Source organism: Bos indicus x Bos taurus, chromosome 20 (assembly GCF_003369695.1).
Source record: "Bos indicus x Bos taurus breed Angus x Brahman F1 hybrid chromosome 20, Bos_hybrid_MaternalHap_v2.0, whole genome shotgun sequence".
In the NCBI taxonomy this organism is placed as follows: Eukaryota; Metazoa; Chordata; class Mammalia; order Artiodactyla; family Bovidae; genus Bos; species Bos indicus x Bos taurus.
Window position 1 is genome coordinate 30318105 of NC_040095.1, and position 144179 is coordinate 30462283.

General features: G+C 37.1%; 1 protein-coding gene and 1 non-coding gene across 2 annotated transcripts; one reads left to right on the forward strand and one right to left on the reverse strand.

The window, feature by feature from the left end:
• Positions 1–2248: 2248 nt before the first annotated feature.
• Positions 2249–100173, forward strand: FGF10 (fibroblast growth factor 10). Its single transcript, XM_027520216.1, has 3 exons — positions 2249–3411; positions 92473–92576; positions 97439–100173. The coding sequence occupies exons 1-3, from the start codon at positions 3072–3074 to the stop codon at positions 97634–97636; spliced, it is 642 nt and encodes a 213-aa protein (XP_027376017.1). The 5' UTR covers positions 2249–3071; the 3' UTR covers positions 97637–100173.
• Positions 100174–135768: 35595 nt separating this feature from the next.
• On the reverse strand, positions 135769–135875 carry LOC113879306. Its single transcript, XR_003507279.1, has one exon. It is a non-coding gene; the product is annotated as a U6 spliceosomal RNA (small nuclear RNA).
• Between the last annotated feature and the right edge of the window lie 8304 nt (positions 135876–144179).

Consider the following 144179-nt stretch of genomic DNA (forward strand, 5'->3'; position numbering starts at 1 on the left):
TTTTGAGATTGGAGGTGGGAGGAGGGGGAAGATGTCTATTGTCAGTTTTAAAAAAAAAATTAAAGGCTCTTAAGCTGGCACCAATATTGTTGATGTCCAGTGTAGAGAAACCTCAAAATAATAACTTCCTGTGTTTTGTAACTTTTCATGGCAGGATCTTTATTGTATGGTTTCATCAAACATGACTTTTAAAAAAGTGTAGTTTTAATTAGTTGTGCATTCAAACATTTGGATTCTGGTGAACAACTGGACTGAAACTCTAGTTCCTTAGCAACACTAGGCTTTTTTTTTTCAGGCATTTTTTTCAGCTCAGGTATAAAACTGTGAACTAGAAAATTGAAATTAGTACCATGAGCTTATTTTTTAAATATCCAGGCTTTAATGAAAGAAACAGACCTGTTTGACACAGGCTCTTTATTTGCTTAACTCCCTAATTAAGAGCTACAGAAATCAGAGCTAATTATATTAAATATGAAAATCTACTGTGTCTACCACATTGTTAAAGTCTTCTAAATAAGCATTGTAGTGTTTTTTTTAATAATGCAATTAAAATCCTGATTCTAGTATTAAAATGTTGTTTCAAAGACCCTGAATGCACAGGAAAATAGAAGAGCATGTGTGTAAAGTCATTTATCAGTCACCAAACAATGATTTGCAATATTCCTAAATCCCATTTCCAAAGCTAGATTTTTTTTCTTTGCATTTTCTCCTGTTCAATGTAGACTGAGACCAAATACACGTTGTAGGGGCTGTGGTTTGTAGTATATACACAAGCTCGCCTGATTAATCCTCTCCAAATTATAGTTACAGAAGTCAAACTCCCAAGTTCATCTTGAAGTGATTCTCCCTCTTAAAATAACTGCCTAAAAATTAGGTTGAACCATATGAAATTGCCACTTTTGAAGGTCAAAAACCATAAAATATTGGCAATTTCATGTGTCCAACTGCCTCACATAAATACTTTATATGATTTATCTTCAGTGGCTCCTCCCAGTCAAGCTATCCCTAGTTTAGAGTCGTTCTTGAAGAGAATCTCCAGGAATTCTCACTCAGATTTGAAAGGATTATCACAGTATCTCCTTCTTTGTGCCTCTTAATCCTTGGCAAAGGCTTCCTAGTCTGGGACTTGATTCCGTCTGTACCTGAGACATGAGCAAGTCTGTCAGCGATGAAGGAGTTGCGGTGGTGAGTGTGAAAAAAAAGAGGGTGACTGGCGGTGCAGTTATATTGTAAAATAGAGCCTTTTAAACATTAAAATTGAAGCCAGAAAAAAAAAAAAAAAAAAATACCCCTTCATGGCAAAGTGCAAAGGAAATTGCCTACCAAAACAGAATATTCTGCCAAATCGTAAGGTTAAATCTTCGCAATCTCAATAAAGGCGAATTCGCTTTGAAGTGCACGCGTTATTCTGTAAATGACCCTTGTGAGCAATTAGAAATCGGTCATTTCGGTTCCTGATTTCATTTGCGCTGAGAGGGGAGACTTTTAAGGGTGGTGATAAATCTCCCTGAGCTTAAAAGGCAGAGAGGGCCAAAGTGTGAACTTTTTACTTCAGCAACGGAAGCGAGAAATCAGAGTTTCATTAAAGCAAGAGACCTCCTTGGAAGCTGGCAGAAGAGGAGGAAAGGAAGCTAATTATGTCTTCCTTTTCTCTGCTTGTCCCACCAGTTTATAATCTGCTGCTTTAAAAGGTTTATCCTCAGCATCTTCTGCTTTCTCCCTCAACCCTCCCCTCCTGGGAGCGAGGGGAAAAAAAAAAAAAGTCAGCCAAGCACCAGGCTCCAGGTGGCTCTCAAGTACTTCACTGCCAAAAGAAAAAAAAAAAAAAAAAATCTTACGCTGGAAAACAAGTGAGAAAGGGGCTCCCCAGAGGGGACTGGTTCAGACTGGAAGGCAGCAACATTCGGAAAGCGCGAGGATACAGCTCGCACCGGTCTCCCGCGCGCCGAGCACAGGGACGCTTTCGCTGCAATTAGCCCGAGCTGGAGGCGCTGGCGGAGGCTGCAGGCTGCAGCGGCCCCGGGGGCCGGGCAGGGTCCCGCAGCCCCCGAGCTCCGGGCAAAGGCATCACGCTCCCTTCTCCCGGCTCCCCTGCTCTCCCCCGCTCTCCCAGCCCCTTCCCCCTCCCTCTTCTTGGCGTTCCCAGCAGCCGAGGGTTTCAGATGTCCCACCGCCGTTTGACCCCCTCCCTCCTACCCCCCCGCCACCCCCCCCACCTCCGCTTCTCCACCCCTGCAAATGAGGTTTGACCAGCGGAGGCAGAGCCCACCTCTGGCTTAGAATCACTGACATTTAGACTCCAGGCTTCAACCTGTTTACAAGCGGGCTTTCCAAAGGAAGGGGGGTGCGGGGGGGAGGGAAAGAGGGCCAAACAAAACACCAACCGCCATCCCCCCCGCCACCCCAAACAAGAAGTGACTTTCTGGAGGCTTCAAATCAACAGGCACCACCAAAAAGAGAAAGCAACAGGGGGAAGAAAACAACGGCTACCCGGGCAGCCGCCTCCGGTTCTGACAACTCCGAGGGAAGCACTTTCAGAGCTGGCTAGAGAACGAGGGCTGGTGCGGAGAGGGACTAGACGCTGCCAACCGCACCGGGGCGCAGATAGCTCCCCCAGCCTCCCACCCCAACCCTTTTGGGTTTTGTTCACCGTGCTGTCATCTGTTTTTCAGACTTTTTTTTTTTTTTTCCCCTGAATTTAACATGGTGAAGAAAGGAGTGAAGAAGAGAACAAAGTAAACTCCTGGGGGAGTGAGGAGCGAGGGGGAGCGAGGGTGACCCACACCACCACCGCCACCACCAGCTCCTGCTACTGCGGCCACCCACGTCCACATTCACCAGGAGACCCAGGGGCGCGCGCGGCAGCGGATCCGAGAAAGGAGCGAGGAGAGGCAGCCGGCCCTTCCGCGGAGTTATGGATGTTGGTGCTTTCACTTCTGGCCAGATCCGAGCCCAGAGGGAGCTAACCAGTGGCCGCCACCTCCAGCTGTCTCCTTGCCTCGCACCAGGTCTTACCCTTCCAGTATGTTCCTTCTGATGAGACAATTTCCAGTGCCGAGAGTTTCAGTACAATGTGGAAATGGATTCTGACACATTGTGCCTCAGCCTTTCCCCACCTGTCCGGCTGCTGCTGCTGCTTCTTGTTGCTGTTCTTGGTGTCTTCCGTCCCTGTCACCTGCCAAGCCCTCGATCAGGACATGGTGTCACCAGGGGCCACCAACTCCTCTTCTTCTTCCTCGTCCTCGTCCTCCTCGTCCGTCTCCTTGCCTTCCAGTGCGGGGAGGCATGTGCGGAGCTACAATCACCTCCAAGGAGATGTCCGCTGGAGAAAGCTATTCTCTTTCACCAAGTACTTTCTCAAGATTGAGAACGGGAAGGTCAGCGGTACCAAGAAGGAGAACTGCCCGTACAGTAAGTAACAAATGCGCGTTCCCCTCCTTCCAGTTATCCACCCCCACCCCACAAGGGGGGTAAAATCTGTTCCAGATGTGGCCAGCTAAATATTTACGTCCCCAACTCCTGTAAAATGATTAAGTGGAATACTTTCACACTAAATCACCCCCCCCGCCCGCCCCGTGTATACATTGTGCTGCCGCACCCCCTCCCCGCGGCGCGCTCCCTCAACACCCCCCACTCCGTTTGCCACCCCATCTGCCCTGTCTCCTTGGCTTGCCCCTCGCGGGACCACGCAGGGCGCCCAAGAGTTCCCTCAGTGCATAGATGCCCCTCTCTGTCTCCATCGTCCTTCCCCACCTCACCCCAAGGTCTCCTTTCCCTCCCTTCTGGAAATGGCTCAAGAAACACATTTTGTTCTTTTCGCTGGCAATCTTATTAAGAGTTTCAGGACAGTTTCCTCAAGCTGAAAATAATTATCCGCTGTCAATTGTAGGGACTTTATGGGAACTTTAAGAGAGAAAAGTCAAATTCACTGTCTCCCCACCCCCATCTCTTTATCCCACCACCACTGTAGATAGGAGGAAAACATTTTTCTGGTTTTGATTTTTTGTTGTTGTCGTTGGTCCCTCTTGTTGGTTTGAGTGATTGCAGTCCATGAAGTTAGCTTTTCAGGCACCACCGCTGCTATTTGTCTTCTGCCTGCCTTCTCTCTTGGTAACATGATGCTCATGTCTGCATTGTCAATAGCATATGCGCTGCTTTGTGGTGTCCTGTTGTACTCGTTTCTTCTGAAACCTCTCATATTGCAGAGGCATAGTACTACAGTGCTATAAACATCTGGGACTGGAGTCACACAGACCTCACACAAATTTCATTGTCATTCTTTTATTTTCAAAGTAAAAGTCATAAGTCTGTTTCCATGGTTATAGTTTATCCCACGGGATGAGGTTTCCTCCTCAGTACGAAGTATGCCCCCATCCTTTGATTTCTTGCCTTTTTCCTTTCTCCTTCCCTCTTTCTTTCCTTCCTTAGCTGTTTCTCCTCTTTCTTTCTTGCAGGGATGTGGGCTGGGTAGGGGGAGAGAGAACTAGAAGAGGAGGGGTGGACATTGTGTCTCTTCTTGAATCAGTCCAGCAAAGCCAGATTACACTGTTGGCTTCCTTTCCTGCTTACTTTCAAGTGGTGAGACTTATTCATCCTCTATTGATTGCAATTTGAAAGGATCGGGAGGCTGTGTAATGGCACACTGAAGACAGTAGACAATGACTTTAAACATCTTTAATGACCATTTAGCATTATCTCCATGGTGCTTCCAAGTCACCTTTTCAAGGGACTTTTTTGTGTCAATTGTTTGGGAATTCCAAGCATATATTAATATTTGCTAGCTAACTTAAAAAGAGAGTCATAGATTTCAGATTCCTTAGCCCAGAAAGTATCTGGTATTAATGGGAAAGACAGTTAACCAGAACTTAGCATTATCTTTTTAAAATAAAGATTTATAAGAATTAAGATTTATTTTTCTTATTTGGGGACTCACATTCAAAACTAACTTGTGTTCCTCCTCAGCTGCTACTTCCATGTACTAAAATTAGCAATATGTTTACAAGTAATAAAAATATTTGTATAAGTGTTTTAAAGTATTCCATCTTATGTTTATCACCAGAAATGAACCTGTATTCCTCTACCTATCTATATTTTTCCTGCTCTTATTAATTAGAAATAACTGAAATAAAGTCAGTTATGATGACTGTTTTTGCTATAATTTAGTATATGAATTTATTAGATATGATATATAGTTGTTAGGTTATTGATTTAAATTTTTAATATTTTTATTCACTTCTAAAACAAAATAGTTATGGTACCATCCAGGTAGTATGATGGGGAAGAAGTGGTCCAACACTTACTGATGAGTGAGCCGGGACAGGGACTGAAATTTTTCTTTATATTTTTACTTCATGGAAATAACTCAAAAGAAATATAATATAATTTCAAAGTGTTATCCTTGAGCAAATTTTTTTTACAAATGACAATGTTATTGCTGTATTTTAAGTGTATTTATAATGTCATGTAAAGACTCATTATAGTAGTTTATTTATGTGTCTTAAATTACTATTTTCTAAAATAATGTACACTGTGTAATTAACCGTTTAGTAAGATGGTTTCCAGGGTACACATTAAAATATATTTTTACAGTAAGAATTATCTGCAAAGAGAAAAGTATATGATTTTTATCACATAAAAACAAGTGGAAATTTTTCACCCTGTCTAAAGTACACTAATACGTCTTCCATATGACAAATTATAACTGATAGTCCTTGTTAAAATTCTAATATCTTATATAGTAATGCAATCCTAATCAATGGTTGAAATGAAAGGAGGTGGAGCCTGCTCTGTTAATAGCAAGCCATAAATAATTTAGGCTTTCCAAAAACATCTGTATCAAGACATAACAAGTGAATAGTAAAGGTTGAAAAAGCTTTAATTTCACATGTGGCTGGGTAATCAGAATGCTGCTACAATTTCCAGCTGGACTGATTCAGCTGAACTACATGGTATCATTAAGATATTGTCTAAATGTTGCATAATTACATGAGAACAAACTTTGCCATGCCTACAGGGTAATCAGCCAGCCAGCCCACCAAATGGTAGCCTGTTAAATATTAGGGTATCTAACCTCTGATGTTCCTTGTCCAAAACCGCATTTCAGTAACATTTTCCTAAACAAGTTATTAATTATTCTCAATGTACAAAGCTGTTCTTTTAAGGTTTGCTTATTTGAAGCTTATTATTATTTGAAGCTTAATTTTCTTTGTTACTTTTGACCCTAGTATTATTGCTGCTAAAATACAGTAACAGCTTATCTCAGAGGCTACATGTTTGTGATGTCCTGAGTAATTAAATGACTGTTTCACTGGCTTTCTGCCAGCAAAATGCTAACAAAAGAGAAGTAAGGAAATCACCCATTAGCACTGCAAAATCATTTTTAGCTTCTACTTCCAAAGTTGGCTCCCAGAAATTGGATGGTTCTAAAAATATTACGTATGCTAGAGAAACTCTTCTCCGTTTCAAGTGACTATTATAATTTTTTAGTGGTGGGGTAATTTTTGTTTGCTCCTTTGCCATTATGTGAGAGTAGAATAAAGGGAGCAGTGATGAATTATGTTTCTCCTGCTAGAAGTCTGAGAAAGCCTGAATAATTTAGAATAGCTGTGGTGTATCTGTCACTAGATATGCTCAGGCTCATTTAGGTTTGTTTTATCATTCTTTACATCTAGAGCTTTGCCCTTGAAACATTACCACTCAGCTCCAGTTCTGGCCTACTAGAAAGGCTGGATACAGCTGTTAAGTGCCCTTGCAACTGGGACTGGCGGTCTTATTTCTGAATGTCAGTAAAACAGCTGTGGGCTACTCCCATGATTGTCACTTATAGACAAGGGGATTCTAGTGAAAAGAAAATGCATCCCTAAACTTGAGAGAGTCGAAGATAGATATTTTCAAAATGGAAAGCCGTACCGCTAATTAGTATTTTCAGGAAAGGAGTATGGGAAATATTAGAGAAATCAGTGTGCACTGAGTATGCAGACTGTGCCCTGTTTCTTAAATATATACATCATTTGACACTCATAATCATTCTATGATTTAGATAAATCCACATCTTTCAAATATGAAAACTAACCCTCAAGAAAAGTAAATTGCCCAAGGCCATTCAACTGGAAATTGACAGAGCCAGATTCAAGCCAAAGTTGATTTGGTTTTATCATGACATTCCTTCTACCTCTCTACTACTGGCAACTTTGATGTCAATATTTCAGACGCCATAGGAAACTCTAAAAAACAAATTATCCAAATCCTTCATTGCTTCTTACTGTGTACACCAGTTTTTCATCAGAAGGAAATGGAAAGAGAAGTAAATGACAGTGGAGCAGAATGAATTATGTTAAAGTTATCATTGCAGGTGGCAACATGGTATCAGACAATGTTAGTGCACTCTCTGTGTGAAATACCGCTTTTGATATTGTGTTTGAGAATATAATTGCTTAGGGCACACAGTATACACATACATCCATCTCACAGAAGGCATTAGAAATACTTGACTAAGAAAAATCCATGAATATCATTAAATACAGCTGAGGACCAAATGTTTCATGGTTTCCACATGTAATAAAACAATTTGATTGTAAATACAAGTGTGAAATTGGGCTGTTGAAGAAACTTCTGATGTATGACTCTAAAAGGAGCAAATCTTAGAGACCTAAAGTTTTAAAATGACTCTGCAAATCAAAAGGTACTTAATTGCATAGGAATGATAGATTATTGCCCTGTACTCAGTCAAGGTTTATGTTATGACTTTTTAATCAGGATTAGAGCTTATTTTGTAGGCTTCCCTGGTGGCTCAAACAGTTAAGAATCCGCCTGCAATGCGGGAGACCTGGGTTCGATCTCTGGCTTGGAAAGATCCCCTGGAGAAGGGCATGGCAACCCACTCCAGTGTTCTTGCTTATTTTAGGAAGAAGTTAAATAAGCTAAGGATATCATTTTTGAGGAAAATAAGGACTTGACTATTATCTCCTAATAAATATGTAGCAGTTTTCTGGGAAGAAAATGTACACAGTTTATGATTTCCACTGATAACTTGTTTAAGTTGTAGTTTTTTTCTAGAATTTGGTTGCGTAATTTACAACTGGCGGCATTTAATCATGAGGATTGAGGATTTATGAAGGTGGAAGGCACTATTTAATGTTTACATGACACTGTCCTGTTACCTTTACTGCATTCCTACCATATGGACCCTCCACTTTGATGGATTTATCATAAGCCCATTAAAAATGCACAATTACAGAGAGTTTCCCCTTTATAAACCTGATTTATAACCATCTACTAGAAGAAACTCAAGAGAACAGTTGGCAGAAATCACATGCTAATCATGGAGTATGAGAATTTAGAGACCTCAATCTCTAGGTTTTTGGGTAGTTTAGTAATCTAGTACCAAAAAGTATGTATCATTCTTTAAAAATAAGTCTTTTCAATGTATTGTTTAAGCACAGAACTTAAAAGAAGAATTGTGTTTTATACAATGAAGGAAACCCCACTGCATGCATTTTTCTTCTACATTTTTTACTACTCAATTTAGAGAGAAAAGCCTCAATCCAGGTAATTTCTTCATTTTTTAATAAATTTATGGTAGAACCTGAATGGGCATTTTAAATTCCTATACAATTACCTTAATGTTCCGAGGCAAACCCCATTTATTATTCAAATGTCTGACTTTCCGCAAGCCAAAATGTTGGAAAAAAGTTGACGGCTCATTTGAAATGGAGCGAATATTCCTCACGTTTATGAGCTGTGTATGAATATATCCATCTCTCCTAAGCCTTAAATGTCTGTATGCTTATCCAAAATTGAGTACAAATGATATTTCTTTATTATGCTTCAGAAGGAAGAGTCATACATGTGTATTAGTTCAAAGTGATTTTAATCTATCTTAACATTAATTCTGTGAACTTTGCAATGAAGAGTAATTCAGATGACATTTTTAGTATTACTGTTCCAACATTTGTCAGAATTAATACTTGATGTTTGCTTAATGTAAGTAAAATAGTAGCATTTCCCTCACAGAAATTAAAGTTCTCTTTTAATTTTCCAGTAAAATTGGGCATACAATTTATGTTACTGTAATTTTAACACAGTTTTATTACAATCTAGAAAAGTAATGAACCTCATTTTGTCTTAAGTTGTTTTATGCAGAAGTATCTTAATTTTTCATGTATATTGCAAAGTATTAAGATCATTTACATTTGCCATTTTAAAAATGGTATTTGTTGCTTGGTTTTGCATACCAAAAGCACTTGCTTTTCTTAATCCGCACTCTTTTTTTTGTCAGTGCTTATTACTTCTACCTGTGCTAGTCAGTCAGTTATAACAAATGGTAACCTAGAAATGTGCCTTTAAAATCAGTGTAAGAATATATCAGCATCTTGGGAAGCCACCAGTGACACTCTGATACCCAATTAATAAACAAAAAGTGTCGATGTTTTACAGAATTAGTTTAAAACCAAGTATTGATTTAGTCAGATTTTGCACAAATAGAATGTTCTAGGATATCTAAAAGGGAGCCAAGTCACCCACAAAATAATGGCTTTAAAGGTCCCCTTCCTTTTAAATCAGGTCAGTGGTGTTCTTTTCTTTGAACGCTAAGTTCTAATTGGAACAATAAATCAAAGACGACACTCAGAGTAGATTCCCATGTAAGGTGGACAACTGGACAGTGACTTTTTACTGCTGCCAACACGTGCATCCAATTACCATTTGATAGATTCATGGTGCTGGCAGTAAAGCATTGCCTCATTTTATAATTCACCTAATAATTCTTCAACCTAGACCTGTCTACCTTTACCTATATCTAATCTGTCACTATGTGTGTTATCATTAATGAGGAATTTTCAAATGTTTAGCATGCTTCCTACAATGAAGGATGACATTAAGATATTAATGAATTATTTAACTAACCATAATAGATGAGGTAAAGTATTGATTAAGTCAGTATATCCCCAACTTCAAGTAACTGTCAACTAAATATAACCTAATAATTTCGCTACATCTTAATTGTGAATAGTGTGGGCTAACTGGAACTTAATTCTAAATAGCAAAATTTATGAACTTTAAAAAGAAATTCTAATTAAATAATTGTAATGGCAAACTTAAGAATTTTTTAACAGGTATTTTTCTATACTCATTATTATTTTCTTTCAATAACCTTATGTTAACATGTTTTCTAATCAACATATATTAATATGTTAATAAATGTATGTTAGTTCATCCTTAACTTTTTTTTCAGGCAACTGCCCTTATTTGAGGATAACTTGACATTTTCATAGAGTCTACAATTCAAGGCCCATCAACTGCTTTCTAATGTTTCTATATTGAGGCAGTTATATATCTGAAATGTCAGTATTGTGAATCCTTGATACATTATCACCCTTTTACTACTTCACTATTTTCTTCTCCTTCTTTTGCTTTCTTTTTTTTTCCCCCTTTCCCTGGTTTCTAAACCTCTTATATTTCACTGAAGCAAGGGAAAGTCATCCATTGTCATTCCTTAGCATCCTGGTTATGTTTAGAGCCAGTAGCCTAGTCATTTTGGGATGTATAGCATCCAAAACATGTAGTTTCTATTCCATGCATAAAAGTCTTCAGCAATGCAGATTCCACATACTCTAGCAGGTGCCTCTCCTCACTGAATCTCCAGTAAATTCTCCATTATCCCAGCACTCAGGCCAGTTTCTTATAGCTTTGCCATTAGTGAAGTGAGCAAACCACTTCTGAGAATGGATGGTAATTGTCTGGTTACTAAGTCATCAATCTGCATTTTCCCTTCAGGTTAAATATTCTGTTCCAGTAACTCTCCCTACATGTTCATTTTACCTGTCTTCTAAAAATTGTTTTAGTATATGCAGGCAACCCACTCCAGTGTTCTTGCCTGGAGAATCCCAGGGACGGGGGAACCTGGTGGGCTGCCATCTATGGGGTCGCACAGAGTCAGACACGACTGAAGCGACTTAGCAGCAGCAGCAGCAGCAGCAACAACATTTACTAAATACTTTGTCAATTTTGTGAACTTTTTCCTTTTGTCTGGACTCCTATAAGAGTAAAGATGATTTAGGAAATCAAATATTACTTATATTTTAATCATCATTTACTTCAAAAAGTTGAATGCTATTTTGGAGGTCTTTGTGCGTATGCATGTGTGCTAAATCGCTTCAGTAGTGTCTGACTCTGTGACCCTATTAACCGTAGCCTGCCAGGCTCCTCTTTTCTACAGATTCTCCAGGCAAGAATACTGTAATGGGTTGCCATGCTCTCCCTCCAGGAGATCTTTGCGACCCAGGGATTGAACCTGCATCTCTTACACCTCCTGCATTGACAAATCAGTTCGTTATCATTAGCATCATCTGGAAAGCCCCTTGGGGATGTCTTTAATATTTCCAAATTCCAGAATTTTACTTAAATTATAAGCTCCTCTGTATAACCCTGCCAATTGTAGCTCTCTAAAATGAAACCCATGTTCTCATTTTAATACTGGTTATCAAAGAAGAAAAATGTAAAATGTATGTGCATTTGTATTTCAGGTTGACCAAATATAGAAATGCACATAGCTTTATTAGAAAGATACTGAGAAACTGATAGGAGCTAAAATTTAAATTCATAGCATATGTGTATTCACATACTTCTCTCAAGAAAGAACTTTTGGCACTGATTTCTGAATTAGATTTATTTTTATTATATGCAGAATCTGACTGTTAACATATGTTAGATTGATTTGTTACTATAATAATAATTAAAAGCCAAGCTTCTTTTTACAATTAGTTTCAAATCATATAGATAGGCAGATATTGATAGATGGATTCCCAAAGCCTAAATAGCTTTGATTTACTGATAGAATTATTAAAAGACAAATTAATATTCTGCAACATGAAGAAACATGACACTAATTTATATACTATTTATGTTTTGAAGTGAAGTATATTTCAGTTCAGTTCAGTTCAGTCGCTCAGTCGTGTCCGACTCTCTGTGACCCCATGAATCGCAGCATGCCAGGCCTCCCTGTCCATCACCAACTCCCGGAGTTCACTCAGACTCACGTCCATTGAGTCAGTGATGCCATCCAGCCATCTCATCCTCTGTCATCCCCTTCTCCTCCTGCCCCCAATCCCTCCCAGCATCAGAGTCTTTTCCAATGAGTCAACTCTTCGCATGAGGTGGCCAAAGTACTGGAGTTTCAGCTTTAGCATCATTCCCTCCAAAGAAATCCCAGGGCTGATCTCCTTCAGAATGGACTGTTTTATTTACAGTGTGATTAATAACAGTAATTAACAAGGTTGTTGTTCAGTCGCTAAGTCGTGTCCAACTCTTTGGGTCCCCATCAACTGCAGCATGCCAAATTACCAGATTTCTAGGGCACTTTTTGGAACATCTCTGTAGAAGGATGTGATTCCTCAAATATGAAATATGAAAAGAAAAAGTGCTAGGGATATTAATCCCTAAGATTAAGAAGTTGACGAATGAAATTACATAAGAAGTTGGCAAATGAAACTACATAAATGCTTTAAAGCTGAATCTAGAGGGATGGTAAAGAACATAATTAGAATGTTAGAAGCCAGAGGAAAAGCAGAGAGTCCATAGAGCATTTAGACACAGACTGTGAAAGGAAGAGGAGATGGTTTGCTGGAGTGATGAAGACAAGGGTTTTGAACTCTCAGGAAGGAGATCAAGCTAATGAGTAGCACTGCAAAAGGGCTGACATGACAAGAAAGGTGTGAGGGAAATATAACCCAATCCCCGGCATTCGACTGGATGTTAAATGAACTGAAATGAGAACCTGCGATCTAAAAGGAATCCCACAGAAGTAATCGCAGCCATGGTATCAGAGTAAGGAAGGCTAAATCTGAGTTCCTGTTAAAGAGGCAAAAGGACAGAGGGGTTAAAAGTGTGGGCTTTGATTAAAAATGATTACAGCTATGGGCCTGGATCAAAAGTAAGCTGTGTAGACACAGAAGTGGGTGCATTTGAGGCTCCAAACTGCCGGACAATAGTGTATCGCTTGGGCAAGTTGTTATCAGTAGAACAAGGGTAGTAACAATACCTACCTCTTTTCTCCATGGTAAAGATGAAATGAGATGACTCATTCATTCAACAGAAATGTCTTAAGTGCCTGCATTGTGTCAGATACTATCGGACACTTAAATACATGCTGAACAAAGATAGTTTTGCTCTTGCAGAGCTTCACTTTACAGACAGTATCAAAAAAAAAAACAGACATATGATGAATAATTGGGGTAATTGTATGGAAAGCATGCTACCCTAACAGAAAACAGTTGGTAACTGTTTCAGGCTAGAGAAGCCAAAGCCTGTTGAAGGTGAGAGGTAGGAAGATGGGTAAAGCATGGAGAGAGTTTGGTGCCTCCTCCAAGAAGTACAGAAAATGCACACTGAGCCCAGGGTTTAGTGAGAAGATTGGAGAAGCTGGTATTCGTAAGAGCTTAATGGCGCCCTCATCAAATGAGTACTATACAAAGAAAAAGTATGATGCATCCTCTTATTGCAAGGGTAAGTATCAGGAAAGCAACAAGCAGATTATTTGATGAAATGAGAGATAAATAATAGAATAGAAGAAAGAAGAAGGAATGAGGGATGCACTTGGAATTTTTTAAAGGCAGCAATGTTAGAACATCTGAAGTAATGTAAGATTTGGAATTGCAGTATCCATAATGTTCTGAAGGTTGGGGAAAAGCCTAGAAGTCTGGTTCATTAAGAGACTAGGCACTTTGAGAGACCAGCAGACATTTGAAAATTGAAGAGGACTCTAGCGGTTGAGTGATTAAGAATCCACCTGCCAGTGCAAGAACATGGGTTCTGTCCCTGGCCCAGGGAGATTCCACATGCCCCAGCGCTACTAAGTCTGTGAGTCCAAGTTCTAGAGCCTGTGAGCCGCAACTACTGAGCCTACTCTCTGCAACTTGAGAAATAAGACCCAGTGCAGACAAAAATAAAATAAATAAATAACATTTAAAAATAAAATTGAAGATAACTTGAGAAGAGAGTGAAGAGCTAAAAATAAAGAGTAAAGAAGGTAACAATTGTGTTCAAGGATACAGCAATAAAAGAGAACAAACAGAAGGAAATCAACAGCAAAGAAAGTAGGGACAAAACAGGTAACCATAAAGATTAGAAGAAGACAGATGATTGTATTAAATGGAAAAGTAAGTGACTCAGTTCTTAAATATTTCACAATAAATCTTATATTTTAAATTATGATGTGGTTTTGAATCAGGATAATCCGAGATGCTCAGCTCTCAGGAAATTCTGTAGTTAAGCTTCTATCTCTTATCCCATGCCTGTGACCTTTTTGACCTATACCCTCAAAGGGTTTACAATCTAGAGGGGGAAACAGGAGATCTTCCCAGACAGTTGGAAGGTAACGCAAGGCAGCTTACACTAAATTCCAAAGAAGCAGGGTGGAACTTAAGTAAACAGTAGCCTGTGACTCGGCAGGGATGAATGACAAGGGGAGTGTCACACTGAGGAAAAGGAACTCCAGATAGATAAGAAAACCGGAGTAAGAAATATCCTAAAAGAGGCCCGGAACCATGTGGTCACAGAACCTGACATGAGACTTTTAGAAAATAACAGGCAGGTCAATGGGGTAGAGCAGAATTTGCAAATCAGTGGGTATCTTATGATATACAAACAAAATATGCCAGAATGTACCATCATGGGAGAGGAAAATATGTAAATATCCTTAGATTTGAGGACTAGGTTTTCTGCTAAAATATTACATTTACATAGTTTGCATTTAAAATTGGCCTTCTCTATTTTATATTTGTTTTATTTTTTGAGGTAAAGAAAAAAACAGAGAAAGCAGAGATATTTGAAAAGAGTATGAATTATAGTACAATTGACACAACCTAAAAATATTAAAACAGTAAGTTAATCTGCCAAAAAAAAGAAAGCTCTGAACTACTTTTGTACTAGGTACAGGAAAAAGTCCCTGGAGGAGGGCATGGCAACCCACTCCAGTAATCTTGCCTGGAGAATCCCATGGACAGAAGAGCCAGGTGGGCTGCAGTCCATGGGTTCGCAAAGAGCTGGACACTGAAGCGACTTAGCATGCACTCAAGCACAGGAAGAAGCAGTTCTGATCTACACTAAATGGCATCATGTTTAGCATTCCTGATTTGCTAAATGATCGCTACTTAAAAATTTAAAATAGCTTCTCCTGCAGAACTTCTTGACTTATACCCACCCATGGGAAGAGATGTTTGCACTTTCACAGCAGATTCCCAAAGGGAACTACTAAACCCTCAATTTTACTTGCTCTAAGGTAAGGTAAGGTGAAGTCACACAGTCGTGTCCGACTCTTTGCGACCCCATGGACTCTTTGCGAGCCTACCAGGCTCCTCCGTCCATGGGATTTTCCAGGCGAGAGTACTGGAGTGGGTTGCCATTTCCTTCTCTAGAGGATCTTCCTGACCCAGGGTTCGAACCCAGGTCTCCTGCATTGTAGGCAGACGCTTTACCGTCTGAGCCACCAGGGAAGTCCTTAATCCTTAGTCCAAAGGGAACTACTGAACCCTCAATGTTACTTGCTCTACCTGTGTATTTTTTCTCATTGCTATTCTAAATTGTCTTAGAGTTACTTGGTTTGGGCGATTAGGAAGAAAAATAAAATTGACTACAGCTCTTTTTCTTGCAAAAGAGTAAACAAGTGTGTCTAAGGGAGTAGGATGCTGACAGCATATATGCAACTGCACCCAGTATTAAGATGACGAGCTTTGCAGACAAACTTATTGATGCAGAATCTGGGTTCTGAAACTGTGAAGCTTCACCCATGGCCTTGACAAAGGACTCCAAGGAGGGACTTGATCTGTGCAACTGTTAAGTGAGAATAATCATATCACCTACCTCATCATTGTTGGAAGGATAAGTCTGTAAATTTATATGTGAGACTATAAATGTAAACTCGACATAGGATCAGTATATTTTAAGAGCTCAAAAATGTTAGCTCCTATTACTATTTTATGCTATGACTACTGTGTTGCTTTTAATTATCCCATTTTCTGGAAAGATCTCTAAGTCATAGGATAATAAAAAATTAAACAGAAAAGCTGTATCATACCACCTTACTTCCCTGGTGGCTCAGACAGTAAAGCATCTGCCTGCAATGAGGGAGACCTGGGTTCTATCCCTGGGTCAGGAAGATCCCCTGGAGAAGGAAATGGCAACCCACTCCAGTATTCTTGCCTGGAGAATTCTATGGACAGAAGGGCCTAGCAGGCTATAATCCACAGGGTTGAAAAGAGTTGGACATGATTGAGTGACTTCAGTTTCACATTCACTTTTCACCACTTTACTTCGCTTTATAGTTTATACAGAATTTTAATGTTTTCATTAATTGATTCTCAGAAAAATTCTGTGTAATGGGTCACTGTTACCCCCTACTATCCTTTTTGTTATTGTTTAGTTGCTGAGTTGTGTCTGACTCTTTCATGAACCCATGGATTAAATAGCCCACCAGGATCCTCTGTCCATGGGATTTCCTAGGCAAGAATACTGGAGTGGGTTGCCATTTCCTTCTCCAGGGGATCTTCTGACCCAGGGATCGAACCTGTGTCTCCTGTATTGGCAGGAGGATTCTTTACCACTGAACCACCTGGGAAGCTCATCTTTTTTTTTTTTCAAATACAGGACTTTAGTTGTTTATTAATAAAGTATATCATCATTATGATTTGGGGGAAAAAACTGTAAAATCTTCAACCTTCACGTTAATGTAGGTTAGGCCACCCAAAAGACAAAGCAAAGATAACATAAAAGTCATAGTCCAATAGATAAATAAATATTTATTTATTTTTAGTGTTAGTCACTCAGCCGTGTCTGAATCTTTGGGACCCCATGGACTGTAGCCCACCAGGCTCCTCTGTCCATGGAATTCTCCAGGCAAGAATACTAGAGCGGGTTGCCATTTTCTTCTCCAGGGGATCTTCCCACCCCAGAGATCAAACCTGGGTCTTCCTCATTGCGGGCAGACTCTTAACCAACTGAGCCACCTTACTGTCTTTAAATGACAGACTTGAGTCTAAAAGTTATGGTGCCAGACCGAAGTTATATTGTTAGAAGTGAGTCAGGGTTTAAACTTAGGACAGTCTTGGAAGTGACCTTCTATCCTCCTGATTGGCCTGGACCAGTCTCAGTATGTGCTTCTTATCTGGCATGTTATTAACACCACTCTTGTTCACTCTCAAAGTACTTCATTACAAAGTCACCCTAGTCTTAGCCATTCTGGTTTGTGTAAAGCACAAATCTACACGAGCCGTTTCCCTCTCAAATCCTTCCATTTGTTCGCAGTGTTCTCAGAGTCATATCCTAATTTCTTCGCATGGCATTTTAGGCCCTCAAGATTGTTGCCTATGGACCCCCCAGCCCCACCTCATTTCTTAATACATGCCCCATTATAGACATACTGAGTTGATTTTAGCTCCAGAACATGCCTTGTTCCTCACATGGAGCCTTTGCACACTTCTAGGTCTGATTGGAGTGGTGTTCCTGCCCTAGTCCCCTTTCTTTCAGGTCCCAGTTAGATGTCAGCGCTAGGAAACCTTTCTGACCACTCTGTTGTTTCCACAAAACCTGCACTCCCACACACCCTGTATTTAGTATTTTAACACAATCTCATACTTGATTAATTTACCCATCTAGTTTCCTTATACACAGAAAACTTGTTGAGGATGAGCACTATATGCCTCACACTGACCTTTGTATACAAACCCTTAATATACTGTCTAGAATATAATGGGTCTTCTCGTTAATATTTATTAGATCAAATTTTTTTCTAACTGCATGTCCTTGAGTCAATATACTTAAGCCTTTCTTTGGTTTCATCACCTGGCCTGGAAAGTGTGATTAACATATTACCTACTTGAAAAACATAGTTGAAGTAAATTATCTTCTAAATTCCATAGGGTTCTAAGTTCTGCAATTCTGAGAACTTAGACATTAAATGAGGCATCATTACTTAACTAAGTGTTAAGTACGTACATTCATACAAACTTCTGAATGCAAGTTTGTGTAATCCTTGAAATAGGTTGTTTCCCATATTTTTCCAATTTGCCTAAGTTTACTATTGACTATGTTCAGTGGATATATATGATAAATTTTCTCTTTTAAAACTGATGCTGACTGTGGGATAGTTATTAATGGCTTCAGAGTTGTATTTGTGTTCTGGGGTAATTTGGTGACAAGAAATGAGCAATTCTTGGTAATTCATTTAGAGAAGAAGAATGTACTGCAAAAGAATGGGAGTAAAGGGATATGGTTCATAGTCTTGGTTATGTCAAAACATTTGCTATGCAATCTTAGGCACATCATTTACTTTATCTTGGCCTCAGAAACTTAATCTGTGAAATGAGGGTATTAAACTAACTACAATTATTAAAATATTTTTGTCTGACCATTTCCTAGATTAAGGACCAGATGCTAAAAGCATATTTATTTTAGGAGAGATAATAAATACAGTATGCTGAAGAACAGCCACCCAAAGATATCAGGTCCTAATCCATGGAGTATGTGAATGTTACATTTATATGATAAAATTTTGCGGATGTAATAAAGTTAAGGATCTTGAGACGAGGAAATTATCCTGCATTATCAAAGTTGGTCCTAAATGCTATCACTTGTTATTATAAAAGAGAGACAGGGAGATTAGACACACATAGACAGCAGAAGGCACTTTGATGATGGAAACACAGAAAAAGAGATTTAAAGATACAGTGCTCTGGCTGTGAAGACAGATGAAGGAGCCAAGAGCCAAGGGATGTGGCTATAGAAGCTGGAAGAGGAGAAAAACAGACTTCTCTAAAGCGCATAGAAGGAGCTTGACCCCACTAATACTTTGACTTAGCTCCAGTGAAACTAATATTTAGCCTCCAGAACTATGAAAGATTAAATTTCTATTAAGACGCCAAATTTACAGCAGCTGCTTGTTACAGCAGCTACAAGAAACCAACACAAATTTTGATATTGCAGAGTGGGGTGCTGCTGTAACAAAAACCTAAAATTGTGCAAAAGACTTTGAAATTGGGTAATGAGTATGGACTGGAAGAATTTTGAGTCGTGTGATAGAAAAAGCCTTGATTGCCTTAAATGTAGCATTGGTAGAACTATAAATATTAAAAGCCCTTTGGTGAGACTCCAAAGCAAGTGAAGAGCACAGTAGAGAAAGCCTGTATCATCTTAGAGAATATATGTATCTTCACAGAATGTTGGTAGAAATAGAAATATTAAAACTGCTTCTGGTGAGAGATAGAGGAAATAGGGAGCATGTTATTGGGAACCAGAGGAAAGGCAGTTCATGCCATATAGTGGCAGATACTTAACAGAAGCTGTGTTTTATAGTTGTGTGGAAAGCAGTAAGTGGTCAACTTGGAAATACAAATGAGAACGTTTCTAACAGAAGTGTTGAAGGTGCCATCTGGTTTCTTCTTGTGGCTTACAGTAAAATGTGAGAGGACAGAGATAAAGTGAAGAAAGAACTATTAAGTGAAATGGAACCAGTACTTGATTTGGAACTTCTCAGTCTATCCAGATTAAAGGATTCAGTATTTGAAAAGTAGTTTCTAAAGAAAAGGCTAACGGTGTGACTGAACAGCCTTATGCTAGTGCATGTGACGTGAGTTCCCTTAGCCATTATAACAGAAGCCAGGAATAGAGGATTTCAAAGATCTGGGGAGGACCCTTTTGTTTATTTATATGAATACCTGTGACAAATACACAGGAGACCCCCAAAGTTTTTGAGAATATTATGTCAGCAGAAACACTGCCTGCTTGGACTGAAAGAAACTGAAATAAGACCAAATGAATGGAAGCTGTCAGACTCCTCAGATTCTACAAGCAGGCTGATAAAACCATTCAGCTACAAAAACATATTAGCTTTCAAGAAAGGAGGGATCATGGTGAGGGCAGAGCCTTGGGCGTAGAAGGCAGAATCACAAGTACAAAAGCAGACCCTTCAAGCCAGAAAGGACTAATCTCAAGTCTTGAAACCTAATGGAATTTGCCCTGCTGAATTTTGAAATTAGGTGGGACTCTTGACCCTTTTCTTCCTTCCATTTTTATCTTTCCCTTTTTTCGTAATCAGAATGGCTATAACTAGTGCTATGCCTGTCCCACTATTGGATTTTGGGCATAGATATTTTATGTTCTAGGTTTCAGGATCATACCTAGAGTCTCACAGATACTTAATTTAGATTAGTGATGACATGTGGGATTTTTAAGCTCATCATATTTAACTGAGATTTTGGCCTGAAATTCATGCTGTGATACGTGGAAGTTGGGGAGGTATTGGGGTAGAGTGAGTATACTTCACATGTGAAATGGATATAAATTTGGGCTGTCTAAAAGATATTATAGTATTCTGAATAATGACCAACACAAATATCAGGACCTAATCACTGAAACCTGTGAATGTTATAAATTTTTAAAAATGTGATTAGATGAAAAATCTTGAGATGAGGAGACTGAAATTATCCTAGATTATCCATGTAGGTCCTAAATACCATCACAAATGTCTTTATAAGATAGACTTATAGGGAGATTACATACACACAGAATGTAGAGGGTGATTTGATGATGGAAGCAGAGAGATATCTGAAGATACTATACTGTTGTCTTTAAGATAGAGGAAAAGCCATGAGCCAAGAAATATGCCTCAAGAAGCTTGAACAGGTAACGATCCTTTCTGTCTGGAGAGCCTTCGGAGGGAATATGATTCCACTAACATCTTGATTTCAGTCTAGTGAAACTGATAATGGACTTCTGGCTCCCAGAACTGTGAGAGAATAATTTTTGTTGTTTTAAGTCACCAACTTTGTGCTAACTTATTCGAGAAGCCCTGGGAAAATCATATAGTAAACTCTAACGGATTTATGTGGCCCAAACTAATGGTGATTTGACAAAAAGAGTATCTTATAATAGAAAGCACTAAGCATTGACTCAAATAGATGTAAAGTATAACACTTCATCCACCACTTACTAGTTGTGTGACTGAAATACGTCTCCGAGATTCTCCTGATTCAACTGATTCAATGAAGATTAAAATAATTTATGTAAAAGTATCAAGCAAAGTATTAGGTTTATAATGGAACGCCAAATTTTACTTGAATCTAAATTGATGACAAGTTTAAATGAGTGTATATTTGTAAAACATTGTTTTAAAAATATAGTTTATTTGCATCTAGTACTTTGACTGCTGGGTACTACCAAAGGCAAAGAAGAGCTTTGAATGTTTGATGCCGACCTAGGCTATAATGGTGGCCTGTTTTTCCATTGGGTTATAAATTCAGTCTGGATTAAAGAATGTTTGTTTTCCTCCTCCTCACTGGTCCAAGAGCCAGTGTCCTGAAGATGCTTGCTAAACCCATGAGAACCTTGCCATGTTATAGTTAAGGATAATAGAAGATCTATTTTATAAATGAATCAGTTCAGTTCAGTAGCTCAGTTGTGTCCGACTCTTTGCGACCCCATGGACTGCAGCACACCAGGCCTCCCTGTCCATCACCAACTCCCGGAGTTTACTCAAACTCCTGTCCATTGAGTCAGTGATGCCATCCAACCATCTCTGTAATTAACATGTAATCAAGTGGTACTTTATGAAATATTTCAATGTCTCAATATGTTGAATGTACTAAACTGTGTTCCCCTTGAAACTATACCCTGCCTCATCTATCCTCTTTCACTGTGGATAGAATTCAGATAACAGCCCACGTGTAAGCCTCTCACATCTCAAAATGTTTCCATAATAGTATAACTCTAAATTTATTATCATGATTGTTTCTGTATCTTGAAATTTAAGGCCTGGGAACATATGATGCTAAAACTGGCATTTCTTCTTCCAGAAAATTAATTTCTGTCACAATAATAGAAGCTATGAAATGATATTTAGTCACTCAGTTTTGTCCAGCTCTTTGGACCCCATGATTATACAGTCCAAGGAATTCTGCAGGCCAGAATACTGGAGTGGTTAGCCTTTCCCTTTCCAGGGGATCTTCCCAACCCAGGGATCAAACCCAGATCTCCTGCACTGTGGGTGGATTCTTTACCAGCTGAGCCACAAGGGAAGCCCTATGAAGCCGTAGACAATAGATACATGTTTTATTGTCAACATTCAAAACACGAAGATCATGGCATCCAGTCTCATCACTTCATGGCAAATAGATGGGGAAACAAATGGAAACAGTGACAAGACTTTATTTTATTGGGCTCCGAAATCACTGCAAATGGCATCTGTAGCCATGAAATTTAAAGGTGCTTGCTCCTTGGAAGAAAAGTTATGACCAACCTAGACAGCATATTAAAAAGCAGAGACATTACTTTGCCAACAAATGTCTGTCTAGTCAAAGCTATGGTTTTTCCAGTAGTCATGTATGGATGTGAGAGATGGACTATAAAGAAAGCTGAGCACTGAAGAATTGATGCTTTTGAGCTGTGGTGTTGGAGAAGACTCTTGAAAGTCCCTTGGACTGCAAGAAGATCAAACCAGTCAATCATAAAGGAAATCAGTCCTGAATGTTCATTGCAAGGACTGATGCTGAAGCTCCAATACTTTGGCCACCTGATGCGAATAACTGACTCATTTGAAAACACTCTGATGCCGGGAAAGATTGAAGGCAGGAGGAGAAGGGGATGACAGGGGATGAGATGGTTTGAGGGTAATTCTGACTTGATAGACTGAGTGTGAGCAAGCTGTGGGATTTGGTGATGGACAAGGAAACCTGTTGTGCTGCAGTCCATGGGGTCACAAAGAGTCAGACATGACTGAGCAACTGAATCAAATTGATTGATTAGGATAATGGGACTTTTTCCAAGTGGAAGCTGACAGTGGCATCTCCTAATTTAGAGGTTATGGAGCTTACTCCTTTTTATCCTTAATACGCATTGCTAACTGAATTCATGAATAAGTGTTGGTCGCTCAGTTGTGTCTGAGTCTTTGTGACTCCATGGACTGTAGTCAGCCAAGCTCCTCTGTCTACAGGATTTCCCAGGCAAGAATATTGGAGTGAGTAGCTATTCTCTGCTCCAGAGGATCTTCCTGATCCAGGGAGTGAATGTGAGTCTCCTGCATTGCAGGCAGATTCTTTACCATCTGAGCCACCAGGGAAGCATTGTTAACTGGGTTTACGGTAATTTGAGAAGAAGGGTAATAATGGTGAAATGGAAATGGTGCGTACAATTAGGAATAGGGTACTAGTGCATGAAAACTGGGGATAAGATCTGACCCAGGATTTTCTTGAGCACAGTGAGTACCCTAAAGGGAAGGATCAATCCCATTAGCCTTGGCAGCAAAGATTTTTACTTGTAGTCTCTGAGACCAGGCAAATAATACAGATCCGTATAAATCAACAACAGTCTTCTTAAACTTTGGTAGCAATAAAATGTCCACAGAGACAGTTGAGAGTTATGATTTGAAATCCAGCCTCTACCCAATTCTCTTAATGAAAATAAGATACCTTTTAATAAATCCTTAGAAAAGAAGTTTGAAGCAGAAGGTGAGGCCCAGTTTCAAACAGCTAATAACAATAGACAATGCTAGGTATTTTTCAAAGCTGGGCCTATGGACCGCATGATGAGAATGAACCAGATGTTTGCTCAAAAGGCAAATTATGAGTCTTATTCCAGAAATACTGCACAGGGAAGAGGGGATGGATAAGAGAAGATACCCAGGAATTTGAACTTTATTAAACATCCCCAAGCAATTCTTAATGTCAGTGAATCGCTAAGAAACAAAAAAATTAAGTGTGACGTTATGCCTAGTGTAGAGGTGAGGAATGAAAGGTCAAGGTGTTTTGAGTTTTGGATAATCTGAAAATTTTGCCAGAATGAATTTCATGGGCATATTCTATGTCTGCATGTTTCCCACTTTTGCACATCTTGTCAGAAAGAAGAAAGCGATAATGTATTCGGTAAAGAGAAAGTATTTTCAAAGTTAAGACGTATGCTAATGTTAAATCCCCCTTGGTTGGTAGAAGATTTTCTGAAAGATCTGAAGTTAGTCAGTTTTCAGTTCACTACAAGAAGTGTATGAGCTATGTGTATGCTACATGTTGGGTGAGGGAAGAGAAGACACCATACCCATGTAAAGCTGTCTGTGTTCTCACCATGCAGAATGCTCTGCCGGGAGAGGGTACACCAAATGACAATTGAGTAAACAAACTTTTAGAGATTCAGGGCTCCTTCTCACTTGTTTTTTGTTTTTTTTAAAGCCACAGGAATTTGTTCACAAGCACCTTTAATCCTAAGAGTCTTGGCAGAAAACTAGCCCTCAAAATAATCATTTGAATTTGTAGCACAACTTCCAAAGCTGAAACGTTAAAAGGGAATATTGATGAGATTCTGTAGTCTCCTCAGGAATGATCATTCACATGTACATAGCTCCTTAAAGTCTTCTCTGTTACTGAGAGGAATTTTTCTCATATTGAGAGGAAATTTTTCTTTCAGCTGTGCAAAGTACATTTATATCAGTTCCTGTATATGACCCTCTCTTCATATATCTAGGACTGGCACTACAGTAAAAGAGACTATGCCCACTTGGGATGTTCCAGAGTATCCAAACTTTAGGTTTCCTCCAGGCGTTCGTGACACTTCTTTATATCATAAAAGACACCTTGGACCAAATTTCCAGTCCATATGGAATGTAAATTGAATGTCTTCCGCTAAGTCACAGAGAATATGAATCTGGAATGGTCAATAAAGAGTGAGAATACCTAGCACACCCATCAACACATCTTTTTTTTCCTCCATAATTTTTTGTATTTTTAATTTGTACTGAAGGCTTCAATGTCATTTAGTAAGATTAATCAGAATATGTTCAGCCGAGCTTAGCAGTGTTTAACTACTGATACTGACCATAATTTATTGGTTTGAGACGGCTATTGTTCTGAGCAGCCTAAACTAGTGTGGTTGGGCTTTTCACAATCCAAAAAGACTTCCTGGGGTTTGAAATTATTTGTTATATCCTGTTGTGCTATATGAAGCAATTGGCCCAAGGCATTTTTGCCCTGATGTTTTGTGCTCAAAAGAAGGCATCAAATTATTTAAACTATTAAAGAATCTGAAATTGAGCACTGTTGATTTTACTCACCATCAATTGTCATATTATTTTCTTTTATGGTGACAGTGATTATAGAATAAAGGCACATTATTCTAGAGCTCTTTAGCATTTCATGTCTTTATTCAGTGACTAACATTTTAATTGAACTAACAATGTTTTTAACTAGTAACAGTGAATTTTTTTGATGGAGCAGAGTTGAATACTAGAAAGAGAAAAATTAGAACTTAAATTTCATTAATTTCTTATTTTTCATTAAAATAAAGCATTCAGTAATATTCTAAAAATCTGACTACATAAAAATCTATATTTTTCTATTTGACCATGGAAAATGTTGTGAGGCAGTTCAGTTTTGACTAACGTATGGATTCTTCATATGACATCATCGTGCTTTTTTACAAATCATATTGGACATCAGCAGAATCCATTGAATAAACAGGTAAAGGTTTTTTTTTTTAATGTAAAAGGAATTTTATTAGGTTGAATGACTGATGCAAACTGGGTGAATATCCTCAACTATTGATATCAAGCTTCATGGTTTTAGATATCATTTCAGCTTTGTTATTAGAATGAGATAAAATCATAATAGCAGGTGATGATACTGAATACCTAGTCTTAAGTACGCCACATGTGTACTCATTTAACCTTCAAACAATCGTAAGGTGTGGATACTAGTGTTATCCCAATTTACAGGTGAAAAAATCTGAAGCCAGGAAGAGACTGAGTAACATCACTGAAGTATTATGGTTAATAAGTGGTGGGACTAGGCTTTGAACCCTAGTAGAGTGGCTGTCATGCACATATATTCAATCATTATAACATTGTACTCTTAAATAAGATATAAACTATAACTAGTCCCGTTTGAAATCCTTTAATCAAGCAGAGGTGAACAACATTGTGTGACATCAGCAAATTAAATTTTATAGCTGGAAAAGCCTTATATAGTATTTTATGCTCCTTGACAACTTTGTCTGCATTAAGACCAAAAAAATATCTCTTCTGGCCAAATTTGTACCTGCAGCTGCAAAAATCTGGCCTGTGATCACTTTTGTCTTTACAATGACTAAAATAAGAAACAAGTCAAAAAATATATGAACTTTTCTAGGAGTAATATTTTTAAAGAATGATAAACTGGAAATGTTTCAATAATAAAGTTTTGAATTTGTACTATGAGTTCATATTTTTTTCTATCAATTCTCTCAGCTTAAAATTCTTTATATCATTCATTTAATATCAAAGATGATACTTTTGATCCATCACATATGAAAATAAAATATTTATTCTGTTTTTTTGCAGTTTCAGAAATATTTGTCTCAATGCCAAACTGCCTGAAGACATTCTCTTTCACTGAGAAATCAAAATATTAAGAGAGGTTTATTTAGAATTGCTGATCTTGTCCCTTTTACTTAATGTTGCAACAGTTCCCAAGTTCAAGACTTGAAGTATTCTCTTTATTAAAGAAACAAGACTTCATGTATTCTCTTTGTTAAAGAAAGTCATCCATATTAAACTCCTCCATCTACATGTAGCTATTTTAAAGCTCAAAGGAGAACTTTAAAATGATCCAAATATTGAATCAAATAAAATATTTATTTTCTCATCTTATAAAATGTCTTTCTTAATGAATTTCAACCAAACCAACCTAGAGTCAGCTTTTGACATACTTCATGCTAATGGTAGATTTGCTTGCTGCTTTTGAAGACGAATTGATACTCACAAATCATATGTCGCAAGCCACTAAAAGTGTCAGAATCCCACAGCAAGCCCTTGGTGGCTTGTTAATCTCTCCTGTTTAAAGGAAACAGACTAATTCACTTAAATATAATGAAAGCCATGCCTGCTCTAGGCCAGTCCCTCAAAGAGTGTCAGCTCATGCAAGTCCTGCCTTCTTTCTTCACCTCCTTCTTTCCCGGCTCTGATAATTAAACGTGAAACTAAGAAGCAGTGATTTCCTTAATGTTGCCATGTCTGAGTCATTTCAGATGTCGCATATATACAAAATGTAGAATCCTTTTTTTTGACACTGAAAATATGTGCAAGGAGGTATTTCTGCCCACCTCTGTCCATTGTTCTCAACAAAGCATAAAAGATAAACCAAGATGTTAATTGAGGGGGCACAGATGTATATATAACCTTTTGCCCTCATTGTCCTAATTGGTTTCCATTATGGGAGGAAGGAAAAACTAAAGCAGGACAAAATTGGAAATAATTGTTACAGAGGTGTGAGAGTGAACTTTTACAGTTAGCAAAAATCTGGAAATATTATGGTCAGAGTGATAGAAGAGCAGTTTTCAAAAGGATCAAATCAAAGATGATTGCTATAATAGTAATAGGAGGAAGGGGAAGACTCTATATTGATTCTGTGCTTCCAGAAATTGTCCAACTGTGGGCAGTTATGCCCAAGCTATATTACTTTTAACATTTCTCATTTATTTCTGTAATTTTGAGGGAGAGTCAAAATGTTATCTCTTATTGTGCAGATATATTCAGCCCACACAATTTTGGCTAATTATATCTGTAGTTAGTTTCCCCCTTCTCATCTTGTGTATTTTCCCCTTTTAATAGCATTATCTTTTTGTGGTTCTCCATGCTGAAACTATCTGCAATATTTAGTAAAGTTAGATATTCCTATCAAGTGCCTTAATGACAAAGGAAGGAACCTAGGAATGGGATGAAAACTTCCTAGGATGAAATGGATTTTTACTTTTAGCATATGTCTTAATCAAGGCTTAGAGTCATAAAATAAAAATCCAGAGTTAGGACATTTGGGGGAAAAAAACAGTTTTCATTGCAAGCATACTGTACATGTTAGTCATGGCTCAGTGCAGTAGGAATTTTATGGAGCAAGAAGGGGGAGGTGCAAGAAGAAGGTTTTGAGTTTCCTCCCAAATGTATTTTTAACAGAGCATTACTGAATCAGGATTTATGAAGAAAGGAAGAAAGTAACAAAAAGAAAGCTTTTTATTTTGGCCAATTATTTGAGAATTAGATTGACCACCAGGAAAGGAGCACAAGAGGCAAAAGGGAGTCAGTTGATTGAAGAGCTTCCTAATGTGGCAGTGTCTGGAATCCTACAGAACAATCAGCCAGAGCCTGTTGACAGCTTATCTTGGGTTATAAAGTCTGAGTGGAGGCTGGAGGTATGGAAGAAGCTTTCTGAGGTCATTTATGTCACCTCCAGTCTCGCTCTACAAAACACATTCTATGTCATTTTAGACACCTCACACCCACACTGGTATTTAACAATAATCACCATAATTAGAGAATCTACAATACTCATTAATAGCCAATTCTAGTGTTTGGACATAATATCTGAATGTATATTAACGTTTTATCTTAAAGTTCTGGTTCTTTAACTTTAGCTCACTTTGTCTTGGTTTCTCATTGATCATGAGAGATAACTGAGTAACCTACTTAATATCCTTACAATGACCTACTTAAAATCCTTACATTTGCCATTTATTTGTGTCTTGAACTCTTTCATTAATGTTCTATCATTTTCAGTCCTCTCCTTGGTTAAATTTATTCTTAAATGTTTTATTGTTTCTGGTACTATTTTTATTAGAAGCATTTTATTTTTCAGATAGTCAGTTGATAGTATATAGAAATTCATCTAATTTTTAAAAATTTATTTATTTTTAATTGAAGGAAAATTGCTTTGCAGTGTTGTTTTGGTTTCTGCCAAGCATCAACATGAATCAGCCATAGGTATACATTTGTCCCCTCCCACAACTGATTTTTGTATGTTGGTTTCGTATCCTGCAACTTTACATTTTCAATTTGAAAGCCTTTCATGAAGATTATTTTGCCAGATTTCTATCTTGATTTCCTTGAATCAAAAGGACTCACTCATATTGTGGCTGAATTCATTCAAATACTTTATTTATTTATAGGATATATTATGTGTGTGTGTGTGTATGTGTGTATATATATATATATATATATATATATATATATGATCTTATTTGGTTTTCAGAAGAGTTTTTGGAATTAGGCAGGGTAGGTGATAATCTTTGTTATATATGTGAAAAAACTAACCATATTGTACTTAAGCTAGAATTCTCTTCCTGTGGTTATTAATTAATAATCTTTCCACTGCATTATTATATTCTGCTGGAATAGAGTTTCCTAGCCACAGCACTACTGACATTTTGGGTTGGGTTAAATCTTTGCTGTGGGAGGCAGCCCAATGAGATGTAGGATGCTCAGTAGCATCCGTGAGCTCTTCCTACTAGATTCCAGTAATACTCCTCTCCCAGTTGTGACAATCAAAAATTGTCATTGTCATAGTCCATGGGCTAGGAGATTGACAGCCTGATCCTATCTTGAGAATAACTGCATTTAATTACTGTTGCTGCTGCTGCTGCTGCTAAGTCACTTCAGTCGTGTCCAACTCTATGCGACCCCAGAGACGGCAGCCCACCAGGCTCCCTGTCCCTGGGATTCTCCAGGCAAGAACACTGGAGTGGGTTGCCATTTCCTTCTCCAGTGCATGAAAGTGAAAAAATAAAGTGAAGTCGCTCAGTTGTGTCCGACTCCTAGCGACCCCATGGACTGCAGCCCACCAGGCTCCTCCGTCCATGGGATTTTCCAGGCAAGAGTACTGTTAGGTATCATGAAATTCCTTAAATGTGAGATGCGTATCTTTCTATTACTATTGATAGGATTGTTGAGTTGTCATCTTTTGATGATGAGTACCTATCCACTCACAGAGGATATAATCCTGTAGCTTCCCTTACTATTTCTAAAGGCTTTAGCTTCCCATCTGAAAGTATTTTTCCATCTTTTACTTTAGAAAGAGTCACAGTAAACTTTTTTTTTTCTTCAAACGGTTTTTCTTAAAAGTTTAAACAACAAAAAAAGAAGATGTAACTCAGATGAACTTAGAAAGTCTCCAAAGCCAAGATTTGAGCCAAGATCTGAGCCCTGAAGTGTTCTTTACATTTTGCAGTACTTTCTGAAACTATTGGCTTCCCCGCTGGCACTAGTCGTAAAGAACCTATCAGCCAATACAGGAGACACAAGAGACATGGGTTTGATCCCTGGTTCAGGAAGATCCCTGGAGAAAGGCATGGCAACCCATTCCAGTGGGTTGAAGAAGAGAATCCCATGGACAGAGGAGACTGGTGAGCTACAGTCCAAAGGGTCGCAGAGTAAGACGTGGCTGAAGTGACTTAGCACGCATAAAGGCACTGAGGCTATCAGTTGTTGACATATTAATATGCTGCTGCTAAGTTGCTTCAGTCATGTCCGACTCTGTGCGACCCCATAGACGGCAGCCCACGAAGCTCCCCCGTCCCTGAGATTCTCCAGGCAAGAACACTGGAGTGGGTTGCCATTTCCTTCTCCAATGCATGAAAGTGAAAAGTGAAAGTGAAGTCGCTCAGTCCTGTCCGACTCTTAGCGAACCCGTGGACTGTGGCCCAGCAGGCTCCTCCATCCATGGGATTTTCCAGGCAAGAGTGCTGGAGTGGGGTGCCATTGCCTTCTCCATATTAATATACAGTGAATTCTAATTAATATACAGTGAATTCTACAATTCAATTCAAACAAAATAAGTTGTGTTTATTACCAGTTGCTAATTTTTGCCTCATTTCTGTGTGATCCAGGGCTATCTTACTTGTGTAAGTAGGGGTATATGAAAGAGCTGAAGAGACAAACTGTGAAGGAAAAATTTATCTAGGGTGACCTAGAAAATAACTCGGAGAAGGCAATGGCATCCCACTCCAGTACTCTTGCCTGGAAAATCCTATGGATGGATGAGCCTGGAAGGCTGCAGTCCATGGGGTCGCTGAGGGTCAGACACGACTGAGCGACTTCACTTTCACGCATTGGAGAGGGAAATGGCAACCCACTCCAGTGTTCTTGCCTGGAGAATCCCAGGGACAGAGGAGCCTGGTGGGCTGCCGTCTATGGGATCCCACAGAGTCGGACACGACTGAAGCGACTTAGCAGCAGCAGAAAATAACTAACAAAAGCGCAAAGAATAAAGATTTCCTATAGACTGCAAGTGTAGATACATTTGAGTGATTTCAAGTAAATATGTAGTCAGTGACGCTCTATCTTCTAAGTTAATAATAAATTTTCTAATAACATAGACAAATATTAGATTGCCAAAAATTACTTCCTTCACATTGTAAAGAGGTCTGATGAATTAGTGAAGAAATATAGTGTCAATGACCTCATTGGAAAATCACATTTAAAGTGGACAAACCTTTTACATTCATTTTTCACTTTTCAACACACATCTTTTTTGGTGCTGCTTGAGTGTATAAGATAATTGGTGTGAAATTCCAAACTCTGTGAAACTTGCTTTGCCCCAAGTCCTCACACAAAATTTAGAGCAGTCAAGCTTTATTTGAGATGTCTTTAAAAGCTTCCAATCTATATTTTAAATTTTGCTATTGATTTAGAGAATGGCTACTGGCTAAATCTTGCTGGCTCACTGAAAGTACTAATTTTATATCATTGAGATAGTAAAAGACAGGGAAGCCTGGCAGGCTGCAGTCCATAGAGTCTCAAAGAGTCAGACATGACTGAGTGACTGAACAACGAGATAGGCTGAATACCCATTTCATTACTTCTACTTATCTAAGTGTCCTGGAATCAAGATTGCCAGGAGAAATATCAATAACCTCAGATACGCAGATGACACCACGCTTATGGCAGAAAGTGAAGAGGAACTAAAAAGCCTCTTGATGAAGGTGAAAGAGGAGAGTGAAAAAGTTGGCTTAAAGCTCAACATTCAGAAAACGAAGATCATGGCATCCAGTCCCATCACTTCATGAGAAATAGATGGGGAAACAGTGGAAATAGTGTTTTCACCTGAAGAGCCATTATCTTTTGTATTACAAGTTGAAAACTGTATTAATAGTGCATTAAATAATGGGAATTTAGAGATCTGAGGCAAGTGAAACAAAAATTTTTACAACATGTAATTTTTAGGCACATTATATTTATCTATTGATTTTCCCCAAAATGAAGTCCAGAAAAATTGATATTGTCATGGAAAATTGGAAGAGTCACAGAGCACACTTATTCGGGAGTACATTCATTATTCAACAAACATTTAGTGAGTACCTATTATTCCAAACCCTGTGAAATATTTTGGGGACAAAAAAGTTAGGCATTATTCTCTCTCCCTCATGGAACTCACAGTCTAGAACCAGAAACAGACACATAAACACATAATCATATAATACAGTCAGTGAAAAGAACAGTGCAATGGAGGCGAAAAAAAAAAGAGGCAATAGTTAATACAGCCTGAGAGCATTTTGGGTGGGAACATTTGAAAATGAGTAATGTTAATTCCATTTTCTTGAGGGGGTATCTCTTTAGCAGAGGATGATAGCATTAGTGGTAAAGTACCTACCTGCCAATGCAGGAGACATAAGAGATGCAGGTTCGATCCCTGGGTCAGGAAGATTCCCTGAAGGAGGAAATGGCAACCCACTCCAGTAATCTTGCCTGGAGAATCCCATGGACAGAGGAGCATGGTGGGCTACAGTCCATAAGATCGCAGAGAGGCAAATACGATTGAAGCGACTGAGCACACAAGCACAAAGCTTATGTAGAATATCTCCAACATTTTAGAGGCATTATAAATAAAGGGAGAATAGCTCACATAAGGGAAGACAGCATTGAAACAATTTGTCATATCTAGGAAAATTAAAAATGCCTTAGTATTTATCCTCTAGCACATAGTATTCGTTGATATGCTGATATCTCTACCTACAATAGAGGATATGACAAAACGTTTCCAAGATTGGCTGCTAAATAGTATCAGTATTATCAAATATGAGGCAATATAAGAATAGCTACTATGCTGTATTCTGGGTTTACAGGACCTTTACGTGTATCTAGGTTAATTCTATCAAAAATACATTGAAGAGTTGATATTTTCCCATTTTTCAGAAGAATTAAAGGATCACTGGTGAGATGAGGGCAGTGAGTAGCAGAGCCATGATGTCAAACTTGATCTGCACAAATCTAGCCATTATGGAAAATTATCCTTTCTCTATGTGTATTACCGGAGTTACTAAGGTATTTTAGAGATTGTAGTCTTCTCAAGGGACCTGAAGGGAATGGAAGCAGAAGGCATAAAAGCCTGGGATTTGTTTGAACAAAATAAATACAGATCGCCTTCCTAGTAAAGGGAGCAACTGAGAGAGTGATCTTGAAAATTCAGATGAAGGGAATGAGAAATAGTATCTAGGTGCTTAGGAAATGGAAATTACAAAAATGCTGAGCAGACAAATCAAAATTAGTGAAATTTCAAGTAAACTTACAGAAAATATCAAATGAAGATTTATTAAGTGCAACATAATAATGAGTTTGTAAGGCACAAAGAATCTGTAGAAGCCCAACATTTCTAAGGCTTGCCAGACTATGTAAGACAGACTTCTCTCTCCTCCCTGGCTCAGCTCCTAAACAGAGCTATTATCTGGAGAGATAATTCCAGATGCTTTGACCCTTTCCAAATTCTTATTTGATGAACAGTCATCTGAAGTGGAACTCTTACTCTCCATTGGGTTTTCAGGGTGATGCACCAAGCTTTACTCTCCTAATTAACACTATGGGTCATCTCCATGCACCCAGTAGTTCTTGGAGACTGTCAGATTCTCAGATCTATGACACTCCCCCTGGGGAGGAGAGGGATGGGTGGACCCTTTGAGTGGCCTTCAAATGCCTCAGTATTAAAATAGAAGTCTCTCGTGAGTGTCTGAAAAATCTCAGCTGTTATTTCTCCAACTTAAAAAAAAAATTGAACTCAGAAAGCAATAAACTACAAGCTAAAAAGGCCCATAGAGCTTCTGTGGGACAGCAGAAGCCGTTTTTAGCTGAACTAGCAAACTCTGATTGTCATCATTCCAGTCAAGATTTCAACACTGAAGAATAATCTTGACACAGAGTTGCCTCTGCAAGGCAGTCCTTTCCATTTAAAATTTTTATTATTGCTTGTAAGTCCATGAAGCACCTTTTAATATAGACATTTCAGGGCATTCTGTATTGGACCAATGAAATAACTAAGAGGTCATTTATTCAGAAAAAGTTGGAAGAAGAATTAGGAATGCACCTATCTTTTCATCAGCAGCAGATCTCTAGAAGATCTAAATCATTAAGACAGAATATTTTCTAAAGAAAGTCATAGCTTTAATATTCTTTGACAATCTGTCAATTGGTAGTGGAGTTGCTAGAGGTGTCTTGCTACTTTTAGGGGCAGTGATAAAAATGATTGCAGGTGTAATGTAAAGAGGCATAATATTCCAGCCCCCATGCTAAAGAGTCTTCTATCTAGTTTAGAAGACAAAGTTTGTAATGCAGTAAGTACCTATAAAAATTCCTAATTACTAAGTGCAAATGGAATGGTATATAAAATCAACAGAGAGGCAGGCATGAAGGAGCCATAGAGGCAGACACTCAAAAGGTGCTCTTTCTTTGAAGGAAATATCCAATCTAGACAAGTGTCTGAGATGGCAAGGGCCTTAAGGTATTGGCTGTGGCCTCAAGAAGAAATGTGGCCAGGACAATTAGGGATCAAGGATGGATGTTTATTGGAGAATGAGCAGTTGGCATGGGGAAAGGAGTGTGGGAGGTTGGCAGGAAAAGCTAGATGAGCATATCAACAGGCATCAGGAAAACTCAAATATAAAGCTATGTAGGAAAGTTCAATCAACACACTAAATGTCTTACCCTTCAAAACCACTTTTCTTGATGGAGTATTTTAAACAATTAAATGGAATCTGTTTTCATTAAAAATGATCTTCATAGGATGAAGATAATGTCATTTTATATAGTGGCAGAAAATTAAGAACTAAAGAACCTGTTGATGAAAGTGAAAGAGGAGAGTGAAAAAGTTGGCTTAAAACTCAACATTCAGAAAACTAAGATCATAGCATCTGGTCCCATCACTTCATGGGGATGAAATAGATGGGAAACAGTGGAAACAGTGACAGACTTTATTTTCTTGAGATCCACAATCACTGCAGATGGTGACTACAGCCATAAAATTAAAAGACACTTGCTCCTTGGAAGAAAAGTTATGACCAACCTAGACAGCATATTAAAAAGCTTTGACCAACCTAGACAGCATTACAAAGGTCTGTCTAGTCAAAGCTATGGTTTTTTCAGTAGTCAGGTATGGATGTGAGAGTTGGACTATAAAGAAAGCTGAGCACCAAAGAATTGATGCTTTTGAACCCTGGTGTTGGAGAAGACTCTTGAGAGTCCCTTGGACTGCAAGGTCATCCAACCAGTGAATCCTAAAGGAAATCAGTCCTGAATATTCGTTGGAAGGACTGATGCTGAAGCTGAAATTCCAATACTTTGGCCACCCGCTGCGAAGAACTGACTCATTGGAAAAGACCCCGATGCTGGGAAAGATTGAAGACAGGAGGAGAAGGCGATGACAGAGGATGAGACTGGCATCACTGACTCAATGGACATGAGTTTGAGTAAACTCCGAGAGTTGACAATGGACAGGGAGGCCTGGCATGCTGCAGTCCATGGCATCACAAAGAATGGGACACAACTGAGTGACTGAACTGAACTGATAGTGAAACAATGAGTTATAATATTAGGATTTCAAAATTCTCCACATGTGTCTTGAGAAACAACGTCCCATGAAGTCACAATATGTCACTATAATCCAAAGCACCAAATGAATGCTGGTCATCGTAAGCCTTTTTATTGTTTTCAGGATTGTGAGGATGGGGATAATTTGAAGAGGGAAACTCCTAGGGTTCATAAAAGCATCCAGGTATTCCAAGAAGGGGATTCAGTCCAGGAAGGTGGCACTCTCTAAACAATCACAGGCTTAAATATAGATCACAAATTTTCAAGATGGAATTAGATTTTCCAGTCCAATCAAATTAGACCACCATTGCTTATAGAACACAAGGTACCTTGGGAAATAAGGGGTAAAGTAACCAACCATTAAGGAGTATCTGTGTCCATATGCAAATGATTATGTGTGCCATTGGATAGGTCTCTACTTAAAAGTCCAGTGAACAACACCCTCCCTCTGATTCAGTGTGTAGGACTGGCCCAAAAGGGCCTTATCTAATACAGACTTCCCCTCTCCCAGGTAATGTGGAAGATTTTGTGATTTCCTTGGGAAGCTATACAATGGCACATAGAATAATTAAGGATTATTTTCCTTAGGAGAGCCAGAATATCATGTCAGTGTCTTTGAATATGCATCTAATCTTTGCAATACTATCTTACCAGTGTGTTTCAATATAATTTTTCATCACAAGATCCTTTATGTAAAAATGTGCATGTTCAGAGCATACTTGGACTTTGCAGGTGGCAAGTATTAAAGAATCTACCTGTCAATGCAGGAGACACAAGAGACACAGGTTTGATCCCTGGATCAGGAAGATCCCCTAGAGAAAGAAATGGCAACCCACTCCAGTATTCTTGCCTGAAAAATTCCAAGGACAGAGGAGTCTGGCGGGCTACAGTCCATGGAGTCTCAAACAGTTGGACATGACTGAGAGACTGAGCAGGAGCAATAGCAGGAAGAAGATCTTAAGATTCTACTAGCACATAAAATATACATAAACACTTTGCAAGTTACTGCGGATGGTTCAAAAGCAGTGTAAGATAGTACCCTGACCTTTACAAGATTTCAAATCTTAGTAGGAGGCTCTCATTGGGGTATAATAAAATTGCACATAATCAACCAGTGGAAACCTTGAGCCTTTGTGCATACTGAGGTTTGGAGGTTTGGGCTGTGTGCATTGCATCACATGGAAAACAAATGTATGCAAAAGCAGTCTTTCTTGAAGAACATCAGCCTGAAATTTTGTATTTTTGAGAGCTACTCCTATTAATTATATAACTTCCATTTTTCATGGCTTTAAAAATAGATATATCAATTTAAGATAAAATGTACTAACTTTTAGTGTTGTCATGGGGAGAGCATGCACCATTAAAATTGATGTGTGGAGATAATATACACCACATGGTTTCTTACTGTCTATATGTCTGGCTTTAATCACAAAGTCTTCATGAAATGTTGCAATCCTGGGGTGAGTTAACTGTGAGATTCTTCTGGGGGTACAGACTGGGCTGTGGATTATAGGTGAAACTGCCTTATGAGGCTACTGAGGTTAATTACATCTGAAAGTTTCCAGGACAATTTACATCAGTTGACACTCCGTGCTCACTAAATAAACAATCTGGAGGGATCCTTTATTAGCAGAGCAAGAAGGCAGCTAGCTGTCTGTGTTCAATAATGTCCTTTTGTTTTTTAGAGCTTCTGACTCAAATAGCCTTCCTGTTTGCTTAATGTGTGCTTTATTGAGCCAAATAATGAAGAGCCAAGGGGATCAAAATCTTGAATAGAAAGTCTCCATCTCAAGGAACAGTTCTTAATTTAAGATTATGTGCCCCAGGACACTGCACACAGGGAAAGCATCCCAGTGATTACCAAAACTTGAAAGTTTATAGTATAGTGCTTAGAGCCTTTCTAAATCGCAGAAGTTTTATAAAGAAATTAGCCAACAAGCATAGGTTAAAGATTGTCTCCCTTGAGTATGTTCTGCCTTATCTATTGGAACGTCTGCCATATAAAAGCCTCCTAATTCTCTGTGAGTCACAATCCGCTTATCTGTAACACTCTTTGAGGTCTTAAACAAAGGAAGGGTAAGAAAAAAAAAAACCCATCAGTGAGGGCCCAGTAGTCTAAGCTGACCTGGAAATACCTTTGTCTTCCACCAAGCCTCCTATTTTTGAAGTCATTCAGCCTCTGGCATACACCAGTTCCATTTTTCCTCACATGGTCTCCATTTCATTATCTTATAATTTGGTGGGTATGATAAGTTCTGAAGTCAATGGAGGGAAATATATAATTACTACAGGTCTTCCTAGGAACTTCCATGGCAGAAAAAATTTGGGAGGCTTTAGGGTCCTGATAACTTTATAAGGAAAAGGGTGCTGCACTTAGCTATAAAGAGAAACCTATATCCACAAGATGCTGAGAAAGCAGGAAAATTTTGCCCTCAGTTGACATCTTTGTCATTGAGCTACTTAAGAACCTTATAAGAGAGGTGAAATACCATATGATTAAGAGCAAGGACACTGGCTTTGATGATGAGCTTGACTCCTGGATTCACCTTAATGAGATATGTGACCTTGGGCATATCACTGAACCTCAGTGCAGTGCAGTGCAGTGCTCTGTTGCTCTGTCCTGTCTGACTCTTTGTGATGCCATGGACTGTAGCCTGCCAGCTCCTCTGTCCATGGGATTACCAGATAGGAATACTCAAATAGGTTGCCATTTCCTACTCCAGGAAATCTTCCCAACCCAGGAATCAAACCCACATCTCTTGCATTTCCTGCATTAGCAGGTGGATTCTTTACCACTGCGCTGTTATTGAACCTCAGGTGCCTGTTAACTCAGTAAAGTAGGATACTAAGTGGGCTGTTAGATGGTTAAATGACTTGATTATGCTTAATAAAACTATGTTATATAGTTTTAAGCATAATTGCAACTGGAAATTTTCAATTTCACCTACTTCTTTGCTATCACGTTCCCTGTTTCAGTTCACATATATATCAATACTTTATGTCTGTAAACTAGTGAGAAAAGAAACAGACACAGATGACAAGATATTACAGTTTCTGCCCTATCCCAGTACTTGCGAGCTGTGTGAAGATGCAATTACTTGATCTTTGGGGATTCAGGTTTCCTCAGCTGTAAAATGAGGAGGTTGAAATAGATTATGTCTATGGCCCCTTTCAGGTCTAATGTCCAGTTACTCCAACTTGAGAGATTTGTTGTTGTCCAGCCAAAATAACTCATTTCCAAGTTACATTAGAATGTTTGTTTTTTTTCCATAAAATCTTAGGAAATTACAGGTAAGTGTTAGTGATCTAAATGGCACCCCTCACCTACCCACACATAATGTTTTATTTTGCTTTGTAACAATCTTTTTTTTTCAAGTTTTTGGCAGTTGAAGCAGGAAGAAGTGAAACATTAGATTTGTGAAAGCAAAGTATATTGCAGGGAAAGGGTTATAAGGTCACCCGGTTAGTCTGAAGTGTGTAATTCTTTTCTCTCTCACCTCATTCTTGCTTCTTCAGAGTAGCAGTTGAGTAATATTGCATGAGTTTGATAAGGCTCACTTGCCCTTCCTAACAACTAAAACCATCCTGGACACCTTTTCATGGACACTCCCTCCATTAAAGTATCAGAGAACTTTAGAACTGCTTTTAAAAATAGCAGATAAATTAATGATTTTCTTGAGAAACTCTTTTCACTAGAAAAGTCTGACTGAGAAACAGTTGATAATGCCATATAAGATCTCCTTAGTGAATAAAGACATGGAACGTTTCTATCTCCAGAAACATGCGCAGAAAATATCTCTGAGACATTGATATTAGAAAAGGAACAGACACAAACTCCACTGAACTTGGCTGCTAGTAAAGAGCTCATTTTGTTTACATTATTACTCTCCAAGGAAGACAAGTTGAGATTGTCATTATCCAAATGTTGTCCAGTGTTTTCCAACTCAGTTCTTGAGCTAAAGTAAGAGATTGCCAAAAATCATGTTTACAACATTGAATGTATTGTGTAATAAAGTGTTAGGTAGATCAGCTAATAAAATTACTTTAGACTTAAATCTAAGTTGAATTTAGGTCTAATTCTCTCCCCGAAAGGGGCCAAAGAGAGTTGATTTTTCGATAAGCTGAAACATACCCAACTTTTCTTGATAATAGAGGGTGAGATCTCTTATCTGGATGTTGCCCATGAGAAAAACTCCTTTTCAATGGGAGTAGTTGGCCAAGCTCAACTGAATTGCTGATGGTCATCTATCTAATTGATTTTGATTCTCAAATTTGTTAAAATGAAGTTGGCAAAGAATATTCTTTATTGTTCCTGTTGGCTGACCTCTGGACTCTGAGCCACAATGGAGTTGGTGAAAGTTTAGGAATGGAGATGAAATTAAATCTTTGGATTCCAATCATTGATTTCCTGGGGGAGATTGTAGTGGTTTTACCTCCAACCCTTTTGTGACACTGAGAGTTGTATGATTAGCATTCCCTTGTTAAAGCATTAGTGCTGCAAGCCTCTTGGGAAAAGCGGTGATGTACATTGAATATTTGGCTCAAAGTACCACATAAGATAATTTATCTCAATTTATCCTACTATAAAATTCAGATTAGGAGAATGGAATCATGATGTTTTAAGTATAAACACACTCTAATCTCAAAATAGGCATGTTGATTCATATATGAGATTTCTCTTATGCTATGTTGTACTTACTGTTTCCATGTTCGTGTTGTTAACAAATTACAGAAAAATATGGGCCATTGGGCTCTCCTTGCTTTTCTGCTACCTTTGTGCACTAATACCTGATAAGTCATTCTTCGTTTTTGAATCCAGGAATCTGAGATGCTTGTTAATTCTCTACTTTCTTGGTAAATGGTACCATTTTAATGTATCACTAGATTGTAACTATATACCAGAATATCCCACGTTTTTGAGTCCTGAGCAAATTTTCTATTCTACTTGGTTCTGTTTGTATCAGATCCTTGTAAGCTGTTTTCTCTTTCTGTTCAATCTTTTATTATGTCTACAACAAAGACATTTTTATCCCATGTAGAAAAGGAATATACTTTGATTTTCCTATAAATATATCCCTTTTAGATCATTTGTGATGTTAGATTGGGGCCACATTTGGTAGTATGAGGCTTTGCACATCCTGAGGAGTCTAAGAGGCAATAGCTATGCTTCTTGAATCAATTGTCTCCTACCTGCCATGGTTCTAACTCTAAATACAAGTGAAGTAAATGTTCTTATAAGTCCTGTCTTCCTGTTCATGTCATTGAGACAATAGTTCTGCACTATATGGACACATAATTTGGAGACTGGGTACATGCAAAGAGGATGAAGTCATTGCTTTTTAAGCTTTGAGTTTACATCAACACTGCCTAGCCAGATAGAAAGCCTAATGAATGGAAAAGGGAACTAGTCTTACAACAGTAGTGAATCATGAAAGCCAATAAAACCAAGATCTGACCAAAGCTGCATCTGGGAGTGAGGTTTTAAGGAGCAGTCAGGAATGTGCACTAATTATCGGATTGTTAATGTCTTACATGTGTTTTGGAGAGGAGATAGTGTGACTCAGGGCAGGCAGTAGCCGAACCAGTAGCCCTGGGTTTTATCCATCACAGATTTAGTATTACAATGCCAGCTGCATTGCAACTTTTCTAATACAACAAATTCCTATACAGAATCTGGTGCTACAACCAAACATACTACCACTATTAGAGATTTTAATATGATATGAAGACCAGAGTCTGTTTGGACACCTTCTGAACTGGATGAAGAGTTTAGATGCGTCCATTAGGTGACGTTTACAGCTCTGCAATGACAATGAACAAAATTTGAGAGCTCCTAAGGTCTTCAGATACAATTAAGACTTAAGAACAAATTAATTGTAACTTCCTTTAGTATGAGGTAGTTGGAGTCAGGGAAGATATTTTAAGCATAATAGAGTAGAGATTATATTTAATTTATATTTAATAAGCACTTCTAATTAAGAATGTACCTTCCTCAGCCATTCTGAGAAATGCCATTCATTACAATATTTAGGTAATATGTGTGCTAAACAAAAATATACACCACCTGAGAATATAGACATTTAACACGTCACCTACTAAGAGTTTTACTTGAAAAGATTTAAATGTTACTGGAGATGCAGTTTAAGAATCTTGTATGTTTTTTGTTAAGCAGTCTGTTTTTCTTTTCTTTTTTTTTTTTTTATTCTTCTAAGAAAAAGGAAACTCTAACATTAAATAAGAAAGGAAATTCAACATACTCTAATCCATCTAAACTAAGAAAAGAATCCCAGAGAGCTATAGCTTGTTATTCACCATTTTATCCTGTTCTTTATTTTATTACTTGATCTTATTGCTCCAGTATGAGAGACAAAGATAGAGGGGGAAATTCTCAAATTATTTATGGAATAAGTGCATTTGTTACAATTTCATTTTATTTCATAAATGGAAACATATGAGCTAGCTGGGCAAACTAGAAGTACCCCTTTCAAATTCACCTGCATTCTAACAAGGAAAATAAGAGCCTTTTTCTTCATGATAAATTACTGTTTTCTCCCCCAGTGATGGGTTAGTAGACAGTTCACTTAATCCTAAAGCTGATATAGGAAGAGATTGTAGAGCTTCCACAAAGTCCCCACTCCCCAACTTCTTCTGCTAGAGAAAAAATTTCCAGATACATCCAATTTTATGAACAGAATCTTCCAATTTAGAAGGCATCTGAGAAGCTCTCATTATGATATTTGGAAAGTACCCTCAGGATTTTTTTTTTTTACCTAATTACCAAAGGATTTGAGGTAATTTAAAATAAAATACAAATGCAAAACAAAACCACTAAAATAAGGAAATAAAATATATAGGAATTATATAATAAGGGCTTAGTTGCTATTGTTTTATTAGAAACTATCCTTGGGCTTGCTATTGAATGTAATGTTTCACTCTAAGCCTATTAAAATATAAAGAAAAAAGAAAAAAAACAGTATAAAGCATATAGCTCTCAATGAAAAAACAAAGTGAAACAAGCAGAACAAAAACTAACCACCACCACCGAACATCAATAACAGAGAGGTCATCTGGACAGTAAGTATACATCTTGGTTTTGGATTCTTTTGTGAATACTGAAGAGAGAGGATAGATTACAGGTATGGAAACTGTTGATACGTGATAAGAGAGCATTGACTAGACCTAGATACTTTAGCTGAATAATCTAATTTATAATCATCACAAGATCTCTATGAGGTGAGTTAGTACTGCTGCTGCTGCTAAGTCACTTCAGTCATGTCCGATTCTGTGTGACCCATAGACGGCAGCCCACCGGGCTCCCTTGTCTCTGGGATTCTCCAGGCAAAAACACTGGAGTGGGTTGCCATTTCCTTCAATGAAATCACTAAGGTTATGTGGTTTCATCCTACCTACACATGGCACTATGTCATATTAGAAATTTTTTTCTTAAATCCAAAACATTTTTTTCTAAGAAAGTCTCTATTATCCAGTTTTGTGAAAAGCCTAAATAAGAAGTCTGAAAGTTTTATTTTTAATAGTAAGAAAATAACTTGCATTTCTTGAGCACATACTATATATGTTAACTCAATTAAACCTTAGAAAAATCTTTACATTAAATACTATCAATATCCCTAAAAGGAGTCACAGAGAGATCACCTGGCCTGGGTTCCCATAATTGCAGAACCTAAAAATTTCCTGGGCTATGTCCAAATTGTATACTCCTGTTGATCTGGATTATTGCAGTAGCGGGTCTTTGGGACTTCAGACTACTGATTTCAAAAATCAGTTATCTCACTTGAAGTTCAGTTAGGAGCTCAGTAAGAGGCTGGTAGAGTTCCTGAAATGCACAGTTGATATTTTGTTTCCAAAACTGAAAAACCTAGCTTGTACCTCAGCCCAGGAAAGAGTTATGCCACCTTCGTGTGGGTGTTGAATGGAGGTATGGAGTGTCAGTCATGAGTTTCCTCTGTGACAACTTTTACATTGTAAACAAGTAGTTCTTTTATTGAACCTGTGAGTTCTGACAATAGAATCCAGCACACCCAGAACTTCTGCATCAGAAACTTCAGAAAATCTACTTAAAGCCAAAGCCGTCATCCTGCTAAATGGGTCACTAGCATGGTGTCCTCTTTGTTATCAAGCCCAGTGTTGTAACCACTGTGGAATAACACCTATGTAACACACGTCAGTGCATCACAGTGCACTCTTCTTACGTGGACCATAAAAATTTTGGCCCTGCTTAGACTGAGAATTGATTCTACAAACACTCACTAGCTTCTAAATTTTTACTACGGAATTAGTACTAAAGCATGGTTTGGAAAATTCACATTTAAAGTAAAAAGAAAAGATTAAATCATACACCCTAGAGTTAAAAAAAAAAAGGCAAATCAATAAATATTTAGCTCTAGATTATGTATCTACATGAATGATGTGTGCTGAAGGAAGGAATATACCCGTTGTGCATCTTTTGGTACATGTTATTAGGTTAAATCTTCTTGGCAAACAGATGGGGAAACAATGGAAACAGTGACAGACTTTATTTGCTTGGGCTCCAAAATCACTGCAGATGGTGACTGCAATCATGAAACTAAAAGATGCTTGCTCTTTGGAAAAAAAGCTATGACCAACCTAGACAGCATATTAAAAACCAGAGACATTACTTTGCTGACAAAGGTCTGTCTAGTCAAAGCTATGGTTTTTCCAGTAGTCACGCATGGATGTGAGAGTTGAGCCATAAAGAAAGCTGAGCACTGAAGAATTGATGCTTTTGAGCTGTGGTGTTATAGAAGACTCTTGAGAGTCCCTCGGACTGCAAGAAAATCAAACCAGTCAATCCTAAAGGAAATCTGTCCTGAATATTCATTGGAAGGACTGATGCTAAAGTTGAAGCTTCAATATTTTGGCCACCTGATGTGAAGAAAAGATCCTAATGATGGGAAAGATTGAAGACAGGAGGAGAAGGATATGACAGAGGATGAGATGGTTGGAAGGCATCACTGACTCAAGGACTTGAGTTTGAAAAAGCTCTGGGAGTTGGTGATGGACAGGGAAGCCTGGTGTGCTGCAGTTCATGGGATCACAAAGAGTTGGACATGACTGAGTGACTGAACTGAACTGATTTGGTTGAATAATAGATTACTGACTTTATCTCCCGAAATCTTATGCACAAAAATGGAAATTTACATTATTCAGTCTGAGTGTTAGTTGCTAAGCCATGTCTGACTCTTGGCAACCTCGTGGACTGTAGCCCACCAGTCTCTTCTCTCCATGGAATTCTCCAGGCAAGAATACTGGAGTGGGTAGCTGTTCCCTTCTCCAGGGGATCTTCCCAGCCCAGGGATTGAACCTGGCTTTCCTGCATTGCAGGCAAAGTCTTTACTGTCTGAGCCACCAGGGAAGCCTTCATTTAGCCTCAGTTCAGTTCAGTTCAGTCGCTCAGTCGTGTCCAACTCTTTGCGACCCCATGAATCGCAGCACACCAGGCCTCCCTGTCCATCACCAACTCCTGGAGTTCACTCAGAATCACATCCATCGAGTCAGTGATGCCATCCAGCCATCTCATCCTCTGTCGTCCCCTTCTCCTCCTGCCCCTGATCCCGCCCAGCATCAGAGTCTTTTCCAATGGGTCAACTCTTTGCATGAGGTGCCCAAAGTACTGGAGTTTCAGCTTTAGCATCATTCCTTTCAAAGAAATCCCAGGGCTGATCGCCTTCAGAATGGACTGTTTGGATCTCCTTGCAGTCCAAGGAACTCTCAAGAGTCTTCTCCAACACCACAGCTCAAAAGCATCAATTCTTCAGCACTCAGCTTTCTTCACAGTCCAACTCTCACATCCATACATGACCACTGGAAAAACCGTAGCCTGGACTTGACGGACCTTTGTTGGCAAAGTAATGTCTCTGCTTTTCAATGTGCTATATATGTTTGTCATAGCTTTCCTTCCAAGGAGCAAGCGTCTTTTAATTTCATGGCTGCACTAACCATCTGCAGTGATTTTGGAGCCCCAAAAAAGTAAAGTCTGACAATGTTTCCACTGTTGTACCTCCAAAATACCAAACTATTAGTAATAGCAAAATATAAATAGAAATGGCATAGAAATTTAGCCATTGGTAACCTGGAAGGCTTCCTTCTTAGAGAAGACAAGATTCCAGGTTAACCTAGCCTAGACTTTACATATTTGTGTTCAGAGGGGAAGCACTCATTTCAGCATGTAACTCTGTTTAATTAAGTGCATACAGTATTTGTGATTCTCTAATTCAAGTTTTAATTATAGTTCTCAATTCTTCAAATATTTTTGTTTTTAAATACTTCAGAAACCATCTAGCTTTAAAAACAAGTTTAGATCATATCAATTGAAATAAATCAGAGACTATATCTCATTGGACATAGTCTCTAAGCATTCAAATATAAGAACAAACTTACTCATCTGTTATCCATCTCTGTATCACACTCTAATCTATTATTGGATGATAAACTAAGCCACTCTTTTATGTAAGAATATTGTTAGAAATTGTCACATCTTTAAAGCATGCCTTGTTCAGCTATCTTTTTGCCTTTTCATACTGTTTATGGGGTTAAAAGATAGGACACTGAATGATAAATTCCCCAGGCCAGTAGGTGCCCAGTATACTACTGGAGAAATAGTGTAGAAATATGCTACTGGAGAAATAACTCCAGAAAAAAATAAAGAATGAAGAGATGGAGCCAAAGGAAAAACAACACCCAGTTGTGGATGTGACTGGTGATAGAAGCAAAGTCCGATGCCATAAAGAGAAATATTGCATAGAAACCTGGAATGGTAGGTCCATGAATCAAGACAAATTGGAAGTGGTCAAACAGGAGATTGCAAGAATGAATGTCAACATTTTAGGAATCAGTGAACTAAAATGGACTGGAATAAGTGAATTTAACTCAGATGACCATTATATCTACTACTGTAGGCAAGGAACCCTTAGAAGAAATGGAGTAGCCATCACAACAAAAGATTCTGAAAGCAGTACTTGGATGCAATCTCAAAAACGACAGAATGATCTTCGTTCATTTCTAAGGCAAACCATTCAGTATCCCAGTAATCCAAGTCTATTCCCGATCAGTAATGCTGAAGAAGCTGAAGTTGAATGGTTCTATGAAGACCTACAAAACCTAGAACTAGCACCCAAAAAAGATGTCCTTTTCATTATAGGGGACTGGAATGCAAAAGTAGGAAGTCAAGAAACACCTTGAGTAAAAGGCAAATTTGGCCTAGGAGTACAGAATGAAGCAGGGCAAAGGCTAACAGTTTTGCCAAGAGAATGCACTGGTCATAGCAAACACCCTCTTCCAACAACACAAGAGAAGACTCTACACATGGACGTCACCAGATGGTCAACACTGATATCAGATTGATTATATTCTTTGCAGTCAAAGATGGAAAAGCGCTATACAGTCAGCAAAACAAGACCAGGAGCTGACTGTGGCTCAGATCATGAACTCCTTATTGCCAAATTCAGACTGAAATGGAAGAAAGTAGGGAAAACTACAGTTATGAACTAAATCAAATCCTTTATGATTATATAGTGAAAGTGAGAAGTAGATTCATGAGATTAGATCTGATAGACAGAGTGTCTGATGAATTATGGATGGAGGTTTGTGACATTGTATGGGAGTAAGGGATCATTGTATAGGTGTCAGACATTGTACAGTCCCCAATAAAAAAGAAATACAAAAAAAGCAAAATGGCTGTCTGAGGAGGCCTTACAAATAGCTGTGAAATAAAGAGAAGCAAAAACCAAAGGAGAAAAGGAAAGATATACTCATTTGAATGCAGAGTTCCAAAGAATAGCAAGGAGAGATAAGAAAGCCTTCCTCAGTGATCAGTGCAAAGAAATAGGGGGAGAAAAAGGAATGGGAAAGATTAGAGATCACTTCAAGAAAATTAGAGATACCAAAGAAACATTTCATGCAAAGGTGGGCTCAATAAAGGACAGAAATATTAGGGACCTAACAGAAGCAGAAAATATTAAGAAGAGGTGGCAAGAATACATATAAGAACTATACAAAAAAGATCTTCACAACCCAGATCATCATGATGATATGATCACTCACCTAGAGCCAGACATCCTGGACGGTGAAGTCAAGTGGGCCTTAGGAAGCATCACTATGAACAAAGCTAGTAGAGGTGATGGAATTCCAGCTGAGCTATTTCAAATCCTGAAAGATGATGCTATGAAAGTGCTGTACTCAATATGTCAGCAAATTTGGAAAACTCAGCAGTGGCCACAGGACTGGAAAAGGTCAGTTTTCATTCCAATCCCAAACAAAGCCAATGCCAAAGAATGCTCAAACTACTGAACAATTGCATTCATCTCACACGCTAGTAAAATGATGCTTAAAATTCTCCAAGCCAGGCTTCAGCAATACATGAACCATGAACTTCCAGATTTTCAAGCTGGTTTTAGAAAAGGCAGAGGAACCAGAGATCAAATTGTCAATATCCGCTGGATCATCGAAAAAGCAACAGAGTTCCAGGAAAACATCTATTTCTGCTTTATTGACTCTGCCAAAGTCTTTGACCGTGTGGATCACAATCAACTGTGGAAAATTCTGAAAGAGTTAGGAATACCAGACCACCTAACCTGCCTCTTGAGAAACCTGTATGCAGGTCAGGAAGCAACAGTTAGAACTGGACATGGAACAACAGACTTGTTCCAAATAGGAAAAGGAGTACATCAAGGCTGAATATTGTCACCCTGCTTATTTAACTTATATGCAGAGTACATCATGAGAAACGCTGGGCTGGATGAAACACAAGCTGGAATCAAGATTGCCGGGAGAAATATCAATAAAGATATGCAGATGACACCACCCTTATAGTAGAAAGTGAAGAAGAACTAAAGAGCTTCTTGATGAAAGTGAAAGAGGAGAGTGAAAAAGTTGGCTTAAAGATCAACATTCCGAAAACTAAGATCGTGGCATCCAGTCCCATCATTTCATGGCAAATAGATGGAGAAACAGTGGAAATAGTGGCTGACTTTATTTTTCTGGGCTCCAAAATCACTGCAGATGGTGATTGCAGCCATGAAACTAAAAGATGCTTACTCCCTGGAAGGATAGTTATGACCAACCTAGACAGGATATTCAAAAGCAGAGACATTACTTTGCCAACAAAGGTCCGTCGAGTCAAGGCTATGTTTTTTCCAGTGGTCATGTATGAATGTGAGAGTCGGACTATAAAGATAGCTGAGCACTGAAGAATTTATGCTTTTGAACTGTGGTTTTGAAGAAGAGAGTCCCTTGGACTTCAAGGAGTCCACCCAGTTCATCCTAAAGGAGATCAGTCCTGGGTGTTCATTGGAAGGACTGATGTTGAAGCTGAAACTCGGATATGTTGGCCACCTGATGTGAAGAGCTGACTCATTTGAAAAGACCCTGAGGCTGGGAAAGATTGAGGGCAGGAGGAGAAGGGGATGACAGAGGATGAGATGGTTGAATGGCATCACCGACTCAATGGACATGGGTTTGGGTGAAGTCCAGGAGTTGTTGATGGACAGGGAGGCCTGGCGTGCTGTGGTTCATGGGGTCACAAAGAGTCAGACACGACTGAGTGACTGAACTGAACTGAATGATAGGTTATTATCTTAAGATAAAGAGAAAAAGATATTTAAAATCAAAGAAAATTCAAGTTTCAGCATGGGCTAAATTGAAGTAGCTTATATTTTTTTATTAATGTAACAACAGGAATAAGCAATTTGACCTGAGAAGATTAATTTCAACAAATGGATATGTACTTAAATACTTTTAAATTCTTGGAGTTATATAGTACATACAACAGTTTTCATTTAGTATTATTTTCTAAGCTACCTAAGGTGCAAATGTAAACAAGTTTTCTTAGCATATAAGGTATTAAAAACATTCTTGGAAAAAAAAAAGACAAAAAACTTCACTCCCATCTAAAGCATGAATCAAATTCAGAAATCACTATAGTTATTTAATAAGCTCTTACTGTATCTAAACAAATATATGACTTTTTTCATGTAATGAACCATGGAAAAATTAAAAATAATCTTCTTTCAAAAATCTCTATTAATGATTTTAAACTGAATGTATTTCTTACATATAATTTAGGAGCATGTATATATTATGTATCCTCACTTTTGAATTACATATATGTATGTTATTCATATGTTTATATATACACATATATGATTTTCTTATTGCTAATGTTATTTCATGTACATTTTTAGAAATATTGAAGAAGGTATTAAAATAGTAATCACTTATAATTTCACCATCCAGAGGTGACTGCTGTTTGGTTTTGGTTAGCTTCTTTTCATTCCTTTCTCTGTATCTATGATTACATAATTCTATATTATGTGATATCCTTAATGGATATCATACTGTACATAGTATATTTATCCTGGTTATAACTTTGTCTTTTTATGGATACTTTTTCATATCATTACAAACATTCATGAATATTAATTTAAGACTCCTAGAAGATTCTGACTTATACCTATACCATAGCCACAAAAAAGTAATCTGTAAAGTGATTGTGGAAAAGATAAGATGGTGAAGTCACATTGCATGTGAACTTAATAGAAATCACTACTGGGCTGAGTAGCAAGACAGGAGAGAGGGTTTAAGAAATTAAAGAGGAGGGGAAACAAAAGGAAACAAAAGACTGGAGAGACAAGTGGTTAGTGAGCAGCCAGTCATAGTAGAACGTAGGAGACCGATAGAGAGTGTGATTAAAATATTCTGAAGAATAAATACATCTTTTATTTAATCTTCAAGTATTTAAACTAAGATCTGTATCCTCTCCCTAGCTGCAAATGCAAATGTATATTGCGAAGCCTGCAATATACACAAATGCCTTGAAAGAGTTTAGAGGAACATTATAGAAATGAAGTTCTGTTTCACAGTGCGAAACAGCTTACACAAGTGATGTGAGCATAAAGAAGAGAAGACTCATGGAAGGTGTGGTTTAACTTTTAGTGGGCACGTACGATTGAGAGTTGAGTGCAAACAAGAATTTAGAGCCATCGGTCATGAAGAATACAAGTCACCACCACCCAGCCTCCTCCCCAGGCAAGGCTGTCAGATAAAATAAAAGCTCCCAGTTAAATATGGATTTTAGACAGACAGTGAGTGATTTTTTTCAGTATAAATGTGCCTTAAATATTGCACAGGATGTGTATACACTAAAAAAATGTCATTCATTGTTTATCTGAAATTCAGATTTAATTGAGTATTCCATGTTTTTATTAACTAAATCCACAACCTACTGCTAATAACCTCCAGAGATAAAAGCAAGGATAACAGGTTCCACCTTATCTGGGACAGGAGTGATAGAAATTTGTGCTGAATTTTCTCTACAATTCAGAAGATAGGTCAAACACAAATATGCATAGTTAGTGTCAAAACTATTGTGAAGTACAGATCCCATGTTAAGTGCTTACTATGATCTGAATGTATGCCCTCAAAATTCATATATTTGAAACCCTAAGCCCCTAAGGTGATGGCATTAGTGGGCAGGGCCTTTGGGAGGTGATTGGGTCATCAGGGTGGTACCCTCATAAATGTGATTAGTGCTCTTATAAAAGGATCATAAGAAATTCCCTAGCTTATGTTAGGACATGAGACGTTTGTAACCTGGAAAGAGGGCCCTCATCCAACCACACTAGCATCACCCTGATCTCAGATTTCCAGCTGCTAATACTGGGAGCAACAAATTTCTTGTTTATATGCCATCCAGGCTGTAATGTTTTGTTAGCAGCCTGACCAGAGTAAGACAGTGTCCTTTTTTCTGTCTTTAAATCTTCTTTCACTGTGGCAGGATTATTCCAATGGTACATTTTATTAGCATTAGTTTTGTTTAATACAGAATATTTCATCCTACTATCACCAGTGATTGCATGTAAGAAAATTACATTTTTAATAGCTAACTGCTGACCCACCTTTGGAATAGTTCACACATTTTCTTAAAGAAATGTTGCAAGACTATCCGTGCCTTACTAACCACTTCATCCAAGGTACAGCTACAAGGCAGGTAGAATTCTTGAGATCTTCTGTTAACTATCCTCATATTTGTAAAATATTTTCACTTTGACAGGTTCTATATGCATTTTATACCAAAATCTGACAGTCTTGAGAAAAAATGACATATTGCAGTGTGGTTATATGGAAGACTCCTATATTTACCTTCTACATTCAATAAAAATATAATACAGCCCTAACATACATAAAATCATGTTACTCAGACAGTAAAAATAATTGGTCTATAAAATATAAATGGAAGGAAAGAAATTACTTTTCTGTGGGAAAAACAAAATCCTAGAGTCAAAGCCACTGAGTCCCACCCATCTTGTACAATGGAATCCTACTATAAAGACATCAGCTGAATTTAATTAACAACCATCAGTGGAGCACTTACTAAGTGCTACAGCTAGAATTTTGCTCTGTGCTAAGGCTATAAAAGTAAACCACAGTCCCTAACAAAGTACCATATATTCATGTAGGCATAAAAGCATGAGTGAAGTCGCTCAGTCGTGTCCAACTCTTTGAGACCCCATGGACTGTAGCCTACCAGGATCCTCCATCCATGGGATTTTCCAGGCAAGAATACTGGAGTGCATTGCCATTTCCTTCTCCAGGGGATCTTCCCAACCCAGGGATTGAACCCAGGTCTCCTGCATTGTAGGCAGACGCTTTTACAGCCTGAGCCACCAATAAGGTATTAAGTATAGATACACACATGGACACACACACACACACACACACAAAAGAGCTGTTCTCAGCAAGAGAAGGAAGATTTGCCATGGGTAAATCAACATGTGCCGTGGGCAAATCATCACCCAAATCGAAACATTTCTTTGGGTTTTTGAAGGATACATAAGGATTTGCCAAACATGAAAAGGAATGGTTGTTTATAGCAGCCTAAGATGTGTGAAAACTGCTAGTTTCGGTATTTCTTGAGTGTTAGAGGAGAGGCAGGGAGAGCCATGTGTGTAGAAGTCACCATATCATTCAGGGATGCTCATGATAGTGACCCACACCAGAAAGTACTTCCAGGAGTGCATCACTTGATCACAGAAGTAGTTCAAAATGATCACTCAGTGACGTGAAGGAGAGATTCAAGTTGGGGCAGAAGTAGAATGAGGGTTCCAGGGAGGACACTATTACCAGTAGTCTGAACTAAAGATACTATACCACAGGCCTAACTTCAGCCAGAAACAGAGGGGATGGGTTCATCCATTCATTCATTTATGTTTTCTACAAATACTTATTGAGTACTTAACTATGTGCTAGGCCCTCTTCTGGGCTTTGAGTACAGAAAAGCAAACAGACTCAATTGTTCCTGTTCTGTGAAGCTTACACTGCATAGAAGAAAATTTTTTTTTCAAAAGTATATCAATAAATTTAAAAATAATACTATGATATGAAATTGTATTTTAAAAAATAGAGTGAAGTTCTGTGCTAGAACTGCACTATTCAATACAATAGCTGCTAGCCACAAGTAGCTATCTTAATTTAGATTAATTAATGAAAATTGTATTATTCAGTTTCTGAATATCACTAGCCTCATGTTAAGTGCTCACTTATATTAATATGTTGGACAATATAGATTATCAAACGTTTCTGTCACTGCAGAAAGTTCAGGATGGAGCTACCTTAAGGCAGTTTCTTTATATAAAAGTATTTATCTATGATTTGTACAGAAACATGAATGATGGGATCAAGTCAGCTATGTCAAAATCAGGGGAAATAAAGCTCAGGCAGAGGATGCAAGTACAACAGTCCTGAAGATTTAAATCAATATTTTCAAGAAAGAGCCAGTAGGACTGGAGGATGGTGTGTGGAGGAGAGAGTGGTGGGAGAAGTTTAAAAAGTAGACTGTGGTTCCCAAGGACCATATAGGAAGTCTGACAATTATTCTAACTTAGGAGGAAGCCCATGAAAGAATTAATATACATTATGACATCATGGGATTTATGGTTATTTTAATCACTTTATTTTGGGGACAAGAAATAGTTGGAGGGAATATGGAAGCATTATGTTGATGGAAAAAAATGTTAGTGCCTTGGATCGCACTAACAACAGAGCTGTGGAGAAGTAGTAGGATCCAGACACAATTTGGAAGAAGAACAAACAATTCTTTGTGCTTGACAGTAAATGGGGGTGGAAGGTGAAGAGATGAGAGAGAGTGATTGGTATTGCTTTGTACTGAGATGAAGAAATCTGTGGGGGCAAGGAACAGCTTTGGGTGGAAAACTTGTTTGTTTAATTTTGGAGATATTAAGATCACTATTAAAATTTAAGAGCAGCTGGCAAGTAGTTAGAGGTTTATGAGCTTAGGAAAGAAGTCAGCACTGGAGAAGTATGTTTGGGCATCATCATCACATGTATGGAACTTAAAGTCATGAAGCTGAGAGATCCCCAAGGAGATGGCATAGGATACCTGGCTGGGTCTGAGTCCAAAGTCAACCCAGTTATCTCCATATTCAGTAAAGCAAGGGGAGAAGCTACAAGAATGACTTAGAAAGAGTGCCAAAAAGATAGAAGAAAAATCCAGGAGTGAATTCTTGGAAGACAAGTGTGAAAGTGTGGAAGAACAGTTATTTCAAATGCAAATGAGGGGTGAGCCTAGAAGAAACCACTGGGATTTAGCAACATGGACTCTAGGGCTTCCCTGGTGGCTCAGAGGTGACCCGCATTTGATCCCTGGGTTGGGAAGATCCCCTGAAGAAGGAAATGGCAACCCACTCCAGTATTCTTGCCTGGAGAATCCCATGGAGGGAGGAGCCTGGTAGGATACAGTCCATGGGGTCACAAAGAGTCCAACACGACTGAGCGACTTCACTTTCACTTTCACTTTCAATCTGTTGGTACCTGATGAAAGCATGTCAAGTAGAAACCCAGTTTTACTGAGCTGAGAAAGAGAATGAAAAGTGGAAAAATGGATATATAGAGACATATTATGTTTTGCTGAGAAAGAAAAAAAATGGAAAGAAATTGGAGAAAAGCTTGAAGTCAAAGGACTATTTGAAGATTAGAAATTCCCAAACACACTATAGACAGTGATCCTGTACTGAGGCAGAAATTGATGATGGTAATGGTTATTCACTTTAGTTATCATGAATAGAAGTTCAGTGATATGGCAAAATTTTAATGTATTAATATTCTTTTAAACAGAAGGCTTCCCTGGTGGCTAAGCAGTAAAGAATCTGCCAGCAATGCAGGAGACGTGGGTTCCATCCCTGGGTCAGGAAGATCCCCTGGAGAAGGAAATGGCAACCCACTCCAGTATTCTTGCCTGGAGAATCCGTGGACAGAGAAGCTTGGCAGGCTACATACAGTCCATGGGGTTGCAAACAGTTGGGCGTGACTTAGTGACTAAACAACAGCAAACAAACAAACAAAAAAAGCTGGTTGAAATCTAACGTTCTCAGACAATATAATCTTAGTTCATTTTAACTTTGCTTATTTTCTCCAAAATATCTTCAAATCAAATTTTTTCATTTTATCATTATTTTTCAATAATCAAATAGTATATTGTAATTCACAACCTTTTATCATTTGCAGACTATGTTTAAGGGTAATATATTTTTAGACTCCCACATAAAATCTTATAACTACCTTATGATGGAAAGCTAGTAGGTATGCTTTAAAATAAATTTTTACCAGTGCAAAATACCCACAAGTATTTGAAAAGTAGTGTATATCCATTAGATATGAGGCTTTTTCAAGTTATAGACAATGTGTAATGTGATCATTGACCATAAAAACTGAAATCCTTCAGGCACACAGATTGGAGGGAAGTCAGGACTTCCCAGGTGGCTTAGTGGTAAAGAATCTGCCTGCCACACAGGAGATGTGGGTTCTATCCCTGGGTGAAGATCCCCTGGAGAAGGAAACAACTCACTCCAGTATTCTTGCTTGGAAAATCCCATGTTCAGAGGAACCTGGTGGGCTACAGTCCATGGGGTCGCAAAAGATTTGGACATGACTTAGCAACTAAACAGACAAAACCATATACAGTATGAAAAGAGGTCAATAAATGATTATATATACTGCTTTAGCCTGAATCAGGGAAATTGCTAGGAATATGTGAATGCTTTTATCCAAATTCAAAAAATTATTTTTCAAATGAAATCCTTTGAAAGTCCAAAAACTTCCTTTCCTTTACTGACCCCTAGAAACCACTGACCCAGCACATACCATAAAATCAGAACAATGCTGAAACTTACTGTTATTATTAGCAAATGTTTCAAAGAAAAGCTTAGAGGAAAACTTGTAATCTCTCAATCCTAAGTATTGAAAATACAAAATATTTGTCCCTAGAAGCAGAAGTCAGTCAGGGATGGGAGTCACTTTAAAAAAAAAGAAAAGAAAACCTGTAAAACTCTAATTTTGTTAAAAAGAAATGAACTTTTACCCAAATTATCACTCAACTTAAACCTGTCATTTTTACTGTATTTTATTAAGAAACAAAAACCATTCATGTAGTATTTTTAAATTTTTCCAATCATATATCCTGTAGTTTTATAGCAAATCTAGTGTGAAGTACAATTGTTTCAAATGCTGTTCTGTTAATGGTTTGTCTTAAATTGGACATGTTGTCTTTTCTGTCTGAATTTATCACCATGCAGGGGTGAAGTTTGGTTAAGGCTCAAAGCTGGACTATGACAATGGAATGTATTGACGTACTTAGGCTGAGAAAGCCACTTGCCTGAGCCTCAGAACTTTCCTGTGTTTTGATGCTCACCTCTCTCATTGTTTTCTTTGGCTGTCCCTTTGCTCTCTGTCCAGATTTCTGACCACCCAGCTTAGCTCGTCCTGTTTGTCCCTATGTCTGGATTTGTATCTTTCCACCTCTGGTTCCTTGATCATAGTCTTGCCTTGATTTATCTGCACATAGCAGCAATTATATTCTTAGAAAATAAAAAGTGATGTCATTAAGTTTGCAGACATCATTGAACTCCTCTAAGAAGAAACATTCCCTAACCTAAAATCCTTGAAATATCTCAAAGTATATCATTGATATTTGAAAAAAATGTAGATGAACTTTAACCTGTGTGAAGTGGTAAAGAATTTCATAATATTTCATTTCCTTTACCATAGGGGTCCCTTGCCTCCCTTCTTCTGCCTGTGTTTTGCAAGAATGTTTGACCTAAAGCTGGCAGTCAGTAAATACTCTGAATAATGGATTCTGTTTTCCCCATAAAACATTCCATAAGCTTCTGCAATCCAAAATCCTCTTTCTCTTGAACTGTTAGTGAAGTTTTTGCTTATGCAATTTACTTGGCATCCTATATATTACTTCCTGATAACTCAGCTGGTAAAGACTCTGCCTGCAATGTGGGAAACCTGGGTTGATCCCTGGGTTGGGAAGATCCCCTGGAGAAGGGAAAGGCTACCCACTCCAGTATTCTGGCCTGGAGAATTCCATGGGCTCTATAGTCCATGAGGTCACAAAAAGTTGGACATGACTGCATGACTTTCACTGTACATAACAGATGGACATCTATATCTAATATTTATGAACTTCTCACAAATTCTTTTGCCCTTTGCCAGAATGTGCCCAATACAGTGTTCAGTGAATTAGAGTGGTGAGTTAAAAGATCTATATGCTAGAATATGACTTCCATTTCTTTGTATCCTGTAGCAAATAATACCTATGTGTTACTTCACAGGTGGTCACTGATTTGTCTGTGATGCTTATGAATATAAATTTTAAGTCTAAAATAATATAACTTTATAGAGGAGACAATTAAAGAATAACAAAAGGTAGTATCAACTGAAGGTATAAGTTCACTAACTTTGAAATAGAATGCAATTCACAAATATAAAGGTATAATAGGATTATTAAGGAATACATCAATTCAGTCACACAATCATTCTGAGTCTTTGCTCCCCAGTGGACTTGCAGCACTTCAGGCTTCCCTGTCCATCACCAACTTCTGCAGCTTGCTGAAACTCATGTCCATCGAGTCAGTAATGCTATCCAACCATCTCATCCTTTGTTATCCCCTTCTCCTGCTGCCTTCAATCTTCCCCAGCATCAGGGTCTTTTCTAATGAGTCAGCACTTGCCATCAGGTGGCAAAAGTATTGGAGCTTCGGCTTCAGTATCAGTCCTTCCAACGGATATTCAAGACTGATTTCCTTTAGAATGGACTAGTTTGATCTTCCTATAGTCCAAGGGACTCTCAAGAGTCTTCTCCAACACCACAGTTCAAAAGCATCAATTCGTCAGCACTCAGCTTTCTTTCTTTTTTTTTTTAAATTTTATTTTATTTTTAAACTTTACATAATTGTATTAGTTTTGCCAAATATCAAAATGAATCCACCACAGGTATACATGTGTTCCCCATCCTGAACCCACCTCCCTCCTCCCTCCCCATACCATCCCTCTGGGTCGTCCCAGTGCTCTAGCCCCAAGCATCCAGTATCGTGCATTGAACCTGGACTGGCATCTCATTTCATACATGATATTTTACATGTTTCAATGCCATTCTCCCAAATCTTCCCACCCTCTCCCTCTCCCACAGAGTCCATAAGACTGTTCTACATCAGTGTCTCTTTTGCTGTCTCGTACACAAGGTTATTGTTACCATCTTTCTAAATTCCATATATATGCGTTAGTATACTGTATTGGTGTTTTTCCTTCTGGCTTACTTCACTCTGTATAATAGGCTCCAGTTTCATCCAGCTCATTAGAACTGATTCAAATGTATTATTTTTAATGGCTGAGTAATACTCCATTGTGTATATGTACCACTGCTTTCTTATCCATTCATCTGCTGATGGACATCTAGGTTGCTTCCATGTCCTGGCTATTATAAACAGTGCTGCGAAGAACATTGGGGTACACGTGTCTTTCCCTTCTGGTTTCCTCAGTGTGTATGCCCAGCAGTAGGATTGCTGGATCATAAGGCAGTTCTATTTCCAGTTTTTTAAGGAATCTCCACACTGTTCTCCATAGTGGCTGTACTCAGCTTTCTTCATGGTCCAACTCTCACATCCATACATGACTACTAGAAAAACCATTATTTTTGACTATGTGGACCTTTGTCAGAAAAGTAATGTCTCTGCTTTTGAATGTGCTGTCTAGGTTGGTCATAGTTTTTCTTCATAGAGCAAGCGTCTTTTAATTTCATGGCTGTAGTCACCATCTGCAGTGATTTTGGAACCCAAGAAAATAAAATCTGTCACTGTTTCCATTGGTTCCCCATCTGTTTGCCATGAAGTGATGGGACTGGATGCCACAATCTTCGTTTTTTGAATGTTGAGTTTTTTAAGCCAACTTTTTCACTATCCTCTTTTACTTTCATCAAGAGACTCTTTAGTTCCTCTTTGTTTTCTGCCATAAGGATGGTGTCATCTGCATATCTGAGGTTATTGATATTTCTCCCATCAGTCTTGATTCCAGCTTGTGCTTCATCCAGCCTGGCATTTCACATGATATACTCTGCATATAAGCTAAATAACGAGAGTGACAATATACAGCCTTGAAGTACTCCTTTCCCAATTTGGAACCAGTCCTTGTTCCATGTCTGGTTCTAACTGTTGCTTCTTGACCTGCCTACAGTTTTCTCAGGAGGCAGGTAAGGTGGTGTAATATTTCCATCTCTTTCAGAAGTTTCCACAGTGTGTTGTGATCCACACAGTCAAAGGCTTTAGCGTAGTCAGTGAAGCAGAAGCAAATGTTTATCTGGAATTCTCTTGCTTTTTCGATAATCTGATGGATGTTGACAATTTGATTTTTGGTTCCTCTGTCTTTTCTAAATCCAGCTTGAACATCTGGAAGTTCTTGGTTCAGGTACTGTTGAAGCCTAGCTTGGAGAATTTGGGGCATTACTTTGCTAGCATGTGAGATGAGTGCAACTGTGTGGTAGTTTGAACATTCTTTGGTATTGCCTTTCTTTGGGACTGGAATGAAAACTGACCTTTTCCAGTCCTGTAGCCACTGCTGAGTTTTCCAGATTTGCTGACATGTTGGGTGTAGCACTTTCACAGCACCATCTGGAATTCTATCACCTCCACTAGCTTTGTTCATAAAGAATCCACCTACAGTGTAGGAGACCTGTGTTCATTTCTTGGGTTGGGAAGATCCCCTGGAGAAGAGAACAGCTGCCCACTCCAGTATTCTGGTCTGGTCTATACAGTCCATGGGATCACAGAGAGTCAGACATGACTGAGCAACTTTCACTTTCAGGAAATACATACCTAGCTTTTAAAGTCTGTGTTAGACCATGCTGCCTTCCCAGATCTGCCTTTGTCATCAACAAATGGTAGTTTTGCAAAACCTACTGAATCAGTTTCCCTGGTGGCTCAGATGGTAAATAATCTGCCTGCAATTCAGGAGACCTGGATCCGATCCCTAGGTTGGGAAGATCCCCTGGAGAAGAGGACGTCTACCCACTCCAGTATTCCTGCCTGAAGAATCCCATGGACAGAGGAACCTGGTGGGCTACAGTCCATGGGGTTGCAAAGAGTGGGACACAACTGAGCGACTAACACTTTCACTTTCACCTTCACCGGATCAGTTAGAATATTGAAATAAGAATATCCATTATTTGTTGAACACTTTGAATACATTAAATAATTTATTCTCTTCTGTACGCCCTGTGAAGTAGGGTTGTTTCAGTTCAGTTCAGTTCAGTTCAGTCACTCAGTCGTGTCCCACTCTTTGCGACCCTGTGAATCGCAGCACGCCAGGCCTCCCTGTCCATCACCAACTCCCGGAGTTCACTCAGACTCATGTCCATCAAGTCAGTGATGCCATCCATCCATCTCATCCTCTGTCATCCTCTTCTCCTCCTGCTCCCAATCCGTCCCAGCATCAGAGTCTTTTCCAATGAGTCAGCTCTTTGCATGAGGTGGCCAAAGTACTGGTTTCAGCTGTAGCATCATTCCCTCCAAAGAACACCCAGGGCTGATCTCCTTCAGAATGGACTGGTTGGATCTCCCTGCAGTCCAGGGGTTGTTTAATATCACCCAAAATAATAAAAAGCAGAGATGTCTGTCTGATTTTAATTTCTGTGTTCAATCCCCTATCCCATGATTTCCCCCCAGTCACTACAGGGCATATGCACACTTGTTTCTGTTCTTCTTTTGGGGTCCTATAATGGCAGGACTGGAGAAGGCAATGGCACCCCACTCCAGTACTCTTGCCTGGAAAATCTCATGGATGGAGGAGCTTGGTGGGCTGTGGTCCATGGGGTCACGAAGAGTCAGACACAACTAAGCGACTTCACTTTCACTTTTCACTTTCATGCCTCGGAGAAGGAAATGGCAACCCACTCCAGTGTTCTTGCCTGGAGAATCCCAGGGATGGGGGAGCCTGGTGGGCTGCCATGTATGGGGTCGCACAGAGTCAGACACGACTGAAGTGACTTAGCAGCAGCAGCAATGGCGGGACAATCAGCTCCAATTGTCAGGGCCAACTATGGGACTTCAGCATCTGCAGATTTCAACATCCACAATGGTTCCTATAACTAGTCCTCCATAATACAGACTGTACTGAGCAATACTAACAGTTCCCTCATCGATTTAGGTCTTCTAATAATGGTAGGAAATCTCTTCCAAGATTATTCTCCTATAGTAGGGTTGGTCTGTAATGTGGACATCATAGAGCTCTCATTGTTTTGTCCAAAATCTTGAGTTTTAAAATAATTCACTTAGTTATAAACTCTGCTAAATGTTGTGTTATTAATTCATATACCTGCCTGGATATGTAAAATAATGAACTATGTTGTTGATCTTTCATTTATTTGGTAAATCAGATCCATAACTTAATGAAGTAGAATTGAGTGACATAGTTTTTTTTTTTTTTTAATTCTTGCTTCTTTTTAAGAATTCCTTAAAAGCTAAATCCAATCAATTTTAATCTATCCTAATATTACATATATTAAATTTCTAAGAACACATGTTCAATGAATCTGTATAATATAAATAGAAAAAAGTATTGATACCTTCCATTATAAAACATTACATAATAGTTATGATGTTAATAAGGGCTTCCCGGTAGCTCAGTGGTAAACAGTCCACCTGCCAATGCAGAAGAAACAGGTTTGATCCCTGGGTCAGGAAGATCCCTGGAGTAGGAAATGGCAACCCACTCCAGTATTCTTGCCTAGGAAATCCCATGGACCTAGGAGCCTGGCAGTCCATGGGGTTGCAAAAGAGTCAAACACAACTTAGCAACTAAACAACAAAAACAATCGTATTAATAAACATTTATTGCCATTAATTTCACCTAGAACTTAGGTACAAACTTTTGCTCGGGAACCTTAGAGATCATACAGAATCCAGAGACGCTGAAAAATAAGAGCAAAGGAAGAATTGTTTAGAATAAATTTTTCCATGTTAGATGGACAATATATTTCAGATCATCGTATAAACCCATTTGGATGATTCTCATATTAACTTCTAGAATTTATATACAGAAGTACATTTTCTTCTTCCTGGGCTGATTCTGCCTTTGACTTCCAAATCTTCTTTACCCTTTTCAGTAAGGAAGAATACTAAATTTGTTTAGTATTCTAGTTCCGTTTTCTTTTCTGTACTTTTGAATTTACTCAAGATGGTAGATCCTAAATCCTAGAAATTGGAGCCTAAATGAATTTCATGTTTATGATACTCTCCAGTCAGAAAGTAAATTCTATAGGCTAGCAGTCAATATGTTAGTATTGTTAGAATAATGAAAAGAAAAACTATCACATTGACAAAAGTTAATACCTATAGCCAGTGTGATAGAGACAGTGTCCTGGGGTTAACACTCCTTGTCTTAATGCCTGTATATGATATATTCTTAAACTTTCAAAATTTTATTGTTTCATAATATTTTGATATTAGGTGAATGAGGCATGTTTTTTTTTTAAAGAGTTAAAGGAGATTACCACCTAAAAGATGAGCACTGTATGAATAGAGAGTACACCTCAAAGATTAATAACTCTTACTCAAGTTTATAACCCTCAGGTAATCCTTGATGAAATTGGAAAAGAAAAAAATCTAAGGAATGTCTTTCCTGTTCTTTGGATCACTCTCATGTCACCTTCCAATTCTGTGTTCATGCATACTCTGCTTTTTCCTGCCACCTACTACTTTGGTCTCAAACTGCTACTGTCGTTTATAAGATATCCTTCTCATTTTTATTGCCACTCTTCCTTAATTGTATGAAGTGGTGAAAGTGAAAGTTGCTCAGTCGTGTCCAACTGTTTGTGACACCATAGACTATATAGTCCGTGGAATTCTCCAGGCCAGAATACTGGAGTGGGTAGCCTTTCCCTTCTCCAGGGGATCTTCCCAACCCAGGGGCTGAACCTAAGTCTCCTGGATTGCAGGTGAATTCTTCACCAGCTGAGCCACAAGGTATGTGTGTGAAGTGGAAAATTTTATGGTTACTTTGACAAGACCAGCAATTGGTGAACTGGGGCAAAGGCCTGACTACAGTCTAAAACTTCTTACTCCCAGTTTCCCATGAATTCTGATTTCTTGACCATTTTCTGTCCTATCAACCAAACAGTGGAGAAAGACATGCAAAGTTAAGGGCAATGAAAAAGTTTTACCTTATTTCAAAGAGTGTGTAAGAATGGAGACCTGAGTCTTCACAGGCAAAGATAGGTGTTGATAGGAGAGTGAAAAGAATAGGAGCAGCAGATGGCTTGAAGTGAAGTCTTTTGTTCAAAATAATAAGTATAGTATGTAAGAGGGGGAGAATGCGGTCAAAGTGAGAAAGTGGGATGCTGAAGAGCAAAGAGCAGAAAAAAAGGTGTTAAAGATAGGGGTCAATGATCAGAGAAGATCTTTCAGATAAGAGAGGCCACCTTTCAATGAATTTCAAAGTGTAAAAGGAAGATATAAGTGGAATTTCTCAGCATGGGCCTAATAAGTTACAGTTTCACATATAGAGTGTTGATAGTAGGTTATCACTGCATTTTAGATCATTTGCAAATACACAACATGGAAAATCCTCTTGCTAGAGCATAACACGAGCCATTCATATAAAAAAGAGATACTTTTCCCAATAGAATGCCTTATACTAAACTTTTATTTTGTGTTTTTTTTTTTCTATTTTCCCCAACGTCACATTTATTTAATATATTTTAAGGACAGAATGATTTGTACATTTAAGTTAAACACTACTCAAATTATGTGTGATATATTTGAAGGGTGGGCCAATCTACATTTACTTGTATTACTAAATTCTAAAATGATTTATCTATTCTGATCATCAGTTTGCAACATGTAGACTCTTAGATGTACAGGCTTCAAATAAAAATAATTAATTTTTTTAAATGTTCTATGTGCTTGTATTTTAATCTCAGTTTTGTGACTTTAGATACTTTGGAAATTTTCAAAAATACCCTAATAAATCATATTTATTGTTTTCTTTGGTCACTTTTTGAAAGAAAAATAGTAAACAGAAAGAGGCTTTTTAAAGTTAAATATACTTGGTCCTAAAAAACAGGAAATTAGATTCATTAATTTGGCTTTACATGAGCATCTATCCAAATTCTAATTGACGTTTTTAACATGCTTTATTATTAAGTAGCTGGTTAGATAATCTCAACCTAAATATAGCTTTCATTTCTACATTAATTCTCTATGTTATCTTCTTGCATTCCTCACTGAAGAACAATAAAATGTCTCTATTATTTGTCTTTGATACTTGAAACAGAACACATAAATTACAAGTGGCTAATGAAAATTAATAAAGTGCTCTAACTCAGCTGTTGGGGCATTTCTGATAAATAAAGTTATAGATAAACTTTACATTGTAATTCAGAGCTAGAGAGAGGTTTTGTTGCAATTTAGCTTCTTCATAACAAATGTTTCTTTGAACTTGTGCTGTAGTGAGGGAAAGCGAAGGGGAAGCTCTGCTGATCTTTTAAACATGTCAAAGCCTTAGGGAGCTAAGCATACTGGACCGAAGCTTTTGCCAGCCTGTACAGTATCTGTGCCTTGTCTTCCTATGAAGATCCGTATCTCCTCTAAAGGCAGACAGGAGCTCCCGTCACTGTAGGAACTCTACAAGGTCTACATGGAACTTCATGATTTCTGTTTCTTTTAGTATCCCTCTACTTTATTAAGTCATCTTTTCTGAAAATTGATTTTATGCTTGGGGAAAAAAGTTTTAAATACTGGTTGTAGAAAATACAGATTATAAAGAAAAATAAAAATCACCAATAAGGCCATCACTCTGAAGTAATCAGTTATTTTAGATTATCTTCCTCCTTTCTGATGTATAACTATATGTTATATGTCAAATTACCATTTTTATAGAACTGGGATCATACAGTACCATATTTAAAGAGTGTGTTATTAGCAATTCCTCAAATCAATAAGTAATGGTATCTCTAACATTTCTCTGACATTTGCTATGATTGCCAGTGGAAATAAAACACATCCTTTTAAATTAGAAGAATGACTTAATGAACACTTTTAGTTGGACATTTAGATTGTTTTCAGTTTGTCAGTGTTATATAATAATTTCAATGTATATTTAACATATAAATCTGATTTTGGCAACTGTAACGATTACTTCAGCATAGATTTCTAAAACTAAAATTATTTGATTAAAGGCAAAGGTTGAAGGTTATTCTAGTAAGCTGCTTGTTTTAAAAATGTTCCAGTTTACAGGCATGGCAACCACTCCAGTATTCTTGCCTGGAGAATCCCCATGGACAGAGGAGCCTGGCACGCTACAGTCCGTGGGGTCTCAGAGTTGGACACGACTGAACCACTGAGCACACACACACACACACACACACACAGGCCTATCAGCAATACTTTGTTCATCTTAGCCCATTTGATAAGCGAAGTATTTTATCTTGTTTTAATTTGGATTTATTTCACTAACTGGTGTTGTTGTTTAGTCTTTAAGTTGTGTCTGACTCTTTTGCGACCCCATAGACTGTAGCCAACCAGGCTCCTGTGTCCATGGGATTTTCCAGGCAAGAATACTGGACTGGGTTGCCATTTCCTTTTCCAGGGGATCTTTCCAACCCAGGGATTGAACTCACATTTCCTGCTTTGCAGGTGGCTTCTTTACCAGCAAACCTCCTGGGAAGCCCACTGCCTAAAACCTGTATTTTTCTTCAAGTTGTATTTTTATGTCTTTTGCTCAGTTTTCTGTTGTTTTAGTTTATTATTTTTTCACCAATTTTTGTGAGTGCTTAAAAGACTTAGGTTAGTTCCCTTGTCAAATCTGTGGTAGAAAATGTTCTATTTTAAAAAATCTTTTATTTTTATTATGTATTTTGATGTAGAGTATCATTAATTTTTAATATTCAAATTCAGAATTTTCAATTTGAGAGTTTGTCCGTGTGTTTTATGTTTCTCATAACCTGAGATTAGACTATTTTCCTGTAATTTTACTTCTGATTATATTATGATATTGTTTTTCATAGGTAATATTTCATTAACTTGGAGTTTATTATTGATTTAAGATAAAGAGATCCAATTACTCTGCTTTTTGCCCAAATCAGTAATTACCAAATTGGCAATTATCTAATTATCCATTAGAAATGTAATGAGTCCATTTCTAATTTATATACTATCTTAATTGCAAACTATATTTGATATACTGTTATTTTTCTTTATACTGTGTCCTTTCAAATTATTTACGAAGAAATATAAAGGATTAAAAAAATGTCAAAAAGAATAAGTAAAATGAAGCAAAGAAAAAAAATGAAATCATAGATAGAGTCAAGAATCAGTTCAGTTCAGTGCTCAGTCGTGTCCAACTCTTTGAGACCCCATGGACTGCAGCATACCAGGCCTCCCTGTCCATCACCAACTCCCAGAGTTTACTCAAACTCATCTCCATTGAGTTGGTGATACCATCCAACCATCTCATCCTCTGTGGTCCCTTCTCCTCCCATCTTCAATCTTTCCCAGCAGCAGGGTCTTTTCAAATGAGTCATCTCTTCGCATCAGGTGGCTAACTTAATGAAGTTTCAGCTTCAACATCAGTCCTTCCAATGAACACTCAGGACTGATCTCCTTTAGGATTCAAGAATGAGTTAACACAAATTTTCTGCCTTCAGATGTTTTACCTATGCAAAGAGTAGACCATAAATAGTGCCCCTTAGATTTTCAAGTTAGTGAGACAAGCTTAGTGTATTACAGAATTCAGAATTCACAGATATTAAAAAAACTAATTACCTTAAACATCACAAATTTTAAAAAAATAACAAATTATCTGCCCAATGAAACAAATAAGAAGAATATTGTGTACTATGCTGAAATACATTTTTACTATATCTTTATAACAAACAGAACAATACTCAAAAAGAAATTTGGTGTATTAACTTGCTATTTTCAAGCTAATGGCTTTTGTTTAATTCAAGTATAGTTTTTAAAATGTTTCTAAGAATGTATTCCATATCCCTCATAATCATTGATACTCTTATACAAGCTTTTGACAGATATTGAGTTGCCATAATTCAAGAGTATTCAGCCTCGGAGTTGGGGGGTGGGCATTAGTGAATCCAGCTAGTTGAGGGAAGAACTAGAATTAACAATTTGAAGAGTTAAGAAAACTGACATCTTCTTGGGGAAATAGAAGAGTGTTAAAGGGTCTTGCCAAGTTTCTGAATGGAAGTCCATGTCTCCTCTTCTCAGAGGAAATTTTAATACATACAGTAGTTAGTGTCTGAGCCATTTATTCCATCCATCAATTTCATTTACTACTTACATTTTGAAAATTATTATATCTATAAAATATATTTTATTTGAAAATAAAATTTTCTCCTCAAAATTTTATAAAGGTAAAATTTTACTATTTTTAATTATTTATTTTTCCTAATGAAGTATAAGACCACTTTGCTAAATTAAAACATTGAAATTGTGGTTAAATTGTATAAAATTTAAAAACATAATAAATGAAAAACTGAAATGTTTACAATATTTCTATCTTTAATACTCATCTTTCTTTTATACCTCTCAAAATTTTGTTTTTTCTTATAGCTTCTGTATATGTCTCTTATGATTATTTCTTGTTTTTTATTTCTTATGATTTTACAAAGGGATTATTTTCATTTTCTTTTTGAATAGTGGCTGGAATATTTAAAAACTATTAATTTTAAATATTTTATAATGATCTAAATTAAAGAACTATGAAGATTTTCAGTAGGTTTTATTAAGTTAGCTAATCCTATCATTCAAAGGTAGCGATGATGTTGCTTACTCTTTTCAATACATATCCTTCTAATCTTTGTTTAATTTTTCTGTGTTGCATTGCCCTGAACTTCTCAGTTAATGGTAAATACTAGTTCTGTCAACAGGTTTAGTTTCAGTTCAGTTCGGTCACTCAGTCATGTCCAACTCTTTGCAACCCCATGAACCACAGCACGCCAGGCCTCCCTGTCCATCATCAGCTCCCGGAGTTTACCCAAATTCATGTCCATTGAGTCGGTGATGCCATCCAAGCATCTCATCCTCTGTTGTCCCCTTCTCCTCCTGCCCTCAGTCTTTCCTAGCATCAGGGTCTCTTCAAATGAGTCAGCATTTCGCATCAGGTGGCCAACGTATCCGAGTTTCAGCTTCAACATCAGTCCTTCCAAAGAACACCCAGGACTGATCTTCTTTAGGATGGACTGGTTGGATCTCCTTGCAGTCCTAGGGACTCTCAAGAGTCTTCTCCAACACCACAGTTCAAAAGCATCAATTCTTCAGCACTCACCTTTCTTTACAGTCCAACTCTCACATCCATACTTGACTACTGGAAAAAACATAGCCTTGACTAGATGGACCTTTGTTGGCAAAGTAATGTCTCTGCTTTTTAATATCCTGTCTAGGTCGGTCATAACTTTTCTTCCAAGGAGCAAGCGTCTTTTAATTTCATGGCTTCAGGCACCATCTCCAGTGATTTTGGAGCCCCCAAAAATAAATCCAGCCACTATTTCCACTGTTTCCCCATCTATTTACCACGAAGTGATGGAACCAGATGCCATGATCTAAGTTTTCTGAATGTTGATCTTTAAGCCAACTTTTTCACTCTCCTCTTTTACTTTCATCAAGAGGCTCTTTAGTTCTTCTTCACTTTCTGCATAAGGGTATCATCTGCATACCTGAGGTTATTGATATTTCTCCAATATAAGTCTGAATTTGGCAATAAGCAGTTCATGATCTGAGCCACAGTCAGCTTCCGGTCTTGTTTTTGCTGACTGTACAGAGCTTCTCCATCTTTGGCTGCAAAGAATATAATCAGTCTGATTTCGGTGTTGGCCATCTGGTGATGTCCATGTGTAGAGTCTTCTTGTGTTGTTGGAAGAGGGTGTTTGATATGACCAATGTGTTCTCTTGGCAAAACTATTAGCCTTTGCCCTGCTTCATTCTGTACTCCAAGGCCAAATGTGCCTGTTACTCCAGGCAGGTTTAGTTTACCAGTATCAAACTGTATTTGAATTGCTAAATAACTCTCACTTGATCATAATGGCATCTTCTTGTACTATACTATTGAAATCAGCTAATTAGTAGTTTATTTACGATTCAGTTGTAGTTTTATGTTTCTTCATCATATTTCAGCATCAGAGATATGTTTTTTTTTGCAAAATAAATTTGAATTATTAATACAAAATTGGTTAACATATTTTAGAATATTTAATAACTTTCACAAGTATAACGGTCAGAAATTAAAGCCGTTTTTAGGATTGGAGAAATTGTTTTACAGTAGTAGTGGTAATAGTGGTAATATTTTATTAAAAATAGACCCTTTCCTCAGTTTGAATCAGGTGATGAATGATATAGGTCCTAAGGACTGCAGTCCATGGGGTCGCTAGGAGTGGGACACGACTGAGCGACTTCACTTTGACTTTTCACTTTCATGAATTGGAGAAGGAAATGACAACCCACTCCAGTGTTCTTGCCTGGAGAATCCCAGGGACGGGGGAGGCTGGTAGGCTACCGTCTCTGGGGTCGCACAGATTCGGACACAACTGAAGCGACTTAGCAGCAGCAGCAGCAGCAAGGACGTTTGAGGGTCATTTTTAGTGTTGAAGTCATTCATCACTATTTACATTCATTATATTCTGACAGTATTCAAGAGTATGAACAGTTATATGAGTTCTTAAGTTGGTATGCCTAAGTAATATAGAATATTCTATAGTGTTTATTTATAGAATTTTTTGCATTTTCATAATATGTGCTCTTCCAATATGCAAATAGGGAAGAAAACAGTAAATTAAAGCTAAACATACAGGCAAAATATAAACATATAACTTAACTGCAACGTAAATTTGTATAGAGGATTTGTTTTGCATGCTTAGCTTGTGTTATGCAATGAATTAAAATAGTGATCTAAATAGAACTTCATTGATTTCTATTAATGATGTTCAAGATGTAGATCACTGAATAAATTTAGTATGCCAAAAGTTATATTTAGCCTGTAGCTCTGGGATCATAAAATCTGAATGTTTCTTCACAGTAAAATTTCCAAGAACTTTGTTTAAATTTTATTTTGATAAAGTATCCTTAATATAAAAAGAGGGTTTTTATTATGTGCTAAGACTGCAGGGAGATCCAGCCAGTCCATTCTGAAAATCAGTCCTGGGATTTCTTTGGAAGGAATGATGCTAAAGCTGAAACTCCAGTACTTTGGCCACCTCATGTGAAGAGTTGACTCATTGGAAAAGACTCTGATGCTGGGAGGGATTGGGGGCAGGAGGAGAAGGGGACGACAGAGGATGAGATGGCTGGATGGCATCACTGACTCGATGGACGTGAGTCTTAGTGAACTCCGGGAGTTGGTGATGGACAGGGAGTCCTGGCGTGCTGCGATTCATGGGGTCGCAAAGAGTCGGACATGACCGAGCGACTGAACTGAACTGAACTGAACTGAAGATATATACTAAGGAGAACACTAGCTATGAATAGGACTGGAGATGCAGCCAAATGGAGGCTTTACAGTTATTAACATTTTTAACACTTCTTGATCCAAAAAGAAATCTGGAAACTCTTTGAGTGCGATAGCACTTACTTAAAGAGAAAATAGAGTAGGTCATTTCCTTACATCATTAAGATGCATAAGTATCTCTGGTGAGTGACCATTGTTGTGAATAATTCTTATCATGCTGTGATCTACATAGTCCCACCTATAGGTATATTCTTATAATTTATGGTAAGAAAAATACAAGCTATTTCGATCTTTAACTTATCCCTTTGCTATTCATTAGTCTTTATGTTGAAGTTAAATTCTGAGTCTGGAACTCTGTGGAAGAGATTAAATTAAACCCAATACAATATATGATTAAAAATCTACTGTTAACAGGGAGGAATGTTGAAGTGAGAATGATTCAAGTGAGGAAAGGTCCTCTTTGCTATAGTGATTTTTCTCACAGACAGTTATTTACCTACAGTATTTATGATCAATTTCCACTGAGCTTTCTCTGGTGTGTTTATGACCATATCTTTATTTTCTAATCAACTAAGCAATACCAGGCATTAGCACTTCTGTTTGCCTGGCATTGCACTTCAGATGGTAGCTACCCTGCAGAGCACCTTTGTTTTCTAAAGCTGATGGAAAGAATTTTAGCTGGGATTGAAAAAAAAAATCTGCATTGGAATTTCAGTTGTGCTAACCATCAGTTGTGTAAAGTCAGATAATTCCTTTAACTATTATGTCATTCTGTGTAATCCAAATTATTAACATTCTTTAATATGACCTCTAATAACATGTCTATTGATAAGCACATTACTGAATTCAGTTCATTTTGTATGAAATGACCACATTCCCCTTTGTAGTTGGGGTGAGGCAGTGACAAGCATTCCTTTTTAATGAATTGGGAGAAAACTTCTCTTCTTGCTGAGTTTCAAGAAATGTTTATAGAGGTGGCCTAGGAATATTCCAAACACACTTGAAGAAAGGCCAGTGGAAGCTGTATCTTTCAAATGGAGTCTCACTCTAGAATGCAAGGATAACAAGTTAAAATGGGCGAAGATGGAAAGACTGAAGTTGTAGACATAACAATAAGGCATTTATGTCTTCATTCAGAAAAATGATTTAGAGCATCACAAAGTTTCGAGCAGCTGAAGTTTACTGAAAGCAAATACTGGTAAAAAAAAAAAAAACTTGAAGTAACATTTACTATTATTGAAAGGAAATAGTGCCCTTTTGGTATTTAGCTTTAATGGAGTTTACCATCTGCTTTGGGCTGCATTCCCTAGTTGAAAGAGCAAGAGAGATGAGAACCACCTTTTGTACCAGCTGACCATTAGTTTCTGAAAAAAAGTGAGACCCAGAAGAATTAGTGTAAGAGAAGGAAAGCTCTGATGGAGTGGGAAACCAGAGCTGAAACACAGATGAGAGTGTCAGGCTGTGCCTTCCCTCCTCCTGCCAGCTCCTCCCTCTTCCAACCATAACACGCCCCACACATAGAACACAAACATAGAGATAGTGGAATCCAACACACATCTTTTATTATTCAAACTGGCAGCCTCAGTATTATCTTCTTCCATTGCTAAAAGAGTAAGGAGGCAGCTGTTGACAATATGGAAATCAAATCACACAGAGGGAGTCTGCTAGTTAACATTTTGAAAACCAATGAAACGCAACATCACTTAGTGCTTAAGAGCCTGCATATTTGATGGCATATAAGAGTTTGCACCTTAATGCTAAGCTATTTCAATGTTAGCTTCCTCTTGTGTATAACAGGATATATAATGGAGCCATAAATGTTTATGACCGCAGTGTTCTAAACGTAGGGTCCAGTACAAGGGGATACCCTATAAGTTGGAGCTGTGAGTTTTAACTTTATCATAGTTACATATTCATTTTCTTTCTTCCTCTCTATGAAATGAACTTTTGGACGAAACACCACTGTTGTCTCTCTTATTCAGGTCTGTACTCTTAGAACCTAGCACTGTGGTTTGAACATAAGTAGTTTTTTGCTGCTAAACTTAGACCACTCTGCTTTCTGGAAAGAAATCCCACTATGCAAGAGTTTAGTTCATCTGACCATATGTATTCATTGTTCCATTAATACAGCTTACTTCTGTAATAAATTACATAAATATGGTGACTATTTTCTGTCTAGACTGACTTTAATATGTGTTTTCACATAATTATAGAATTGAAAATTCTGACTTAAGTTCCACTAGTTCTAGTTTTTTTAATAGGCCTATCTGCTGACTTCACTTTCTGCTAATTAACCTAAATACAATAAAATATTAGGAGGGAGACTATGTAAACCCAAATGCATATAATATCATATTGAGACTTAGAAACTTTCTAGAGATGGCCAGATCAAGAGCAGTGTGGCTTTGCCACATGAGACCTTTCAGTCTGGTGGACTGATTTCATCCTTTTTTCTTATCCTCCTGCCCTTCTCTTTCTTCCTCCTTTTCCTCGTCCTTCTTTCTCTTCTAACTAGAAACATACTTCCTTCCTTACTTCAACCAAGTATGTGTCAAAGAACACTAATCACTTAAACTCTTGCTACTCAGAGTGTAGTTCTAGGACTGGCAGCATTGAAATCACTTGGGAGTTTGTAATGCAGAAGTTGGTACCCAGCCTCAGGTGATTTACATAAAGCTTGAACTGCTCTTTCTTTAGCCTATCTTGTGGGTAGCCTAGGGAAGATATGGTTTCACCCACTAGAGGGCAGTAAGACATGCACACCACTAGGCACTGCATGTATCTCCCCAAGTATGATTAACAGTTTAACTACCTGCAGTTGCCAAAGGGGTAGTATGCCTAGTTCCTTTAAAGGAAAAGCAACCAAGTCAAACCAGGTTACATAGAGAAGTTCAACATGTGAGATCAATGAAATAAGCAGTTCCATGACACTAGCATAGTATAAAATCAGGTGCCAAATCCGAAATTGTAATGTTGGCTCTCTTTCATAGATTATAGGACTATAAAGCTGGAAAAGGCTTTGATAATCACCTCTGGGGCAACCTCTTTACTTTACAGATGAGGAAGGATACTCCAAGAGGTTAACTGCTTCTTTCAAATTCATACAGCTCGCAATTTGCCAAGCCAAATCTGGAACTACTACCAACAGACTCCCCTACCAAGAGTAAAACAAGATTTTAACGAGATGCAAAACATATCTCTGTAGTATTCCATGGCAAAATGAAGTTCATACTTGTACTTTACACAGATGATGGGTTTAATATTGCTGTTGTTTTCTTAGAGGGAGGGGATAGCAGTGGAGTACTTGTCTTTTTCTTCTTCAGGTATTTATATTCAGTTGTACTACCATCAAAACACAGCATAGGTGTCTCCAGCTCCAGTTCCATAAGTGTCCACATGTAAATATCAACCACTCACTACGTACTGAGTAACTATAATATTCATGGCACAGTTTCACATTCTTTTTAGTGTGGTGCTAGCATCATTTCTACTCTTGGTGGTCTTTAGTTATGTATGTTATTATAGCTTAGCTGGTAACTGTTTTTAATTCTCAATCCCATATGTTTTTTTGCATGCAAAATAGTATCAACAACATTATGTCAGACCCAAAGATACAGAAGGTGATGAAAACTGAGCTGGTGGATCCTCATTCATCTAATAAGCTGGAAAGGCTTTACAGAAAGAGGAACCCTAATTGCACATACAACACCCTCAGTCTCACATGTCTTCAAAATGACCTTTAAAAGAATGCTTTAAATGTCATAGCTTTTTTAGAAAACATTGAGCCAAACATGGAAATTGCATGAGAAGAATTTCTGAATCTCCAATTAAAGGCACAAAGAGCCACATTTTCAATTTCCTCTTCTTTTTTTCTTTCTCTAACTTGTCAATGCAATTATTTAATAAAAACCAACATCACATTAAAATAATTAGGCATAAGCAGTTGAATGTTGATGGATATAATACAAGCAGTTTCTTAGACAGAGGTTAAGTTTTTGAGCAAAGTTCCAGGATAGAAAACGTGGTGAAGCAAAGTTTCAGTGGAGTGACCTTAGCAATAAAAGTGCTCCAAAAATAACAGCATACATTTTTTAAGGAATGTCCAATCTTATTCAATTTCAACCTTGTCAAAGAAATTTAAATCTAGCTCCCAAATAAATGTTTAAGAATCCTGACTTACTCATCTCTTCTCTTACTTTTAGCAACTGTATATAAATGATGTCATAATCAACTGTTATAATTTTGTCATAATTGTTTATAATGAGAGTTACCCACAACCTTACTTAAATTATCCAGAATATGACTCCAAAATATAGCTGCTAAGATTGGAGCAGATTCTGAAGTAAATGGCCTAAGTAGGTTTTGTTCTTCCTATTTTAAACTCAAAAGGAAATAATCTTAGCAAAAGAATGACGATGTCTGATCAAGTGAGCTAGTATCCATAATCTGTAATTTAAACAACTTAAATTGTAATATTGATTCCCCTAAGGGATAAACAAATTATATACTATTTGTATAGGATATGTATTTTCTCTACCATTAATAGTACAAAAACCATAAATAAAATCAGTAGCATTTAATAGACTATATTTTAGTATTCATATTAAAATATATATGCAGTTATTTTAGGAGGTTAATATTACCCTTTGCACTTACTTTACCTGTTTTATCTGAGAATATCCTTTTTCACATTATAATAAAATAATAGCCTTCAATTATTGCCAGTAATATTAATGGCATAGTCATGTTTATATCTCAAATATGCTTTTAATTTTCTGAAGCAGAGGCAAATTGCTGGTGATATCTTAATGTTTTGAGGTACTTAATGCCAAAAGGCTTGGACCTGATCTTTAACTGAATATTTCCCAGATGTGTGGTAGGGTGAAAGGTGGAACAACTAACAGAAACCAACTTCCTATCCACGTTAGACTTACTTAGGTGAGTTTTAAGTAAGGATTAATTAGACAGTGAGACCTTATAAGCAGTCAACTTCACAGCTCCCAGAGATAAAAGCTGGGAACATGCTCAGTTGTAACATAAGCCATATGTTGAGAAAGAGAAGTATCAACTACCAGTGTCTGCTTTCACCTTGTTTATAATGCTTTTTTAGCCAACTTTCTTTTGAAAATCTAATATTCTGGGAAATGTTGAAAAGTTGTTTACTAAAGGGTGAAGCACCTTACATTTTTGAATAAGTATCAGATAAATATTGAAGGAGCAAAAAAATGTGAAACATTTAACTCCTATGGATGAGCTCATAAATATAAAAAAACAACTTAAGAATGACAAGAGGAAACTGCTATTAATGTGGCTTATCCTGGACTGGCTTTGTACTGACAGTTACCCTGGGGACACTAATGCTCTGAAACTCTATGTCTCCGTGGGAAGCCAGGCTGCCCAGTTTAGGAAGAGGAATTTGGCACAAATTTACAGTTGTTTGTCCAGATTCAGTGGAAACTAACGATGAATTGGAACGAGATCTTGCCAGTTATTCATTCTTAGGGGTTGGGTGCTTTAACTTGACAAGATTTTGCCACCTAAAACAGCTGTTTTGTGTTGGAGACTACTAGATGGTAAGTTTGCCAGAACTGCTTAGAAGGTCTGAGCCATAAATGTCAAAGCAAATGTTTCTGATGTTGGGTACATGCTCATTTTGTGATATTTTTCATTTGAATTATCATTAGTTATGGGTATTGGTTTAGATTGGTAGTGTCAAAGTAGAAGACAGTGATATCAAGCTAAAAGCCAATGATCAAAATGTGTCAGTCATGAGAAGAGACCTGCTTCAACGAACAATGAAAATTAGATATGGTCCAAATCATATAAGAAATCAATCCGGTGTACTTATTTGCCAACAAGAACAAAATCTTCATCAATAATATCAGTTCCTCAAATATGTCAAGTTATTCTGGATAAAAATCTACTGGAAATAATTTTCCTTATGTGTTTTTTTTTCCTTTTTAGACTTTAAAAAATTATTTATTAGCATAGGTGAAATTTTCAGGTTGTAGTAAGAAATAAATGAAATGTAAAGAATCTGTCTGATAAAATACCTTGCAAAGCAAGTAACTGATATATATATATATTATATATTTTTTCTGCCTGTAATAAATTTGCCAGAAAATCTTGTCTACCAAAAAAGTTAGTGTGTTGATATTTTGCTTCAATGTAAAGGTCAAAAATATTTCTGACTCTTCATGTGATTACCTTACATAATAGTTAGCTAGCAAGGGCAATTGAAAAAAAGAAAACTATCAGATTCCAAAGAATAGTACACTGCTCACTCTACAGGGTTGCCAGTATTTTTGGAGGGGTTGAATGAAGGTGAAAGAAAAAAACCATGAAAATAATTTTCAAGCATAGCCATTTAACATCACAGTGTGTATATTGCTTGAAGTTTGTGAGTGGGAAGACAGCTAAGCAAATGTCTCTGAAACTCTCATTTTGAAAATCAAGTTTGTGTAACAGGAAAAGACATGTGGCACAAGTCTATGAAATTAGATCACATAGCCTAGTACCACAAACATAATTATTAGCGGCTGTTTTTGTCAACTGGCAGGTTACAGAAACAATAAAAAGAGGAGCTGATGATGATGAAAGAGGAAGGGCATGAAATGGTTGTACTCTTCTCAGTAGCTTTTAACTCTCAACATAAAGATTTTGTCAAACTCTCCAGACTTCAAGTGTTGACTGAGAAGCAAAGAGGGATGAGACAGCTTTTTGTTGGCTGGAAGAATAAAGATAGGATCTCCTATCACGCCAGCCAGAAGGCTGTTAAGCACTCAAGATGAAAACACTCAGGGTTTTAGAGTCAGCAAGCAATTGTTTACCTTGGACATTTGCAGCAGACCTCATTACCTTAACATCCTTGACCAAGTTTTTGAGGTAAAAAAACATCCAGGTTATGGACTGAGATATTGGACTTTGTGGTAAAGCGACTTCTTTTTTTTTTTTTTTTTTTTTAACTTTTAAATAGGTTCCCATAATTGTACACCTATGAAGGGAAAGAAAACAGAGAAATCTTTGGCTTTGCTGTGATTGAAGCAAATAAAATTTAGTAAGAGAAGATTGAGCAGAACAGTTTAGGCTTCGGATTCCACTTTACTCTTGACAGTGGTTCTGTATGTTCAGTAGATGGCTTTCATACACAGAAAACATCAAATACTTGTCGATGTGATTTTCATAGGATTACAATTGGTAATTAGTCCCTCAAGGTACCTGTACCTTACTTTGTTGATTGTACATCCAAAAATAATGTGAGGAATCAGTCTCCAGGATAGAGACCATGCTGAGGTTAGAAGACAAATTCGGGCAGGATGTTGGGGTGCAGAGGATGGTATGTTCCTCTATATACCTGCCATGGGAGGTGAAGATGAACTGGCTTGTGATTTTACCCCACTGTGTAACCTATGGAGAGTTGGCATGCTCAAAGAGAGAATACCTGCCAATGGAGAAGAGCTTTCTTTTCCTCTTTCCAGAGAAAAATACGTTTGCCAAAGTTGAAATTGGTACTTTGCACGTGAGTTCCTTCAGATAAATTCCTAATTTGTTCTATGATTATATGTTGGATCCTTGTTATGGGATAGGTGCTGGCAGTACAGATGTGGCCCATTTGGAGAAATAGAAGAGTCATGCTTTCAAAAAATCCAGCCAAAGGCACTCTTCTCTTTCTTCACCATAGTTCTCATCTGCATACTGAACTTCTTGACATGCCCAGTCCTTGTATCAAAATGCATAAAGAAATAAGTTCAGTTCCATGGTGACTGTAACCTATCCATACGTGAAAATTTCCCAAGAGAGTTCTAATCCTGAGTTCCATTTCCATGTTCTGTCATAGTTTAATCAAAATTTTCAAGATTTAAGGGCATGGCTAGCTTTTAGCTTTTTGAAATTTAAAAAATTGTTTTTCTAACTGGTTTATTTATATAAGATAGATATACATTTCTATTCATTTATCTGCTAAATAACAGTTACTATGAAATATATATCATCTCATGGCACTTGAATTTCTGAGTCTGTTTTGGTAAAATATAGAAGCATCAAATATATGCCCTCATAAATCACGACTCTAAATTTGACATCTATTTGGACATGATTTATAAAAATTCTTATATGAAAACAAATAAACAAGGTTTACTTTGAATTTTTCCCAAGAATAATATGCAGTGAAATATTTCAGTGTTTGTACTAAATCAAATTATATTACAATTATGTTATTTTTCTGACCTTCTTAAATTAGTGGGAGAAGAAACATTTACAATAGAATTTAAATGGTATGAAAATGTTGAATGTTGATCATTCTTTATAGATGTTTCCAGTAATTTATTATCCTGTCTTGCTTAAATAAGTCAACCACTTTATCTAAATGTGTTTTGCCAATCTGATGACAATTTGACTCATTATTTTAAAATATGTATTGTCTTTTTGAGCTTCTGTTTCTCTCTACCTATATCCATGCACTAAAATTTTACTCACCACAAATTTTATAAATTATTTTATTTCTGTTGAATTTAATAATTATTTGACAAAACAAGTTAGTCAGAATTGAGCAAATCCATTCAAATGCTTCTTTGCAATTGAGTATATGAATTAAATAACATCATGAGTCTTTATTTTGGGGGAAATGCTTTCAGATTTCAACAAATAAACATCAAGTAGAAACAGTTCTTCAAACTACAATATATTGAATTTTATCTAGCTGAACTGAAAGATACTACAAAGAAGGTTTTTTTTTAAAAAAAAATGTACCCCTAATTTATTTTTTTCAAGTTTTGGCCACACCTTGCAGCATGTGGAATCTTAGTTCCCTGACCAAAGATAGAACGCATCTCCCCTGCATTGGCAATGCAGAGTCTTAACCATTGGACCACCAGGGAAGTCCCTACAAAGAAATTTAAGTTAACTTTTATTTGAATATTTTTTCCAATTTTTTAAAGATTTTAACAATTTGGGATAAAATTTAATTGAATAAAATGAGCTACTTGCAATTAGCATGGTTTGGATATGTATTTTAATGCAAGATATACAAAATCAAGTCAGTGCAATAATTTTAATTCAGTGGTTTTTCTCTATTAACTTTTGGTTTTGATTTTCTCTTTTTTTTGTCTCCTGTAATCTGGATACAAGAAAGCATATCTTATATGCATGAAAACTTAAGTACTTATAAGCTATCATCTGCGCTTAAATACTAAACATTCAGTGTGCTTCATTCAGAACAGTTTATGTGCATCAAGATGATTATGAAAGAACACTTGTCTGAAATGCATATATATTATACATACACACATTATATATTAGTTCACTTATTTGCCTCTCGACATTTTTTAAAACTCTCTTACAAGGTCCTGCTGATTATTTGGGACCAGCACCTACATTTAATGTTCTCTTATCTGACAATTTTCACTTTCAAACTTGGATCAGATAGTGTTTTCATTTAAAGGGTGTGTGTTCCTTCTCAAAAGTATACTATTTTAAACCAATTTAAGCGTTGGTTTTAAAATAAGATGGATATTAAGATAATCCCTGGTCTTTGTCAACCATGGGGAAACATAAATCATGTGTCAGGTAAAATTTATCCTGTCTAGTGATACCTGTATAGATAGTCTGTTCACTTAAGACAGTGAAACAATAAAAGTAGAGTTTAAAAAACCTTACATAATATTTCATTTTCCATGTATAAATACAAAGAATAAGAAAGGATATATGTTGGGTTCTAATATCAATTATCAAATGCATCTCACTAAAGGAGTAATAATCTACTCCTCAACATGGTTAAGGTATATCTGTTCTTAAAACATCTCTTCCTAGTCCAATGTTGCTTTTCCCATGTTCTGTCTGACTTTTATGCTCATTTTTATTTTTATACTGTCTCCAAATACTCTTTTTAAGTACCAAGGAAATCCCTTATATTGATTTCTATGAAAGTATTCCTTCCAATGCAGTCTGCAAAATACTGGCTGTGTGCATTACTAGTGACTGGAAATGAATGTGTGACGCTGTCTTCCTCTATTTCCAACCTGAGAGAAACCTGTTTTCATTGCCAGTTGTGTGGAAAATAACAGGGCATTTTCATGAACTTTGGAGATAAAATCACTTCTACCTTAGTACATGGAGAAGGAATTAGCAACCCACTCCAGTATTCTTGCCTGGAGAACCCCATGGACAGAGGAGCCTGGCAGGCTACAGTCCATGGGGTCGCAAGAGTCACACACGACTTGACGACTAAACCACCACCGCCACCACCTTAGTGTATGACCAAAATAAGTCAGTCCTTTTGGTTAAAGTCCAGAGAACCATGACCTTTCCTGAGTATCTTGATTAAACTTTCCCTTTTAAGCAGAAGCCAGAATTCTTTATTGCAATATGATGAGTTACAGATATGCATAATTTTATATATGACAAATGAATCAATGTTTTAATTTGACAAGTATATATAAATAGCTAAAATGTTTTTTGCATACTCAAATAAAAATGTATATACTAAATAGTCATGTTTGTATTTCTTAGTATTATAACTATCCACTATCTAAGTAACTATGGGAGGAATCTTTGAAAGAATAAAGAAACATTATATGCTATTCCATATCATGCAAAAGCTTTATTAGTTTACAAAATACATGTTCAAAGTGAGCCATGAGCTTGAACTCTAAAACTTGTTGTACAGTAAGTAGCTTAAGCTACTCAGGGCTATTTATTCTTAGCTAATTTGTGAACACTTCAATGCATCAAGTAAGACTATTTCTTACTAGAAATCCAACATTAAGATGTGCTCTACTAACCATTTTATTCTTTTTGTTAAATTGACGAAAAAAGATATTTAGATATTACATTTAGTTGTATTAAAGAAAAGTATTAAATTTAGTAAATGTGATAGACATTTTATAGGAATAACTTTAGAGTAATTATCTATATTGACATGGTGATCATTTAGCAAAATATATCATGGAACAATTCCTCTAATCATTTATGTTAGCTTTAAAATTTTTTCTTACTTTATAAATAAAATGCAGTGGTCAAGCTCAACTAGAATGAATTGTTTCTGTGTAATGACCAAGATAAATTAGTCTATAAAACATTAAGTAGATAGAAAACTTTTGCCTGCCTGCCAACAGTTTTTAAATGTTTATAGGAGCCTCATGTTGTAGTAGAAAGAACATGTACTAACTATTTATTTCAGGCTCTAAGTAATCTTTTAGAGATGCTTGGATAAGTCCTTGGATATCCCTAGGTCCCCCGGTGTCATCTATTACAGAAGGGAAAGAGATAAACCAGACAATCTCTAGATTTCATCAAACTCTTCTCTGACTCTACAATTTACTAAGACCTAGCTTTTTCTTAAGCCTTAAATGACCTGAACTTTCCTCACAAAAATAAATGACATGAAGCTTTCTTATTTAGTAATTTTAGCCAATTTTGAGGCTTTAAAATCTTTAATCAGAAGTTTTGTTTGAACCAAAAATATTTCTCAAAATAATCTATGATGATTCATCTGGGAGGTAGGAGAAGGGAATATCACATTTGATATGTTTACCAAAGCCTCCTTATTGTAATAGATCTGATTTAGGGAGTTGGATGGCCTTTTCTAGTACATAACATGTTTCTAGTATTATTTTGCATTGTCTGTAGATTTATCCAGCAGCAGTAAGATTGCAGTGATTGTCCTTTATTTTCATATGGTTGGTATTTAGGCCAACATTTATGCACAGAATGAAAGACTTTCCTTCTCTCTATGCTCAGTGAAGAGACATAAACCACATGAGGTTTCCCTCAGGCTTTTCCCCAAAATGTGAAATGTAGGAGACATGATAGAGTAGGGCCAAAGTAGGATGTGATTGGATGCCCAGGCAAGAAATCAGGAATTCTGACACTTTAGACATTTGAAGAATTAGTTTACGAAAGGAAATGGGGAAAAAAGAAAAAAATAAATATATAGCTTTATAAAACTTCATATATATTTTCTGACAGAGAAATAAAGTTTACCTTTCAAAAAGAAATATTTTCCATATTTACTCTTTGCCTTATTATGGCCTTATTACCTACCAATCAAATGAATTGTGCTAGATTTTCCTGAGAGTATCTTCAGCCTCCCTTTCTAAACTCTTTCTGTTTTATGCCATTTCCCACCGTTTATTCCATTGTAAAATGGGATCCAATGTCAATTATCTTGGGTCACAGCAAATGATTCAAACATATATCTCCAGTGTTCTTTTTCCAGGATTACCGGCAGTTGGAAGTAGAGCAAGGGGCACACAAAGTTTTCTAGGTCTTTATTTCATGCAAAATTAGGCTTACTATTTTTTCTCATATTGCAAATTAGTTTAATTTATATCAGTACTTACTATGGACAACACTCAGGAATTTCAAATAAATTCTTATCCTTAGAAACATGTAATTTATCTCGTTATAGATCTGCCCTAAGAACACAGAAGGTAATATCTGAAAACACAAAATATTAATAATTATCTATGTCCTGATACAATTCAATAAAGTTAAAAGAACAGCCAAAAACACTCTGCTAGTGAGGCAAAAACGTAAAAAATTTTAAGTTTACTAAGTCTATTGATCTAGCACAGTGTCACGAAGAGCCACATTAGATGGTCATCTGCAAATATTTATTGACTTATGATCAATATGGAAAACTTCAGAGTCATGTTTCATTTGTAATACAAATACCATAATGAAATGAATCTTTAACACACTTTAACATTTATTTATAACTAGGGAATAAAGTCTCTAGATTGTATTATTTCTGATACTTTTAATGTTAGGTCAGTGACAGTGGTTAAATTACAGCATATGTCAATTAAAATATAGCTTTAAATTGACAGATGTTTTAGAATTTGCCACCATACTCATCAATCAGACCAAGCTATTCACTGAGTTTAGCCTCTGACTTGAAGTACCAGGTGAGAATGTAAAAGGTCATTGGGTGTTGCAGTAAATTGGCAAAGGTATATCTCATTGTATTATATAGGGATGGTAAGGATTTTCTGCTAATGTAGGTCCTGTTTCTGTCTGCAGTTCTAAAAGAATGTCAAGGGTATCTGAAAGAACTGTGGCTGATAGAGAAACTAAATATCTTTATTGCATTATGCTGACAAGGCAGCCACAGTCTATAATAGTACAAGGTGGACCAGCTTTAGATCAATGAGCAGCCCACTCTGGTATCATCCCTTTAAAGGTAGTGAGATTATTCTAGAGGGTGGGAGATCAAGGGGATCCCTACAGATCTGTAACAATTTCATGGCCATCAGCATAATTTTAAGGGAACAATACAATCATTTAATTCTTAAAGTGTCCAATGTCAACACAATTACCCTATGAAAATGCCTATAAAATACTTCTTTAGGAATAGTTGAAGGCACTTAAGTTTCCACCAGCATTCCATACCCTTATTGAGAAGAAGAAAACAAAGATTCTGCTAATAACGTTATTATAAGTAAAAAAACTGACCACAGACAACAGTATACTATATTTGTTTGTAAACTCTGAATCCACATTATCTCACTTATGCAGACATTGAATCCCACACCTATAAAAACAAGCAAAAGAAAAACTCAGTACTTCTTTCCACATTCTTTAACAATTTGCTTTGATGTTAAGTTGTTACCATTATTTTACAATTTTGTTTCTCTGCATGTGTCTCTATCAATGCTTTTTTTTTTAATACCAGAGTCCTGCTCTGTCTCTGAATGTCGTATATAGAACACGGTGTGGTCCTGGGACCAGCAAAATCAACACTGCCTGAGAAATTGCTAGAAATTTAACTTTTCTGGTCCTACCCCAGATCTACCAAATCAAAAATCCAAAACATCTGTGTTTAAACAAGACTTGCAAATGATTCTGGTGCATATCCTCAAGTTTTAGAACTACAGGTGTAGAAAACTAGTTGCCTTGGCACCATTCTGACTCAGCAGACAGTAAATATCTATCCAGTGTTCACTGCCTGGCGTGGCACTAGTGATAAAGAACCTGCCTGCCAATGCAGGAGACATCAGAGACACGGGTTCAATCCCTGGGTCAGAAAGATCGCCTGGAGAAGGGCATAGCAACCCACTCCAATATTCTTGCGTGGAGAATCCCATGGAAGAGGAGGCTGGCAGGCTACAGTCCACAGGGTCTCAAAGAATCAGACAGGACTGAGCACGCATGCATACGCACATACACACAATCTCCATATATGAAGGAAATGAAAGAACATGAAGATACAGGGGCCAAGTTTTTTTTCTAATAAAGTTATCAAGAAAATTATTCTATATGGAAGTGAATCCCTTTGTGCAGACTAAATGGTATGCTTGTCTAAAATACTTTTGAAATCTAATAATCAAGTGTTTGCTAGAATATGGAGAAAAGTATCTAAATAGATAAAACAACCTTTATTGTTGACTTTGTTATAATTTGCTTAAAAGTAATATTAAACATTTATATTTTATAATTTGCCAACTTTTCCTTTGAAGCATACATTTTGGCACATCCTCTAACTTTTATTTTCATTTTATTTGGATATGGAATTACTAATTCATCTCAAGATTTTACAAAGATTACTGTCAAAGAAAAAATATATTTAATAAATACCCAGTTTTTCTCTACTCAGCCAGTACTGGACTAACCACTTATGATTTATTTGTTCATTCAATAAATACATATTGAACATATATTATGAACTATATACTTTTCTAATATTTTTTTAAAAAAGATCACTATGACTGCTATAATTCTTTGAGTAAGATACACAATTAAGGAGATAGACCCAGAGTGATCCCTAAACTGAATACCATATTTTTAGCCAGTTAGGCCCATGCTATTGGGTATGGCCCATAATCTCAGATATATACAGTATAAATGTGATACCAAGCCAAAGAGGTCTGTAAGTCTTTCTGTAGTAGGATATAATAGATCTGTCTGGGCCACTGAACAATTCATGGGAAAGAAAGAGACAGTTTAGAGAGGATGGGATTTGTGTAACATACTAATCATGACATGTTTCAGCACACTGACTAAAGCTGTCAAAGTACATATACAGCATTATGATCTATTTTGTGTTAAAATGTTTAGAAAAAAATTATACATGACTAATTCTGAATTCATAAGTCTCTGACATTTATTGAGCTGCTTCCACGTTTCACAAATCATTTTTTGAAAAGTCCTTCCTCATCTAGGAGAGCATCACTTCTACTCAAGCAGAACCCTTACATGTACTGAGTGTCCCCCACAAAGTGCAATCAGTGGGGAGAGCCCACAGAGGCTCTGGCACACACTGAGCTCTTTCCGTTCCTCCATGCCTTTCATCACTCATTCACTTTTCTCCCCCTAAAATGTTCCCCTCAACTTCTCAGTTCCCACCTATTAAAATCCTACCCACTGAAAGGTTCATCTCAAATACCAACCATCTTCTTCAGGATGACTTCTTTATTAAAAAACCATGGCAGCGTATTTTATCTCTAATAGATCACTTAACATATTTACTTTGTGTTGTAATTACTTAAATTTTTCCTGTCTTTATCCTAACCAGTTTTTAAACTCCTTGCAGGTAAAGATTGTGTCTCATCTGTCTTTTCATCCTCCATAGTGACAGCTATCACAAGCCCTGAACATGGATGGTTACTTAGTACATGCTAGCAGAGGATAAGATGGTTGGATGGCATCACCAACTCAATGGACATGAGTTTGAGCAAGCTCCAGGAGTTAGTGATGGACTCAGAAGCCTGGCATATTACAGTCTATGGGGTTGCAAAGACTCGGACAGGACTGAGAGGCTGAACAGAACTGAACATTCTATCGGAATTAATTTACTCAAATAATCTCCAGGAGTGATTTAAATATGCAAGTTCTGTCTGTCCAGGAGAGGATAATCAGATTTTGCATCCATTTTTTGCATTTCACTGCCCCCTTGTATATATCCATTCTGTTATTAATAAATCACTTTTACATTCCTTTTCCTGTTATATCCATGAAAAGTTATTTAAAGAGAAAGTTACCATCTACGCCAATAGCTTGTTTATTATCATGGACCAAAAAGAGTAGTCTTGGTCCAGTGTAATTGCTGCAGGAAAAAACAGGTTAGATGCTTCATTTCTGGAGATGGATGAGAGACAGAAACTGGGAATAATGTTTCTGAATGGCTGCATCCTGAGATTGACAACTCAGTGACTCATCAAAGCATAATTCTTGCCCTACGAAGATGACACCATCCTTATGGCAGAAAGTGAAGAGGAACTAAAAAGCCTCTTGATGAAAGTGAAAGTGGAGAGTGAAAAAGTTGGCTTAAAGCTCAACATTCAGAAAACAAAGATCGTGCTATCCGGCCCCATCACTTCATGGGAAATAGGTGAACAAACAGTGGAAACAGTGTCAGACTTTATTTTCTTGGGCTCCAAAATCACTGTAGATGGTGACTGCAGCCATGAAATTAAAAGACGCTTACTCCTTGGAAGGAAAGTTATGACCAGCCTAGATAGCATATTCAAAAGCAGAGACGTTACTTTGACAACAAAGGTCCATCTAGTCAAGGCTATGGTTTTTCCAGTGGTCATGTATAGATGTGAGAGTTGGACTGTGAAGAAGGCTGAGCACCGAAGAATTGATGCTTTTAAACTGTGGTGTTGGAGAAGACTCTTGAGAGTCCCTTGGACTGCAAGGAGATCCAACCAGTCCATTCTGAAGGAGATCAGCCCTGGGAGTTCTTTAGAAGGAATGATGCTAAAGCTGAAACTCCAGTACTTTGGCCACCTCATGCAAAGAGTTGACTCATTGGAAAAGACTCTGATGCTGGGAGGGATTGGGGGCAGGAGGAGAAGAGGATGACAGAGGATGAGATGGCTGGATGGCATCACTGACTCAATGGATGTGAGTCTGGGTGAACTGCGGGAGTTGGTGATGGACAGGGAGGGCCTGGCGTGCTGCGATTCAGGGGGTCTCAAAGAGTCGGACACGACTGAGCGACTGAACTGAACTGAACTGAACAGTTAAAAAAAACACTGATTTACATGAAAATTATGATTCCAGATTATTTCCATTTGGAGTTCATCAGTTTTCAAAATCCTCCCCATTACTACAGTGATGCTGCTTCATTAGGTAGAATTTACCAATTAATAGGAGTTAATTTTTTTGTCACAATAACTCTTATTAGATTATCAAACTTTATTAAGATTTCACATATCACTCAAAATAAATCATATGTTGCTATTATTAAAGGAATTTGCTTTAAAATTAGCTTCTTCTAATATATTCTTTAAACTGTTACACATTTTAGATAAAATATTTCCTATTTGCCAGAATCCTTAGTGTCAGTAGAAGATGGTTGATACCTTGACTCTGACAACTCCCCACCCTTACTTCTTACAACTTCCTGCCTTGTTTCTCACTTTCCCCTAGGAGGCTGTCCAATTGGCATTCAATTTTGCATTAAAGCATACACCTGTAGAACTATAAGTTATTAATGCAACAACTCTGAAACATACTTTCCAAAAGTATTTTGTAGGCAAACTTGATCATCCTTAACAAAGAACAGAGAACATGGGAGAGATTCTCTCTTAAAAAATAGACAAGTCCTTTAGACTTGAAAGTTTAGAAAGTCACTCGCACATTCAAAGAAATTTGTAACAAGTCATTGTCCTTTAAGCACAAACTGGAATCAAGATTTCCAGGAGAAATATCAATAACCTCAGATATGCAGATGACACCACCCTGATGGCAGAAAGTGAAGAAGAACTAAAGAGCCTCTTGATGAAAGTGAAAGAGAGTGAAAAAATTGACTTAAAGCTCAACATTCAGAAAACTAAGATCATGGTATCTGGTCCCATCACTTCACAGCAAATAGATGGGGAAGCAATGATAACAGTGACAGAATTTATTTTCGAGGACTCCAAAATCACTGCAGATGGTGATTGCAGCCATGAAATTAAGACACTTACTCCTTGGAAGGAAAGTTATGACCAACCTAGATAGCATATTGAAAAGCAGAGACATTACTTTGCCAACAAAGGTCCGCTAGTCAAGACTATGGTTTTTCCAGTAGTCATGTATGGATGTGAGAGTTGGACTATAAAAGGAAGCTGAGCACCGAAGAATTGAAGCTTTTGAACTGTGGTGTTGGAGAAGACTCTTGAGAGTCCCTTGGCCTTCAAGAAGATCCAACCAGTCCATCCTAAAGGAGATCAGTCCTGAATATTCATTGGAAGAACTGATGCTGAAGCTGAAGCTCCAATACTTTGGCCACCTGATGCGAAGAACTGGCACATTTGAAAAGACCCTGATGCTGGGAAAGATTGAAGGTGGGAGTAGAAGGGGATGACAGAGGATGAGATGGTTGGATGGCATCACCAACTCAATGGACATGAGTTTGAGTAAACTCCAGGAATTGGTGATAGACAGGGAAGCTTGGCATGCTGCAGTCCATGGGGTCACAAAGAGTTGAACATGACTGAGCAGTGAACTGAACTGAACTGTCCTTTACCCACAAAATTATTGAATTCTGACTTACTGATATATGATGTATATAAAAGTTTATTTTCAGAACTCAAAAGAACTTAAATCATCCAGGTCTTCCTCTTTGTATTTTGAAGCATACTGAAGCTTTTCAAGCTTGCCCTAACTGATTATAGAGTAAGAAAAATGGTTAACTGATTGATGAATTCTTTGAATATTGTGTTCCTATTTTGTGCAAAACAGAAAGAAACCCAAGAGTTTCTGAGCATAAATACAATCTACCATGTGCAGTGCACTCTCAGAAATAATCAATCGAGGATTTGCCAATATTTATTTCACCAAAACATTTTTGCTTCTGCCAACTCAGTCCATTCAGTCAGTTCAGTTCAGTTCAGTCACTCAGTCGTGTCCGACTCTTTGCAACCCCATGAGTCGCAGCACACCAGGCCTCCCTGTCCATCACCGATTCCCAGAGTTCACCCAGACCCAGTCCATCAAGTGAGTGATGCCATCCAGCCATCTCATCCTCTGTCATCCCCTTCTCCTCCTGCCCCCAATCCCTCCCAGCATCAGAGTCTTTTCCAGTCAGTCAACTCTTCGCGTGAGGTGGCCTAAGTACTGGAGTTTCAGCTTTAGCATCATTCCTTCCAAAGAAATCCCAGGGCTGATCTCCTTTAGAATGGACTGGTTGGATCTCCTTGCAGTCCAAGAGACTCTCAAGCGTCTTGTCCAACACCACAGTTCAAAAGCATCAATTCTTCGGTGCTCAGCCTTCTTCACAGTCCAACTCTCACATCTATACATGACCACTGGAAAAACCATAGCCTTGACTAGATGGACCTTTGTTGTCAAAGTAACGTCTCTGCTTTTGAATATGCTATCTAGGTTGGTCATAACTTTTCTTCCAAGGCGTAAGCGTCTTTTGATTTCATGGCTGGAGTCACCATCTGCAGTAATTCTACTTGTTCTCATTTAAAAATCTGTAATTCTTTGCTGAAATCAACCTTTTTCATTCTAACAATTTCCAGTTAAAAAGCATACATAGGGCTTATCATATAATTTACTGATAGTATTTACTTGCCTTTTTTGGCAGGTAAAACAAATATCAGCCTAAATATTTGCCCCAGATTCCTATCATTGCCTTGTTTTATACCCTCTGCTTATGACATAAATAAAGCACATTAGATTTCCTTCCCTGAGACTCAGACATCATCGTCCATGGCATGCCAAATCCTTGGGAGGAAAAGCACATTATTAAGTTGTTAAAGACTATTATCTTGATGAGTCATTTTGTTAGTTGGTTTTCCAGCAGAATTCCCTTGTGGAAACAGGAAAGAAGCAAGAAATATGATGGAGAGGCAACACAGTCAGAGACAGAGACGAAAACAATCTGAAAGTGAGAGGAGATAGGTACTGGGTCCCTCATAATTGACCTATGTCACTTACTCACCTTGTATGTAAGTTATAAAACCTCAGTATCATCATCCAGTTTTTCATCTGTAATTGAGAATAATCCAACCTCCTTAGATGACCATTGTGAAAATTAAAGAAATAAAGTAAAAAAAAAAAAGTACTTTTTAACATGTGCAAATAAATGTGTTTGTCCCTTGAAGACAACTACTAGCATAAGGAATGGGATATCAAAAATACAGATACTGATTTAATATCTTGTAATAACCTCTAATGGAAAAGAAACTGAAAGACACACATGTACATGTCTACACATGTATTTTCTTCTCCAGGGGATCTTCCCAAACCTGGGTTTGCTGCATTGCAGGCAGATTCTTTACTGTCTGAGCTACCAGGGAAGCCCAAAATAACCTATAATGGAAAAGAATCTGAAACACATACACACCCATATATGCATATATGTTGTTGTTGTTCAGTTGCTAAGTTGGATCTGACTCTTTGCAACACCATATGTATATGAATTGCTTTGCTGAATACTTGAACATAACATGACATTGTAAATCAACTACACTTCAATAAAGCAAAACAGAACAAAAGTACAGATACTGTCTCCCTCACTCTTCACACTCTTTCCTTGTTTGAGCTTGCCAAAAGAGATCTGTCTTACTCTATTAATGAGGAGGTGTGCTGTGTTAGGTCACAGGCTTCCTATAGGATATAAGAACAGAATGGTCTACGGCATGTAGTCTGGCCCAAGTCTCTCTAGTGATGTCAGCTTTGCTCTGGGGCATGAAAGCCCTTCTACTGGCCATAACATGGCTTGTCAGCATGTGAAGAAAGAAAAAAAGGTGTCTGTGTCTAAAGGACACTCTCTCTTTTTGGGAAAAGTATAAGCACACAATATGCTGACCACATTTAGGATGGTGTTTCTAATGATAGGAAGTACAGGATAAATGCTAACTTATATCAGCTTTCTGATTTTATAGGCTAAGCCAGTGGGAATTTGTGTGTCTTATTCAGAATTTACATAGCCTGTTGAAGAAGAAGTTTCAAACTCTGTGACTGTTAGAGGAAAACTTTCCTCTCATAATAATTAAGAAAGCACTGAGCTCTAGGCAATTTCTAATTGTTTTATATGTACTCTCATTTAATCCTCATAAAACTAGAAAGGAGGTACTAATATGCTGCTCATTTTACAAATGGAATTGAGACATAGGCAGTTGAGTGACTTCTCCTGTGGCCATTCACTGATGAGTGCAAAGCCAGGGTTCAAATGCAGTCTGGACTCAGAGGCCTTTGCTAATCACAGTGTACTTCTCTTCCCTGAGACAGCTTTCCCAAGAGTTCAAAAAGAAGAAGCAGGTATAGTACCTGGGGTCTCTTTACCTAAGCTAGGGTGGCATTTTAAGTAGATAGTTTACCTACCAACTTTTCAGAGGAAATTATCTTTAGATGCACTAACCAAAATTTGTGTATTAGGAGAAAAGATCTCTTATCTGTCAGTTCCCAGTTCCTTTAGTTTTTCATTCTTTCTAAGAAAAAAAGAAACTAAAGCTTTCAAAAGTATTGATGGATTCTCTCCCAACCTAGACTAGCAATTCTGTTATTTTAAAGACAATGTGGACATTGGGATTAGTCTCTCTGTATTTTAGAATGTCAGTACATTTGCCAAAAATAAATTTATCAGTTAAATGCAGCCAAGAGATTTAGTTTATCTGAGTCCTACAAAGAAGAAATAGCTTACCAGTGTTTTTACAGATTGAAGTAAATCTGACATATTATTGACATATGCTATAGATTTAGTTTAATACCATAGTACAGATGTGTGCTCTGATAATTTTTTTGTAAAATCTAGGCTAAGATGAGTAGAGTTGTTTCAATATTTATAGGGTTGAAAATGCAGAGTTAGCAAAGGAAGTATTTTAATTAAAACAATATTTCCCCTCTATGCTCAGAGTAAAATGCAGGGGAATTCATTTAAAGACTATTTTTTTCCTCATATAGTGACTGTGTTTTAGGCACAGTGAAAAAGGTGTGTTTCCCACCCCACCCCACCCCCATCTTTTTGATTTTGCAACCATTAAAAATGAACAATAGCTTCTTCTGACCTTTATTTCTTTCAATTAAGTATATGTGACTCTTTAAGTTCAGCCTTTTTAAATTGTATGTTTTAGGTATCCTGGAGATAACTTCAGTGGAAATCGGAGTTGTTGCTGTGAAAGCCATTAACAGCAACTATTATTTAGCCATGAACAAGAAGGGGAAACTCTATGGCTCGGTAAGTATTCTGCTTTTAATTGAAAAATCCAGTTCAGTAAATTATTACCATAGTTTTGCAATATTTCCCCAGCCATTAAATAGCTTTGTTATCATTCTGTTGCTAGTAAATAGAAGCACAAAGGGCTAGTCACCAAGAGTTTCAAGGGCGGGCAAGGCAGCTCTTTCAACTCTATAATCTCCTCTGTGGTTCACTCATTAGTCTACCACACAGGCTGGCACTCATATCAGTCAAAGATTTGAATGCTAATATTCTGAATGTTCTGAGCTAACCAGTCAGACTCTCACGGAAGCATTTGGCCAAATTGCTGTGGTTGCTGCAGACAACTTGAAGAATCATTGAAAATAAAGATCTTGGATTGAGCAGAAACCCACATGCTATGTATGTTTGTGTATTATAGCAAGAGATAAAATAGCAGCATAAGTGTTTTGTATTCTGTTAAAATCTGAAATGGAAAGACACGTCAAGAAATTCATAATTTTCTGTGCTGTTAATCAACTTCAGAATTTTATTTATCTGAACAATAATTATTAATTCACTGATGGAGCTATTACCCAGCCAGTGCTTTGGGTACATACACCCTCTGTGGTCCATAGCAAGTATCAGGGAATATCACTTTAAAATGTGTAAATAAACTTATTTTGTTGATTAGTATTAGGATTACTGCAGTGCCTGCCTAGGGCCAGCAGCTCTCAAACTTGAGTGTCAGAATCACCTGGTGGATTTGTTAAAACACTTTCCCAGATTTTCTGATTCAGTTAAGTCTGTAAGACTTTGCATTTCTAACGAGTTTCCATGTTTTACCAATTGGTACCCCCAATTTGAGAATCATTGGAAATTGGTCCTGTCATTGGTCTGGATATACAATAGCTTTGTATTTCATTCCTGTAAAACCCATTTATAATTGGAGAATCAGGCATACTTTGGGTCAATTTCTTTGATAGAGTAAATGCTTTTTGGGTGAATGGGTCAGAAAAATTTTAGTTATTTTTTTCCATTGTATGTAGCTCTACTACTGAACCTAGAAGTCTAATGGACCATTTAGTCCATTAGTCTTAAGGCTATAAGGCTTAAGTCCATAAGGCTCCATTTGGGGGTTCATAGCATAACCACTTTGAAGATATTCTTGTTTTTCTTTTCAATAAACATGCAGAGGTCCCTTTCCTCCTTAATCTACTATATCAGAATTACTGAGCAAGAGGTCCAGGTATATATTCTTTGAAGACATACTAATACACAGTCAAAACCAATGCTTTAAAGTAAAACCTAATAAAAATTTAGATTGAGAGAGACATGTAAAATTTTTAATTGCAATAAAAGATTGAAATGATTTTTAATTGATAAAGTATACTTTTAAACGGAGAAGGCAATGGCACCCCACTCCAGTACTCTTGCCTGGAAAATCTCATGGACGGAGGAGCCTGGTAGGCTGCAATCCATGGGGTCGCTAAGAGTCGGACACAACTGAGCGACTTCCCTTTCACTTTTCACTTTCATGCATTGGAGAAGGAAATGGCAACCCACTCCAGTGTTCTTGCCTGGAGAATCCCAGGGGCGGGGGAGCCTGGTGGGCTGCCGTCTATGGGGTCGCACAGAGTCGGACATGACTGAAGTGACTTAGCAGCAGCAGCATACTTTTAAAAAGTGACATCAAGGAAAAATGGATAACTCTCAAATGTCATAAAAATATTTAATACTTTTCCTTCCATTCCCCCACTTTTTCTTCTGTTCCAACACAGTTCATGCCCTGAGTCTATGCCTCTTCTTGAGCTCTAAGGCCTGTGACTTGTTTCATTCTCTATTTCTAACATAGATGCCCAGTTGCTTTCTATCACATCATACCATTTTAATGATCTCCAATGGCATTTATCAGATATTTCTCTCAATAATGTGCTTGTTGTTGACTGTCTTCTCAGAGTAGATTGTGAAATTTGAGAGGACAAGGTTTGCCTTGTCCCACATGATTTCTTTAGCACTTGGAACCGTACAATAAACAGATAGTACAATGCGTAAACTTAACTACCTCTCCAAGTAGTTCAACTCATCACAGCTAACACACTCCACTTCTAGCCTGTCTCAGAAATGAGCTCTTTCTCTAACCATTGTGCACTGTTTTTTCTATTTTGCATTACCACCAGGAAGAGTAAAAAAAGTATGGCTTGTTCAAAACTAAATTAAAAATCTACTAAAATTCAATGTCTTATTCAGGGCAGAATAGGACTAGGAGCTACCAGAATTATTCCTGAGTACACGTTCTATATAATTCTGTATGGACAGAAGAGCCTGGCAGGCAACAGTCCCTAAGGTTGCAAAGAGTCAGACATGACTGAGCAACTAACTTTCATTTTCACTTTTCATCAGGTAACAACTCTTGTAATCCCTCTATATTTTTTCCAGATAATTTCCACTGATTCCATCGCCTTCTTGAAAATAGCAATTAGGTAAAAGCCCAAAGTGACTGATTAAACCAACTCTATAAATTCTATTCTCTTAAATACTTTCCTTGATTCCCTTTTGGGAAACATATATCTCCCTTATATTTTCATTATTTGCCTTCTGATCCATGTGTCAATTGTATTATATTGTATATCAAGTTTTCTCCTGACTGATGGACTTAAATAAAACTGATAGTTTATAAAACTGAATTATATAGAATAAGTGCTTATAGGGCATGGTTTAAAAACTGAAGAAATTTCCCAGGTAATCCCAAGAAAATCTAAAAATCTTTTTTAAACTATCAAAACTCTACTTTTGAGATCTTGCTCTAGCCTAGATTTTTTAAAAACCTTTAATATTTATTATTCACCTAAATGCTGTAAACAACTATAGATTCCTAGGTCTCCTCCAGAGATTCTGATAGAAAAATTTGACCAATAGTCTATTCAACAATCTAAACACCAGAGATGAGGAGTCTGATACAAGTGTAATTCACTTTCAGAAACATTTCTCAATAAATTAATTTTAAGGAAAAATAAATTTAGCATCCATTCATACTTTTTTATATATAGCTCCATTTCAAATATAAATTCTTCCATAGTCTCTAAACTATACCTTCTTTATTGAAAAAATATAATTGCTCATGTAAAAAAATCCTCTTTGCTTTTAAATCCATATAGTTTCAGACAGACTAGGATCAATTAAGAGAAAAAATAAATTAAGAATTCAGATCATCTCTAATGCATAAATTTTGGGGATGTTAAAATCATTACCTTTAATAATTTACCTTTTCTTCTTACTTTCAGCCAAATAAGTCATCACTTGAACATTACATTTAAATATTCTTTATAGAGGAGAAGCATAGAGGATAGATTCCAGAAAACAAAGCTTAAACTGATAACATTAAACTATACCTGCTCATTATGGTTCTGATAATGTTCAAAATTAGGATCTACTCTGCAGAAAACTTGAATTATTTAAATATACACATAGTCAAAATTTCTAAAAGTCCTGAAGTGAGAAATACTGAACTGCACAGTAGAGGTTTCAACTGAAAGATGCCTGTAGTCTCCATATGTATATAGATATAGATGCCCTTGGTTTCCATAGAGAAGATAGATACAGAAGGAAGAAAGCCCCAGTTCCTTTTTAACTGCTTTAGTTTGGGTATAAAGGAAAAGGAATATTTCTAAAGTCAGAGTTTTGAAATTAGTAAGGAATCTCCTTTTTGCTATTCCCTCCTGAGAGAAAATCTGGATTTCTACAATCTAGATTTCTAAAATGAATGAGATATCAATCTTTGTCACTAAAGATCCCCTTAAAAAAACTGTGCCATTTGAAATGAAGCCAAAGGACTATGGCTATAAAGTGGAATTTCTCAGGGTTCAAGTCTTCAGATTTATACTATATAAGCTGTGCTGTTGTTGTTGTTGTTAAGTCGCTTCAGTCGTGTCCGACTCTGGGTGACCCCATAGACGGCAGCCCACCAGGCTCCCCGGTCCCTGGGATTCTCCAGGCAAGAACACTGGAGTGGGTTGCCATTTCCTTCTCCAATGCATGAAAGTGAAAAGTGAAAGTGAAGTCACTCAGTCGTGTCTGACTCTTCGTGATCCCATGGACTGCAGCCTACCAGGCTCCTCCATCCATGGGATTTTCCAGGCAAGAGTACTGGAGTGGGGTGCCATCCCCTTCTCCGATAAGCTGTGCTAGTCACAGACTTATAGTTTCTTTGACACAGGAATTCACAAAGCAAGGTTGTCTCATGTCCTACTGTTCAACTATTCCTAAACCTCAGAGTAAAATTGGTCAAAATTCCAAGTTATGGAAAATTGTCAATAATTTACAAAATTGAGAAATCTGGTATTTGGAAAAGAGAAGGATATCCCTCACTCCCAGGGTCTCTTGTTTATCTAGAGCTATTATGGTTTTAAGATCTGCTTTCTTAACAATGTATGTATATTTATTGTGGATTTATAGGTAAATAAAATTTGCAAACTTGATAAGCCCACCTTTTCCCTGTAATTCTGTTTTTCCTATGGAACCTCAATTATTACTCTGAAAAAAAAAAAGGATGATAATAACATTCTTTATTATTCGTTCATCATAAACATTGTTACTAGAATGCTTGTTTCTTAATAATCATTCTAGGCACTTAAACATGTCATACTCAAAGCACATCAGCTCCTTAAAAGGGCCCCAAATGTGGTTATGATGATCGATAAAAGTAAATCATGTGCCTTCTAATGTAGAATGTTTTGTCCTTTTGGTTCACTCTTCTGTTGGTGATGATTTGTATAAGCACACGACTTATGTCCAGATGACAAAAGCAAATAAAACCCAGCAAGTGGAGTTCTCTGGATGGTTTGTGTAAAATGGAACCAAGTGTCATCACCACAGGAATAAAGGATTTTCTTCTTCCCTTGCAGAAAGAATTTAATAATGACTGTAAGCTGAAGGAGAGGATAGAGGAAAACGGATACAATACCTATGCATCTTTTAACTGGCAGCACAATGGGAGGCAGATGTATGTGGCATTGAATGGAAAAGGAGCTCCTAGAAGAGGACAGAAAACACGAAGGAAAAACACCTCAGCTCATTTTCTTCCGATGGTGGTACACTCATAGAAGAAGGCAATGATTGCAGATGCAGTATAACCAAAGGCTCTTTATGAGGCACAGTTGGTATTCTTTATGAAGACAGTACTTCACAAGGCAAAGACACATTGCAAATGTCTGCTTGCTTGAAAGAAAGGAAGCCTTTGAAGGTTTTTGTACTCTCTGCTGACATATGATGTTCTCTTAGTTAGTTCTGTGTCCTGCCTTGTGATCACAATATAAGCAGATCAAATGGATGGAATTTATTCCCAAGTGAACAATATTGTGGCTGAGTTTTGGGGTCAAGTTTTTGTTTATGTTTTTGTTTTTATCCTCTGAGATAGAACTTAAAGGACAAGGAACAATCTGTTGAATGAATTTCGGGAAAGTTATTTATGGAATACGAACTCATATCAAAGACATTCATTGCTCATTCAAGCCTAATGATTCAATGAGCAGTAAGACATGCAAGCATTTACTGGAAAGCACTTGGGTCATATCATATGCACAACCAAAGGAGCTTTGCGCGTGATATCATGGAAGAATCGGATAGGATTAACAAATATAAACATGGTAGTGTAAAACTGTTCTAACCAAACAAATAGTAATGGTATGCTTGTGCATTCTGCCTTCATCCTTTTCTATTTCCTTCTAAGTTATTTATTTAATAGGATGTTAAATATCTTTTGGGGTTTTAAAGAGTATCCTCAGCAGCTGCTCTCTGTTTTACCTTTTCTTTTTCTTTAGCACACCACATGCATATTCATGACAAAGTGTTTTTAAAACTTGGCAAACACTTCAAGAATAGGAGATAAAATTGGGGAAAGAGTGTGAGTGCCCCACGTGCTGTCTGTTGACTTCACCTGCACTTCTGCCATAAGAACCATCAACAAGAAACATGACAATACTACGACATGGCCTGAGTGAGAGATATCCGCCATCATTTACAAACATACATCACTCCTAAGGCTTCCTTTCCTAAGCAATAGACCCAAAAACCAAATTCTTCTCTTAATCAATCAGTGAGCCTCCAAAAGTACAGTAAAAGAAAGAAAATTAATTGTCAAGTGCATTTTAGTAGCATAGGCTCATTATTTACTAATGATTTCTGCCGTATGTCACAGTGGTAAATGATGACGAGGCTGTCTGCCTATGTAAGAACACTTTACAAGTCTCACATAGTGTATCTCCCCACAGGAACTGTCAAGGAATTTGGTATGAAGTGCAACCCTCCTCCCCCACAGGGGCTTAAACTGAGCAAATATATCCTGGTATATGTGTAACTATATGCTGAAATTTGTTCAAATGGTATGATCTAGTCTTTGCAAAACCAAATAAAACTTATTTTCTGTAAATTTTAAGAGCTTTGGAAGGTTCCATAATGTAACCTTATTGAAATTCATTTTGTTAGAGCAGGTATAGAAAACAGTACAGAAAAGCATACCAGTCATCATCACATTGTATTCCACTAAATAAATACTTAAACCTTATTTGCAGTGTCTGTAGTGATTTTTAAAAGTGTAGAAAAATACTATTTGTTCTAAATACTTTAAGTGATAACTATAAAATTATACTGATACTGCAGTTTTATCTTAATATTTCTTGTTTTGAAAAGGTCTGTTTATTTTTATTATTTGACACAGTATTTTGGTACAAAGGAAAGACTTACTAAATGTGTCTTTTTACTAAAGTTTAAGCTCTAGAAAGTCTGGTGTTTTATCATCTTCTCTAATAACTTAATTGTGTCGATGCTTAACCAGCACTTCCAGTTAATCTGTTATTGAAAAATTAGCTTTATTGAGAAATTTTCCCATAAAGTAATTCCATTAAAGATCATATTTTTCTCATTCCTTAAAAAAGTTGGGATTTCAAAGGAAATGCATTTGAGGCAGAATGTTTTGGCTTATGATAAACTTGCATTTTATGGTACTTGGCTTCCAAGTTGCTTTTTGACAAATGGGATTCTAAAAATGTTTAATTTTGTGGTTGGAATCTGTATGTTGAAATTTCATTGGTAACTGAGTCTGAACGCTATACTGTAATGCATTCCTATGAGAACTAGATTATCTTTGTTGTTTTATTTTAAAATAATAATTGCACCTGACACATGAACATGGACCACCCGCAACCAAAATTAAATGTTTGGTGAGACAAATACAGTATTAGATGACCATGGTAACAGCACATAGGGTGCACACTGGATTCGTATTTCACATAGCCATTCAGATTACCAAGAGACTGTGTGTAAACAGTCATCATCCTAGTACTCAAAACACTGAAACAGCTTCTAGCAAAATGTATCAAAGCTTGCAGAAGCCAAAAATAGAAAACATCTCCTTTACCTCTCCCCTGTCTCACCCCCAGAATAAACACATGGACAGAAAAAAAGATAGAAACAGTTTAGTAAAGAGTAATTAGATTCTCCTGCATTTAAAATGGCATCTTTGCTTGATATTGAGATAGAAATCTGGTCCCCCCCTTGCAGCTGGATTGTGCTACTGAAGGAAAAGCAGCTCCGGTCCTGAATGGTTTTTTGTTTTTTGTTTTTTGTTTTTAAATCATGATTTTGGTAGCTCTGCCTCTGTAGGAAGTGTGAGCCCTGGCTACAATGTCAGGGTGCATCAGCCACAAATGTGTATCCATCTGAATGTTGATTTCAAGGAGACTCCTCATAAAGATATAGATTCCCTCCCTCCTCCTACCTCCCAAAAGGCTGAACAGTGTATAGTATGTTACATTTGAATAAATCAATAAAAATACTGGGTAAAGAAAATAAAAATATTGTCCTTGTTTGTTTTATTAGCCTAAGACTATACCTGGTAATTAAGAGAGACGCTCACGTGTTGTGTGCTAGGCAGGATGTGGTTAAATGCCCCACAGCCCCAAACAACAACAGAAAAAAAGTCACTTAAACATTTGTAAGGTTTCTTTAATGCTTTACACGTGTGAGTCAGCTATCCTTACTCTAATAACAACCAAATGCTTTTTGATTTTTTCTAAGTATTCAGGTCCACCTAGTTTACACAGTGGATAAAGAAGGATGAATTGAAAACAAGGATGGCTTGTGAAACAATGAAAGACTTTTGGAGGAAAGCCAGGAGCCTGCAAAATCTGATTTCAAGGGGATGGAATAAGCCAATGAGTTTGATTTGAAAACTAGAGAGAGAAAAATACATAATATTGCAAGTTGGGGCCAGGATCCAAGCAAGGGTGTGTGTGTGTGTGTGTGTGCGCGCACGCACACGCGTGTTAGTCTCTCAATTGTGTCTGACTTTTTGTGACTCCATGGACTGTAGCTCACCAGGCTCCTCTGTCCATGGAATTCTCCAGGCAAGTGGAGTGGATTGCCATTCCCTTTTTCAGGATATCCTTCTGATCCAGGAATGGAACCCTGATCTCCCACATTGCCCACAGATTCTTTACCATTTGAGCCACCAGGGAAGCTCCAAGCAAGGTTATGGACACCATTTAAATATATCATCACTAATATACACAGTTTATAATTTGGATGTTTCTTTATTCAGGTTTTATGATCATTCAGCAAAAATTGAAATTGCCTTTGCCTTATCTAAGAAGATTTTAGCTTATCTAAGCTTTGTTTAAAAAAAGTTATTTGTAGAAGTCATGAAATATTTGAGGAGATACCTAGAGTATTAGAATAGTAAAACATTTACATGAAAACAAGTATCCTGTTGATTAAGGATTCTTGTCAGTTTCACTAGACAAGACTGTTTTTAACTTAAAGTAAGATTTAAGGGGGGAAAGAAGATATTTTGAAAAGATACTGGAAACAAAAGGGCAATTTTGTTCCACCAGAACTGAGAGATGAAGCAACTAAAGTCCTCTTCCTCCTAGGCACGCATTTCCTCTTACCTCTGATTGGCTTTATTTGCTTGACTGCTGCCTGTCTCCATTTTATTTCTTTCTAATTGTAAAGGCCCCAAATCTCAAATCTCTTTTTCTCAAGATTCCAAAATGGAAGCATCCAAGGTATGCCAAGTTTGGGTGAGGTACTAACCTTTAAAGCAATCAGTAGGACAAGGCATATGGGCACTATGATTGGTCAAGCTTTAGTCACATGTCCCAGAGTTCCATGGTGTGGATTTTGGCAGTCCACACTACTGGAACTGGTGAAAAACGGTGTACCAAAAAAAGGTGGTGCTGGGCACATACAAAATCAAAAACAATTCTTAGCTACATCTATCTAAATGAGACTACTGACTTAATCTTGCATATTTGCTAATGCTAACTAGGCTTCATCCTTTCCTTCAAATCAGAGAGAGCTCAAGATTTTTAAAGGCATTTTTTTAAAGGGAGAAATAGCATTCTTTTTTTTTTGTTTCTGTATCAAAGCCAATAATAGGATCCTGAATACAGGCATGCTCACTATAATTCTGCAACTGGTCATTGAGTGAGATGAATGCAAGTTTCAGTTCAGTTCAGTTCAGTCGCTCAGTCGTGTCCGACTTTGCAACCTCATGAATCGCAGCAGGCTAGGCCTCCCTGTCCATCACCAACTCCCGGAGTTCACTCAGCCTCACGTCCATCGAGTCAGTGATGCCATCCAGCCATCTCATCCTCTGTCGTCCCCTTCTCCTCCTGCCCCCAATCCCTCCCAGCATCAAGGTCTTTTCCAATGAGTCAACTCTTCGCATGAGGTGGCCAAAGTACTGGAGTTTCAGTGTTAGCAACATTCCTTTCAAAGAACACTGAGGGCTGATCTCCCTTAGAATGGACTGGTTGGATCTCCTTGCAGTCCAAGGGACTCTCAAGAGTCTTCTCCAACACCACAGTTCAAAACCATCAATTCTTTAGCACTCAGCTTTCTTCACAGTCCCAAATCTCAGATCCATACATGACTACTGGAAAAATGATAGCCTTGACTAGACTAACCTTTGTTGGCAAAGTAATGTCTCTGCTTTTGAATATGCTATCTAGGTTGGTCATAACTTTCCTTCCAAGGAGTAAGCGTCTTTTAATTTCATGGCTGCAGTCACCATCTGCAGTGATTTTGGAGCCCCCCAAAATAAAGTCTGACACTGTTTCCACTGTTTCCCCATCTATTTGCCATGAAGTGATGGGACCAGATGCCATGATCTTCGTTTTCTGAATGTTGAGCTTTAAGCCAACTTTTTCACTCTCCTCTTTCACTTTTGCAAGTTTGCACTAAGTCAAAATATAGTTCTCATACTAAGTATCAGTCTATATTACAACAGCATGACATTATAAATATTTCTTTACATTTATCCCAAGAGTATGTACTAGTATTTTCAAATATATCAATGGGAAGAGGAAAATCTGAAACTCAAATGTCATTCAATTTTCAAAAATTGTAAAATGAAAAAGGATAAAAGTGAAAACCTGTTCTATATCTCTCATTAGGCTTTATGTATATTCAATATAAGAGAAAAGAAAGCTGTATAACATGAATTTCTCTTTTCTGTTGCTGATTAGAAAATAATAAAACACAAAATGCAGTTGCAAGTGCACAATCTACTGAAAACACCTTTACAAACACCACATTAAAATGGAATAATCATGATCAAACTAATGAGATCAGAGGAGCTGGTCTCATTCCTAAGTGACTAATACTGAATATTTCCATGTGGCTGTTCCATGATCGTGGCTGTTCTATGATAAGAGCAACAATTCCATACACAAAGAGAAAAGCCTTATGCCAACCATCTATGTATGTGGCCTGTATTATCTTACACATTTTTATTATCCTCCACAAAAGAGCCTGTGTTCATTTTTTAATAGAGGCAACTGCATCCTCTAGAGAGGAGAACAGCAAATGAAGAATCAAAACATCCCATGGGCCTCATTACAACTGTAAATTGAACATATGCTTTTGTACAACTTGGGCAGTGACCCTAGTTGTAGAATAACCAACTACAGTAGGGTCTTAACCCTCCTAAAGTTTAGTTTTAATTACCTTATACACATCTTAAATGCATAGATGACAACTTTTGAAATTATTTCATTTCTGGGTCAATTTAAGATGCTGACAATGAAAATATTCATGGAGAGGTCTTTCAAGGAGCAGAAAATTAAAATCAATATTTCATGAGATATTATAAATCAAAAAAGACTATTTTTTTATGGCTACAGGAGGCATTTAGGTGAAGGGTCACTTATCAACTCAACATCATAAATATTTTAACATCTGGTATTTAAACAGTAGGCTTTTTTTTTTAGTCAAGTATCTTTATTTTTAAATTTAAATTTAAAAAGTGAAGGACAAAAGCAGTAAAAATTACCTTTAAGTGAAAGTGAAGTCACTCAGTCGTGTCCGACTCTTTGCGACCCCATGGACTGTAGCCTACCAGGCTTCTCCCTCCATGGGATTTTCCAGGCAAGAAGTACTGGAGTGGTTTGCCATTTCCTTCTCCAAAACACTAGACTTTTCAACTACTTTTTTTTTTCAGAGACATGATAAATAAATATGTAAGACAATGGTATTTATTGGGGAGATTTCCAACTGGGAATAATGAAAGAGAAACACAAATGGTATAGCAAATAAATATGCAAACATCTTACTTGCTTTTCTGATAAATTGAAAATTTGAAATAAAATGTATTTTACAATGCAAGCCTACCCTCTTAAAGAAAACAAATGAAATTGTTTTTTTTTTTTTAATACTAGTATTTTAAAGTCAGTATCTGCCATCCTTCCTCCTCATCCTACCCTAGGAAAGTTCTACATTCCAGCCTCCAGGATCTCCTAAAAAACCCGTCAAATCACAACATTTCAACTGCAGCAGTTTATGACTCACAAAGTATGGACTTTAAACTAATACCTACTTCATCTGTATCAAATGAGTATAGACTCTACAGTAAAATTAGTAGAGATTATTGGAGGCAATTAATATTGAGTACCTGAAATTATTGTTATATTCCTCTATGTTTTTTAAGTTACATTTCTTCCTAGTGAAAAATTAATAGTTCTGAGAAATCTGAATTGTTCATTCCTACCACTGGGAAAAAAATTAAAATAAAATTTAAACATAGGCCCTAGGAAGGGTTGAAGTCCCTGTATCTTAGAATGTGGCTTTATTAGGAAGTAGAGTCCTTGCAGATATGATTAGTTGAGATGAAGTCAAACTAGACTAGGGTGGACACCTACCCAATATGACTGATATCCTAATAAAAACAGGAAACTTGAACACAGACACACACATAGGGAGAACACAATATGAACATGGAGGCAGAGACTGGGGTGACAAGTTTACAAGTCAAGAAACACCAATTTTTACCAAGAGGCCATAGAAGCTATTCTCTCTCATGGTCCTCCGAAGGAATCAACTCTGCCAGTACCTGATTTCAGACTTCTAGTCTTCAGCATTGGAGAAGGCAATGACACCCCACTCCAGTACTCTTGCCTGGAAAATCCCATGGATGGAAGAGCCTGGTAGGCTGCAGTCCACGGGGTCACTAGGAGTCGGACACGACTGAGCGACTTCACTTTCACTTTTCACTTTCATGCATTGGAGAAGGAAATGGCAACTCACTCCAGTGTTCTTACCTGGAGAATCCCAGGGATGGGGGAGCCTGGTGGGCTGTTGTCTCTGGGGTTGCACAGAGTCAGACATGACTGAAGCGACTTAGCAGCAGCAGCAGTCTTCAGCACAGTGAAACAATGAATTTCCGTTGTTTAATAAACCAAGACAGTGGTACTTTGTTACGGTAGCCAGAGGAAACTAATACAGTCTGAACTTAAGACCCATAGAACTCAAGTTTAGGAGGTGCTCAGGCACATGTGGGAATCATAACAATACAACAGAATTGTTTGACTCTAACCTCATCACACAATCACAACAAACTCCTAAGTTATATCACCACAAAATCCAACATACAGTTTTTCTTAGTAAATCTTTACTTAACCCATAGATTTTTGTAATAGCCCCAGAATCATGTCACATTTATCTCCAAAAATGTATTTTATTGTTTGCTCAATGACCCCAAATATGACAGAAATCAAGTAACTATATCTGATTTAAGTCTCAATATGCAATTTAGATGAGTTTGATGTAGGCAAAAACTATAATGATGAATATATATTCTACCAGGAGTTATTATTTAAATCTCGACACCTTATAACTAAAAGGACAATAAAAACCTAGTGTATACAAATATAAACCTATTTATGCTAGCCTCCATTAATTCCTGATAATTTATAACACATTTTATGAGTTAACAACTACATAATTATATTTATTTCAAAAAATTGGAATTAAACTATAAAGGAGATATGACTATTAAATAATGGAATTGGCTAATATATCAAAATTTATATTTATAAAGGAATGTTGCTTACTTCCGAATAGAACATTAGGAGACTATATTAATATTAATGATATTCTTCACCTTAGAAATCAGCTGTTCTCTTAGCCAGATCCTACCTCCTTCCAGGGCATTTTTGATCCAAGTGACCTTCCGTTTCATTCTATCCTAGCAGTTTACACCAGAGGTTGTTACCTAGATGCATACTAATTGATAATCTTAGCTTCCATTTTTAAATCTTAATCTTCCCAGTAGAACTGCAGAATCAACTTTTGAATCCAAATCCATGACTGAATTTGTTCTTGTCATCCTACTTGTATGCAACTACAAGATTGATGGGTATAAAGGGTCCCATTTCCAACGATTTTAGTAAATCCCTCTCTAGAACCAATGACGTATGAAACAATGGACTACTTGTGTTGTGCACCAAAAAACAACAAGGATGTTTTGTAACTACAGTCTCATTTGCCAACCCTTCTTTCATTTGTTTATCCTCCCTTCTCTGCTCTCTTACCAGTGAAGCCAATAATATCCAGGATTTCTACAGAGTTCGGTATTTTATCCTGCTTTCTTTACCATCTGAACTTCCGTCTTCTTTTGTACAACTAGTAAATAAACAAGCAAGGAGCTAACAGCCTTCAACAAAATAGACATCTGCTACAGAGATAAAATCACTCTGGGATAACCCAGTGCTAACCCAATGATTCATGTAACCACAGAAGTACTTAACATTCAAAACATCACAGATGGGTTCTGGGACACATCATAGTTCTGATTTGCTCAAGCTTTGTGAAGGGATTGACTGTAGTAACTTAGTTTAAATTCTACATTTACATACTACTTTTACATCCTAATTTTATAAGTGATAAAGTCGAAGTTAATTTTCTTTCCCAGAGCTTACTGCCAGGCAATGAATGCAGGTCTCCTGATTCCAAAATTACTCTTCCCTCTGTTGTGCTCAGTCACTTCAGTCGTGTCTGACCCTGCAACCCCATGGCCTGAAGCCCACCAGGCTCCTCTGACCATGGGGATTCTCCAGGAAAGATACTGTAGTGGGTTGCCATTTCCTACTCCAGGGCTACCCACTATTACATTGGCACGTTACCAAAATTTTAAAAAAAAATTAAAATCAGAACTACACCATTTACAGCCCAATATTATTTTTCAATTATTTTCAGAAATGAAATTCTAAGGTGTTTTATTTTAAATGACACATCTCTCTTTATAGACACTTTTTGGAGAGAAATAGCATGTACTTTTGAATCAAAGAGATCATTTTTTAATCCTGGCTCTGCCACTTTCTAGCAATGTAAATGTACAAAATTTATCTCATTTAAGATAAAAATGAATGAACAAAAACTGTGGGTAATTATTCATACACTTGGGACAGTACTAAGAATTTAATGCTACTATATTAGTTAATTGTTTTGTATAATGACTGGCAAGTCATAAGTACTGGGTATATGTTGATTTTCTGCCCCCTTGTTGGTCAATTGTGAACATTTGTAAAAAATTTCCTTGTGTGTTAAATAATGTCTGTGTCACCTTCAAAATCTCTATGTTTACTCAAGAGATTACTTCACTACATGGACTTCAGGCTCGGTTTGAGTATTATTTTTTTTCTTCCCAGAAAACCATTTTCTGACCATTGACTAGACCATCAATGTATACCAAAATCATGCTTCTCTCAGCACCGTGGATTACTGGGCCCTGGGCAAGCTCATGAGAAGGTACTTTGGTTTTAAACCACAGTTTTCTCCTCTGGAAAGATGGGCTATCTGAGGAATCAGAACAAAGGAGGCCAAGATAACTTAAGCACGGACAGAGCTGTCTTACTTCGGTTTTGGAGATGACACTGTCTGTGGGAAGTTTGGTTTAAGAATCAAGAGGGACTGATGTATTAAAATATTCATTTGGAAGTAAGGACACACACTGAGCATAAGTGTCTAGAAGAGTTATATATGTCTTAGTACAGCAATGCTGTTGTTTAGTTTGTGTATGACTCTTTGCAACCCCATGGACTGCAGCATGCCAGGCCTCCCTGTCCTTCACCATCTCCCAAAACTCGCTCAAACTCATGTCCATTGAGTCGGGGATACCATCCAACCATCTCATCCTCTGTCGTCCCCTTCTCCTCCTGCCTTCAATCTTTCCCAGCATCAGGGTCTTTTCCAATGAGTCAGCTCTTCACATCAGGTGGCCAAAGCAATAGCTTAGCAATATTTCAGCTTCCCTCCCCCGCCGGCCATCAAAGCCTCATTTTCATAGAAAGTGAAAGTGATAGCTCTTGAATGTATAGGGAATGGGGCATGCACACACACACACACACACACAACATAAGAATATCATACATATTCCGCACTGTGTATTCATTATCTCCTGATAAATTCTTAACACTTTTGTAAATAATTGGGAAATGAGGGAAAATATGCCTATCATCTTTGTTTCCAAGACAATTCAGCTTTTAGAATCCTGCATAGTGAATGAGTGGTGCACTGCCATGATCCCTTTCTCAGTACCCAGGCACTCATTCCCCGGCTGCTGAAAGCAAGTTGCATGCCCCCACTGTGGCAGCCACATTCAATGACCGCTCAATGCAAGTATAAAAATCTTGTCCTCTTGCTCAGTTTGGAATAATTCAGTGAGGTCATCAGCTGAAACATTTCTTGTGACTTCATCTCAGATCAACGTTTTTTCCCTCTGGCTAACCCTGCTTCCTTCACCTCTCAAAGATGGCCAATGAACACTCCCCAATGAATTCCCTACATGCAAATCTCCATCACATAGTCTATTTTCTCTGCAACTAGATCTAAAACATTTGTCAGCGCATTTTGTTTGTTTTCAAGGTGTAGACTATTTGACAAAACTATCAACAAACCAACTACCCCTTCTTCTGAAGTATGGTTGCATCAGTTTAACTTAAGTAACATGTGAGTTTAGTAAGTCCAATAGTGAAGGATGCACAACACTTACAAGGATCAAATTGAGGAGGAAAGCAGCAATGTTTAGGACCAGCTTGAGTCAACATAGAAACATAAGAACAGGTTTCTCATCAAGCCCAGGATATGAACTAGAGGCACATGGGCACTAAGCTAATTGCCAAAATTGAGAAGAGGCAAAATGGGAATTTGTCTAAAGTCTTTTTATTTTATGAAAGAAGCAGTAGAAAGAAAGGATGATAGACACAATTCTGTTGTGGAAAACCTAAAGCTTAGAAAAATATACTCAAACACTTCAAAAAGAATATTTCTAAATGTTTCCTTACAAGAAAAAAAAAAAGTCCATATAAAGGGTAAATGAGAGATATGTAGGTATATGAACCTCACCATAAGAGAGTTCATTTCTATTTATTATGAGTTCAAAAAGCCAAGGATTATAGCCTCAGGACTAAGAAAATTTTCAGAGCAGCCCCTCCAAACAGTTTCTGAAACCTGTGTAAGTATTTGTATCTTTGTAAAGAAAATCACTGATAACAATTTACTATTATTTTTTCCAATGTGCTATGTTGAAATTCCATTACTGGTAACCTCAAACATCATTACCCAGGACAATTCCCTATTATTATGTTGGAAATGAAACTTAATTTTAGGTTTCCAGTTCCAAGTCCCAAGTGGGAACTAAATGTCACAGAACAAAATGTCATGCAATGAGATCGGATACTAAAATATGTGACAGTAACCAGATGTTTCCGTAACAATTACCACACAGCAAAAGCCAGTCAAAGAAATGAGGTACAGCACTTCTCACAAGTCAAAGGGCACTCCACGCTGTTATTTAGCATGTTGGTATTTGTCAGTTTATATTTATATTCTGATGAGCACACCCTGCATGCCTCTGAAGAAATACAGAACATGCAAAGCATGGTTATTGCTATGGAAGACATGTTTAAAGAAATTATTCAAATTGGTCTCAAAAAGAACCATTCATAGTATCAGCAATATAATCCAATTCTCATTGAAATATGAAGTATTTCAATGAGAATTGAGTGAAATAGGTCTTTATTTATTCTACTAAAACCTCATCACCATCATCCCTGCCCCAAGGCCCTCCCATTAACTCTACCACTCGACCATCTGTGGGGCAGGAAAAGAGGTCAAAGGAGGAATAAGGGGCCACGTGACACAGATATTCAGCTCAGAGATGAAGAAGCAAAATGAGAACTGACAAAGAACAAGACCACCACTCCCCTTCACCTTAGATACTGACCCAGATCCTTGAATTTTAGTCCTTGGATTGGTTCCTCAAATTCAAATTGCCAATTTCAGGAAGCAAATGATTTGCTTCAGGACTGAAATTCCTTTAGGCAGTTTTAACACTGAGGTAAAGTTATAGCGGCCAGTAGTGAAACCAAAGATGAAAAATCGAAAGACTCCTCAAGCCCAGTAGAAATACACAACCCTCCATGAGACCAAGGGTAAATATTAGTTTAATGGATTTATTCATTTAATGGATTAGAGGAAATATTTCAATAAGCAAAAGCCAGAAATAGACATAGGGATTACAAAGCCTTTTGATGTAAAAATAAACTTAGATTACAACGAGTCTTAGATGTAGTCACATGGTACAACTCACAGTTTGATCCGAGAAAACTTAGTATATATTTAACTCACCTTATATGTGCAATGTTTCTTTTATGGAGCCTCTAAAATACTTTATGAACTACTATATTTTTATACTGCTTAATGAGTTCAACATAGAATAAGCTAACAATTTTGGCAATGTTTTAAGTTCTAATATGTGCCGTTGAATTTTTTGAAGACCTCACTCTTTGTTTTATCTAAGATATCCTTGGGTGGCTAAAATACTACATGCTATAGGCAGACTTTTTTTCTTAATTCTGAGTTTGCTAATAGATCTTAAAATATAAAAGTATACAAAGCCCCTTTTTTCTCACTTTCACAAAAATAATGTTTGATGAGATGTGCATTTGTCTTCAGCAGCCTTGGGATGCAGATGTATGAACAGAAACAAGTGACCAAGTCAATTTCAAAAGGCAAATATCCCCCTCCTATACAATTTTGTGCAAAGTTTTATTTGGTATATTTGTTTTATTTGCTATATGGCATTCCATTTTATGAAGATACCACAACATATTTATCCATCCTCAAACTGTGGCCATACATGTCCCTTAGAGCACAAGGCCCAAAGACCTCTTCGTTGTGTATCTGGAGGTGGGTTTGAGCATCTCTGAACTTCTACGCACATTGTCAAGTTGCTCTCTAAAGTTTCAAAAGAAATTTTTTTTAATTTTAATGTGGTTTGTGGTTTCACTTTAAAAAATTCGTCCCCCTCTTAATACTGTGAAGCTTTTCTCATAATTATTTCTAATAATTGTGACGATTTCTTTCATATTTAGATTTTCAGTTGATATGGAATGTATTTCTAGTGTCAAATATGGATAAAATTTTATTCTTTTTAATATGGATAGCCAATGATATCTCTATTTACTTCTAGGTCCACCTATCTTACTTACATAGGGTGACTTTATATATTTTTAATCTAAACCAAAAAGTGTTTGAAATTGAAAAGGATATTATTAACAGTTATGCCGCAGGCATAAGTCTCAGGAATAGTCCCAGGCAAACTGGGACATACCCTCATTTTAATCATAAATAAAATTTAAATATGTGTGTGTCTATTTTTTTTTTTTTACTACCTTCCTCTGTTAAAACTTTTGTTTATTCCTACAACTGCAGCACAATTGTAATGATTAAAAGTTTAGAAGGCCCGAAAGTTTCAGGCAAGTTTTAACAAAATTTTAAGCAAGGTAAAATGTGTAGCATAGAAACTATTTCACATAATCTCAAATTTCCAGATGGAGAAACATGTGCAGCACATAGTATTGAGAGGTTTAGTATGAAGAATATATCAAAAACTCCTAAGATTTTCTAAGAAAATAAAGCAAAAAGAGACCACTTCACACCCATCAAATTAGGAAAAATTAGCAATTCTGCTAACACAAAGTGTTAGAGAAGAGTTGGTATAACGGAAAATCTCATTTGCTTCTGGTCTCCTGGCAGACAGAGTGGGGAAACAGAGATCTGTTTAACTTCTTCTTCATCAAAAATGTTTCAAGGTACCTTGTGGCCCTTTTCTATTCTACATAAATTTTCAGATTATCTTGTTCCTCTAAAAACTATTTTGGTTCTCCTGGATGTTTTTTCTACTCTCAAATAGGTACATCACAACTTGCTTACCTAGGAGAGTACCAGTGAATTTAAATCACGGATAATATTGCTTTATTGCATCTAGGAATAAACATGCCATAGAATATTTGGTGTCAGGACAGCCTTAACAGAAAGACGCTAGAGGAAGAGTGTCAGTTGTTCCTTAGCATCATCAGTTCAGTTCCGTTCAGTCGCTCAGTCGTGTCCAACTCTTTGTGACCCCATGAATCGCAGCACGCCAGGCCTCCCTGTCCATCACCAGCTCCCGGAGTTCACTGAGCCTCACGTCCATCGAGTCAGTGATGCCATCCAGCCATTTCATCCTCTGTCGTCCCCTTCTCCTCCTGCCCCCAATCCCTCCCAGCATCAGAGGCTTTTCCAATGAGTCAACTCTTCGCATGAGGTGGCCAAAGCACTGGAGTTTCAGCTTTAGCATTATTCCTTCCAAAGAAATCCCAGGACTGATCTCCTTCAGAATGGACTGGTTGGATCTCCTTGCAGTCCAAGGGACTTGCAAGAGTCTTCTCCAACACCACAGTTCAGAAGCATCAGTTCTTTGGTGCTCAGCCTTCTTCACAGTCCAACTCTCACATCCATACATGACCACTGGAAAAACCATAGCCTTGACTAGACAGACCTTTGTTGGCAAAGTAATGTCTCTGCTTTTGAATATGCCAACTAGGTTGGTCATAACTTTCCTTCCAAGGAGTAACCGTCTTTTAATTTCATGGCTGCAGTCACCATCTGCAGTGATTTTGGCACCCAGAAAAATAAATTCTGACACTGTTTCCACTGTTTCCCCATCTATTTCCCATGAAATGATGGGACCAGATGCCATGATCTTCGTTTTCTGAATGTTGAACTTTAAGCCAACTTTTTCACTCTCTATTTTCACTTTCATCAAGAGGCTTTTTAGTTCCTCTTCACTTTCTGCCATAAGGGTGGTGTCATCTGCATATCTGAGGTTATTGATATTTCTCTCGACAATCTTGATTCCAGCTTGTGCTTCTTCCAGTCCAGCGTTTCTCATGATGTACTCTGCATATAAGTTAAATAAGCAGGGTGACAATATACAACCTTGACGTACTCCTTTTCCTATTTGGAACCAGTCTGTTGTTCCATGTCCAGTTCTAACTGTTGCCTCCTTACCTGCATACAAATTTCTCAAGAGGCAGATCAGGTGGTTTGGTATTCCCATCTCTTGAAGAATTTTCCACAGTTGATTGTGATCCACACAGTCAAAGGCTTTGGCATAGTCAATAAAGCAGAAATAGATGTTTTTCTAGAACTCTCTTGCTTTTTCCATGATCCAGCGGATGCTGGCAATTTGATATCTGGTTCCTCTGCCTTTTCTAAAACCAGCTTGAACATCAAGAAATTCACGGTTCACATATTGCTGAAGCCTGGCTTGGAGAATTTTGAGCATTACTTTACTAGCATGTGAGATGAGTGCAATTGTGCAGTATTTTGAGCATTCTTTGGCATTGCCTTTCTTTGGGATTGGGATGAAAACTGATCTTTCCCGAGATCTGACAGAATGTGGTCCACTGGAGAAGGGAATGGCAAACCACTTCAGTATTCTTGCCTTGAGAACCCCATGAACAGTATGAAAAGGCAAAATGATAGGATACTGACAGAGGAACTCCCCAGGTCAGTAGGTGCCCAATATGCTACTGGAGATCAGTAGAGAAATAACTCCAGAAAGAATGAAGGGATGGAGCCAAAGCAAAAACAATACACAGCTGTGGATGTGACTGGTAACAGAAGCAAGGTCCGATGCTGTAAAGAGCAATATTGCATAGCAAGGTCCGATGCTGTAAAGAGCAATATTGCATAGGAACCTGGAATGTTAGGTCCATGAATCAAGGCAAATTGGAAGTGGTCAAACAAGAGATGGCAAGAGTGAATGTCGACATTCTAGGAATCAGCGAACTCAAATGGACTGGAATGGGTGAATTTAACTCAGATGACCATTATATCTACTACTGCAGGCAGGAATCCCTCAGAAGAAATGGAGTAGCCATCATGGTCAACAAAAGAGTCCGAAATGCAGTGTTTGGATGCAATCTCAAAAACGACAGAATGATCTCTGTTTCCAAGGCAAACCATTCAATATCAAAGTAATCCAAGTCTATGCCCCAACCAGTAATGCTGAAGAAGCTGAAGTTGAACAGTTCTATGACGACCTACAAGACCTTTTAGAACTAACACCCCAAAAAGATGTCCTTTCATTATAGGGGACTGGAATGCAAAAGTAGGAAGTCAAGAAACACCTGGAGTAACAGGCAAATTTAGCCTTGGAATATGGAATGAAGCAGGGCAAAGACTAATAGAGTTTTGCCAAGAAAATGCACTGGTCATAACAAACACCCTAGCATCATAATGCTCATTATTTTAAATTTTTAAACTTTATTATCAGATTCATGTAGATTCACTTGGATGTTGTAGAAAACATAATACAGACATAACCTGTATCTCTTAACTGAATTTTCCTGAATGGGGTGTCTTGCAAAACTGTAGTACAAAATATAACAACTATGATATTGGAATTAAGAGTCACTATGAGAGAACATCTCATTGCCACATGCATCCCTCCTCTTGCCCTTTTAGAACCACACTCACTTTTTCTCATCTACATCCTTTCCTTTTCTATAATTCTGTCATTTCAAGGATGCTGTATAATGAAATCATATAGCATGTACCTTTTGGAAGGGGAAGAAATGGAAAGTGAGAAGAAGTAAAGAGGAAGGGGATGTTAGGGAAGGAAAGAGAAAGAGAAGAGGAATAGAAGCATCATTTTGGAATTTTGATCGAACTGTTCAAAATTCATAGCTTAATTAAGGTGGAAATAATTTTTCCCAATTGTCTTCTCCTCTTGTTTAAACAAGTTGTCTGCATATTTCTGTGTGTTTCCATTCCCTTTTAAACTACATTCCTGCCAATTGTCCTGAAAAATTTGATGAAGAGAAGACTGAAGTTCTAAACTCAAGTAGCAGATCCCTTTCAACTGTGCTCCTAAATCACAGTAGAATACCAAAAATTTCAGTGAATGTGCTGGTTACTACTTTCCTGTATATATATGTACTCTAGACTCAAAACTAAGTATCTTTTTCTTGCTCATACCCTGATCATATCTTTTATCTCTCTGCTTTATGCTCACTCCTACCCAGCACATAGTTCTCACAGCTTCTTAAACCTATTCAGTTCAGTTCAGTCACTCAGTCATGTCTGACTCTTTGAACCCCATGAATCGCAGCACACCAGGCTTCCATGTCCATCACCAACTCCCACAGTTCACCAAACTCATGTACATCGAGTCAGTGATGCCAGCCAGCCATCTCATCCTCTGTCATCCCCTACTTCCCCTGCCCTCAATCCCTCCCAGCATCAGAGTCTTTTCCAATGAGTCAGTTCTTTGCATTACGTGGCCAAAGTATTGGAGTTTCCACCTCAGCATCAGTCCTTCCAAAGAACACCCAGGACTGATCTCCTTTAGGATGGACTGGTTGGATCTCCTTGCAGTCCAAGGGACTTGCAAGAGTCTTCTCCAACACCACAGTTCAAAAGCATCAGTTTTTGAGCGCTCGGCTTTCTTCACAGTCCAACTCTCACATCCATACATGACCACTGGAAAAACCATAGCCTTGACTAGACAGACCTTTGTTGGCAAAGTAATATCTCTGCTTTTGAATATGCTACCTAGGATGGTCATAACTTTCCTTCCAAGGAGTAAGTGTCTTTTAATTTCATGGCTGCAATCACCATCTGCAGTGATTTTGGAGCCCCCAAAAATAAACTCTGACATTGTTTCCACTGTTTTCCCATCTATTTCCCATGAAGTGATGGGACCAGATGCCATGATCTTCGTTTTCTGAGTATTGAGCTTTAAGCCAACTTTTTCACTCTCCTCTTTCACTTTCATCAAGAGGCTCTTTAGTTCCTCTTCACTTTCTGCCATAAGGGTGGTGTCATCTGCATATCTGAGGTTATTGATATTTCTCCCGGCAATCTTGATTCCAGCTTGTGTTTCTTCCAGCCCAGAGTTTCTCATGACGTACTCTGCATATAAGTTAAATAAGCAGGGTACAATATACAGCCTTGATGTACTCCTTTTCCTATCTGGAACCAGTCTGTTGTTCCATGTCCAGTTCTAACTGTTGCTTCCTGACCTGCATATAGGTTTCTCAAGAGGCAGGTCAAGTGCTCTGGTATTCCCATCTCTTTCCGAATTTTCCACAGTTGATTGTGATCCACACAGTCAAAGGCTTTGGCATAGTCAATAAAGCAGAAATAGATGTTTTTCTGGAACTCTCTTGCTCTTTCCATGATCCAGCAGATGTTGGCAATTTGATCTCTGGTTCCTCTGCCTTTCCTAAAACCAGCTTGAACGTCTGGAAGTTCACGGTTCACATATTGCTGAAGCCTGGCTTGGAGAATTTTGAGTTTTTGAATTTTGGGTTTTGAATTAAACCCATTAGCAAGGTGGAATTTTGGACTTTCTGATTCTATGTTGTGACCCTATGTGATCCCTAGGGTATATGTGTGGCTCACTCACTTATTTCCATCAAGTTTCTGCTTAAAGGTCACTTTTCAAAAAGGTCTATCTTAACCACTCTGTATAAAATATTTCTGTACGTAGATTTATTTTTCTACATGGCACTAAATACAATCTAACATATCATATATTTAGTTCTTTGATCTCCACTGGAATTTAAGGTACATGAACACAGATTCTTTTCTTTTTTTCACTATTATATACCCAGAACTTAGACTAGCTCCTGACATGTAGATGGCAAGCAAATATTTGCTGATGGAATTAAAAAAGTATTTGTACACCCTTAAAATTCTTGTATATCCTTAATGATTGAGCATGAAGAGATCTTACTGCTTTGTATTTTTAAGTTGGGGAAATTCAGAGGAAAAGTTTGAAAACAACAGCAGAATTAATGGTAAACAAAGCGGAGAACGCAAGCTTTAAGATCTAAAGCTTAAACGGCACTCTTCACCCTCATGGAGCTTCTGACAATTTCCTACTTTTGCATTATTACCGAAATTTTGTTTTATTATCTGCAATTTCTGCATTTTTTCAATCCCTGGGAAATTTCAGAGTTTTTTTTAAACATAGAGTTTATAACAAAAGTTGACTTCCTCAAGTCAGGTCTAAATTACCCCAAGAACAAGCCTTCCCCATAGAATTTTGGCATTTCCCCTCCTAGCTCCAGTCAGATTCCAGAAGCCAAAAGGTGTTGCAAAGTGAAAAGTAACAGGAAGGAAAAATTAACCAAAACTTCTGAAGCCTCCAAAACAATTGGTTTCAAGTTACATTTGCATTTTGGTATGGATTAGTCATGAGAGGTGAAGGGGAAGGGTTATTATTTTATTCAGCCTAAGAATTCAGATTTGAGGTATTTCTCTGTTAAGCTTTCCTTAGAATTCCTTTGTTTAAGTCCCTTCTGTTTCTTGCTCAGAATTCATTTTTAACAAAGTTTTTCTTCATGTATATTTAGAAGATTTTCTTAACAGGGGCCAGAACACATTTAACATAATCAGGATGGACATAATTAAATAGGGGACAGATGCCTATCTTTCCATAATACATGGAAATCATGTAAGATTTCTTTTTAATTGAGCATGAAATATGCAACAGATTTGTTGCCACCTATGTAGAATTACAGATTCAAAAATAAGTACATATGAGAGTATACACACATATACAATAGTTTATAAAGATACAGGAAAAGAAAAACACCTGTAGGAAATATTTTTCATGTTACTTGTTATGCAGGTCAGCCTAAAACCAAACTTAGTAGCCACATTTGAGAAAGAACTATCTTTCATTCCTTTCAGTAATATAATTGTATACTGCATAGTGATGAAAATCATTACCATTTTTTGTATCTTCTCATTATCCCCCTCCCCCAACAACACACACATCCAAAATAAAGTAGAATACAGTTTTTCATTATCTATTTTACAGTCCTGTTAAAGAACTTTTCAGGTGGTGCAATGGTAAAGAACCCACTTACCAATGCAGGAGATGAGTGAGACTCAGGCTTAATCCATGGATTGGGAAGATCCCTTGGAATACTGGCAATCCACTCCAGTATTCTTGCCTGGGAACTTCCATGGATAGAGGAGCCTGGTAGGCTATAATCCATGCAGTTGCAAAGAGTCAGACACAACTGACCACATACACATAATTAAAGAACTAGCCTCAACAATCTCAAAGTAGTAGAGAGAATATAAAGATTAGAGTCTGCCATACCTATAGTCAAATCCCTGCTCAGTCATTTATTAGCTGAATTCAATATCAAGATGAAAAACATCTACTTCTGCTTTACTGACTATGCCAAAGCCTTTGACTGTATGGATCATAACAAATTGTGGAAAATTCTTCAAGTGATGGGAATACCAGATCACTTTACCTGCCTCCTGAGAAATCTGTATGCAGGTCAAGAAGCAACACTGAGAGCCGGACATGAAACATCAAACTGGTTCCAAATTGGGAAAGGAGTACGTCAAGACTGCATATTGTCATCCTGCTTATTTAACTTATATGCAGAGTATATCATGAGAAACGCTGGGCTGGATGAAGCACAAGCTGGAATCAAGATTGCTGGGAGAAATGTCAATAACCTCAGATATGTAGATGACACCACCTTTATGACAGAAAGCGAAGAAGAACTAAAGAGCCTCTTGATGAAAGTGAAAGAGGAGAGTGAAAATTTGGCTTGAAGCTCAACATTCAGAAAACTAAGATAATGGCATCTGGTCCCATCACTTCATGGCAAATAGATTGGGAAACAATGGAAACAGTAACAGACTTCTTTGTGAAGGGCAGGGGCCTCCAAAATCACTGTAGATAGTGACTGCAGCCATGAAATTAAAAGACGCTTACTCCTTGGAAGGAAAGTTATGACCAACCTAGACAGCATATTCAAAAGCAGAGACATTACTTTGCCAACAAAGGTTCGTCTAGTCAAGGCTATGGTTTTTCATGTATGGATGTGAGGGTTTGACTATAAAGAAAACTGAGCACCAAAGAATTGATACTTTTGAACTGTGGTGTTGGAGAAGACTCTTTAAAGTCCCGTGGACAGCAAGGAAATGCAACCAGTGCATCCTAAAGGAAATCAGTCCTGAATATTCATTGGAAGGACTGATGCTGCAGTTGAAACTCCAATACTTTGGCCACATAATGTGAAGAACTGACTCATTTGAAAAGACCTGATGCTGGGAAAGATTGAGGGTGTGAAGAGAAGGAGACAACAGAGGATGAGATGGTTGTATGGCATCATTGATCAATGGACATGAGTTTAAGTAAGCTCCAGGAGTTGGTGATGGACAGGGAAGCCTGGTGTGCTGCAGTCCTTGGGTTCACAGAGAGTTGGACATGACTGAGTTATTGAACTGAACTGAACTGAACTGAATATCAATTGACTTATAATAAAAGAGAGGTTGTAATTCTGTTCTTGAATATTGTTATAAAGATTGGAAATAATACATGCAAACTCCTAGCTCAATAAATACAAAATCGAAAGAATTCTGAGAACACCTACAAGTTTTGTGGGGTTTTTTGACCACTGTTTGTTTCAAATGAAAAATTGGGCCCCTAAATTTTTCAGACACATACAACTTACTGTAATGCTAACACTTGAATAACTTAAACATCAACTAGTTCAACTCATTTGTTTTAGACAGAATTAAACAGAGGCTCTGAGAAATTAATTAATGGAGGGGATCAGATGTTGGCAGCCTGGCTTTACAGTTATAATGAAAAGTTCATAATAGACAAAATCCATAATTCTATGACATAGCACTTTCATTTTTTGATATTACTTTTCCCAAGTCTTTTCACATGGATATTTCTTCTTATGTATTGGAATTATAGACTTCATATAATTTTGCAAGATTTTTTCAAAAGTCTGTAATTTAATAAGTGAGAGAAGAAGAAATGGAATTGAAGGAATACAGAAAAAGTATATTCTTTTGGGGAATTATTGTATTTTATAATCTTCAGTTCTAGATAGATAATTGTCTTTACATTTATGGAGCTTTCTTTTTCTCTGTATATGAGTAAAAGACCATTACAATCTACTACCATAATTCTCACCAAAGGTAGTGGTGGGGTATGTGCATGTCAATTGTGAACATTTTTCTTGGGTAATTCCTCCTCTCCCCATCCTCCATTGACAATCAGTAGATTAATTCAAAGGCTCTCAAAAGTGGGCATACAAGCCACAAAATTATCTGTGTGGTATATCTTTTAAATGAAAAAGTAAAACAGAAACTAAGCTTTCCTAATATCTAACAGACCCTGTCAACCTTCCCCAGGGCATTTTGTCCACTGGGCATGAGCATTTACAAGGGGAGGAGCCCTCAGAGAAAGAAGACGGATAGTGAAACCTTGAAAATGTATTTGCTTTTAAAATATTAGCATTTTGTAGAATTTACAAGCGGCCAATTAAGTAGAATTACATGTTATATTATCTAGTTTTAATTTAACTCTAAGATGGATACATGGTTTTAAATGATTTTTATAAATATTTCAGAATAAAGATAACAAATGTCAAATTTCTGTACTTAGTTCTAACAAGTCATGCCCACATGAATAGACACACTCTGAATGCTTTTTCTTAATTCCATCTTCACTATTTTAACTTTCATACCTTTACCTCTGACATAATTCTCTTTATATTTTAAATTTTGAAGACACACAGTGAAGAATTCTTCCCACTTGTAATTTCATTATGAGACTTTCTTTAAGGGTTTTATAATTTTATATGTGACTTTCAGTCAAAATATACTTCAATAAAAATGCATCAGCATTTGTATATATTCTCTATCCTTTGCTAAAGGCTCTGAGGCAATCAAAATTAAGGCCTTATGATCTCTGTCTTTGAGGCAGTAGCAATAAAAATAAATAAACCATAGGCAACAAGATAATCTTGCAAAAGGTATAATGTGATAAATAATTGTATAAAGACTTATTACAGAAAAGTCTGGATAGATTCTGGAATATGGTGAAAGGATATTAAAAACAAGTAAGATTTGAACAGGCTATTATTAGAGGAAAAGAAAGAGGAAACACAAGAAGAATAACAGTACCACCAAAGGAAGGAAGAGAAAAAAACTAAGAGAAAGGAATGTTGGGATAATCAGGGCCCCATTTTTCCCAATAGTTTCACCACATATAAATGTATCTCCAAGCAACTTATTGTGTAGTTAAGCTTACTTTTGATCTATGAAAGGAACCAAATTGTATGTATTTTTTTACTTTTTCCCCCAAATTTCAGTTTGAGATTCATCCATGTTAATAAATTGGCCACAATTAATTCATATCCATTGTTGTATAGCTTTATGAAGATATCACTATTTATTTATTTATTCTAGTAGTAAAGGACTTGGTTTTATTAGTTTACTTATTTCGGTCTTTGGCTCCTGTAAACGTATCTTCTAGTATACACACACCTAGGAGCAGAATTGCTGGGAAATGAACATTTGCTACTTAATTGGTTTTCACACTATGGTAATAATTACATTTCCATAGTGTTCTCATCACAACATACCCTCACCAATACTTCGTATTTGCAGAACGTTAAAAAAATATCTTTAACAACCCATCTATGTCTTGGTAACTCATTGCTACCATTAATAATCATGGAAAATTATTTATTAAATTATTTCCACAATTATTAATACAGATCAGCACTTCCTATGTATATAGGTCATTCTTGACATAAGGTCTGTCCTCAACAACTATTTCTTAAGCTAGTGAATAAATGAAGAGTCAAACAGCATTATGTGAATTCTATCAAACAGTTAATAGTGTTAGAGCAAAATCTATTTTTCTTAGGGAAAAATAGATTCTTAAAAAAAAAAAAAATCTTAGGGAACTAAGAATTTTGAAAGCCAAACTAATGTTACTTGGAAAATGTTGCTATGACTCTTTTAAGGTTGTATTAATAAATGATTCAGTAGAAACAAAGTAGAATATGTTTCTTATTTAATTTCAGTTTTCCTTATCATTTATACTGGATCTATAAAAATATTTGTTTCTAACTAGAAAAATGCCCAGGTAACATGAGCTTACCCTTAAACTTCTTAAACTTTGATAAGCAATATAAGATTAATTTATTAATTGTTATTTAAGAAATTTGTAGTTTGTAATCACACAAATATTTATAAATCATAATATAAATCAGTCATAATATTCTGCTCTTTATCCACATGGAATCATCCTTAATATCCTGTTAAATAAAATGTAGGTCCTAGCCATAATGAACTTATTCAGGTTTCTGAAGCTGCCCCTTGGTGTACAAAATGAAGCAGGCCAAACTTGCCTGTTACACCAGGTTCAAAATTGGGAAAAGAGTATGTCAGGGCTGTATATCGTCACCCTGCTTATTTAACTTATACACAGAGTACATCATGTGAAATGTCAGGCTGGATGAAGCACAAGCTGGAGCCAAGATTGCTGGGAGAAATGTCAATAATCTCAGATATGCAAATGACACTACCCTGATGGCAGAAGGGCTTCCCTCGTGGCTCAGATGGTAAAGTGTCTGCCTGCAATGTAGGAGACCCGGGTTTGATCCCTGGGTTGGGAAGATCTCATGGAGAAGGAAAGAGCAACCCACTCCAGTACTCTTGGCTGGAAAATTCCATGGACGGAAGAGCCTGGTAGGCTACCATTCATGGGGTCTCAAAGAGTCGGACACGACTGAGCAACTCACTTAATGGCAGAAAGCGAAGAGGAACTAAAGATCCTCTTGATGGAGGTGAAAGAGTGAAAAAGCTGGCTTAAAACTCAACATCAAAAAAAAAAAAAACTCAACATCCAAAAAACTAAAATCATGGTGTCTTGTTACATCACTTCATGGCAAATAGATGGGGACACAATGGAAATAGTGATAGATTTTATTTTCTTGGCCTCCAAAATCAATGTGGACAGTAACTGCAGCTATGAAATTAAAAGACGCTTGCTCTTTTAATTGGAAGAAAAAACCAATGACAAACCTAGACAGCACATTAAAACCAGAGACGTTACTTGGCCGACAAACGTCCATCTAGTCAAAGCTATAGTTTTTCCAGTCACCATGTATTAATGTGAGTGTTGGAACATAAAGAAGGCTGAGCACCAAAGAATTGATGCTTTCAAACTGTGGTGTTGGAGAAGACTTTTGAGAGTCCCTTGGACTGCAAGGAAATCAACCCAGTCAACCCTAAAGGAAATCAGTCCTGAATATTCACTGGAAGGACTGATGCTGAAGCTCAAATGCCTTAACTATTCCAATGAATAGTTAACTCATTGGAAAAGACCCTGGTGCTGGGAAAGATTAAAGGCAGGAGGAGAAGAGGATGGCAGAGGATGAGATGATTCGATGGCATCACCGACTCAATGGATATGAGTTTGAGCAAACTCTGGGAGATGGTGAAGGACAGGGAAGCCTGGCATCCTGCAGTCTGTGGAGTGGCAAACAGCTGGATACATCTGAGCAACTGAACAACAATCTGAAGGAGCTATGAATATTCAAATATGCAGTACTTTCTATTATCAATTCCTCCACTGCAATCCATTTTTCATGTTCTGGGTCCATTTAAACTCTACATACCAAAAAATTATTTTTAAAATATTTACATTAAATCCTGTGGTAGATCCTTGCAATCACATCTTCCTTCCCTTTTTCATGTAATCATATTATACTATTATTACCTTTCCTCACTATTGTTTGATTACATAAAAATTGTGTAGAAAGCTGATATTTTAAGTTTACATTTTGAAGATAATCTTCAGATGTTTTAAGATCTACAAATTCCGAGAAGCCAATAGATATTATATATTCACTATTTGAATAAATCCCACTTGTATTTTTTTATTATATTTAATATACATGATTTAAATAAAGAAGGAAATGTGTTTAACTCACCATTTCAATGAAAGTAGTGAAAATAAATAGTAATTCCTAGGGGAAAAGAAATAATTGAGTCAGTAGAAATGCTGCCACCAATTTAAATATTTTTCAGGTATAATCACATCATTCCTTATGTACAAATAAAGCTGCCCTCATTAAGTCAAGGCAATTTATTTGGTGAGCCATTCCCTTCCATAAGCCAGAGTGTAAGAGTGCTTCTTAAAGCTTACCATTTGTTTTGGTTTTCACTTGCTTCCCCTTTAAAATAGTGTGAGGCATTATTATACACCTGCATTAATATAATTTAATATTAAAAATATGCAATTTGAAAGTGTTATTTGTATACATCGTTTCAATTTCATCCTCTACACATTTTTCTCGACATGAAGGATCATTTCCGTACACTGGAAGTGGAAATATGTTTCACCTCAATTCTCCTACTCCTCAAATTCAAAATTTCCCCTAAACCATAAGAAAAGCTGGAAAACCTCTTAGTACTTCATCTCCTGTCTACTCTTGCAGATGACATTTCCTGTAACTTAGTAATTATTTTGGTTGCCTTCACAGATGCTAGGCTTTTATACAAGGAGTCAAAACTAGAGTTTCAATTTTGTTCCAGGAATTCCAATGTTCAGCTTCAACCTCTAGAGTTTCTTCCATGGTGAATAATTTATTTTGAAAACAGTGTATTATCCCATGATTAAAGGGGCAATGAAAGCAAACAGAATAAAAAAATCTATAGCTCTCTCTTGCCCTGAGTAATTAATGTGAGGTCCTGATGTGTTTCTTCAAATTGACCATCCTCATAACCTCTTTTCAAAATACTAACCCATCTGATATCTGTCTTATGTTTAATTTAGTAAAGCAGTCTTTTTAGTCTGTTTCTAGCATCCTGTAAGAGAAGTCATTTTTTCAAAATTTTGGTATTTTGTATTTCAACCCAAATTATTGAACATTACCAGTTAAAACTAGATATGGAATTAGTTATTGATTTTCTTTCATAGTTGATGATACGAGCATATATATTAAAGAAGTAATAATATCTTTTGTACTTTTACATATTATATCATATTATTATAGAAAGTGTTTCATTATTTCATTTGCTATTCTTTTGTCTGTGTGAATTATAGCAATTTAAACACAAACACACATAAACCACAAGGAAGCAAATCTTATTGGCTGAGCAAAACCTAATCTATGGTGGTGGTGTAATTTCCACTGAAGTAATATAAGTACTCTTAAATATTTCTTGGATTTTTAAGATTACATTACACTTCTGTTTTTTTTTCTTTTTGTTTTTTTTTATGATTCTAAGATTACTTATTTTTTTTATATAAATTTATTTATTTTAATTGGAGACTAATTACCTTACAATTTTGTATTGGTTTTACCATACATCAACATGAATCCACCACGGGTGTACACCAAAGCAACCTTTTAATGTCATTGGCTGAGCTGGGGCCTTTCTCTACTGTCCCACATGAGGTGAGTGGGGAGCACCAGGCAGAAACCCCTGTGCTCTTGTTGCTGGGGGGCGATGGGGGACTCGATCTGGAGTGTGAGGGTGAGGGGCAAGAGATGTTTCCATTCTGAAGTGGTGACCACAGGAGTTCTTACATTACAGTGTTCCTTTAAAATGAAAAAATCAATCATTTGATAAAATAAAGCTCCTCCTCCATGACAGAAGGAGGAGGGGATGTTCCCCATGGGATGTTCTCCATCCCGAACCCCCCTCCCTCCTCCCTCCCCGTACCATCCCTCTGGGTCATCCCAGTGCACCAGCCCCAAGCATCCTGTATCCTGCATCAAACCTGGACTGGCGATTCGTTTCTTATATGATACTATACATGTTTCAATGCCGTTCTCCCAAATCATCCTTCAAACTGAACGGTATTTACTTATTTATAGGCACAATGGCAGGTGGGACCTTAGTGCCCCCACCAGGGATAGAACCTGTTCCCCTTGCAGTGGAAGCATGGAGTCCTAACCACGGGACCACCAGGGAACTCCTTGCTTCTGTGTTTTAAGTCTGTTAGGAATCTTATGAATTTTAGGATTTAAAATTACCAAGTAACTTTGGTGATTATCAAATAATTTTGCATTTTTGGTTTTGTTTTCACATTGTATAACATCCTTACTATAAATGAGTAACCTATAAAATTAAAAATCTCTAGACCATGAGTCGTTCCATCATAATTTGAGTTTAGCTGTATCTCAATAGCTTGTAGAATAGTTAGGACCACTTTAGATCTTGGAATTTCACTGGATCAATTCATTCACTAGTTAGAACTCAAAAATACCATTTTTCTTGTAACTTCTCTCACATTGTGTTATGAGGTGAATACAGTACAGTCCACCAATAATTAAGACAACCCATTATTTTGGTAGAAGTATCAATTGAACACCTACTGTGTACTTGGCACTAAGTAATTCTGTCTGATTTTTAATGATTTCTCTCTTAAGAATTTCTCCAACCATCCCTGTTTAAGAATATGCCTAAATAACTCATTTCTATTTCTTGCAATTGATCTATGCAGGTGACACAAGAGTGATGGGACAGAGAACAGTGAATTTAAAACAGACTGTTTTACCCAACTACTAGTTTTTCTTCTGCTTTTACACGTGTTCCTATTGTTCAGTCAACAAGTCATGTTCCTAGCACGTGTTAATGGAAGAAGTTATGGAAGAAGTATATGACAATTTTCTATTTTTGTGGAACTGTTAGTCTTGTTGGGAAGAGAAAGAATGGAGACAAGATTTACACAAGTCAAACAGAGATCAAAAGGTGAATCAGGTCTCCACCTGATGTTAGGACCCCAATTGAAATGTAAGTGACATGGCAACAGGGGCCTTAGCTGTCTTATTCATCTCTCTGCTTGGGGGCTAGGACTGCCTGGTACATAATGGAAGCAAACTCTGTGTTCTGGAGAGTCACTGGTGATGACCTTGTTTGCAAATGCGGCAGCATGGGAAAGAAGGAAAGTCAGTTTGACATACAGTGCTTACAAAGGTTTTTTGAAGCAAGGATCCAAGCAGTTAAGCACATCTTTGATTCTTCAGTTCAGTTCAGTTCAGTTGCTCAGTCATGTCCTATTCTTCATGACCCCATGGACTGTAACACACCAGGTCTCCCTGTCCATAGCCAACTCCTGAGGTAACAAAAAAGGCAAAATAGTCTTCCTGCTGCATTCACATTACCCAGCTTTCAGTTCAGTTCACTCACTCAGTCATGTCTGACTCTTTGCAACCCCACGGACTGCAGCATGCCAAGCTTCCCTGTCCATCACCAACTTCCAGAGCTTGCTCAAACTCATGTCCATCGCATCGGTGATGCCATCCAACCATCTCATTCTCTGTCGTCCCCTTCTCCTCATGCCTTCAATCTTTCCCAGCATCAGGATCTTTTCCAATGAGTAGGTTATTCATATTAGGTGGCCAAAGTGTTGGAGTTTCAGCTTCAGCATCAGTCCTTCCAATGAATATGGTTGAATCAGTTCCCTTCTTGGTCTTGCTGTACACAATTCTGTATTTACAGAGGCAGAATATCTTCCCAAAGCGAGAACTGGTATTCCTGGGACCCACACTTCATGGTCAACACTTATTTTGGGTTTGTCAAAATGTTCATTGGAATTTTTCCATAAGATACTATGGAGAAACTCGAACCAACGTTTTGGCCAACCCAACACTACAGCATATAATTATGGAACCCAAATACCATCATGCTGATTATCCCATATTGTACTGCCTCTTCCATCAGTCTCTTTGCTGTCCCTCCTCCTCTTATCTCCTGGCATATCCTCTGGCATAATGTAAAAGAACTACCTGAGCTTAGATATTCTTTGATGTTCTTAACTTACTAAAATTTCTTCTCATGATCAATGTATGTGTGAGTGCTAAGTCACTTCAGTTGTGTCCAAATCTTTGAGATGCTATGGACTGTAGTCTGCCAGGCTCCTTTGTTCATGGGATTCTCCAGGCAAGAATACTGGAGTGGATTGCCATTTCCTCCATCAGGGAATCTTCCCAACTCAGGGACTGAACACGTGGCTCTTATGTCTCCTATACTGGCAGGTGGGTTTTTTATCATTAATGCTAACTGGGAAGCTTCATGGTTAATGAAACATTATAATTTGATATGATTAACCTCATATTTTGTGTTTTGAGGAATTAAGAATCATTGTGTTACAGGAGATCTAAAGGCACAACTTAAGCTGATTCAAATTCTGTTTCATTGAAGCTAAAATTAATAATAAGAATATGTTCCCTTAGCCATTACAAGATTTCTGGAAATTTAGTACATTAGGCCACGTAAGAGCCCTTAGTCTGAAGAAATAATGTCAAAGTGATGTCTTTTTCCTTCATATCTGCTAAGATGGTTCAAATACTTAAACAGTAAAATTCTGTTAGAATTTACATATATTTTTATTGATTTTTATCTGAATCAAAAGAACCGGATTGTAGCTTGTTAATAATGCACTCCTCTAACAAGACCTCCAAACTTAAAGTGTGAGTTCAAAACAACCTTGTAAAAACTAATAGATGCCATTTATGTGTACTAAGTCTTGCCTCTGATTTTATAAAATCCTTTTTCCAATGGCATCATTCATATAAAAGAATCATGAAACTTTTTTCATCTTCTCCTTTCCACATTTGTGGTAACAATTTACTTTTAGTTATTAATATTACAATACAGAAAGTATACTTCTCCAAACAATGCAGTGGCTACTGTGGCTAGAAAAACATGAGAATTTGCTCACAAAGAGTTAGCCACCAAAGCAAATAAACGCTTTGAACTATAAAAGCTGCCCACAAAAACTTGCTGGGCTTTTTGACCTTGTTTTCATTTGAGTAAACAGAATTCAAGGACATGGATACAAACTATTGCTGACATAAAGTTCTTAGACTTTACTTTCTGAATCCTTTCTTTCTGTTTCTGAGCTAATGCTACCACTCCAGCGGATAAGTAATAATCTGATACAAACCTTCAAGGTCACTTTCTTCCAGCTCAAATACATTTTTAGGTTATTTTGACAGAGCAGCAGGAGGCTACATATTCTTTTACCTTTATGGCAAAATTTTATATTTTAAGCGGTTTATATATTTAATTTTTTATTCTTTGAAACCAAGAACTGGGGAGTAAAGTTAGCCAATTCAAAATCTTGGAATAGTTATGGTTTTAGACTATGTGACAAAAGCCTTTTATATAGATTCTCTCCCAGATAGACAACAGAAGGGAAAGGTAACCTTGCTTATAGCTATAAAGAACTAATTGAGTTTTCATTGTTTCTGGGTTTGAAGACCTCATTGCCTCTGGATTGACTAGTTCTTATAAACAATTCCATAAAATTTTGTTTTGCTTTACAGTACTTTCTACACAATTATTTCTGTATCTTGATTCATTACTCACATATGTGAAGAATGAATGAACAAATGAAAAAATGTATATAGGGAAATATTTAAGAAAAATCATAACCATATTAATATAGAATATGTAATGGCATTTGAAAATAACTATTTAATCAGCAAATAGGTAGGTCTTACTGTTGTTACCTCTCTGTTTTAATAGTGGATGCAGAAGTACCAGATGTTTTTTATTTAGGTCACTGTGGTGGCCTGAAAATAATAAATTTCTTCTGTTGAGGGCCTTGAAGACCTGTGGCCAAGAAGAAAACTTCAGTCCCTCATATGACTATTGGAAACACATTTAATGGTACATGTGTCAACAATGTAACTTAAGAGAAACACCAGCTTAGCAGGCGACAAACATGGCAATGCCATATTGTATGATGCACCTTGCAGAACACAGCCTGAAAAATCTATATTATGGAGACAGGAACTCACCATGCTTCAAGTCAGTGATTTGAAGGAAATTTAACAGTTAAGTTAAAAGTAATGAAAAACTGAACCATATCCAGATCGTATCTATGTGTTCCTTGCATGATAGGTTCACCTTATAAGCAAATCAGAAAGAGCATTTTCGTGAAGTGCATAGTGGCAGGTTGGGCTCCAAGAGATATAAAGGCCTCTCCAATGCCACCAGCAACAGTCCATTCAGGAAATACTCCGTGTTCTGTCCCTTCCTCACAACTTATTAAGCATATGCTTTGGGGGTGCTGAGATGCCATAACACAGGTCGCAAGCTTTTTCTATCCACAATTTATTTGAATTCAACCAGAGTAGTTTCTGACCTATTGCTGAAAATAATAGTTCTTGTCACTCTGTGTTACTCAATTGTTGAGTTGTCACTATATCATCAGAGATTTGAAATAGGACTAAGGGTATATTGAAACATGCTCGATAAATAAGTGATTTTCTTTGGGGGGTGGTCTATGAAAATTCACACCAAATTCCAATCAAACTTCTTAATAATATCATTTACAAAGAAAAATAAGTTTTCAGTTCAATTTCAAATTGTTCATTATTAGTATGTATTGGTACAATTGATTTTTGTATTTTGACTTTGTATCTGATGCCTTGCTAAATTCACATTTTACTTCTAACAACCTACTGTTGATTCTTTGTAGCTTCTTCAAACACAATAATGTCATCTGTGAATAGCTAACTGCTCTATTCCTTTCTCTCCATTTTGTATGGTAATTATTTTTTATTTACTTTCTGCTTTATTTGCCTTGTTGCACTAATTAGGACCTCCAATATGATGTTAAATAAGAGTTATGGTGAGAGTAAGCATACTTTCCTGTTTCCCAATCTTGGAACTAATTCGGTCTTTCACAATTAAGTATTATGCTAGTCATATTTTCTGGGTTGATTCTTTCTCTATTGGGTTTAAAACAATAAATTATTCCCAGTTTATTAAGAGTTTCAACACAAACAGATGTTGACTTTTGTAAAATACTTTTTCTGTATAAATACAATCATATGGATTTTCTTTAGTTTGTTAATGTATTTATTGATAACATTGATTTTGAATGTTGAACCAGCCTTGCATTCCCAGGATAAATCCTGCTCAGTTTTGGTGTTGTAATATTTTTAAGTTATTGAATTTAATTTGAAACATTGTGGAGGATTTTTGCATCTATATTCATGAGAAATACCAGTCTACAGTTTTCTTTCCTTGTAATGCCTTTGTTTTGTTCAAAAAGTAATTCTGACTTCATAAGATGAATCAAGAAGTGCTCTCACACCTCTTCTGTATTCTAGAAGAGTTTGTGTAAAATTGACATTATTTCTTCCTTGTATTTTTAGTATAGGCTTTTAATATCTGAATCAATTCCACTGCACTAAACACAATTTAAAGTCAACAATTTCATGTAAAGCAACAATACAAACATTTTGGATCAGAAATGCTGTGACAACCTTTTTTTTTTTTTTTTGGATAAGAATTCTCAATGACTTAAAGATTTTACTTCTTAAATTGACTTTTGATTTGTCTGTTTTGTAATAGAATTTTACAAGTAATTTGACAAGCTGATTCAAAGTTTACGTGAACAAAAACTAATCAAAGTATTGCTAAAGAAGAATAAGAATATAGTATTTGAAATATCAATGTTTATTTCAAAACTGTATATAATTAAGCCAGTGTGGTATTGGCATAAAATAAACAAAATGACTAGCATAAATAAATTGAGAGGACAGAAACAGACACCTAGATATAAGGATATGAAAATATGAGACAAATGACAGAAGTGGATTATAACTCCACGAGAAAAGGTTGAGCCCTTAAAACTTAATAACTAGGACCACTGAAGATGAGAAAATATGAGAAAGCAAACTTTAATTCTTACTTTGTGCTCTTTATAAAAGTTAATTTCTAACGGGTTAAAGACTAATGTGAAAGGAACTTTAAAATTTAAATAAACCGTAGTAGAATGGGCTTCCTTTGTGGCTCAGCTGGTAAAGAATCCTCCTGCAATGCAGGAGACCTGGGTTCGATTCTTGGGTAGGGAAGATCTCCTGGAAAAGGGAAAGGCTACCCACTCCAGTATTCTGGCCTGGAGAATTCCATAAACTGTATAGTCCATAGGGCCGCAAGGAATCGGACTTGACTGAGTGGCTTTCCCTTCACTTTCATAGTAGAATACCCATGACCTTGATGTAGGAAAATATTTATTAAATTAGATACAAGGAAAAAAATTCTAACAAAGAAAGTAGGTTGATTAATAAGATCACACTAAGATTAATAATTTCTGTTAATCAAAAGAAATACAGTAAAAAAAATACTGAGTAAAACTGAGACAAGTTACTTGCAGCATAAAACTAACAAAGAAATAGTATAGTCATAATATACAAAAGACTATAAATTGATAAAATGGACAATAAAAAATCATCAAAAATAAGACATTCCCCAAAATAGTGAATATAAATACATATTAAAAAAGAAAGTACACATCCTCAGTAATAATCACATACATTTAAAATAAGACTACAGTGAGACATCTTTTTATATCCACTAAATTGGCAAAACTTAAGAAGTCAAATATTATTAAGTATTAGAGTGTAATGAGGATGTATCAATGGGAACTCATGTATATTACCTATGGGAAAGCAAACTGTTATGACATTTTTGAAAAATAATAGGCACTACCTTCTAAAGTGGAACTTTTTAGTCTCAAAACAGTGATCTCCCAGAAAAAAAATGTTTGCACCTAAGTACCAGAATGCATATATTTATATATATATTCCAGAAAATATATACAAGAATCTCCAGAGAAACAATATTAATTATAATTGCAAAACAGCAGAAACTGAAGTGCCCCTCAGCATCAACAGTTGAATGAGTACATTATGCCATACTCAGTCGGTAGAACACTATAGAATGAATTTACAGCTACACACAAAGCCACAAAAATTGTAGAAATACAGTCCTGACAGAATAAACAAATCCTAGAAGACAATATATGATAACATTGTTTTTTATAAAGCTCAAGTGTATGAGCTTTTATAAAGCTTTTATAAAGCTCATACATAGTAGAAAAACTATTTTTAGTGGCAAGGTAATGATAATATTCAGGATAGTGATTGTAGGAGGAGCAAGATTTTGTGATAGGAGAATACAGAAGCCTTCATTGACTCATTTCATACTTAGGCACTTTATTATTAAGCTGTGTAATTCATCTATTTCACACATATATTCTTTGCTGCTGCTGCTGCTGCTAAGTCGCTTCAGTTTATATTAATGATATAATTTAACAGTTTTTAAAGATTAAATAAGATTATGAGTGTATGTGTGTCTGTGCACTTTAGAAGATTTAGTTGTTCTCTTAATACATGGTTTAATCCTAGATGGCTCAACGGGTAAAGACCCACCTGCAATGCAGGAGACACAGGAGATATAGGTTCAATCTCTGAGTCAGGAAGATCCCCTGGCAAAGAAAATAGCAACCGCTCCAGTATTCTTTCCTGAAAAATCCCATGGACAGAAGAGCCTGGTGGGCTACAGTCCAAAAGGGTTGCAGAGTCGGACCCATCTGAGCAACTAAGCACACACATATGCAGAGGGAGTGAGCATACGGCCAGACTTCCCAGATTCCTCCAACTTAATTTATCTCAATAAATCATGTACTGAGATAATACTGAGTGATGAGGAAAAAAGTTCCATCTGGATTAAGGCTCAATGACGACAATATGACATTCTAGCACTGCACCACTCCTGCTAAGAGATCCAGTTCTTCAGCCTGCTCTAGCTCGGTATCTTGGTTAGGGCTTCTGTTTTCTATGGTTAAGATAAAGAAAAAGCCAAACAGAAAGCTTTATCACCAGGAAGGAGCTCAGTCTTTTTGTTTCTCCAATCCCTCCCACTAAAAGAGAAGCAAATAGAACATCATGTAAGTTTAAAACTCTGAAGGTAAACAAGCCCAGTGTATTCTATAATCCTACAAGCTATCCACTGGAAAAAAAGTTAAATCATAAAGAATAAAGAGAAAAAGAAACTGTGCTTGACTAGTTGCTGAAATTCGTCTATTTTTTGGTCCTTTGAAGTTCAAGGCGTATTTTTAGCTTTCTGATAAATTTGTACAACTGGATAAAGATAAAATGATAGTATAATCCATCTTGTGAGATAAATAATTTTTTCAAAACTGTCTGATTTTTCTAGAAACATTTTGAGTAATCTGTTGACATTCCTGTGGTCAAACAATTATGGCAATAAACATGGTGCAAATGATATATTAAGTTATGTGAAGCAGCTACTTCCAAGAAATGTTTTGGCCATGTCCTTGTAAAAATAAGTAGAGACATCCCTGAACCTATCACAATCTACACTCAAAATGTTCATCCATATCAACTGTACAATTATAGCAATCTTAATAAGCATGTGATGGTTTCAACAAACTAGGAGAAAATCTTGTGAGAATTACTGTGGGATATATCTTGACTAAAAGATTATTGAGCCATAACCTGCTGGTCCAGTGTTAAAACAGAAATAGAACACAGAGCAGTAAGTAAAAGGTAACTCAATTTAATGGGCTTCCTGGGTGGCTCAGTGGTAAAGAATCTGCCTGCCAAACAGGAAATACACATTCAATCCCTGGGTCAGGAAGATCTCCTGGAGAAGAAAATAGCAACCCACTCCAGTATTCTTGCCTGGGAAATCCCATGGACAGAGGAGCCTGGCAGACTACAGTCCAAGGGGTTGCAGAAGAGCCAGACATGACTTAACAACTAAATAACAACAACACCTCAACTTATGTCTAAAATTATTTGAATACCATTAAGTGGATATAGAGTAAGTGCTCTAAATATGAATGAGTTCCATTTTTTGAAATTTATTTATTCTTAATTAGAGGATAATTAATTTACAATATTGTGTTGGTTTCTGTCATACATCAGCATGAATCAATCATAGGTATGCATATGGTCCATCTGTTTTAAACCTCCCTCCCACCTCCCACCACATTCCACCTCTCTAGGTTGTCACAGAGCGCTGAGTTTGAGCTCCCTGCATCATACAGCAAATTCCCACTGGCTGTCTATTTTACATACGGTAAAGCATATGCTTCAGTGCTATTTTCTCAATTCATTCCACCCTCTCCCTCCCGCTCTGTGTCTACAAGTCTCTTCTTTGTGTCTGAATCTCCTCTGTTGCCCTGCAATTAGGCTCATCAGTACTATCTTTCTAGATTCCATATATATGCATTAATATACAATATTTGTTTTTCTCTTTCTGACTTACTTCACTCTGTGTAATAGGCGCTAGGTTCATCTATTCCTTAGACCTGACTCAAATACATTTCTTTTTATAGCTGAATAATACTCCATTGTATATAGGTACCTCAACTTTTTTATCCATTCATCAGTCAATGGATGTCATTACTTCTATGTCCTCACTATTGTAAATAGTGCTGCAATGAAAACTCGGGTATACGCCTCTTTTTCAATTATGGTTTCCATCATATAGTAGTTTTATTCACAGTTTTTAAAGGAATCTCCATACTGTCTTCCATAGTGGCTGTATCAACTTACATTCCCACCAAGAGTACAAGAGGGTCCCTTTTTCTCCACACCCTCTCCAATATTTGTTTGTAGATTTTTTGATGATGGCCATACTGACTGGTGTGAGGTGATACCTCATTGTAGTTTTAATTTGCATTTCTGTAATAATGACCGATGATGAGCATTTTTCATGTGTTTATTAGCCATCTGTATATCTTCTTTGGAGAAATGTCTGTTTAGATCTTCTGCCCACTTTTTGATTGGGTTGTTTATTTTTCTGGTATTCAGCTGCTTGTATATTTTGGAGATTAATCCTTTGTCAATTGTTTCATTTGCTATTATTTTCTCCCATTCTGAGGATTGTCTTTTCACATTGTTTATAGTTTTTTTGCTGTGTAAAACTTTTTAAAAATATAGAATGCTTCATAAATTTGCATGTCATCCTTGAATAAAGGCCATGCTAATCTTTTCTACATCATTACAATTTTATTACATTTGCTGCCAAAGTGAGCACAAATGAGTTCCATTCTGAGTGTGCATTTGTAAGTCCAGAAAAGTTAGCCTAGGTACCCAACAAATATAATCAGCTATATAGTGCTTTACTGTAAGAGATTTACAGTACTATTCACAAATACATGAAAAATAAAAAATAAAGAAAACATTTTTAATCTTACAGTACATTATCTTGGAAAGTACAGTAGTACAGTACTACATAAAGCTGGCATATAAGGGCTGGCATTAAGTGAACTGGCAGGAGGAGTTACTGACCTGAGGAGAGAGAGGCAGTGGGAGATGGTGGAGCTGAAGGATACTACACAATATGAGATGTGGGGCAAGCTGCAGTTTCACTTATGCCGGATCTTAGTGGCAGAGATTCTGGTTCCCTGCTGGATTCGATTCTGTCTAACCTTGAAAAGACAGTCCAGTGATGCCTGGGTATCACTGGGTATCGTTTTTTCTCATCATAAATAACGTGGTACCACTGAATTGCATTCCAAACGGCTGCTACAATCTTTGTGTACCATTCTACGTTCAGGTCCCGTGCCTCAAAAGTTAAGTGACTCCTCAAATAGAACTAACGTACTTGATTGGACTTGTGAATGAACATTTGCATCTTTGAAAGTTTGCAACTTGAAAGTTTGCATGTAGGAGACTCAAAGTACTTTACAGCGACACTGATTTAGAAACTCCTTTTCCTGCCCATAAGCATTCCTTATATATAGCTACTACTTTCATGCTAGTTTCTAAGAAAGGAAGGAAGGAAGAAAAGGAAAAAGAAAGGAAGGGAGGAAATGTGAGAGAAAGTAAAAAAAATAAAGAGAAATTCTTTCAGTCTTGATCAGCCTGGTTTTCTACCTCCTCTTTCTCTCTCTTTCTGCTAGATAGGTTGCTCCTAAAAGGGAGGGGAATGGAAAAAAAACTGAGTTCACAAGGCCAGTAGTAGAGGGAACCTGCGGACAAATTTAAGTTAAACATTTTTTACTAAAATATTTTATAAGAATACTTACATATATTCTTGCCATCTAAACAAATTTACCTAAATCAATTCCTCTCAAACTTGGCTGTGAACTTGAGACACTGAAAGGGCTTTCATGTTTCCTTCATGGCTGAAGGATAATTTTACTGATTGTATAATTCTAGGTTGATGAGTTTTTAACATTTTAAATATTTATTCCACTTTCTTCTTGCTTGCATGGCTTGTGATAAGAGGTCTTCTATAATTTTTATCCTGCTTCTCTATATTTAAGGTGGTTTATTACTTCTGACATCTCTCAGGATGTTCTCTTTGCTTCTGGGGTTTTGCATTTTGAATAGCATACACCTACATGTATATTTTTTGGGTTATTCTGTTTGACTGTAAATCTCTGGATCCATTTCTCTCCCCAGATACAGGGAAAGTGAATTTCCCTGTAATTCCAATCTTCTAATTTTTGTTCAGTTGCTCAGCTGTGTCTGACTCTTTGTGATCCCATAGACTACAGCACGCCAGGCTTCCCTGTCCTTCACCATCTCCTAAAGCTTGCTCAAACTCATATCCTTTGAGTCAGTGATCTCATCCAACAATCTCATCCTCTGTCGTCCCCTTCTTCTCCTGGCTTCAATTTTTCCCAACATTAGGGTCTTTTCAAATGAGTCAGTTCTTCACATCAGGTGGCCAAAGTATTGGAGCTTCAGCTTCAGTATCAGTCCATCCAATCAATATTCAGGATTGATTTCCTTTAGGGTTGACTGGTTTGATCTCCTTGCAGTCCAAGGGACTCTCAAGAGTCTTTTCCAACACCACAGTTTAAAAGCATCAGTTCTTTGATGCTCAGCTTTCATTATAGTCCATCTCTCACATTCATACATGTCTACTATAAAAAACCATAGCTTTGACAAGATGGACCTTTGTTGGCAAAATAATGTCTCTGCTTTTTAATGTCTGCTGAGTTTGTCATAGCTTTTATTCCAAGAACCAAGCATCTTTTAATTTTGTGGCTGCAGTCACCATCCTCTGTGATTTTGGAGCCCAAAATATTAAAGTGTCTCACTGTTTCCATTGTTTCCCCATCTATTTGCTATGAAGTGATGAGACCAGAGGCCATGATCTTCGTTTTGTGAATGTTGAGCTTTAAGCCAGCTTTTTCACTCTCCTCTTTCACTTTCATCAAGAGGCTCTTTAGTTCTTCACTTTCTGTCATAAGGGTGGTGTCATCTGCATATCTGAGGTTATTCATATCTCTCCTGGCAATCTTGATTCCAGCTTATGCCTCATCCAGCCTGGCATTTCACATGATGTCCTCTGCATATAAGTTAAATAAGCAGGGTGACAATATACATCCTTGACGTATTCCTTTCTCAATTTGGAACCAGTCCTTGTTCCATGTCTGGTTCTAACTGTTACTTCTTAACCTGCATACAGATTTCTCAGGAGGCAGGTAAGGTGGGCTGGTATTCCCATCTCTTGAAGAATTTTCCACTGTCTGCTGTGATCCACACAGTCAAAGGCTTTAGTGTAGTCAATGAAGCAGATGTTTTTCTGGAATTCTCTTGCTTTTTTGATGATCCAACAGATGTTGGCAATTTGATCTCTGGTTCCTCTGCTTTTTCTAAATCCAGTTTGAATACCTGAAAGTTCTCAGTTCATATACTATTGAACCCTGACTTGGAAATTTTGAGCATTACTTTGCTAATATGTGAAATTAGTGCAATTGTGCAGTAGTTTGAATGTTCTTTGACATTGACCTTTTTTGAGATTAGAATGAAAACTGACCATTCCAGTCCCAGCCACTGCTGAGTTTTCCAAGTTTGTAGGCATATTGAGTTCAGCACTTTAACAGCATCATCTTTGAGGATTTGAAATAACTCAGCTGGAATTATTCAGCCTTCTAATAGGTTCAGCAAAATCATTGATTTTTAGCCTGTCCAGATTTTCTCTTGTTGTAATGTCAGGAACTATGACTTCCAAGATGTTTTACATGTCAGGGCTGAAAGTTTTAAAGGGTTTTAAAAATTCAACTGGACTAGGTTGTTGCCTGGAATTGTTTTTTACTGCCCTGAAGTTATTGTAATATGCAGCCAGGATTAACAGCCACTTACTTAGATTTTTAGACCTTGAAACATTTCTAAATTATGTCGTTACTCAAGATCACCTGATAACTTACAACATGATTCTAAATATTAATAATTTTCTTTATGACAAACTTTACATAACACATTCTTTTAGTAGACATTTTAAATAATGAGCATTCTTAAATCTGAGACCATGGTTGTGGCACACCTACTCTTGAACCTGCATATCAAAACCAATCTATACCATACAGAACCTCATTCCTGTGGGATAAAGAGCTTCTGGATCAGTCACCTTTTCCATACTGAGCTCTGTTACTATCGAAGAGAACTTCTACATCCATATAAGAAAACATCAAGCTCTATTCTCATAGATCCATTACCTCAAGTCCTATGGACTTTACTTCTGTTCCTTTTAAAATATAGGGTTGCCTCCTTTGTCTTACCTGATCCCGACAATACTTATTGTTCAGTCTGTCCTTGACAATATATCCTTCCATTGCTGTCAAAATACTCTCTTGGCATTTCTCATTCCTCTTGTCTATTGCTTCTTATTAATTGTTTGTATATTTCATTATTCCTTTTGTTCAGTTCCTTTTTGTGTTCTCTATACTTCCCATGGATGATTTCATCCATATTTTTGGCTTCAGTTATCATCCATCAGTGAAACCAAAGAACTATTCCTCCACTTTCTCTAAGAAGACATATATATTAGTAGGTTTTTCTACTATTCTGATTATATGTGTCATGATTTGAAGATACATAGCTTGATTCTTTCTTATTTAATTATACAGTAAGTTAAAATATGTTATTTTTGCACAAGTTTAAAATAACCATCAGATTCAAAAGGAGCCTGCCACCAAGAAAAGACTAAATATCACTGTCTAGGCAAGTGATGTATCACTTTTTACTGACTGACTGAATTTTAATTAACTATTTACTGCTCCAATGCAAAAAATATAAAAGATAACATGCATAGTTAGAGGATAACTTAGTTATTTCCAATTACTTGTTTTTCTTTTTTTTACAAATACCCAGTCTCCTACACTATATATTATAGTGATCTCCTTCACCTCTGCAGAAAGACTTGAGTGTCTTCTCTAGAATAACTCCCTGAGAACAATGAACATCAAACTGGATTAGCAAAAAGATTATGGTGACTTAGAACCATCTGCATTTACAAACTGCCCAGATGATTCTGTTACAAAGCATAGTAGCTTAGTCTGGTTCAGTGTTGAAGACCTAGTAGTTCCTGATTGGCACTTATTTATTAAATGATTCTTCTCCAAACAGCTATAACACATAGAAAAGGATTAGAGTTTTCTAATAAAGAAGACAATGTTCTTATTATTTTGCTTTGGCTTTTATTTCCTATTCAGTAATTTGGATGCAAATAGGAGAAGGCAATGGCAACCCACTCCAGTATTCTTGCCTGGAGAATTCCACAGACAGAGGAGTCTAGGGGGATATAGTCCATGGGGTTACAAAGAGTCGAACATGACTGAGCGACTAATACACAGGATAACTTTATTTCATTAATAGAATTATTATCTCTCAATTTTCTTTGACATTCATTATTTTAAAAGGCATCAGTTCAGTTCAGTTCAGTTGCTCAGTCGTGTCCAACTCTTTGCGACCCCATGAATTGCAGCACGCCAGGCCTCCCTTCCATCACCAACTCCTGGAGTTCACTCAGACTCACGTCCATCGAGTCAGTGATGCCATCCAGCCATCTCATCCTCTCTCGTCCCCTTCTCCTCCTGCCCCCAATCCCTCCCAGCATCAGAGTCTTTTCCAATGAGTCAACTCTTCGCATTAAAAGGCATAGAAAAACTATATAAACACATGGTCTATAAATCCTCCAAAATTCTCATTAACTTAGAGCACTTTTCCCTTTTTATGAAAGAAAAATAATATATTCATGATTACTCATCATAAACCATAAAATTATCTATAATCTATGACTCTCAATACTTCTTTCCATTTTTTCTGAGTAAATAGTCACATTTCCATCATTAAACATCTTGCAAGTCATGACTGTACCCATATAGAAAAGTGAGTTAAGCTGATCCAGAGGGCACACATTTTTGAGAGGGGAAATGTGAAATAGCCTTAAATTTAGCCCTTAAGCACAGTACAATATTTAGTGAGCCATTATTTTCACAGTTCATCACAATGGGTAGCTTTGCCTTATTTGCTTTATAGGGAACATTTTATCCACTCCATAAAAAATCTTTTTTCCCTCCTCTCTTCTTTAAGCAAGAGTTCATGATTAAACATTGAATTTTAATGAGTGTCAGAATATCCTAGTTCACTGAGATTAGAAGCTGCCATTTGCCATCATTCTGCTAGCTCAGGAAAACTTTTCTAACACTCTCTAGCAAAGTATACTGCTACTGCTTTGACTTTCATTCACCAAATAACTCCATTAATTACCAGCAACCAGACTTCTTTGTGATGTTTTGTGCACCTGGTTTGCAGACGGGATGTAGTAACAAGCCGGCAGAGCACATCCAGACTGCAGTACCGGCCAGAATGTTGGCTACTCTCAACTAATTTTATGTGTCTGTGGAAAACAGAGCTTTGAATTTCAACCAGCTGAAGTTATTGTTTGCTGTTATCCTATTCAAAATTAGCATTTTTATGTACAAATTCAGAAAAACAAAAGTGAGTTTTCAAGATGTTGATCAAGACATCATTTAATTTCAGTCGTATTCCAAAAGCTACAAATTCATAAATTAGAATAAAAACCGCAGAGATCAAAACCTCCCAATGATCTGGAGCTTTCTCATTGACTTTGCATGTGAACAGCATAACATCTATCTAGTAATAATTTCACAGTAAAAGCTGAGGGCTCCTCTGGAAAAGTAAACCCCCAAAAAATTGCCTTCATAGTCTTTATTCTTATTTACCATTAATGTCTGTATTAGCTCAAGGAGTTGAAACGTCTCCTTCAAATAAGTCTTAAAATGTCTTCTCTGCATGTGGCGTGAGCTGCACTTGACCAATAAGCACTTAGGGGGAAAGAATGAGGCCTTGTTTTTATTGTGAAGTCAGTTTCTCTGCACTCTTATTTCTCTCACATCGACATGGTTTGCCATATTGGGGACCGGTTTTCTTATAAGGAACTGGCCACAGAAGCTTGTCCTTGGTCCTTGCTTCCTTGGGGCCTCTCTAGTAAGGCCTCCACAGGAAACTGACGGTGGTGTTTTTGTGAACTGTCCCAGGACAGGCTTTGTAGGATGAGAGGTGCAGGTTCTTCAGCTTTCTAACCTTTGACCGAGGGGGTAACACTGGACTAAAGATGCAGATGGAAGAAAGATCATGGCGTAATTCTTCAAAGATATCCAGCACAGTTGAGTTAAAAATGATGACCGCATGCCCTTTACAGGTACATTACAAAAATCCTCACATCAACTTCAGCACTTCAAAATAAAATCCAAAAGGATTCAGGAACTCTTGGACTTTATATGCCATCTCTTGACCCCCATAGGCCTCAATATAGAGAGATCTAGGATCATGAAAACCATCCCAAGGCTGCTCTTATAGCCACTATGTGGCATCCCAAAGAACTATCAGTCTTCCCATAACAACAACAAACCATTTGATCCAAATTTTTGTTACTTCCTATAATGTCATCATTAAGAATGAAATGAGGTTATTAAGGGAGATTGATTTTATAGGAGGTCTGGTGGACATGTAGACTTATTTAAAACTTAAGAAAACTAAAATGTTTAAATGTTTTCTCTCATAGATATGGCTACTTCACTTTAAAATTAAATAGTTCAGCAGAAAAAGATTTAATACTCTAAACTTTTTCTATCTATAGATGTTTGCTTGACAACACAACAAAATGAAATCTATAGCATTTCCTCTAATATTGACCTCATCACTTAAAAAATAACAAGGATTTTTCTTCTAGAGAACAGACTTTGATAGAAATGTCAAAAGATTTTTGCTAACTTTATCTTTTAATCTTAGTCTTTGTGGCAATTATTCCCAGACCTTATTGTGGTTTCCTGCACAAAATTATACCCTTAAGCATAGCAGACTTACATTTACTACAGACTCAGGACAATAAAAAGTCAGCAGCAGGAGAAAATATGTTTTATATGTTCAGTTAACTTTACACAGAACTGGAAAATATTGGCAAGTGGCATTTAATTATGTTACTCTAGTTTCTTTATATATATCTCAAAAATTTCCAATCCAAACAGATTATTAATTTCTAATAGTTTAGAGATAGAATTACTACTTCTATTGTTACTTAAAGTCTTCAAATAAATCTCTGTATTTATGATTTAAACATTACTCCTCTATTCAATGTTGTAATATTGTCACTCTATTTTTAACTTACATTATCTTCAAAAATAAAATGATGGAAAATTTGTTTGAGATGCATAAAAATATAAATAAACTAGACATGAGCAATCCTAATGTATTTAGCATAGTTGATTTGGGCATTATATTTGTTTAATATTCAAATCAGTGATCTTTCCATTGATGACAGAGCATTCACACATTAGTCATATATTATTAATATAATCTACCAAATTACTTTAAAGTTCAGTTCAATTCAGTTCAGTCGCTCAGACAAGTCTGACTCTTTGCAGCCCCAGAGACTGCAGCACGCCAGGCTTCCCTGTCCATCACCAACTCCCAGAGCTTACTCAAACTCATGTCCATCAGTGACGCCAACCAACCATCTCATCCTCTGTCGCCCCTTCTCTTCTCACCTTCAATCTTTCCCAGCATCAGAGTCTTTTCCAATGAGTCAATTCTTCACATCAGGTGACCAAAGTATTAGAGTTTCTGCTTCAGCATCAGTCCTTTCAATGAATATTCAGGACTGATCTCCTTTAGGATTGACTGGTTTGATCTCCTTGCAGTCCAAGGAACTCTCAAGAGTCTTCTCCAACACCACAGTTCAAAAGCATCAACTCTTGGCACTCAGCTTTCTTAATAGTCCAATGCTCACATCCATATATGACTACTGGAAAAATCATGGCATTGACTAGGCAGACCTTTGTTGGCAAGGTAATGTCTCTGCTTTTTAATATGCTGTCTAGGTTTTTCATAGCTTTTCTTCCAAGGAGCAAGTGTCTTTTAATTTCATGGCTGCAGTCACCATTAGGCTGCACTTAAAACAACAGACATTTATTTTCTTATACTTTCTGTGGGTTAGAAATTAGGGTGGCTTCACTGAGTGGTTTTGGCTCAGGTTCTCTCATTAATTTGCAGTTTAATAAGTCAGCCAGGACCATGGTCA

Coding starts and splice junctions, on each gene's coding strand:
- FGF10 (XM_027520216.1), top strand. CDS start 3,072: ATGTGGAAATGGATTCTGACACATTGTGCCTCAGCCTTTCCCCACCTG. Junction 3,412..92,472: donor GAAGGAGAACTGCCCGTACA/GTAAGTAACAAA, acceptor TGTATGTTTTAG/GTATCCTGGAGATAACTTCA. Junction 92,577..97,438: donor AGGGGAAACTCTATGGCTCG/GTAAGTATTCTG, acceptor CTTCCCTTGCAG/AAAGAATTTAATAATGACTG.